At 46.9% G+C, this 144,179-nt stretch overlaps 1 protein-coding gene across 1 annotated transcript; it reads left to right on the forward strand.

Moving 5' to 3' along the window:
- The first annotated feature begins 4,257 nt into the window (after positions 1-4,257).
- Positions 4,258-81,308, forward strand: LOC142313017 (uncharacterized). Its single transcript, XM_075352004.1, has 13 exons — positions 4,258-4,704; positions 4,901-5,050; positions 10,667-10,846; positions 10,928-11,051; positions 11,135-11,247; positions 11,430-11,520; positions 13,052-13,777; positions 15,844-15,929; positions 72,113-72,268; positions 72,350-72,473; positions 72,557-72,654; positions 72,852-72,942; positions 79,690-81,308. The coding sequence occupies exons 2-13, from the start codon at positions 4,973-4,975 to the stop codon at positions 81,198-81,200; spliced, it is 3,378 nt and encodes a 1,125-aa protein (XP_075208119.1). The 5' UTR covers positions 4,258-4,704; positions 4,901-4,972; the 3' UTR covers positions 81,201-81,308.
- The last annotated feature ends 62,871 nt before the right edge of the window (positions 81,309-144,179 follow it).

A 144,179-nucleotide genomic window follows, 5' to 3' on the forward strand; every position in this document is an offset into this window, starting at 1 on the left:
TTAGAGGATGTGGTGTGCCTTGGATCATGTGCCGTTCCCTTTCTTCTCCAAACTTTTTTCTTCCCATCATTCTGGTACAGGTTGATCTTTGTCTCATCTGTCCATAGAATACTTTTCCAGAACTGAGCTGGCTTCATGAGGTGTTTTTCAGCAAATTTAACTCTGGCCTGTCTATTTTTGGAATTGATGAATGGTTTGCATCTAGATGTGAACCCTTTGTATTTACTTTCATGGAGTCTTCTCTTTACTGTTGACTTAGAGACAGATACACCTACTTCACTGAGAGTGTTCTGGACTTCAGTTGATGTTGTGAACGGGTTCTTCTTCACCAAAGAAAGTATGCGGCGATCATCCACCACTGTTGTCATCCCTGGACGCCCAGGCCTTTTTGAGTTCCCAAGCTCACCAGTCAATTCCTTTTTTTCTCAGAATGTACCCGACTGTTGATTTTGCTACTCCAAGCATGTCTGCTATCTCTCTCATGGATTTTTTCTTTTTTTTCAGCCTCAGGATGTTCTGCTTCACCTCAATTGAGAGTTCCTTAGACCACATGTTGTCTGGTCACAGCAACAGCTTCCAAATGCAAAACCACACACCTGTGATCAACCCCAGACCTTTTAACTACTTCATTGATTACAGGTTAACGAGGGAGACGCCTTCAGAGTTAATTGCAGCCCTTAGAGTCCCTTGTCCAATTACTTTTGGTCCCTTTAAAAAGAGGAGGCTATGCATTACAGAGCTATGATTCCTAAACCCTTTCTCCGATTTGGATGTGAAAACTCTCATATTGCAGCTGGGAGTGTGCAGTTTCAGCCCATATTATATATATATAATTGTATTTCTGAACATGTTTTTGTAAACAGCTAAAATAACAAAACTTGTGTCACTGTCCAAATATTTCTGGACCTAACTGTCTAACCCAGATAATGTCTTCTCTCTTTTTTTGACTCTCAATCCGCCATCCTGAAGCTTGTGAATATCCAGATGAAGGAGTATCCACTCCGAAATTCCTTGAATAAAATCACTTGAACAGCAACCGTCTTCATCTTTATGTGAACAGAAGCGCGGGTTAACCCTTTCATATCCACTGTTATCTTGATATTATCAAGCCATTGAATTTCTGGTGTTCTCCTTAGCCTTGTTATATTTTTTCCACCATGATGTCCTTCTCCATTGACTGCTTTATTCACATGACATGTCCAAAGTAGACAAGTAGTAATATGGTGATCCTTGCTTCGAGTGACATGTCAGGCTTGATTTGTTCCAAAATTGATTTGTTTGTTCTTCCTGCCATCTATGGTAATGATAACATCCTTCTCCACATTTTAAAGGTCTTGTTTATTATTCTGCCTTATTTCTCTATCGTCCAGGTTTTGCATCTATCCGCTACCATAGAAAAGACCAAACTATGTACGAGCCGTGCCTTCGTCACCACTGACATGTTTCCCGATTTGAGGACAATGTCCAATGACTTAAGGCTGCTTTACACACGTCGATATCTCGTGCGATCGCATTTGCGTTCGCACCCACCCCTATCGTTTGTGCGTTACGGGCAAATTGTTGCCCGTGTCGCACAAAGTCAGTAACCCCTGTCACACGTACTTACCTTCCAAATGACCTCGCTGTGGGCGGCGAACATCCACTTCCTGAGGGGCGGAGATGAGCGGGACGTAACATCCCGCCCACCTCCTTCCTTCCGCATTGCCGGCGGCCGCAGGTAAGCTGCAGTTCATCGTTCCCGGGGTGTCACACGGAGCGACGTGTGCTGCCTCGGGAACGATGAACAACCGGAGCACAGAAGGATGCTCGATCTTTTGAAAATGAGCGACGTGTCAACGAGCAACGATAAGGTGAGTATTTTTGCTCGTGCACAGTCGCTCATTTGTGTTACACGCTACGATATGTCAAACGAGGCCGGATGTGCATCACTAACGACGTGACCCCAATGACATATCGTTTGATATATCGTAGTGTGTAAAGCCCTCTTTAATTGTTTATTTGCCCATAGTTATTCCCCTATTGACTTCTGGTGTCATCTTTGCATCTTGAGTGATCATTGATCTGAGTAGGTTGAACTTCCAGTTCTTCGCCGCCCATCTCATCTCAAAAGGGTCCCGCTTGTACCTGGCAGTAGTCAATATTTTTGTGGTTTTTATATTGAGTAGGAGTCCCATGTTCGAGCCTTACAGCTTCACACTCCATAATAAACTAAAGGCCGCTTTACACGCAACGACATCGCTAAAGAGATGTCGTTGGGGTCACGGAATTCATGACGCACGTCCGTTCTCGTTAACAATGTCGTTGCGTGCGACACGTACGAGCGACCGCTAACGATTAAAAATACTCACCTTATCGTTGATCGTTGACACGCTGTCCATTTCCCAAATATCGTTGCTGTTGCAGGACGCAGGTTGTTCGTCGTTCCTGCGGCAGCACACATCGCTATGTGTGACACCGCAGGAACGAGGAACCTCACCTTACCTACGGCCACTGGCAATGAGGAAGGAAGGAGGTGGGCAGGATGTTCGTCCCACGCATCTCCGCCCCCTCCGTTTCTATTGGGCAGCCGCTTAATGACAATGCTGTGACGCCTAACGAACCGCCCCCCTTAGAAAGGAGGGGGTTCGCCGGTCACAGCGACGTCGCTAGGCAGGTAAGTAGTGTGACAGGTCCGAGCGATGTTGTGCGCCATGGGCAGCGATTTGCCCGTGACGCACAATCGACGGGGCGGTGTGTAAAGTGGCCTTAAGTCCTTCATTTATGCTTGTTGCTGTCACGCTGCATTACTGGTAGTTCATGCAGTGTAACACAAGATGGCAGCAGAGTGGAGAATGAGCAGAGTAATCCTGCACTGAAGCAGACCAGTAATGGAACAGCGAAGTAACCACTAGGTGGCAGAATAGTCAGAAAGCCAAGTCGATGCCAGAGATAAACAAGGTAGAAAGGGGAAATACAAAACACAAGTCAGACGAAAACAAAGGTCAGTGGCCGGTCAGAAACAGAGATGTCAGAGGGGAGACAGTGAATCAGGTCAGGGACTAGCGCAAGTCAAATATCGGGAAATCCAAACAAACAGGGAGATAAGGAGCAGGGATGACTGGGGAAGGTAAACAGACACATAGGTTCAGGTAACTGCAGCAGGACAGATCATGAACTCACCAGAGCCAGCTACAAACGCTGAAAGCAAGCAATATAACTGGCACAGCACACAGGTTGCAGCACAGAGATATAGCAGACTGGAAGCAGGAACAAGGCAGGGAAAGTTAACCCCTGACATGATCAGATCAGGAAAGGAGAAACAAGGAAATCCCAGTCCGGATCATGACAGTTGCTATCAGTGTTGTGTAGTCTGCGTATGTAAGATTGAGGATGGTTCGTCCAGCAATTTTGACTCCGTATCCTTTTTCGACAAGAAGAGAAATGATTACAGGATGCCGCCTTGTCTGACTCCTCACTCTACCTGGAACCATGCTGTGTCACTGTTTTCCATTTGAACTGTTGCTTCTTGGACAATGTAATTGTTTCTGATGAGGCTGATCAGATGGTTCGGACTCATATACTTCATGGTATTCTAAAGTTTCTGGTGATCACCACAGTCAAAAGCTTTGCTGTAATCGATAAAGCAAAAATTAATCTTTTCGCTATATCCTTTGTTCTTTTCCATTATCCATCTAATGTTATCAATTACATTTCTTTTTCCTCTGACTTCTCTGAATCTTGCTTGTTCCTCTGGCAGCTCTTTGTCACAGTAAGGCTGTAGCCTTTGTTGTAGGATCTTCAGTAGTATTTTGCTGACCTGAAGTATGAGCTCAATGGTCCGATAGTTTTCACAGTCGGTAGCATCTCCCTTCTTTGGAATAGAAATAATCACCAATCTCGTCCAGTCCTTTGGCCATTTACCAGTTGTCCACATCTGTTGACACAGATACCTTGAATAAAACAGGAAAAAAAATCATACAGAAGTCTCGATAAAAGTCGTGCCTGACTCATATGGACACTAAACTGATCTCCAATGTGTCTAAGGAGAGGATACAGCCCATAATGTGGAGTCAACAGTCCACAGCACATAATACCAGCCCTGTCCCCAAGTGTGTAACATCAGCTCACCAGTGCCATATGCAAGTAACATCACCCCCTTTCCCATACTGCCTCCACAATATGCAGCAGCAAATATGTAATATCACCCCATAACCAGCACACCTCCATACACTGCGGAGCTGATCATGTGACCCCTGACTCCTCCCCTCCATGTGACATCATCACAGGTCCTGGAAGCACAGAGCAGCCATATATCTAGTGTGCGGCTCTGCAGGAGGAGGTGTGTGGAGATTCCCCATTACTGGGCTCAGGCTCCATACACATTAGATGCTGGGGGAGAACAGTCGCTCGCTCGGTGGTTTCTCCCGTATACAGGGACGCTCGGCTGTCGGCTCCTGTGTTCTCTATTCGCCGCTGTTTATCTGCTGGAGATAAAAGATCCAACTGTGGAGAATCCGACAGACCGGACCCTTCTCCCGACATCCTCTGCTGTGGAGAGTGCACAGGGGGCGCAGCAGGCGGATTATAGAAGTGCGGTTGTGTTGTTCTCGGGCTGATGCTCCTGTGTTTCCTTCAGTCTCTGATGACATCACTGCAGCTACGTCATTGGTCACAGCAGTGATGTCACTATGTATGACACGTGATCGCTGTGGTCCTCGAATGGCTGTAAGTCATGTGACGGTGACATCACTGTGACCTCAATCTCCGAGGATCCGTCCTGACCGGATATTAACCTTATATTTCCCTCCACACACAATCTACACGTTCTGTCTCCTCATATATTTCCCCTTATTATCTCTAGTAATTGTATTATTACAGCGGATTCTTTATGATGTTACATCGTCATCTTCCCCCCATTCAGGTCCCTACAATATTGGATCCTCTCAGTGGAGATCTTCTATAGAAGAGAATTCTCCTGATTGCCCCGTGAAGGATGGATATGGACAGGGACAAGATGGCGGAGAGGATATTACACCTCACCCTAGAGATCCTCTTCCGGCTTACTGGAGAGGTGAGAGATTCTGGTGACGTCACATTACATCATTTTGCACCAAGACAATTATGCACCATATAAGTATGATGCATTGAATTAGGCCAGAAATATTATTATGATGCACTTGATCATCTATCATCACTTCTCTGCCATCATCTAATCATCATGTCTATCTTCCAACAAGTATGTTAAACCATCCACCCTACTTTCCCATGTACTGAACTGATCTTCCCTTTTCTCTGCTACTACTGCTAATACCTGGTATGTTAAATCATCCACCCTACTTTCCCAATATATCTGACCTGTTCTCTCTTTGCTTCAATATCTCTCTGGCATGCTCCAGCATCTCACTGTGACCCCCCCCCTCCTGTTCCTCACCTTCTTTTTATGACCTTTGTTTACTTTGCCTATGTGATGCTGTATCTGGTTTCTTTGATTGAGTGATCAAGAGGTTCTTGTTGCACCCCACCCCTTCACAGCTGATTGCACTTGTATATGTATATATTGGGGCAAGTAAAAGTCTGCACAAAGACTTTTCATCTGCACCATATAAGCATACCTCCCAACCGTCCCGGATACAGCGGGACTATCACGCTTTGCATTGTTTGTCCCGTTGCCACGGGCGGGACGGCCGTCTCCTGGGCTCCGCCCACCCACTCTCTCCCCGCCTCCCTGCTTTTCCCTCCTACCATCCTAACACGTGACGTGCATAAAAGAGAGGAGCGCGCTGCCCGAAACTGCTCTGTGCTGCTGCTAAGGTATGTAAACATAATCTCCCCAGCGCTGATTCCCCCCCCCCGGCCGGAGCCTCTCTGTGCGGTCGGCCGGCCGCCTGTCTGTGCGGTCGGCCGGCCGCCTGTCTGTGCGGGCGCCCCCCGCCGCCTGTCTGTGCGGGCGCCCCCCGCCGCCTGTCTGTGCGGGCGCCCCCCGCCGCCTGTCTGTGCGAGCGCCCCCGGTGCCTGTCTGTGCGGGTGGCCGGCCGCCTGTCTGTGAAGGCGGGCTGCCGGCTGCCTGTCTGTGAAGACGACCGGCCGCCTCACTGTGCGGGCGACCGGCCGCCTCACTGTGGCTGCCTGCGTGTCCCTGCTGGAGGCCCGCCGGCTGCCTGCGTGTCCCTGCTGGAGGCCCACCGGCTGCCTGCGTGTCCCTGCTGGAGGCCCGCCGGCTGCCTGCGTGTCCATGCTGGAGGCCCGCCGGCTGCCTGCGTGTCCATGCTGGAGGCCCGCCGGCTGCCTGCGTGTCCATGCTGGAGGCCCGCCGGCTGCCTGCGTGTCCATGCTGAAGGCCCGCCGGCTGCCTGCGTGTCCATGCTGGAGGCCCGCCGGCTGCCTGCGTGTCCATGCTGGAGGCCCGCCGGCTGCCTGCGTGTCCATGCTGGAGGCCCGCCGGCTGCCTGCGTGTCCATGGGGCGTTAGGGGGCGTGGCCTAAAAATTTGCCGCCGCGCGCGTAGCTTTGTCCCTCTTTTCCTTCTTTAAAAGTTGGGAGGTATGTATAAGTATGATGCATTGAATTAGGCCAGAATTGGTCCGGAAGTGACCGGAAGGTAACTGGATACATAGTCACTGTAAACAATGTTTGTGTTTATCTTAACTTTCACCCCTATAATACTTCACTTTCTACTGCCCCCTCTGATCGCTAAATCCAATAATGAACTTTTCATCTCTCCCTCTATCCTCGCCACCCATCTCACCTTCCCCTCAGATATTTTCCTCCACATTTCACCCAGTGTCTCCAGACACACACGACCATCTCATGGCCTCTCCTGTCCCCACCTACTAACACTCTCACTGCTTCTCCTCACTGCTGGGGATATTGCTCCAAATCCTGGTCCTCCTCACCACATCCCTATTGTCACTTCAAACTCTCATCCACAACATATCACAAATTTTCACAACCTCTCTAAACTCATACCCATCCACCCAGCCCCCGCTCTCCCAGTCCCACTGACAGGAGCTCTATGGAACGCTCGCTCTGTCTGCAACAAACTTTCCTACATTCATGATGTTTTCATCACTAATAAACTTTCCTTCCTCGCCATCACAGAAACCTGGCTTACCCCCTCTGACACAGCCTCTCCTGTTGCACTTTCTTATGGCGGTCTCCAACTCTCCCACACCCCCCGCCCCAGTAACAAGCATGGTGGAGGAGTTGGTTTGCTCCTGTCCGACCAATGCTTCTTTACACCAATTCCACTACCACCCTCTGTTACTCTCCCATCTTTTGAGGTGCACTCCGTACACATCTACGCCCCCTCCAACCTTTAACTGGCTGTTATTTACCGCCCTCCAGGGCCAGCCACTGCCATTTTTGATCATTTCACCACCTGGCTACTACACTTCCTTTCCACCGATATCCCCACCATCATCTTGGGTGATTTCAACATCCCCATTGACACTTCCCACTCATCTGTCTCCAACCTTCTAACACTCACTTCCTCCTTCGGCCTCACCCAATGGTCTCCTGCAGCTACTCACAAAGATGTCCACACGCTGGACCTCACCTTCATTCGCCCCTGTTACCTATCTAACCTCTCTAACTCACCTCTCCCCCTGTCTGACCACAACCTACTCACATTCTCTTCCCTCTCTTCTCCAAGTATGCAACCCCCCCTCCACAAACTTCCACACCCTCGCAGAAATATCAAACACATTGATTTACACGCCCTTTCTCAGTCCCTTCTCCCTCTCACAGACATTGCATTTTTACACGATGCAGATGCTGCTGCAACTTTATACAACACTACAATCTCTGCAGCTCTCGAATCTGCTGCCACCCTCACACACACCAAAACCAGCACAATCAACAGGCAACCCTGGCACACGAGTCAGACTGAACTGAGACGGGCTTCCAGAATTGCTGAGCGCAGGTGGAAAAAGTCTCATTCCACTGAGCACTTCGTTGCATATAGAGTCCCTCACCACCTTCAAGTCCACACTCACTACTGCAAAACAAACCTACTTCTCATCTCTCATATCCTCTCTCTCTCACAACCCTAAACAGCTATTTAACACTTTCAATTCTCTCCTCCATCCTCCAGCACCACCTCCCTCTCCTCTCATGTCAGCTGAAGACTTTGCCTCTTTCTTCAAGCAGAAGATTGACAACATCAGAGCAAGCTTTGGCCCACAATCACCACAACCCCTCATCATAGCTACTCAGCCCTCTTCCTCCAAATCCAGCTTCTCCACCATGACAGAAAACAATCTTTTCACTCTACTCTCAAGATCACATCTAACCACCTGTGCACTTGACCCGCTCCCATCGCACCTCATCCCCAACATCACCGCAGTCCTCATCCCAGCCCTAACCCATCTCTTCAACCTATCACTAACAAGTGGTGTATGCCCCTCTTGCTTTAAACATGCCTCCATTACACCCATCCTCAAAAAGCCCTCCCTTGACCCATCCTCTGTGTCAAACTATCGCCCCATATCCCTTCTCCTCTATGCCTCAAAACTACTGGAACAGCATGTCCATCTTGAATTGTCCTCATAACTCTCCTCCTGCTCCCTCTTTGACCAGCTACAATCTGGCTGCTGACCACATCACTCTACTGAAACTGCCCTAACCAAAGTCACCAATGATCTACTAACCGCCAAAGCCAAGCGACACTACTCTATCCTCCTCCTCCTGGACCTGTCCTCTGCCTTCGACACAGTAGACCATTCCCTCCTACTACAGATTCTCTTTTCTCTGGCCATCACAGACTTGGCCCTATCTTGGATCTCCTCATACCTAACCGACCGAACTTTCAGCGTCTCCCATTCTCACACCACTTCCTCATCTCGCCCCCTATCTGTCGGTGTCCCCCAAGGCTGAGTTCTTGGACCCCTGTTGTTCTCCATCTACACCTTCAGTCTGGAACAGCTCATAGAGTCCCACGGCTTCCAATATGATCTCTATGCCGATGACACACAGATCTACCTCTCTTGACCTGACATTACCTCTCTACTAACCGAAATTCCACAATGTCTGTCTGCTATTTCATCCTTCTTCTCTGCACGATTCCTAAAGCTTAACATGGACAAAACAGAGTTCATTGTCTTTCCTCCTCCTCACTCATCTCCTCCAACAAGCCTTTCCATCAAACTTGATGGTTGCTCACTCTCCCCAGTCTCACATGCTCGTTGCCTTGGAGTAACCCTGGACTCTGCTTTATCCTTCAAGCCACACATCCAAGCCCTTTTCATTTCATGCAGACTACAACTCAAAAATATCTCCCGGATCCGTGATTTCCTTAACCAGTAATCAGCAAAAACATTAGTGCATACCCTCATCATCTCCCGCCTCGACTACTGCAACCTCCTGCTCTCTGGCCTCCCTTCCAACACTCTTGCAATCTATCCTAAACTCTGCGGCCCGCTTAATCCACCTCTCCCCTCGCTATTCCCCAGTCTCGCCACTCTGCCAATCCCTTCACTGGCTTCCTATCGCCCAACGACTTCAGTTCAAAACATTAACCATAATATACAAAGCCATCCACAACCTGTCTCCTCCTTACATCTGTGACCTAGTCTCCTGGTATCTACCTGCACGCAACCTCAGATCCTCACAAGATCTCCTTCTCTACTCCTCTCTTATCTCCCCTTCCCACAATCGCGTACAAGATTTCCCCCGTGCCTCCCCCATACTCTGGAACGCTCTACCTCAGCATATCAGACTCTCCCCTACCGTGGAAAGCTTCAAGAAGAACCTCAAGACCCATCTCTTCCAACAAGCCTACAACCTACAATAAGGGCGGCTTTGCACATTGCGACATCGCACGTGCGATGTCGATGGGGTCAAATCGAAAGTGACGCACATCCGGCGTCACAGTCGATATCGCAACGTGTAAAACCTTTTTGATACGATGAACGAGCGCAAAAGCGTCGTTATCGTATCATCGCTGCAGCCTCCGACATTTCCATAATGCTGGTGCAGCGACAGGTGCGATGTTGTTCCTCGCTCCTGCGGCAGCGCGCACATCGCTGTGTATGAAGCCGCAGGAGCGAGGATCATCACCTTACCTGCCGCCGGCTGCAATGAGAAGGACGGAGGTGGGCGGGATGTTTACATCCTGCTCATCTCCGCCCCTCCACTTCAATTGGCCGCCTGCCGTGTGACGTCGCTGTGACGCCGCACGACCCGCCCCCTTAGGAAGGAGGCGGGTCGCCGGCCAGAGGGACGTCGCACGGCAGGTATGTGCGTGTGAAACTGCCGTAGCGATAATAATCGCTACGGCAGCTTTCACTATATATTGCACGTGCGACGGGGGCAGGACTATCGCTGCAGGATCGGTAACACATTGTTACCGATGTCGCAGTGTGCAAAGCCCGCCTAACCCTCAGTCCAGTAAACCACTGCGCAACCAGCTCTGTCCTCACCTATTTTACCCTCACCCATCCCCTGTAGACTGTGAGCCCTCGCGGGCAGGGTCCTCTCTCCTCCTATACCAGTCTGTTTTGTACTGTTAATGATTGTTGTACGTATACCCTCTTTCACTTGTAAAGCGCCATGGAATAAATGGCGCTATCATAATAAATAATAATAATAATCATTCTTATCTATGGGAATAACAGATGGACAGAACTGGAGAGGTGAGGACTCTGGAAATGTCTGTAGTGAGATTTCTTATTGTGTCTCTCCATAACCAGGATTACATAGTAGTGAAGAAGACCTCTAGTGAGCGCTGTCACGCCCCTGTGTCTGAGGGATGGGAAAGACCCCTGAGCCCAATCACGGGGCCTCCACTTCATCCCCCGATACATGAGGACATCAATGACCAGAAGATCCTAGAACTCACTTACAGGATGATTGAGCTGCTGACTGGAGAGGTGACACTGCTGGTAATGCTGGGACATTATACAGTAACGCTATGAAGGGATCGGGGGTGACAGTATCATTGTATATGTCAGGTTCCTATAAGGTGTCAGGACGTCACCATCTATTTCTCCATGGAGGAGTGGGAGTATTTAGAAGGACACAAAGATCTGTACAAGGACATCATGAAGGAGGATCCCCAGCCCCTCACATCACCAGGTAATAGACAGGACTAAATACACACGGCCTATAATTATCTGTATGTAAGGAATTAATTCAGTCCCTGTATGTGTCTCCTCCAGTTCTATCCAGTAAGAGGACAACACCAGAGAGATGTCCCCGTCCTCTTCTCCCACAGGACTGTGAACAAGAAGATCCCAATGTTCCTCAGGATCATCCGGTAGATGGAGAGAAGGTGCCATGAAATCTCGCTATGATGTGTAGACGGCTGTGAAGGTCTTGTGCTCAGTCTAGTTTTATCCACCAGTATTATATGTTTTATACTTGTGTAATGAGAACGGTGGAGATGGCAGGATTAGAGCTGATCATAGATGAGACTTCTCCATCTGTCTGTGATTTTTATAATATTTGTTTCAGGGTGAAGATCTGACCCATATTAATACTACAGAGACATATGTGAGGGGTGATGAGCAGAGTAAAGAGGAGATTCCTACAGATAACCGCCCAGGTGAGTAGTGACCACTAAATGCAGAGAAGTCACAGATTCGTCTCCTTCAGCAGCTGCTACAATGTTGGATTAAAAAGAATGAACAAAATACAGTATATTATTAATATAAGGTAGAAGAGGTTCCCACGGTCCTCCACTTGCAACCGCAAATCACCGGAGTGACGTCACTGCTGATCACGTGGCTCACTCAGTCTCTGCCTGAAACTCACAGCGAGCAGTAATTTTACATGGCCACTTGGTGTGACTACAGGCTGCAGCCCCCAGCTGTTTGCTTATCTTGGCTATGTTTTAAAAGAAGAGGAACCACCTGCTCCTTTTTTTTTAAATTTTTAAATAAATAATTTAAAAAAATGTGTGGTCCTCCCCCCAATTTTGATACCCAACCATAAGATAGCCTAAAAGCTGGAGGCTGGTAGTCTCAGGGTGAGGAGACCCATGCTTATTGGCCCCTCAGCCTAAAAATAGCAGACTGCAGCTCCCCAGGATTGTCTCATTCATTAGATGTGAGAATCCCGGAACTTTACCCAACTCATCCCAAGTGCCCTGGTGCAGTGGCAACTGGGGTAATCATTGGTTAATAACAGCCCACAGCTTCCACTCAGCCTTAGATTAGTAATGGGAGGTGTCTATGAGATCTCCCATTACTAATCTGTAAGTGAAAAGAAATAAACACAAACACCAAAAAAATCCTTTGTTTGAAATACAATACAAAATAACACCCTCTTTCACCCCTTTATTAACCCCCAAAATACCCAGGTCCAGTATAATTCAGTGGGACTTGTCAAAGCGCCGGTTGCCGGTGCGAAACAGCTGTCGTCCTTGTGTGGTCAGTCCCTCTTCCCTCCGTCCTGTTTTTATGCCTGCTCCATGTAACAAATAAACATAAGTTTTCTACTGCTTATATACGGTGAGTGCCCTCTGTTCTTATTTTTACAGGAAAAAAAATTAGTTTTCTGAATAAAGACTCCCCACACTCCCTCATTCACCAATTTTTCATTTAAACAGAAATCCTTGAAGTTCCAACGTAATTCAATGGTGTAATAACCCACGGCGCCCATTGATTCCTATGGAGCTTCATTGTCAAAACAAGGCTTTGTAGGTCACTCCCGCTCAGCGGCAGGTACAGAATTTCTCATGAGTATGAAAAATTCAGGATCTGCCACAGATAGTCACTGACTTATGGAGCCTTTTTCTAATACTAGTGATTGACAGGCTTTATTTATGATTCTCCACTGAGGTTTTTACTACAAAATAATGGTGACCGACACTCTGAGACATGAACCTAGGAAGATGCTGAATTCACACTGAATTGGAAAACTGCTAGAGCCGATCCTGGTGGCTGGATATCATTATCTAGTGGTCTTTGCTTTGTGGTCTTTAATTAGAATGTGATCTGTTTTGTCACAAATACCTTAGTGATATTCAAATTTTGCAACAGAACTTGCAATTTCAATGGACATTTTGTATTGTTAAAAAATGTGTTTTTCCAAGATTATATTATTGAAAAAGTAATAAGTGTTATTTTTTGCAGATGACTATATTAGGAGATCAAAGAGACTTCTGACACCAGACTTTCAATCATATAATCTTGATGTACTACAAGACACATATGAAGAACATTGTGTTATCCCACCTGTACCCTCGGTGCTTCACAACAAAGTTCTATCATCTGTTCCTTTAAAACAGGTTCTATCTTCTGAATCATCACAAACAATTAAGGAAAATAAAAGTAGTAGAAGGGATGTTAGAACTACCAAAGGAAAGAAGACGTTTTCATGTTCAGAGTGTGGGAAATATTTTAATGATCACTCAAACCTTATTGTACATAAGAGAATTCACATAGGGGAGAAGCCATATCCATGTCCAGAATGTGGAAAATGTTTTACAAAGAAATCAACTCTTGTTATACATCATAGAATTCACACAGGGGAGAAACAATTTTCATGTTCAGAGTGTGGGAAATGTTTTGCAGATAAATCAACTATCATTAAACATCAGAGAACTCACACAGGGGAGAAGCCATTTCCATGTTTAGAGTGTGGGAAAGACTTTAATCATAAATCAAATTTTGTTAAGGATCTGAGAATTCACACAGGGGAGAAGCCATTTTCATGTTCAGAGTGTGGGAAACATTTTAATCACAAATCAAATGTTCTTATACATCTGAGAACTCACACAGGGGAGAAGCCATTTTCATGTTCAGAGTGTGGGAAATGTTTTGCAGATAAATCAACTCTTGTTAGACATCAGAGAACTTGTTAAAGCCGGGCTCTTGTTTCCTCTCAGGTAGCTGGGACGGATCGGCCGATTCTGAGAGTAATGCTTAACACACCAAGACAGGACACGTCCGTAGTGTATCAAATACTCTGATTTAATAGTGAATAAAGGAAGGTTCTTATACCTTTCAAGTTGATTACGCAATATGAGACATGTGATATGATTACACAACTTTAGATAGATACCAAATATAGTCATTTTCAGGCTCCAAAGAAGATATTACCACATAAGGAAGTATAATGTCTCAAGGCCAAAAGAGATATAGTTTATCATAACAAAAAGCTTTTAAGGGATGTGATCAATCAAACCTTGTAATACAAACAGCGTATTCCAAGAGGAGTACATACTTAAAAAGAATAACAATTCTAAGGGACTTAGTGATTACCATAGCAAATAGCAGATGTGGAATAGAACATCAATTACTCATTCCTGGTTGCATAACCGGTCAAAAACTCATATGTGCACGAATATAACGAGCTTGTGAACTGACTGAAGACCAAGACAAAATGGCTTCTCTAACAATTCCCCTCTTTTGATTAATTATGTTCTATCTCATCTGTCCCTTCCTATAGGGTAGACCGCAGAGACTTGTCCTACTTCACAATACACTAGGCTTTCCCTACGCGCATCATGGGGTCCTGCCATTCAAACGTGCTCTGTGGGATCGGCCTACATTTCCCTATACCCATCCTATCTACTGATCCTAGAGGGGAATATACTTATGGCTATATGTATATATTCTACCAGTTTATTCACTATATAAATGTGATATATATGTTTTGTGTAGTCCTTATAGTGTGTTTATATATCACACACTTTATGGTGTTTTACACAGTATTAAAGTTCTTTTTCTGCTGATGTTCTTGTATCTCGTGGTCAATCGATTCTATAGGACTTCCACAGTAGGCACAGTCGGTTAAGTCCACCAGGGTATCTTTGTCGCATCATACATCTGCATCGCTTTGTGGTTGTTATGGTCATCATTACTTTAATTTGGAGGGATTCATTATCAATAGCTTTTCCCTTTTTGGGTTCGTATTTTCCTGAAAAACAGTTACAATTAGCTCCTAGAATTTTCTTTACAAGCATTACAAACAATTTTACCAATACTGCAATTACTAATATTATAAACGCTCTTTGAATAACATAGTGTATTATCCCTGTGATCCATCCACCCACCTTTTTGAATAAATTCAGTATGTTTAACCAGGAAAGCCATTCAGGGAAGGGTAGTTCACTCAATGCATTGGCTTCCTTAAATCCCTTTTTAAGTCTTATATCATGTGTAACCTGCATCAGTCCTTCAGGGTTTATGAAGTGACAACATGAAGGTCCCACCACCTGACAGAAACCTCCACTAGAAGCAGTGAGATAATCAAGTACCATAGAATGTTGATTGGTAATGATGATGAGCTGTTTTGTGTAGGCTGATTCTATATTTATGGCATCAAATAATAGATCAGTGACATTATCAAAAATATCTCCTAGTTCTTGAATCATTTGGGCATTTCTCATTGGTCCCAACATTATTCCTAATGGACCTGTCAGTACTATTCCTGCCTGCATGTACCATGGTGTACTAAACAAATGCTTCTGTGTCTGTTTACTAGATTTTGCATCAGTATCACGTTTTGCAAGCATGTGTTGAGGAATATTTTTATATGGGAAATCATCCTCACAGGTTCCCTCCGCTCCCTTTGGGATCCATCTATAAGCTTTCTCCCCACAAAAGATGTAAATACCTTTTGGAAGTTCAAACTGATATTCACTTAGTAACGCCATTACTACTGATACAAATCGCAAAGTCTCATCATACAAACACCAAGAATCTTCTAAGTCAGTGGTAACTATTCTATAAAATTGAAAGGGCACACAGTATGGTTCTTTATCAATAGCTATTGACATTTCTGCTGCTCCATCACCCAATTGCCCTTCTTCAACTTCTTCGCTCATATATATTGCACTGCGATTTGCACAAGTATCAGTGTCACCATGTTCGAATCTATAGGCTCTGGTCCAGTTTGTTTCATGTATGTATCTTTGTAGGGATATACAAGGAGGTCTGGTACAATACGAATTCTATTTTGGGGCATAACTTCTTATCTCAAAACTATCTTTTAGCATTTGATTGGGTATGGGGGTTACAAAAACAAGGCATGATATTGATATATAGTCATGATACATTACAAATTTATTGTCCCACTGTTTAGGTGACTCATCCCACTGTTTTTTCCTAAAAGGGAAACAACATATAGAAAGAGAAGCAATACACAATACTTCCCTAATGTCATTTCTTTAATCTTTGTGAACCCTCTTGCAGTGGGATGCATGGACTTTTACTGAGGTTGGTGTACTAAGTTGGACTTGGTGCAGATCCAAGTTTCCCCCCACACGCCTCCAGACCGTCACCCAGTCCCCCAAACTTCAGAGAATGTGTGCCAGATTGGAAGGATCTGGAATGAAACTGAAACCAACTGTTTATTACATGGTATTACATGTTTAATCAATCATTTATATATCAAAAATTGCACGTCTGATTACTGTATCTTACTGAATCTGTGAACAAAAATTGCACTTTGTACCCTTTATTTTTATAAATATTTTATATATACAATTTCTATCATGTGCTTTTCTAGCAATAACATATCATTTTCTGCACTGGATTGCCTCTGGCCAAATCTGGAAAGAAATCTACAGAACACGCACAAACTTACATAACACCTGCTCATGGTATATCGCTATAATTTATCTGCGGTTTCTGAGATGGGAAGAGCCAATGCAGGGTATATTTCTATGAACTTTACAGTTTTCCTTCTTACACTATTTTGGGCATGTGTCTTACAAGTCTGGGTAAATCTGGACTAAATTCTGGTGTCACCCATACCTTGTCTCTTAAGACACACACTAATATCCGTTTTTCACAGAGAATTCCTTATTAATTCATTGGTTACCTGGACCATCAATAAGAAGAGAGCTTATGGCAGAGAAATATTACCGCCCTGTATCCACAGACCTCAGTCAGCTGGGCTTCCTGCGTCTCTATCTCCACTCCTCGTTGAATTTCTTGTACCTGTAGGGATTTAAGAACACAAGGAGTGGCAGATGTCACGGACGTGACAGGAGCCACCAAGGTAGTCTGTACAGGGAAAGATGGAAAACTCTCAACTCTAGGCCCGGTTATTGTTTCTTTGTTAACTACACCTGTGCAAGCATCTCTTTTAGCTCCATCACTGTCAGCTCAGGTCTAGACTTTTTCTTCATTGCACCTGGCTTATTTAATAACAGGAGAGCAACAACAGGAGAACATTCGGGCTCATACGTATTCTACAGTTTTTCATTTCAGTTGACACTCAGTAAAGATCTATCGCTTATATTTTTAACCATCTTACCCAGTTCTGCTTTTCCCATTCAGAGTGGGCCTCATCATCACTGCCTTCTGTACTAATATAGGTAAGAAGGGAGTGGTTTAAATTTTAATTATCTCGTGCTGTGTAAACCATAGCATTTCCAGTGCAGAAACGACCAATCATCTGTAAAAACAAAACTAAAAAATATGTCATCATATCATTCTTATAACATTATCTCCAACCAGTCAATAGTCTTCAGCATTTATACTTTATATGGTCAAAATGCTGAACTAAACAACTATATTTTCATATTCTAGTTAACAGATATGTTTCATAATGACTATTACAAGGGAAGCGCCACTACACTACTAGAGTATATAATAGATAACCTCCTTTCCCCCCCCTTTTGTATATTTATTCACTCAAAACTTTTTGCTGGACAAATATACAATATACAAACAATTGTCTCTAAACTTCATTTATCATCTGTGTCGAATAACAAAGTAGCTGGATTGAATATTATGATTAGAGCTACCTTGCACCATGCTAGTCAGTTCATTAATAAATATTTGTCAGATTTGTCAGTGCTTGACTTGAAGTAATAATTACTACACTGAGTATAGTGCCTGTATTTCTAAGGTGTATTACCAAATTAACATTAACATACTCTCTTTTGCACAGGCAACCACCACTGGAATATATATATATATATATATATATATATATATATATATATATATATATATATATCTCACTAGATGGTGTTTCTCCCTAACTTATAACAAAACAAATAAAATGAGAGATCTTCCAGTGCCGGTGCAGAGGGAATTATGAATCCACAGAGAATGTCACTCTTCAGCATCTCAAACCCCTCTTTTGCTTTTAGAGTTCTGCTGATAGGGTTTTGTTCCTGTTACATGCTGCCAGCACATGAAATAGTTGGCTGCATTTTCTCTGACGCTGAAGGAACGACATTCCCCAACTCACAACTCACCAATCGTTTCAATTCTGTATAACCTATAATTCCTTCTTTTAGATAATTTTCTACCTGTTTTGTGATGGCTTCCATTCTGCTTTCTGCTCAGGCGATATTTTAATTGTCTTATACATAAACATAAAGATACCTTCTACTTTCGATGATGGTTCTCATCCAGCTTGCTTTCATCTATTTGAATCAAAGGCATCATCACAACAAGCATAAATTCCGACAATGGTCCTGTAACAGTTATTCCATTTTTTTATAATGAACTGTTCCGGCATTTCTTGTTTCTTAATTACTGTACGGAACTTACTCTCATATCTATTATACTATCTATATTTTTGCTAGTGGGAAGGGTTACCTGTGCAGTGCCTGAGGGGCCATCTACAGGTTTGACCCTAATTATTTGCTTTCCTTGGGGGCTGCCTATTTCCTAGTCCCAGTCTGTTGTTTTTATGATTGCAACCTAGGTCTGTTCTATCAAGTACTCCCTTTCTCTGTACCTCCCCTTGTTGTCCTCTCCTCCTTATCCTGTGACAATCTCGTTTATAGTGCCCCCTTCTTCCACATCCAAAACACAATCCCTTTTCTTTACACTCATCAAAGTCTGCCATCTTATCCATTCTACGCTCAGTCTGTAATCCTTCCACTGATTTTTTTACCGCATTATCAAATGCTCTTGAGTGTATGTTCACCATTACAGGGGTTGGTTTCTGAGCTTTCTTTTGTCTCTTTTTCAACATCTGATCCTCTATAGCTCTTATCATGTGCAGTGATTGTTCAAGAGGTACATATGAATATTCTACACATGTTTTTACTACTTCTTTTCTAAGCTCCCCCCTTAACCCCTCCTTAAACATACCCTTAAAGAGCATTCTTTCTTTAGAGTGCTTTAAGTCATAACCATGATCTGTAAAAAGGGAAACACATCGAGTATGATATTTGTCTACATTTTCATCTTGCCCTTGAAACATTTCTGAACACAATATATCAATAAACTTCTCCTCTGATACCTTAGGTCTTTCCTCATCGTCATGGTCATTTATAAGAGGATGATGGCGTTCAGAAGTCCGGATCCATGCTGCCACCTGAGCCTGGTATCCGTGCTTCTGAATCCATTGGTAATTCTCTCGGCCGAACTGCTGCCACCGGCAAAAATCTAAACAACCTGTCTTAGGCATCCCCGCCTTTTTCAGTATCTTCGCGCTGTTTTTAACTGCTTTCTCTCCATTTTCCATTCTCACCAAGTCAATCATTTTGAATCTTTGATCAATACTGTTTGACTTAGTAGAATGTCTGGTAAGACTGGTTCCCATAGTGTTTTAGTTCAAGGGTAGCGACCCCTCACTGTATCACACTATCCACTGAACCGCCCAAAGGGTAGCGATCCCCTGGCTAGCAGTTCGAGCTGTTGACTTATGTCCGCTAGCTACTAATTCCCTTACGTTTGAATTCAGTATTCACCTGCTAGCAGTCAACGGTGAACCCCTATCTTTCAAGGTAATCAAACCAGCTTTTCATTTCCTTTCTGTTTGAATCCTAATATACCATTGTCTAAGCAAGTAAAGACACACAAACAAATGCAACGCAACTCCAATTGCAATAGCTATATATTCCTCATGTGCATCAGAATCATCTGATGCTGACACTTCTATTCCTGAGTCCGCCCATGGTACAGGGTGTGTGTTTCATTGTCTTCAATATTGATTCTGATCCCATGCCCTGATCTTATGCTGGGGACACAAGATCCTGCTCGTTTTCGTGGTCTTGGTCTGCCACAGGCAGCACAATATTCACGCCAATCAGGATTTTGTTCTCCACACACACAAGTCCATCCTTCTGGCCCTGATACTAGGGCTGACTCCCAGAGAGTGTAATCCAGTGGATCACCTCTCATTCCCAGTCCTCAACAACTTTCTATATATCTTCTATTGCAACTTTACCTTCATACAACACAATGTTACTAAGCAAAGATAATGTTCACAAATCATATGCAGCTCAAACCATACCTCTAAACATCAGAGATGTAAAACAACTGTTATTAATATATACTAGACTAGGTTTTCTATTTCTGCCCATCTAGAAACAAATGACATACTTCTAACTCAGTTAATACACGGCATTCCAATTCCAAGAGCTCTGCACAGCGAGGATGGGTCATAAGGTCACAACGCTGCAGTCTCTATTCTCCCCCTCACTTTGCCCTGTAAGTCTCTGACTATACAGGGGAAAGTGATAGAATATTATCACCTAAAAACAAAAAAAAACCCACTTCAATTATAATATATCAGATTGAAAAGGTAATAAGAAGTAGCCAAGTATTATATTATTAGTTAGTGGGTTAGTATTGTTAAATAGATAAAGAAAGAAGACAGAAGAAGAAAGGAAAAACTTTTAGCAGTATTACTTACAAAAAGTACAACTTTGTTTTCAGCATATAGGACAAGACAAACAAACAATAAACATAAAGGCCACCTGAGGATTTGCGAGTTTCCTGTTTATATCCCCCGGAGACTGACTCGTGCCTTCTACCCCCTCTTGAAGAGAAAATACTTTGAGATCAAAAAGATCAACTTACCTAGGTTTGATGTTAGTATTTTCTGTTCAAGCGAGGAAGATTGCTGTGTTCAGTCCTAGACGGATTGAAAGGGGAAAGTCTTGGTCCCAGTCATGGGGATCGCTGGGTGCCTCCAAACTGTTAAAGCCGGGCTCTTGTTTCCTCTCAGGTAGCTGGGACGGATCGGCTGATTCTGAGAGTAACGCTTAACACACCAAGACAGGACACGTCCATAGTGTATCAAATACTCTGATTTAATAGTGAATAAAGGAAGGTTCTTATACCTTTCAAGTTGATTACGCAATATGAGACATGTGATATGGTTACACAACTTTAGATAGATACCAAATATAGTCATTTTCAGGCTCCAAAGAAGATATTACCACATAAGGAAGTATAATGTCTCAAGGCCAAAAGAGATATAGTTTATCATAACAAAAAGCTTTTAAGGGATGTGATCAATCAAACCTTGTAATACAAACAGCGTATTCCAAGAGGAGTACATACTTAAAAAGAATAACAATTCTAAGGGACATAGTGATTACCATAGCAAATAGCAGATGTGGAATAGAACATCAATTACTCATTCCTGGTTGCATAACCGGTCAAAAACTCATATGTGCACGAATATAACGAACTTGTGAACTGACTGAAGACCAAGACAAAATGGCTTCTCTAACAAACTCACATGGGGGTGAAGCCATATTCATGTTCAGACAGTGGGAAAACTTTTCTGTGTAAACCATATTTGGTTAAACATAAAACAAGTCACATAGGTAATAAACCAGATCTATGTTGAGACTGTGTGAAATGCTTTTCTTTCAAAACAACTCTTATTAAACATTAAAGAGCTCACATACAGAACATGAAAAGCCTCTTTCATATCCAGAATGTAGAAAATATTTTATTTGAAAATTAAATTCTGTTTATCAGAAATTCAGACTTATTACTCATAAAGGGATGAAGACATCTTCTGAATGTTCTGAATTTATGGAGCTAGGCAACGGCATCATCACAAGCCCTAGAACTGATTGGAGCTATCGGACGATAACGCATGTGTCACGCTCACCGGCTCCCCTGCCATGCTTCCCGGCCCCCCTGCCATGCTCACCGTCTCCCCTGCCACGCTTCCCCGCTCTCAGGTCACGCTCCGTCACTCCCGTGCCATGTTTCCCGGTCCCCCGCTCCACAGCCTCCATGCCCCATCACCTGCGGTCTCCAGGCAGCCCGGTCCCCGCTCCCGGCGCCCATCGGCAACGCTGAGCCAGCCCGGCACTCCTGCCTCCTGTGCACCGCTCCCTGCTCTGGCTTCTGGCACCCGGGCCTCGCGCATGCGCATTAGGGCGCGCGCGCGGTCATTGACCCTCTCTTAAAGGGCCAGTGTCCTCCAACAGGATATTGAGGGATCAGGTACAGGGTATATAGGGGGATCCTTTCCAAGTGGGCGGGGCCTGTTCTACGTGTTTGCTAAGCTAGGAGTCAGGTCTCCTTGTGTCTTGTGCCATACTTACCTATCTCTCTTGTAGAGTCGCTCCTGTCTCGCCAACCGGTCCTGACGATTCCCGAACCCCGAACGGTGACTGTCTGCCATCCCGTCAGTCCCTACCATCTCCGATCCCTGGATCCGTGTGGTGACCCACCTTCTCGCTCCGTTGGTTCCGGATTCTGCCTGACGTCATCTCGGCCTCCGAACCTGAGCTCCGTCACCTGGACTACCTTCAGAGACTCCGTGGTCCCAGGGACTTCTTCACTCCACTCCTCTGAACGGACTGTCCTGCTACCCGTAGTGCTCCGGCAACCGGGCACCTTGCCCTCGGTGAGGTGTTCAGCCCAGTGGATCCACCTCCTGGGCCTGCCCGTCCACCTGGTCCTAACAGTAAGAACAGGCCATGGATCCCGCCGAAGCACTAGCGGCCCAGCTGGGCAACTTGCAGCAGGAACTCGGACGACAGCGCGAGACCCAGTCCCGCATGCTGGCCTTCATGTCCTCGGTGGATACCCGCCTGAACACGCTGCAAGCAACTGCCACGTCCCTGGCATCTCAGGCTTCTACAGCACAGTCCACGGCCACAGTTCCCGTGGCGGCTACCTCGGAAGCTTCTAAACTCCGCTTGGCCTCTCCACCCCGCTATGCCGGAGATCCTAAGACCTGCAGAGGATTCTTAAATCAGTGCTCCCTCCACTTTAAGCTGCTTCTGCACCTGTTTGCCTCCGACCAAGCCAAGGTGGCGTTTGTGATGTCCCATCTGGAGGGTGAGGCACTGGCCTGGATGAACCCCTTGTGGGAGAGGGAGGACCCTGTAACTGTTAACATCCAGGACTTCCTGCAGGCGTTTAGAACCACCTTTGACGAACCCGGGCGTGCCGCCGCATCCGCCTCATCACTCATCAGACAAGGCAGGGGACCATGACGGTGGGGCAGTATGCCATCCGCTTTCGCACCTTGGCCTCAGAATTGGGGTGGAACAATGAAGCCCTCACCGCCGCCTTCTGGGAAGGACTCTCCAGTCGTATTAAGGACGAGCTGGCAGGCCGCGATGTTCCTTCCACACTGGATGCCCTAATTGCACTAGCCACCCGCGTGGACCTCAGATTCCAGGAACGATCCAAAGAGGTGTCCCGCGAGAGACGTCCGATACGGCATTCCTCTCCTCCGCAGAAGCCCGTCGTACCTCAGTCGGCATCGTCTGGCGTCTCTGTCCACGAACCCATGCAGATTGACCGTCTGAGGCAGTCCGAACAACGCCGAGCAGAACGGCTCGCTAAGGGTCTCTGCTTCTACTGCGGAGAGGGCACACACCTGCTACGTTCCTGTCCAGAGAGGCCGGGAAACTCCAAAGCCTAGAGTTGGTAGGAGAGGCCACCCTAGGTGCTGGGACTCTCTCAGACCCGGTTACGTGGACCGTTCAAGTGACAACGGGAGAGACGCGGTTCACGGCCGAGGCGTACCTCGATTCCGGGGCAGCAGGCAATTTCATCCAGCAGGCCATGGTGGACAAGTACCAGGTGCCAGTTGCTCCACTCGACAAACCCCTCGTGATTGCCTCTGTAGATGGGAGACCCCTCTCTGACACCATCTCATGGATCACCAAGCCAGTAGAACTACGTATCGGTGCCCTGCACACCGAGAACATCACTCTCTATGTCCTCCCACACATGTCTCATCAAATCCTGCTGGGACTCCCCTGGTTACGGACACACGAACCGTCGGTCAGCTGGCGTACTGGTGAAATTACCCGATGGGGCTCCTCTTGCCACGAGAACTGCCTGAAGTCCATACAGCCCATCCGACGACTTCCGGTTCCGGAGTCCCTACCAGGACTGCCTTCGGCCTATTGGTCCTTCGCGGACGTCTTTGATAAAAAGGAGTCAGAGGTACTGCCGCCACATCGTCCTTACGACTGTGCCATCGACCTACTCCCGGGAACTACACCACCTCGAGGACGGATATATCCTTTGTCCCCTGCTGAAACAAGGGCCATGTCTGCCTACATCACTGAGAACCTGACAAGGGGATTCATCCGGAGATCCTCCTCTCCTGCTGGAGCAGGCTTCTTCTTCGTTAAGAAGAAAGAGGGCGACCTGCGCCCATGCATTGACTACCGGGGATTGAACCAAATCACCGTAAAAAATAAATACCCCCTGCCGCTCATCCCTGAATTGTTTGATCGGCTTAGAGGAGCTCGTGTGTTTACCAAGTTGGATCTTCGGGGTGCCTACAACCTGGTCCGCATCCGCTCTGGGGACGAATGGAAGACCGCATTCAATACTCGCGATGGGCACTACGAATACTGTGTGATGCCCTTCGGCCTGTGTAACGCACCAGCAGTCTTTCAAGAATTGGTGAACGACGTGTTCCGGGACCTTCTCTACGTCTGTGTGGTGGTGTATCTGGATGACATCCTGGTCTTCTCTCCGGACCTCCAGACCCACAGAGAGAACGTGCAGCTGGTACTACAAAGACTGAGAGAGAATCGTCTGTACGCCAAGTACGAGAAGTGTGTGTTCGAGCAGTCTTCTCTTCCCTTCCTGGGTTACATAATCTCCGATACCGGTCTGCAGATGGACCCAGAGAAGGTCTCTTCCATTCTCAACTGGCCCCCTCCTTCCGGACTGAAGGCAATCCAACGCTTTCTTGGATTTGCAAACTATTACCGTCAGTTCATCCCTCACTTCTCTGACCTGACTGCGCCTCTCTCCGCCTTGACCAAGAAGGGGGCTAATCCAAAGGACTGGTCACCTGCGGCCGACGCCGCGTTTGGCTCCCTGAAACAGGCATTTGCTTCCTCTCCTGTGCTCCACCGTCCTGAGTTAAACCGACAACAGTTCACCTTGGAGGTGGATGCCTCCTCCTCTGGAGCCGGAGCAGTGCTCATGCAGAAGTCCTCCTCCGTGAAGATGGTTACTTGCGGTTTCTACTCCAAGAGCTTCTCAGCGCCTGAACGCAACTACACCGTCGGTGACCGAGAGCTATTAGCAGTCAAACTGGCTCTGGAGGAATGGCGCTACCTTCTGGAGGGAGCAGTGTACCCCGTGATCATTTACACGGACCACAAGAACCTGGAATACCTGCGGTCTGCTCAGCGACTGAACCCACGACAAGCCAGGTGGTCCTTGTTCTTTGCCAGGTTCGATTTTCAGCTCCATTTTCGGCCCGCGGATAAGAATGTGCGAGCAGATGCCTTGTCCAGGTCATTCGTGCCCATGTAACAGGAGGAGGAGACATCCCAGCCCATCATCTGCCCAAGTAAAATCATTCCGGTGGCCCCTGTCACCCTGGCCCAGATACCGCCCGGGAAGACCTATGTCTCTGAGACTGACAGACAAAAAGTGTTGCATTGGGGTCATGCCTCGAAAATAGCCGACCATACTGGTCAGAAGAGAACATGGAGTACAATTGTACGTCACTACTGGTGGCCATCCCTTCGCACGGACGCCGCGTCTTTTGTCTCAGCCTGCTCCTCTTGTGCCCGGAACAAGACGCCCAAACACCTGCCATATGGTCGCCTTCTGCCTCTGCCAATTCCCTCCGTTCCGTGGCAACACATTGCAATGGACTTTATTACAGACTTGCCCTTGTCCGCCGGACACACAGTCATATGGGTCGTGGTGGATCGGTTCTCCAAAATGGCTCATTTCGTCCCTATGGCTGGACTGCCCTCTGCCCAGGAACTCGCTGACACCTACATACAGCACATCTTCCGGTTGCATGGCTTTCCATCACACATTGTGTCCAACAGAGGAACTCAGTTTACCTCCCGCTTCTGGAGGGCCCTCTGCAAACATCTGGGAGTGGCTCTGGACTTTTCTTCAGCCTACCATCCTCAGTCGAATGGCCAAGTGGAACGAGTCAATCAGATCCTGACCTCTTTCTTGCGTCACTACGTTAACACCCATCACGACGACTGGTCCACGCTCCTTCCTTGGGCTGAATTCTCCCATAACCACCACGTCAGTGAGTCCTCCTCCAGCTCTCCCTTCCATGTCGTTTACGGACTTCAGCCTTCCGTCCCATTACCTGTATCTTCTTCCTCGGATGTCCCTGCTGCTGATGCTGTAGTCCGTGACTTTACAACAATTTGGGACTCTGTCAAGACGTCCCTTGGACGTGCTTCCCTGCGGATGAAGAGACACGCAGACAAGAGGCGTCTGGATCCTCCGTGTTTCTCTCCAGGAGATCTGGTCTGGCTTGCTTCCAAATACGTCCGATTGAAGCTACCATCATACAAGCTGGGTCCTCGCTACATCGGGCCGTTTAAAGTCATCAGCAAAATAAATGAGGTCTCCTACAAGCTGCAGCTCCCGGCCACGATGAGAATCCCCAACTCCTTCCACGTCTCCCTGCTCAAGCCGGTTGTCCTTGGTCCCTTCTCCGCTGCTGCCGGTTCTGCTCCTCCTCCTATTGCTGATGATGACATCTATGCGGTAAGGGATATCGTGGCCATGAAGACCGTGCGGGGCCGACAGTTCTTCCTGGTGGTCTGGGCTGGGTATGGTCCTGAGGATAGGTCCTGGGAACCCCGGGAGAATGTGGGTACTCCCCTGATACGTGCCTTCCTGTCCCGGTTGCGGGGAGGGGGGCGTGGGGGAGGGGGTACTGTCACGCTCACCGGCTCCCCTGCCATGCTTCCCGGCCCCCCTGCCATGCTCACCGGCTCCCCTGCCACGCTTCCCCGCTCTCAGGTCACGCTCCGTCACTCCCGTGCCATGTTTCCTGGTCCCCCGCTCCACAGCCTCCATGCCCCATCACCTGCGGTCTCCAGGCAGCCCGGTCCCAGCTCCCGGCGCCCATCGGCAACGCTGAGCCAGCCCGGCACTCCTGCCTCCTGTGCACCGCTCCCTGCTCTGGCTTCTGGCACCCGGGCCTCGCGCATGCGCATTAGGGCGCGCGCGCGGTCATTGACCCTCTCTTAAAGGGCCAGTGTCCTCCAACAGGATATTGAGGGATCAGGTACAGGGTATATAGGGGGATCCTTTCCAAGTGGGCGGGGCCTGTTCTTCGTGTTTGCTAAGCTAGGAGTCAGGTCTCCTTGTGTCTTGTGCCATACTTACCTATCTCTCTTGTAGAGTCGCTCCTGTCTCGCCAACCGGTCCTGACGATTCCCGAACCCCGAACGGTGACTGTCTGCCATCCCTTCAGTCCCTACCATCTCCGATCCCTGGATCCGTGTGGTGACCCACCTTCTCGCTCCGTTGGTTCCGGATTCTGCCTGACGTCATCTCGGCCTCCGAACCTGAGCTCTGTCACCCGGACTACCTTCAGAGACTCCGTGGTCCCAGGGACTTCTTCACTCCACTCCTCTGAACGGACTGTCCTGCTACCCGTAGTGCTCCGGCTACCGGGCACCTTGCCCTCGGTGAGGTGTTCAGCCCAGTGGATCCACCTCCTGGGCCTGCCCGTCCACCTGGTCCTAACAGCATGATCGCACCAATGACTGAAAAGATATGCAGTTTGACTTCACAGTGACCGCTCTGCTCTGCGTCATTCCAACTTGGAGAGTGGCCACTATGTAGTTATGTTGAAGATCTGCTTGGTCTTGTGGTGATTTTAGCCTGTACCACCACCACTTCTGCTGCTATTGACTGAAGGTACATGAAAATTTGACCAATACACATCTCGTCTTATCTATTTGATTTATAAAGAGAAAGCCACTCCATAACAAGCTTGAATAAAGAAAAAAACAGGAGCATTAAAGGCTAAATGCAAAAATAATTTATTAATTTATCACAAAAGTTAAAAATGACATACACCATGTGAAGACAAGTAGAAAAAGTGCTAGATGTTATACAAAAGATGAACACCCACATGCATGTGAAAGACAGGATAAGTAATAATACTGATATTTTAAGGGAAACCAGGGGAGCTAAAGCCCACTTTACACGTTGCAATTAGTTGTACAATCGCATTTGCGATGTGACACGCCCAGGTTGCATACGGGATCTTATGAGATCGCACGTAGGTCGGTCATTTGCTGTCACACGTGCGTTAGTAGTCTATGTTAAATTGATCAATTTTGTGTGCGATCCTTTAGATCATGTGTTCTGTGACGTATGCATTGGGCACCTTTTTTTTTTTTTTTTTATTTATTGACTTGCCAAGCGTGTGTAATGTGTAGGGATGCGTTTTTACTATGTCATCTGCCATTCAGCTCTGCTACATGGCCGCTAACAGCAGACACAGACAGCCATGTAGCAGAGCTGAATGGCAGATGACAGCAGACACAGACAGAGCCGCACTGTCAGAATGAACTCGGGTGAACTTCACCCGACTTCACGGTCATGCTGCGGCTCTGTCTGTGTCGCGCCCTGATTAGCGGTCACCTGTGAAGGGCTCACCGGTGACCGCTAATCTCCTAAGTGACTGAAGTTAGCAGCCCTCTCTCATACTCACCAATCCCCGATCCCCGGAGCTGCACGGCGTTCACACTGCTCCGGCGGCTTTTACTGTTTTGAAAAAGCCGGCCGCCCATTAAACAATCTCGTATTCCCTGCTTTCCCCGCCCACCGGCGCCTATGATTGGTTACAGTGAGACACGCCCCCAAGCTGAGTGACAGGTGTCACACTGCACCCAATCACAGCAGCCGGTGGGCGTGTCTATACTGTGTAGTGAAATAAATAATTAAATAATTTAAAAAAACAGCGTGCGGTCCCCCCCAATTTTAAAACCAGCCAGATAAAGCCATACGGCTGAAGGCTGGTATTCTCAGGATGGGGAGCTCCACGTTATGGGGAGCCCCCCAGCCTAACAATATCAGCCAACAGCCGCCCAGAATTGCCGCATACATTAGATGCGACAGTTCTGGGGCTGTACCCGGCTCTTCCCGATTTGCCCTGGTGCGTTGGCAAATCGGGGTAATAAGGAGTTATTGGCAGCCCATAGCTGCCAATAAGTCCTAGATTAATCATGTCAGGCGTCTATGAGACACCTTCCATGATTAATCTGTAAATTACAGTAAATAAACACACACACCCGAAAAAAATCCTTTATTAGAAATAAAAAACACAAACATATACCCTGGTTAACCACTTTAATCAGCCCCAAAAAGCCCTCCATGTCCGGCGTAATCCAGGATGCTCCTGCGTCGCTTCCAGCAACTGAAGACAGCCGCGCGATCGGCTGAGCTGTCACTGAGGTTACCCGCGGCCACCGCTGGATCCAGTGACAGCGGGTAACCTCAGTGACAGCTCAGCTGATCACACGGCTGTCTTCATTACCTGTGTGGAGGTGACCGGAGCGGCTGTGTATTCTGCAGCTCCGGTCACCTCCATGCAGCAGCGCTGGAAGCGACGCAGGAGCATCCTGGATTACGCCGGACATGGAGGGCTTTTTGGGGCTGATTAAAGTGGTTAACCAGGGTATATGTTTGTGTTTTTTATTTCTAATAAAGGATTTTTTTTGGGTGTGTGTGTTTATTTACTGTAATTTACAGATTAATCATGGAAGGTGTCTCATAGACGCCTGACATGATTAATCTAGGACTTATTGGCAGCTATGGGCTGCCAATAACTCCTTATTACCCCGATTTGCCAACGCACCAGGGCAAATCGGGAAGAGCCGGGTACAGCCCCAGAACTGTCGCATCTAATGTATGCGGCAATTCTGGGCGGCTGTTGGCTGATATTGTTAGGCTGGGGGGCTCCCCATAACGTGGAGCTCCCCATCCTGAGAATACCAGCCTTCAGCCGTATGGCTTTATCTGGCTGGTTTTAAAATTGGGGGGGACCGCACGCCGTTTTTTTTAATTATTTAATTATTTATTTCACTACACAGTATAGACATGCCCACCGGCTGCTGTGATTGGGTGCAGTGTGACACCTGTCACTCAGCGTGGGGTCGTGTCTCACTGTAACCAATCATAGGCGCCGGTGGGCGGGGAAAGCAGGGAATACGAGATTGTTTAATGGGCGGCCGGCTTTTTCAAAACAGTAAAAGCCGCCGGAGCAGTGTGAACGCCGTGCAGCGCCGGGGATCGGTGAGTATATGAGAAAGGGGGATAGACTGACATGGACAGAGAGTGAGGGACAGAGATAGTGACCGACTGACAGAGATTAGTGAATGACAGACATTGTGAGGCGCTTCAGAACGCAGCTTTTCAGCTGCGCTCTGAAGCTGACCTTTTTTAAGCTGCGGTGCAGAGCGCACACCTGCGCACATAGCATCAGACACCAAAATCGTATGAGGGATGTCACACGTTACAATTGACTAGGTTCCTGCAACAAAACGCTCAATTCTAGACAAAGATACGATGTGTTTGCGATCAACGGTTTTGCGTTCAATCCTGATCGCACGTAGCTGTCACACGCAGATACCTCACAAACGATGCCGGATGTGCGTCACTTACAACTTGACCCCAACGACGGATTGTGAGATATATTGAAGCGTGTGTAGCGTGCTTAAGTGGGCAAAATTGTATACAATCACTTAGAAATAACCCTATAGCTCGACCGCTACAGCCATAACAAAACCATGGATGATAGTCAATCAAAGAAACCACAACAAGCAACAAAAACAGGGTTCCATATAGATAGCATTAATGTAACAGCCCTGTGGATCAACCGCTGCAATCACAAATGCCCAGCAGCTTACCCATGGGTAAAGAATTAAAGTTCCTGTCCATTCAGATGCATGTGAAAAGATACTCCAACGCGCGTTTTGCATGATTTAGATGTTAGCTTCGAATTACAGAGTAATGTCTGCTCACTCGAAATTTTGGGTGCAAATAAAGATTGATTATTTTCGGCACACCATGGGTGAAATAACAGGAGTTCAAAGAATAATATTTGCAATATAAGTCCACTTTTTATTTTTCAAGCAGAAAAAATGTAAAAAAAGAATAATACAGATGTCCAGAGACCAACGTTTCGACCTTTTTGGGCCTTTATTGAGGTGCATATCTGGAGAGTGTGTGTGCGCAGTGTCTTATAAAATAAGAGAAATGGCACTCAGGTGGACTCCGTAGTTAGAGGTTTGTGGAAGATGTAGAGGGCTCTGCGTTCACAGGAACTGACAAGTGTTTCCTGCATCTATGTTGTAGCGAACACTGTTATATACAAGAACATGTATTGTTCACCAGTCCTATATCTGGACCTGTATCTTATACTTCAGCAAAATGTAGGGAAATCCCCCTATGAGGTATTGTGTGCACAGATGTCCTATTTGCTTCCAATATCTCTGTGGGTATGCAAATAATGAGATCCACCTTGCTTAGGAAGAGAGAAAAGACATCTCAAGGGGCTGTATTCATACATGCAAGGTGCTGTTGTCCTCAGAGTTCTGAGCTGGTATCATCAGTGTTACCAAAAGGCAAATCAGTCCTCAAAGGGTCATAGGGAACCTGTGTCCTGGACAAGAGTGCAGACGCATGGTGAGCCTGTAAGGGCACAAAGTTTCCAATGCGCTTCGAAGGCTAACGTGTCTCCTTCATCAGGGATCCCAGGGATCTTAGTTACCCGCTGTAATCTCAGCCGACAGGATCATTATCCATACGAAATGTTCTTCAGCATCTTTGGAAGCAAGTGGCGGTGTGAACCACTGTAAAGCTCCAGTCAAGCCCTCACTGCCGGATGCTTCAAGCATTAGCACACCGCTACTCCAGCCCTACTCTAGCCTCCATTTGATCACCATCTCGGTTTCCTATCTCATCTCCCAGGCAAGTACTAGTATACAGTTAAACCTATGATTTAAGTATGGATTTGGCATTTATTGTCAGACCTCAGCATACTTCTAAACTTGTTAGGGCATTTAACTAGCGTTCTTCAATCTACAGTGCCTACAAGTAGTATTCAACCCCCTGCAGATTTAGCAGGTTTACACATTCGGAATTAACTTGGCATTGTGACATTTGGACTGTAGATCAGCCTGGAAGTGTGAAATGCACTGCAGCAAAAAAGAATGTTATTTCTTTTTTTTTTTTTTTTAAATTGTGAAAAGTTTTTTCAGAGGGTCATTTATTATTCAACCCCTCAAACCACCAGAATTCTGTTTGGTTCCCCTAAAGTGTTAAGAAGTATTTCAGGCACAAAGAACAATGAGCTTCACATGTTTGGATTAATTATCTCTTTTTCCAGCCTTTTCTGACTAATTAAGACCCTCCCCAAACTTGTGAACAGCACTCACACTTGGTCAACATGGGAAAGACAAAGGAGCATTCCAAGGCCATCAGAGACAAGATCGTGGAGGGTCACAAGGCTGGCAAGGGGTACAAAACCCTTTCCAAGGAGTTGGGCCTACCTATCTCCACTGTTGGGAGCATCATCCGGAAGTGGAAGGCTTATGGAACTACTGTTAGCCTTCCACGGCCTGGACAGCCTTTGAAAGTTTCCTCCCGTGCCGAGGCCAGGCTTGTCAGAAGAGTCAAGGCTAACCCAAGGACAACAAGGAAGGAGCTCCGGGAAGATCTCATGGCAGTGGGGACATTGGTTTCAGTCAATACCATAAGTAACGTACTCCACCGCAATGGTCTCCGTTCCAGATGAGCCCGTAAGGTACCTTTACTTTCAAAGCGTCATGTCAAGGCTCGTCTACAGTTTGCTCATGATCACTTGGAGGACTCTGAGACTGGTTCAAGGTTCTCAGGTCTGATGAGACCAAGATCGAGATCTTTGGTGCCAACCACACACGTGACGTTTGGAGACTGGATGGCACTGCATACGACCCCAAGAATACCATCCCTACAGTCAAGCATGGTGGTGGCAGCATCATGCTGTGGGGCTGTTTCTCAGCCAAGGGGCCTGGCCATCTGGTCCGCATCCATGGGAAGATGGATAGCACGGCCTACCTGGAGATTTTGGCCAAGAACCTCCGCTCCTCCATCAAGGATCTTAAGATGGGTCGTCATTTCATCTTCCAACAAGACAACGACCCAAAGCACACAGCCAAGAAAACCAAGGCCTGGTTCAAGAGGGAAAAAATCAAGGTGTTGCAGTGGCCTAGTCAGTCTCCTGACCTAAACCTAATTGAAAACTTGTGGAAGGAGCTCAAGATTAAAGTCCACGAGACACCCAAAGAACCTAAATAACTTGGAGAAGATTTGCATGGAGGAGTGGGTCAAGATAACTCCAGAGACCTGTGCCGGCCTGATCAGGTCTTATAAAAGACGATTATTAGCTGTAATTGCAAACAAGGGTTATTCCACAAAATATTAAACCTAGGGGTTGAATAATAATTGACCCACACTTTTATGTTGAAAATTTATTAAAATTTAACTGAGCAACATAACTTGTTGGTTTGTAAGATTTATGCATCTGTTAATAAATCCTGCTCTTGTTTGAAGTTTGCAGGCTCTAACTTATTTGCATCTTATCAAACCTGCTAAATCTGCAGGGGGTTGAAGACTACTTGTAGGCACTGTATACTGTTTGTGTTGGGAAGCACAGTAGTGTGTTTTGTTTATCAGCATTACTGATTAGCGTCTGTGCTCGCTTTTGGCCAGGCCTTTTTTTGTCCTGTCCATTTTTCCCTACCTTTTGCACCACATCTGTGCTTGTGTCCTGCAACTACTAATCAGTGATGCATGTCACTGATCGGCGTCCCTGCTCACTTTTGGACAAGACCTTTTTTTTTACGTCGGGACCTTAATTTGACGCACATTTGACCCTGGATGTTGAATCACATATAAGTCAGTGGAGACTCGAACTTGTGGGCTGTAAAATAACCATGGTAAGGGCTAGGGCGCTGCAAAAGGAAGCAAAAAGGGGGAAAGAGCAGGATAATTGTCCTGCAAACAAATGTAGATAGGGAAATTACTTAACTGGGTTCTATAACCTTAGCAATTATGGTTACATAGCAAGTAAATGAAGAAAATACAATTTTTAACCCCTTCCCGACCAGCCGATTTTGCGCTTTGTTTTTTTTTGCCATTCGTATTATGAGATACGTAACTTTTTTATTTTTCAGTTAATATGGCCATGCGTTTTCTGTGGAATGAGCTGTACTTTTAAATGAAACCAGTGAAATGAGTTTTGCCAGATAGTGTACTGGAAAACGGCAAAAAAATTCCAAATGTGTAAAAATTGCAAAAAAAAGTGCGATTGCAATATACTTTTTGAGATATTTTATTCACTGTGTTCCCTATATGGTAAAACTGATGTGTTGTTATGATGCCTCAGGTCAGTATGCGTTTGTAGACACCAAACATAAATAGGTTTACTTTTATCTAAGGGGTTAAAAAAATCAGAAGTTTGTCCGAAAAAAAGTGGCGTATGTTTTGCGCCATTTTTCACAACCTGTAGCGATCTCATTTTTTGCAATCTATGGCTCAGTGACAGTTTAGTTTTTGTGTCTCGAGCTTTCGTTTTTAACGGTACCATTTTTGCACAAATGCTACGATTTGATCGTCTGTTATTGCATTTAGCTCAAAATTTGTGGCGATCAAAAAACGTAATTTTGGCATTTGGAATTTTTTTGCCACTACACCATTTACAAATCAGATTAATTGATTCTATATTTTCATAGATCGGGAATTTCTGAACGTGGCGATACCAAATGTGTGTATATTTTTTATATTTTTAACCCTTTAATTTTCAATGGGGCAAAAAGGGAGTGATTTCAACTTTTAATTTTTTTTTATTTTTTAAAACTTTTTTTATTTTACTAGGTCCCCTAGGGGACTGTAACGATCAGCTGTCTGATCACTCTTCCATATCTGCTGATCACAGCTACACAGCTGTGAACACAAGATATGCTCAGCTCCTATCTCACACAGCTCTCGGCTGGGTGAAACAATAAGTGAGTCGTGTGAGCTACAGGAGTCATCACATGAACCTGTGCTACTATGACAACCACTGGGATTCAAGTTATTGCGTCACGTGACTTCCGGTATTGGGTGGTGAGTACGGATCTAACGTTATCGCTGTTAATATCGCGCTGTCACATATTGACAGCGCCAATTAAGGGGATAAAAGGCACGGGCGGATAGCGATTCCGATCGTACGTAGCAGTCAAACATGTCAGCTGTATAAATCAGCTGAGATGTGCGCCGATCTCCCCCTGTTGCTGGCAGCAGCGGGGGGAGATTAACAGTCTGCACACACGGCGAGTAATACGCAGCGAGTGGAACACGATAAAAAATCACATTCCATTCGGACCAATATTACTCTATGGTGCAGCTCCCATGAGCGATTGTTTTCTCAGCCCTACTCGGACCGAGAAAACAGTCACAGCATGCTGCGGGTGGAATGCGATCTTGTTTCACTTGCACCCATTTAAGTCTATGTAGCGAGAGAAACATCGCATTGCTCTCACGTTACACCAGTGTAATGCAAGAGCAGTGCGATTCTCGCATCCGCTGGCAACTTTAGAGATAGGGAGATAAATCCCTTCTGTTGTGAATTCCATCAGAGATGGTGCTGTCCCTGGGAGTGTTTCTGGACTCCCTCTGGTAGCTAGTGCTGGTAGCGAGTCTGATTCTGCATCTGTCGCTCAGACAGGTGTAGAAGATGATTGCTGTTTCAGCTAGCCTATTGACTCCCAGCCTGGGGGGTATATAGGAAAGCTGTCTCTGTCTAACCTCTGCCGGTGATAATTGTTTTGCCTCATGGGAAGATGTCCTGAATCCTTGTCCTCCAGCCTTCGGGCATTTTGCCTGCCTCTTTAGGTTTTTGTTTTACCTTTTGAGCCTTTTTTGGATTCTCCGGGAATGCTTTCAACAGTGGTTTTTCGTTCCTTTGTATCTGTTCTGTTCCCATGTCATCTTGAATCTGCAGCAATGCCTGATAAGTATTTTGGTCTCTAGGTTTGGGCTTGGTTGGGGCTTAATTTGCACTGAAGGGTTTTCCTGCTTGATTTATGCCTTTTCCTGAACCTGTGTTTGAGAATATTATCTTCTGTTTCTTGCTGGTGAATAAGTGCTTTCCTGCACCATTTTTGGAGAGCGATTTATTCTCAGCAAGAAAGGGAGTTGTTACTCCTTGTCTGATCAGGATTTGTATTTTGGTATCTCTTGTGTTTTTGTAGTTATGATCTTTATTATTACATTTGCATTTTCCATTTAAATGTATTTGCACAAGAGTAGCTGATATAGCGGGTGGAAGATCATGTGATTTTCAAGGGAATAATTTTTATTATCAGGTATTGGTATTTTTTTCAGGGTTTTTGCTGGCTGCAACCAGTAATCCATCTTATCCTTTTGTATCTAGCTAGCAGGGCCTCACTTTGCTTAACCCCATACTTTCCATATGTGTGTTGATTTTTCTTAGATCACCGCTGTTATATGTTGGGGGCTTTTTACTTTCCTTTGGGGCGCTTCTGAGGCAAGTCAGGATTCCTCATTTGATCTTTGAGGTTAGCTAGTTCTCCGGCAGTGACGAGGCATCTAGGTTGGTTGGGAACGCTCCACCGCTACTTCTAGTTGTGTTGTTGTAGTCAGGGGATTGCAGCCAGCTAAGTTTCCAACTACTCTTTGTGAATGATCTTCAATTTTTTAATGGGATTTTTGTAGATCTTTTTGCGGTCTCCTGGCCATAACACCCTCCCCTCCGCAGCGCCGGCCCTACACTTTGAAACTGTGGTCTGATCACATGATCAGACCACAGTAGCATGACACTCGGCTCCCGTTGTGCTGCGAACGTGAGCCGAGTGTCATGTGAGCACTCGCAGTAATCCCTGTGTGGCCTCAGCCTAACATTATGACCGCTAGGACGTAATTTACTGCCCGCGGTCATTAAGGGGTTAAGAGTACCCCCATAGAGACTGATTTCACAGTTCCTCTACAGATGAACAGTTCTCAAAAATGCCCCTACATAGCCTGTTTTCGGATATTACCCACACAGCCAAGTTAGGAATAATGGAATAGGACACTACTTTGTTTGTTGTTGGTACTGGGTCCATGATTAACCCCTTAATGACCACGGGCAGTAAAATTACATCCTAAATGTTATAATGTTACTGCCCGTGGTCCTCCGGCGGCAGCATGCCGCGATCGGCGCACATCTCAGCTGATTTTCACAGCTGAGATGTGTGCCTGCTAGGCACGAGCAGAATCGTTATCTGCTCGTGCCGATTAACCCCTTATATGGCGCTGTCAATACGTGACAGCGCCATTATAAGCGCGATTGCGGTAATGTTTTACTTACCGCCCGATACCGGAAGTCACGTGACGCGATCACGTGACTCCCGATAGTTGTCATGGTAGCACAGGGTCATGTGATGACTCTTGTACTACACCTGACTTGCTTTCAAGAGAGCATATCTGCTGTTTACAGCCTTGTAGCTGTGATCAGCAGATACTGCAGAGCGATCGGAATGCTGATTGCAATAGCCCCCTAGGGGGACTAGTAAAATAAAAAAAAAAGTTAAAAAAAGTTTTAAAAAATTAAAAAAAACAAAAAAACCTAAAAGTTCAAATCACCCCCCATTCGCCCCATTGAAAATTAAAGGGTTAAAAAAATGAAAAATATACACACGTTTGGTATCGCCGCGTTCAGAAACGCCCGATCTATCAAATTATAAAATCAATTAATCTGATCAGTATACGGCGTAGCGGCAAAAAAATTCCAAACGCCAAAACGATGTTTTTTTGTCGCCACAACTTTTGCGCAAAATGCAATAAGAGGCGATCAAAACGTAGCATCTGCGCAAAAATGGTACCGTTAAAAACGTCAGCTCGAGACGCAAACAATAAGCTGTCATTGAACCATAGATCCCGAAAATGAGAACGCTACGGGTCACGGAATATGGCGTAAAACGTGCGCCACTTTTTTCGGACAAAGTTCCGATTTTTTTTTAACCCCTTATATAAAAGTAAACCTATACATGTTTGGTGTCTACGAACTCGCACTGACCTGAGACATCACACCCACACATCAGTTTTACCATATAGTGAACACAGTGAATAAAATATCTCAAAAACCATAGTGCTATCACACTTTTTTTGCAATTTTTCAGCATTTGGAATTTTTTTGTCGTTTTCTAGTACACTATATGGTAAAACTGATGGTTTCATTTAAATGTACAGCTCGTTCCGCAAAAAATGAGCCCTCACATGACCATATTGACTGAAAAATAAAAAAGTTACGTTTCTCAGAAAAAGAATAGCGAAAAAAAAAACGGAAAGCGAAAAATCGGCCGGTCGTGAAGGGGTTAAGAGGAGGTTGAGTAAAAATACGTTTGAAAAGTAATTTTCGGGCAAATAAATGCACATCTTTAAAGGTATCTAGTTGCATAGTAGGGGCAAAGGACAGGCCCCTGCTAAGCAACCGGATTTGGACATCAGATAAAATGTGATCAGATAGGTTAATTACCTTGAATTGATGAGTCCTTTCCTTCACCGCTTGAAGAAAAGTCTGATTCCGCCCGACCTGGTGTTAATGGTACTAACAGATGGTGATTCATCTTCCGATTGGTCCACCTCACTCGCCGTAGTTGCTGATGAAATTGATCCTGTTTTGGTCTGCCTCTTTTAAATGGTCCTGTTTTAAATTGCCATCTAAATATTTTTTTATTGGCATAATCAGAGACGTTACATCTGGATTTGTGGATAGGCTCAACCAAAATTCCATTAATGTCTTCCTAACATATAAATTTGGCCGCGAGATGGATTTCTTGGATATTAAGATCACGGTCACAGATGAGGGAGCCCTTGATACTGAGATTTATAGAAAGCCCACGGCCACTAATGCTTTTCTTCATGCTAGATCCTCCCACACTCCAGCTACTATTAGGAGTATCCCCGTAGCCCAATTTCTAAGAGCCAGAAGGATTTGTTCCTCCGAAGTGGCTTTTGCTAAACAGGCTGAGGATCTAACGGATAGATTTTTACATCGTGGGTATAGCAGAAGAATGATAAGGCGTGATGTAAATCGGGCAAAGTCACAGGAGTCCCTCCTATACCCTAACTATCTACAACCCAAGCCCCGTAAGTAGGGTGAGGTACGATTGATTACAACATATAACAATCGATGGAGGGATGTGGGTGGGATCCTTAGAAAACATTAGGACATCTTGAAGACCGACCCGATTTTAAGTAAGAACTTGTCACCATACCCACTTATAACAGCAAGAAGGGCTAGAAACATCAGGGACCATTTGGTCCATAGCCATTATGGGCTTGGTAAAAGCAGTCAAAATAAAACAGGCATTACTGGTTTCTTTCCCTGCGGATTATGTAAAGCGTGCGCAAATATGTGCAAAGCCAAAACGTTTAGAGGTACTAGAAATAACAAGGAGTATGATATTAGATTATATCTAAGCTGTACCTCAAAAGCCATAATTTACCAGGCCTCCTGTCCATGTGAGTTATATTATATTGGCATGACCACCCGAGAACTCAAAACTCGGGTGGGAGAACATGTCAGGGACATCAAGAATTCCAAGGAGGCCTCAGGTAATGAAAAATTAAAAACAATTCCACGCCACTTTAAGGAATTTCACAATTCTGACTCTAGACATCTTAGGCGGGCTTTGCACGTTGCAACATCCGTTACAATGTGTTACCGATGCTGCAGCGATAGTCCCGCCCCCGTCGCACGTTCGATATCTAGTGAAAGCTGCCGTAGCGATTATTATCGCTACGGCAGCTTTACACGCACATACCTGCCGTGCGACGCCCCTCTGGCCGGCGACCCGCCTCCTTCCTTAGGGGGCGGGTCGTGCGGCGTCACAGTGACGTCACACGGCAAGCGGCCAATTGAAGCGGAGGGGCGGAGATGAGCAGGATGTAAACATCCCGCCCACCTCCGTCCTTCTCATTGCAGCTGGCGGCAGGTAAGTTGAAGTTCCTCGCTCCTGCGGCTTCACACACAGCGATGTGCGCTGCCGCAGGAGCGAGGAACAACATCGCACCTGTCGCTGCACCGGCATTATGGAAATGTCGGAGGCTGCAGCGATGATACGATAACGACGCTTTTGCACTCGTTCATCGTATCAAAAAGGTTTTACACGTTGCGATATCGACTGCGACGCCGGATGTGCGTCACTTTCGATTTGACCCCACCGACATCGCACGTGCAATATCGCAACGTGCAAAGCCGCCCTTAGAGTCAAAGCAATTGATCAGATCAGGGTGGACATACGTGGCAGAGATATAGGCAAATCCTTGGCCCAGCTTGAGAGCCGGTGGATATACCGGCTGTGCACAGTATCTCCAGATGGTTTAAATGAGTCTTTTGGCTAGTGTGACTGGATATCATACGCCTTGTGACCTATTTGGACTCATCTGGATTGCATGATTAAAGTGACCTATGTGATTTATGTTCTGTGGAAGAATACTTAGGGTAAGTTCACACAGTGCGTTTTTCGCGGCGTTTTTGCGCAGTTTTCGGGTGCGTTGTTGCTCAGAAAACTGCATGACTTTGCTTCCCCAGCAAAGTCTATGAGTTTTCATTTTTGCTGTCTGCACACAGCGTTTTTTTTCAGCTGCGTTTTTGTGGTGCCACAAAAACGCAGCATGTCAATTATTCCCGTGTTTTTCACTGCGCTTTTCATCCATTGAGTGCAATGGGATGTTGAAAGACGCAATGAGAAACGCAAATAGCTGCGTTTTGGTGCGTTTCTAAGACCAAAAACGCAGCTATAAACGCAGGAGGTGGGTAGTAAAGTGACATGTACAGGAAGAGGATTCCTTCTGTCAGTAAATACAGAAGCGTAAATCCTCCCGGTACCGTCACCGCCGCGTCCACCTCCAGTCCTGTGTATGTATGCTGCCGTGCGGCGCCATGTCAGGCCGGGAGATGGAAGCAGCTGCGAAACCAAAAGTTAACAGTAGAAAAAAAAAGTTATACTCACCTGTCTGCAGACTCCCGGTGCCATGCCCGCTCCCATCTCCTCACGGTATCGCCACTCCGGCTGTGTGCAGACGGCTGGGACACCTCCAATAGATGCAGGACCTGGCGATGGATCACCTGATGCAGTCACCTGACGCATCAGGTGATCGTAAGTATCGCGGTGACGCGGGCGCCCGGCCGGTTTAAGCTATCAGCGGATGCGTCAGGAGACTTCATCCCTGATTACTGGCAGCTGCTGCAGCGATCGGACAGAATCAGACTCCCGCCCCATCGCTCCAGGAGCTGCCGGTAATCAGCACATAAGTGAGTATTTTTTTTTTGCACCGATGCATCTGCTGATTGTATAATCGGCTTTTATACAATCAGCTGATGTGTGATGTGCTTCAGCCCCTAGAACCTGACACATCATCTGATCGCTTTGCCTTCCAGCAAACCGATCAGATTATATTGGATCCGGATTGGACGGCGCGGGACCCTTGACCCAGGATTACTGCGGAGGGGGGCTCTTTATTTCAATAAAGATGGAGTCACTAATTGTGTTGTGTTTTATTTCTAATAAAAATATTTTTCTGTGTGTTGTGTTTTTTTTTTTATCTTTACTAGAAATTCATGGTGGCCATGTCTAATATTGGCGTGACACCATGAATTTCGGGCTTAGGGCCAGCTATACAGCTAGCCCTAACCCCATTATTACCCAGCGAGCCACCCGGCATCAGGGCAGCTGGAAGAGTTGGATACAGCGCCAGAAGATGGCGCTTCTATGAAAGCGTAATTTTCTGGGGTGGCTGCGGGACTGCAATTCACAGCGGGGGTGCCCAGAAAGCATGGGCACCCTGCACTGTGGATTTCAATCCCCAGCTGCCTAGTTGTACCCGGCTGGACTCAAAAATTGGGCGACGCTCACGTCATTTTTTTTTTAATTATTTCATGAAATTCATGAAATAATTAAAAAAAAAAAGGGCTTCCCTATTTTTTGGTTCCCAGCCGGGTACAAATAGGCTAGCATACAAAAATATGGCGAAGCCCACGTCATTTTTTTTGTTTGGGGGGCAAAGAAATCCTGCATACAGTCCTGGAAGGAGGATGCTGAGCTTTGTAGTTCGACAGCTGCTGTCTGCTCTCCTGCATACACTATTGGATGGAGGATGCTGAGCCTTGTAGTTCGACAGCTGCTGTCTGCTCTCCTGCATACACTATTGGATGGAGGATGCTGAGCCTTGTAGGTCTGCTCCCCCTGACTCTCCCTCAAGCATACAGTCCTGGATGGAGCATGCTGAGCCTTGTAGTTCTGCAGCTGCTGTCAGCTCTCCTGCATACCCTATTGGATGGAGTATGCTGAGCCTTGTAGTTCTGCAGCTGTCTGCTCTTCTGCATACACTAGTGGAGAATGAAGAACACATTGAAGAAGGAAATGACATCAGACCTTTTTTTTTTTTGTTCACTGATAAAAAAACGCATAAAGACGCAGTGAGCAAAAACGCAGCAAAACGCAGCAAAAAAACGCACCAAATCGCGGCAAAACGCGTGCGTTTTTGCCGCAAAAAACGCACAAAAACGCAACGTCAAAAAAACGCAGTGTGTGAACCTAGCCTTACAGTCCTTAAGTTAAGTCTAATCATATGGTGTTATCCCTTGTTCCCTGTGTGAACCTGTATTCTATATACATCTGAATTGTATCAATCTGTCCGGTATAATTATGTAAACCCTGTCCTTGATATTCAAGGCCAGAGGTGACCAATTAATAGGTCTGAATCTGAAACAAATTGTTTTTCTATTTTTCTCACTAAATGGTGTGGTATTAATATTTTTGTATTTAATAAATCAATGAAATTTGGCAATGAATTGCTTGTTTATATGATTATAATATTCCCTTGACCTATGAGCCGAATATGTACTATATGAGTTCTGAGTGACCCCTTATCTTTGAGACGTGTATCACATGGTTTTAAATGTTTTTAATAATATTGACAATGATTTAATACAAGGTTAAAATAGTGTTCTGTTTAAGGTGTACTAATGGTGCTTCTTTCTTCTCTATTGAGTTTTCAGAGAATTTGCATTAGATTCATAATATCTTCATGGAGAGAAAGGGTGCTGACTGTGGCGAAATATGATCATCAAGGGATGGATTGGATAGGCATCATGATTATATACAAGGCCATAGGAATGAAGAGGATCCCGGACTGTAAAATTGAGGATTCGTTTTTGATAAATCGTATCCTGGAATATCTTTGACTGATGGAACTGAAAGAAATTGTTTATTTTCAGATTTTTTTCTCACTTTACTATCTTCATGCCTGGACCTTGGATTGGTGTATGTTATTATATTATTATACATCGTTATTAGCTTGTGGCTATCTGTATGGATTTTGACCACCTATGAGAAGTTGAATTGATTATAATCATACAGAGGTAGAAACTGGTGATCTTGCGATCCATTTTTTACTGAGTCGTGGGTAATGAAGTAAAGGTGCCTTTGACTATAAATCATACAATCCATGTGATAGCCCCTTTTGGGTAGTTATATGTTCCCTATAGTGATGCTATTATTATGTATCATTAACGTTATGTGGTGGGTAATCAGGTAAAGGTGCCTTTAAATATAAATCATACAATTCATATAACAGCCCTTTTTGGGCAGTCATGTTCCCTATAGTGATGTTATTACTATGTATCCTTAATTTCATGAGGTGGGATTGATTTAAACAAACCTCTGATGAGAGTGTCCCACATAAGGCTGCAGCATTAACACATGCTGTGCGCGGCAATGCCTGACGGGGGATTTGCAATGCCTTACTACGGTTAAAACGTTGGCGTATTGCGCATGCGCGGTGGCCGTGGCATCGCATTGCCATGGCCCCCGTGGTGGCCGGTTTCCTGGCGTGACCGGAACAGGCATTGCATCATTGTTTAGAACATCCCCCAGTCATGGCGGCGCCCGCGGCGAACGAACATGTGCTCTGATGATGGCAGACCTTGGGACACCTGTAGATAATCATGCACTATAGCAATGTGTATATATATCCTTCGATGCCACAGTAAGTACACCTGCCTCCCGAAGAAGCAGTACGTGAAATGCGTAGAGACGCGATGGCTGCGGGCACATCACCTCTTCATCTGTCAGGTCTGTGATTTATCTCTTCTGGATTAGCATGTGATTACGTGATCTGTGTTTGATACTGGAGTGTGTTAATGGGACCGCTTGCCTGAATGGAAGCATGGAGCTGGGATGAGGTAATTACCTCTATTAAATAGAATTTTATCTGAATATTTTGGCCTTTGAAAAAATTCCCTTATAGCTCATGTGGTTTTTCATTCGGGCAGACGGCTGTATCCCTGGCACACCACTGTATGAACAATAGGTTTATCATCTTTCAGCTCTGTTATCTATCTGTGTTGGATTAATATCCGACTATGTGATTTGCGTTTCACACTAGAGAGGGCTAAATAGTACTACTTGCCTGCATGGAACTATGAAGTTGGGGTGAGATAATTATGTTCAGTAAACTGGAACCTGATCTAAATTTAGATATAGGCTGAACCTATACTAGAATTTTTTAAAAATAGTGTATAGGTTTATATGTACAATTGGCCCATTCAGATGAATCTGCTGTGCCCGTATCTACCTCTCCCCCTGTTAGGAGGAATACATTTGTAATTTTCACTGCCCTATTCTAAGGAGCAAAATTTTGTCATTATTTTTGTTTTGTTTTAATTAATATATCAATAAAGAGTGTTTTATGACATTATGGCATCATAGTGATTTCTTTGGAGGTTACTAGTGGTTTCTATGTATATAAGATGTTGTCTACAAGGTAGCAATATGTGGTATTGTGGGTTGTGAGAATGACTTTGCTTCACCAGCAAAGTCTATGAGTTTTCATTTTTGCTGTCTGCACACAGTGGTTTTTTTTAGCTGTGTTTTTGTGATGCCCACAAAAATGCAGCATGTCAATTATTCCTGCATTTTTCACTGCATTTATCACCCATTGAGTTCAATGACATTTTCAAAAACGCAATGAAAAACGCAAATTTCAAATAAAACTGCGTTTCTATGACTAAAAACGCAGCTATAAACGCAAGGGGTGGGTAGTGCAGTCACGTGTACAGGAAGAGGATTTCTTGTGTTGGTAAACACAGAAGAGTGAATCCTCCCGGTACCGCCACCCCTGCTTCCACCTCCCGTTCTGCGCCATGTCCGGACGGGAGGTGGAAGCAGCTGTAAAATCAAAAGTGAACAGTAGAAAATAAAAAATCATACTCACCTGTCTGCAGACTCTCGGGACACGTCCGATGGCTGCAGGACCTGCCGATTATCAGCTGATGCGATCACCTAACATCATCAGCTGATCGCATAAGTCCAGCAGTGAGGCCGGCTTTTTACTGCCTGGCTTAAACTATCAGCTGATGCAGTCAGGTGACCGCATCAGCTGATTACCGCCGGGTCCTGCAGCGATCAGACAGGAGTCTGCACAGAGGTGTGTAGTTTTTTTGTTATTTGCATCAGCATTGATGCATCAGCTGATTGTTAGAGATGAGCGAACCGGTCCCGGTTCGGCTCGAGGTCGGTTCGCCGAACGGAGGTCCCGTTCGAGTTCAGTTCGTCGAACGTTCGACGAACCGAACTCGAACTGCATAGGAAACAATGGCAGGCATTCACAAACACATAAAAACACATAGAAAACACCCTCAAAGGTGTCCAAAAGGTGACAAACAACTCACAACACAACACAAACACATGAGAAAGTGACAAGGACATATACTCATGTGAAAACAAAAGAGCAGGACAAGGAAAAAGAGGAGGAGACACAGATATAGGCATGGCACGCCCTTCTAAAATCATGTAAAACACCGCAAGGTTACTCCAAGCGGAGTCTCCCTTTTTTCCAAAAATTGGGCCCCACACACACCCACCCCTTCAGTGGCAGCAGTTGTGCCCCAGTTGTACAATTCACAGCTAGGTTTGCATCAAGCACATTCAAAAATACGCCATTCTTAACTGTCCCCAGGATGACACCGGGGTAGGTAGCAAAGTCTTTGCTGAACCATGACTTGTTCATCTTGGCTCCTTTTAAAAAACACAGCAAGCAAGGGTTACTCCAAGCGGAGTCTCCCTTTTTTCCAAAAATTGGGCCCCACACACACCCACCCCTTCAGTGGCAGCAGTTGTGCCCCAGTTGTACACTTCACAGCTAGATTTGCATCAAGCACATTCAAAATTACGCCATAATTAACCGTCCCCAGGATGACACCGGAGTAGGTAGATAAAGTCTTTGCTGAACCATGACTTGTTCATCTTGGCTCTTTTTAAAAACAATGTAAGCAAGGGTTACTCCAAGCGGAGTCTCCCTTTTTTCCAAAAATTGGGCCCCACACACACCCACCCCTTCAGTGGCAGCAGTTGTGCCCCAGTTGTACACTTCACAGCTAGATTTGCATCAAGCACATTCAAAAATACGCCATAATTAACCGTCCCCAGGATGACACCGGGGTAGGTAGCAAAGTCTTTCCTGATCCCAGCTCTGTTCATCTTGGCTCCTTTTAAAAAACACAGCAAGCAAGGGTTACTCCAAGCGGAGTCTCCCTTTTTTCCAAAAATTGGGCCCCACACACACCCACCCCTTCAGTGGCAGCAGTTGTGCCCCAGTTGTACACTTCACAGCTAGATTTGCATCAAGCACATTCAAAAATACGCCATAATTAACCGTCCCCAGGATGACACCGGGGTAGGTAGCAAAGTCTTTCCTGATCCCAGCTCTGTTCATCTTGGCTCCTTTTAAAAAACACAGCAAGCAAGGGTTACTCCAAGCGGAGTTTCCCTTTTTTCCAAAAATTGGGCCCCACACACACCCACCCCTTCAGTGGCAGCAGTTGTGCCCCAGTTGTACACTTCACAGCTAGATTTGCATCAAGCACATTCAAAAATACGCCATAATTAACCGTCCCCAGGATGACACCGGAGTAGGTAGATAAAGTCTTTGCTGAACCATGACTTGTTCATCTTGGCTCTTTTTAAAAACAATGTAAGCAAGGGTTACTCCAAGCGGAGTCTCCCTTTTTTCAAAAAATTGGGCCCCACACACACCCACCCCTTCAGTGGCAGCAGTTGTGCCCTAGTTGCAAACAGGATGTTTTGATTTGCATCAAGCACATTCCAAATCCACAAGCATTTACTCTCCCCAGGATGACACAGGGGTAGTAAATTCCTTCTGGGTCCATGACTTGTTCATTTTGATGAACGTCAGTCTGTCCACATTGTCACTGGACAGACGCGTGCGCTTATCTGTCAGCACACACCCAGCAGCACTGAAGACACGTTCAGAGACAACGCTGGCAGCTGGACACGACAAAATCTCCAAGGCGTAACTGGAGAGCTCTGGCCATTTTTCTAGATTTGAAGCCCAAAAGGAGCAAGGCTCCATTTGCAAAGTCATGGCATCGATGTTCATTTGGAGATACTCCTGTATCATCCTCTCCAGCTGTGTCAGACTTGTTGTCTCTGGTGGCCTTGCAAAAGAGGGTCTAAAAAAATTATGAAAAGATTCCATAAAATTGCTGTTACCAGCACCAGATACGGTCCTACTGGTACGGGTAGACTGTTGAAGATGACGAGACCGTCCCATGTTTGGAAAGTTACAACTGGGAGAATCACTCCCTGCACCTGCACGGTTGTTTGGTGGAAAAGCCGAGCTAAGATCGAGTAACAGCTTCTGCTGATACTCCTGCATACGTGCGTCCCTTTCTATGGCTGGAATTATGTCACAAAATTTGGACTTGTACCGGGGATCTAATAGTGTGGCAAGCCAGTAGTCATCATCACTTCTAATTTTGACAATACGAGGGTCATGTTGGAGGTAGTGCAACAAGAAGGCACTCATGTGTCTTGCGCAGCCATGCGGACCAAGTCCACGCTGTGTTTGTGGCATAGAGGTGCTAACCGTTCTTTCTTCCTCTGACATCTCCCCCCAACCTCTTTCAACTGAAATTTGACCAAGGTCTCCCTCATCTGCTGAGTCTTCCATGTCCATGGACAGTTCGTACTCCATTTCTTCATGTTCTCCTGCACCTTCCTCAACATTTAGCCTGCTACTATGCACCCTTGTTGATCCCTGTCCCCCATGGTCCCATGCCTGGTGCCTTGGTGATGATGAACGTCTGGACCTTGGTGATGTTGTTGTGTCTTGCGCATATGAATCCTCCTGTAGTTCATCCCCTTCCTGTTGTCCCACCCCCTGACTCCGAATAGTGTTTAGCGTGTGCTCCAGCATGTAAATGACTGGAATCGTCATGCTGATAATGGCATTGTCAGCGCTAAACATATTCGTCGCCATGTCGAAACTGTGCAGAAGGGTGCATAGGTCCTTGATCTGAGACCACTCCATCAGGGTGATCTGACCCACCTCTGCATCTCGTTGGCCCAGGCTATACGTCATGACGTATTGCACCAGGGCTCGGCGGTGCTGCCACAGTCGCTGTAACATGTGGAGAGTTGAATTCCAGCGTGTCGCCACATCGCATTTCAGGCGATGAACCGGCAGGCCGAAAGACTTCTGGAGCGATGCAAGTCGCTCAGCTGCGGCGCTTGAACGGCGGAAGTGAGCAGACAGTTTTCGTGCCCTGTTCAGAAGGACATCTAGGCCGGGATAATGTGTTAAAAATTGCTGGACGACAAGGTTCAACACGTGAGCCATACAAGGTACGTGTGTCACCTTGCCCAGGCGAAGGGCCGCACCCAGGTTTGCAGCATTGTCGCACACGGCCTTACCAGGCTGCAGGTTGAGTGGAGACAACCATTTATTAAACTCGGACCGCAGAGCTGACCACAACTCCTCAGCTGTGTGACTCTTATTCCCAAGACATGTCAAGCTAAAGACCGCCTGATGCCGTTGCGCTCTGCTGCCAGCATAGTAATGAGGGGTGCGTGATTCCTTCTGCGCAGTGAGAACGCTGGTGGCCTGACCAGGCAGGCTTGGGGCGGAGGTGGAGGACCCAGATGAGGTGGAGGAGGCAGAAGCAGTGGCGGAACTTGGACAGACAGAGGATTGACACACAAGTCGTGGGGACGGCAAGACTTGTGCAGCAGACCCTTCAACATCTATCACCATAGTTACCCAGTGCCCAGTCAGCGAAATGTAACGTCCCTGTCCATGCTTACTGGTCCAAGTATCGGTGGTGAAATGCACCCGTTCACACACAGAGTTTCTCAAGGAAGCGGTGATGTTGTGTGCGACATGCTGGTGTAGCGCGGGCACACCTTTCTTAGAGAAGTAGTGGCGACTAGGCATCTGGTACTGGGGCACAGCGACAGACATAAGGTCTCTAAAATCCTGTGTGTCCACTAGGCGGAAAGGCAGCATTTCGGTAGCCAACAGCTTACAGAGGGATAGAGTCAACCTCTTAGCTTTGTCATGGGTCGCAGGAAGTGGCCTTTTATTTGACCACATCTGAGGGACAGAGATCTGGCTGCTGTGTGTAGACGGTGTTGAGTAGGGTGTCCCTGGAAAAATGCAGGTTTGTGAGGAAAGTGCAGGCGGAGACATGATGTTGCCTTCATCCAACGTTGGTGCTATCGATGTCTGAGAGAGCTGTACACACTCACTTGTTTCCCCTTCCAAACCAACTGACGACCTACCAAGCAAACTGCCTGTTGCGGTTACAGTGGTGGAAGTTGTGGGTGGAAAAACAGGTGTGACAGCTGTCCCCACAGTCCTAGAAGATGACGAGCGCGCGGATGCACTGGAAGGGGCAGGCGGTGGATGGTTCGCTCCGCTAGGCCGCATTGCAGCACGGTGAGCTTCCCACCGGGCCATATGATATTTATTCATGTGACGATTCATGGAAGAAGTTGTCAAACTGCTGAGGTTTTGACCTCTACTAAGAGAACCATGACAAATTTTACAGATCACATAATTGGGGCGATCTTTTTCTATGTCAAAAAAGGACCAGGCTAGGCAAGGCTTAGAGGCCATGCGACCTGTTGATCCACCCCGAATAATGCTCAGAGGCAGAGTGGTGGCTGAGGATGCAGTTGTAGACGTGCTACCAGTACTCCGACTGTGTCCAGGGAGGCGCAAGGTAACTTCGTCATCAGTTGCATCCTCCTCCACCACCTCTGTTGACCTCCTCGAGTGCCTGACTGTGGGTTGACAGTAGGTGGGATCTAGAACTTCATCATCAATTGTTGTGTTTGCACTCCCCTCCCCCTCAGACCGAGCCTCTTCTTGCCCTGACCGAATATTTAAGTTGTCATCCCAATCGGGTATCTGCGTCTCATCTTCATCAGTATGTTCCTCATTGTCTATAACCACAGGTGTTACAGTTTGTGACAAAGGGTCAACATTATGCTCAGAAACTTGGTCCTCACGGCCTGAATCAGAGTCACAAAGGTTCTGGGCATCACTGCAGACCATTTCCTGTTCTGTACTCACTGTAGCTTGGGAGCAGACCTCTGATTCCCAGGCTATAGTGTGACTGAACAGCTCTGCAGACTCAGCCATCTCAGTTCCACCATACTGTGCAGGGCTGATGGAGACTTCAGAGCTGGGAGAAGGCAAGTTTGATTGGGATGACAACTCAGAGGACTGGTGTTTTTTGCATGCAGTACTTGAAGTGGCTGAGAGGGCACTTGTTGGACCACTTGAGATCCATTCAAGCATTTTCCTTTTTTGGCCATCATCTACCTTTGTTCCTGTTGTTCGTGTCCGTAAAAAAGGGAGCACATCGGATTGTCCACGGTAAGTAGTAGACATCTTACTTTTGCTGGTAGATGGTCTATCTTCAGCAGATAATAATGGAGCTTTGCCACCTTCCCCACGGACAAACCCTTTTTTTCCTTTTCCACCACGCCTCTTCCCCTTTCCACCAGCATCTGTCATTTTGCCACTCATGTTGACTGCGACAAGATTGTGCACTGAAAATGTGGTAGTAAAAATTGAGAGGTGGTGTAGATTGCAGTGGTGGTCTAGCTTTATTAACAGCAGAATAATAAAGAATAAATATCCCTGACAATGCAACTACGGCCCTTAAACTGGCAGCATCAATTGCTAGTATAATGGCTTAGTTATAATGAGTTGGAGTGTGCAATGCAGGTAGAGGTGCTGCAAATGTCTTTGCACTAGTGTGACTAGACAAAAGTCCAATAGCCACGTTTAGGATGCCACTAGGTACACTGAGTGTTTGCTAGTATAATGGCTTAGTTATAATGAGCTGGAGTGTGCAATGCAGGCAGAGGTGCTGCAAATGTCTTTCCACTAGTGTGACTAGACAAAAGTCCAATAGCCACGTTTAGGATGCCACTAGGTACACTGAGTGTTTGCTAGTATAATGGCTTAGTTATAATGAGTTGAAGTGTGCAATGCAGGCAGAGGTGCTGCAAATGTCTTTGCACTAGTGTGACTAGACAAAAGTCCAATAGCCACGTTTAGGATGCCACTAGGTACACTGAGTGTTTGCTAGTATAATGCCTTAGTTATAATGAGTTGGAGTGTGCAATGCAGGTAGAGGTGCTGCAAATGTCTTTGCACTAGTGTGACTAGACAAAAGTCCAATAGCCACGTTTAGGATGCCACTAGGTACACTGAGTGTTTGCTAGTATAATGGCTTAGTTATAATGAGTTGGAGTGTGCAATGCAGGCAGAGGTGCTGCAAATGTCTTTGCACTAGTGTGACTAGACAAAAGTCCAATAGCCACGTTTAGGATGCCACTAGGTACACTGAGTGTTTGCTAGTATAATGGCTTAGTTATAATGAGTTGGAGTGTGCAATGCAGGCAGAGGTGCTGCAAATGTCTTTCCACTAGTGTGACTAGACAAAAGTCCAATAGCCACGTTTAGGATGCCACTAGGTACACTGAGTGTTTGCTAGTATAATGGCTTAGTTATAATGAGTTGGAGTGTGCAATGCAGGCAGAGGTGCTGCAAATGTCTTTGCACTAGTGTGACTAGACAAAAGTCCAATAGCCACGTTTAGGATGCCACTAGGTACACTGAGTGTTTGCTAGTATAGTGGCTTAGTTATAATGAGTTGGAGTGTGCAATGCAGGCAGAGGTGCTGCAAATGTCTTTGCACTAGTGTGACTATAGCAAAGTCCAATAGCCACGTTTAGGATGCCACTAGGTACACTGAGTGTTTGCTAGTATAATGGCTTAGTTATAATGAGATGGAGTGTGCAATGCTGGTAGAGGTGCTGCAAATGTCTTTCCACTAGTGTGACTAGACAAAAGTCCAATAGCCACGTTTAGGATGCCACTAGGTACACTGAGTGTTTGCTAGTATAATGGCTTAGTTATAATGAGTTGGAGTGTGCAATGCAGGCAGAGGTGCTGCAAATGTCTTTGCACTAGTGTGACTAGACAAAAGTCCAATAGCCACGTTTAGGATGCCACTAGGTACACTGAGTGTTTGCTAGTATAATGGCTTAGTTATAATGAGTTGGAGTGTGAAATGCAGGCAGAGGTGCTGCAAATGTCTTTGCACTAGTGTGACTAGACAAAAGTCCAATAGCCACGTTTAGGATGCCACTAGGTACACTGAGTGTTTGCTAGTATAATGGCTTAGTTATAATGAGTTGGAGTGTGCAATGCAGGTAGAGGTGGTGCAAATGTCTTTACACTAGTGTGACTAGACAAAAGTCCAATAGCCACGTTTAGGATGCCACTAGGTACACTGAGTGTTTGCTAGTATAATGGCTTAGTTATAATGAGTTGGAGTGTGCAATGCAGGCAGAGGTGCTGCAAATGTCTTTGCACTAGTGTGACTAGACAAAAGTCCATTAGCCACGTTTAGGATGCCACTAGGTACACTGAGTGTTTGCTAGTATAATGGCTTAGTTATAATGAGTTGGAGTGTGCAATGCAGGCAGAGGTGCTGCAAATGTCTTTCCACTAGTGTGACTAGACAAAAGTCCAATAGCCACGTTTAGGATGCCACTAGGTACACTGAGTGTTTGCTAGTATAATGGCTTAGTTATAATGAGTTGGAGTGTGCAATGCAGGCAGAGGTGCTGCAAATGTCTTTGCACTAGTGTGACTATAGCAAAGTCCAATAGCCACGTTTAGGATGCCACTAGGTACACTGAGTGTTTGCTAGTATAATGGCTTAGTTATAATGAGTTGGAGTGTGCAATGCTGGTAGAGGTGCTGCAAATGTCTTTCCACTAGTGTGACTAGACAAAAGTCCAATAGCCACGTTTAGGATGCCACTAGGTACACTGAGTGTTTGCTAGTATAATGGCTTAGTTATAATGAGTTGGAGTGTGCAATGCAGGCAGAGGTGCTGCAAATGTCTTTGCACTAGTGTGACTAGACAAAAGTCCAATAGCCACGTTTAGGATGCCACTAGGTACACTGAGTGTTTGCTAGTATAATGGCTTAGTTATAATGAGTTGGAGTGTGCAATGCAGGCAGAGGTGCTGCAAATGTCTTTCCACTAGTGTGACTAGACAAAAGTCCAATACCCACGTTTAGGATGCCACTAGGTACACTGAGTGTTTGCTAGTATAATGGCTTAGTTATAATGAGTTGGAGTGTGAAATGCAGGCAGAGGTGCTGCAAATGTCTTTGCACTAGTGTGACTAGACAAAAGTCCAATAGCCACGTTTAGGATGCCACTAGGTACACTGAGTGTTTGCTAGTATAATGGCTTAGTTATAATGAGTTGGAGTGTGCAATGCTGGTAGAGGTGCTGCAAATGTCTTTACACTAGTGTGACTAGACAAAAGTCCAATAGCCACGTTTAGGATGCCACTAGGTACACTGAGTGTTTGCTAGTATAATGGCTTAGTTATAATGAGTTGGAGTGTGAAATGCAGGCAGAGGTGCTGCAAATGTCTTTGCACTAGTGTGACTAGACAAAAGTCCAATAGCCACGTTTAGGATGCCACTAGGTACACTGAGTGTTTGCTAGTATAATGGCTTAGTTATAATGAGTTGGAGTGTGCAATGCTGGTAGAGGTGCTGCAAATGTCTTTACACTAGTGTGACTAGACAAAAGTCCAATAGCCACGTTTAGGATGCCACTAGGTACACTGAGTGTTTGCTAGTATAATGGCTTAGTTATAATGAGTTGGAGTGTGCAATGCAGGCAGAGGTGCTGCAAATGTCTTTGCACTAGTGTGACTAGACAAAAGTCCATTAGCCACGTTTAGGATGCCACTAGGTACACTGAGTGTTTGCTAGTATAATGGCTTAGTTATAATGAGTTGGAGTGTGCAATGCAGGCAGAGGTGCTGCAAATGTCTTTCCACTAGTGTGTCTAGACAAAAGTCCAATAGCCACGTTTAGGATGCCACTAGGTACACTGAGTGTTTGCTAGTATAATGGCTTAGTTATAATGAGTTGGAGTGTGCAATGCAGGCAGAGGTGCTGCAAATGTCTTTGCACTAGTGTGACTAGACAAAAGTCCAATAGCCACGTTTAGGATGCCACTAGGTACACTGAGTGTTTGCTAGTATAATGGCTTAGTTATAATGAGTTGGAGTGTGCAATGCAGGCAGAGGTCCTGCAAATGTCTTTGCACTAGTGTGACTAGACAAAAGTCCAATAGCCACGTTTAGGATGCCACTAGGTACACTGAGTGTTTGCTAGTATAATGGCTTAGTTATAATGAGTTGGAGTGTGCAATGCAGGCAGAGGTGCTGCAAATGTCTTTGCACTAGTGTGACTAGACAAAAGTCCAATAGCCACGTTTAGGATGCCACTAGGTACACTGAGTGTTTGCTAGTATAATGGCTTAGTTATAATGAGTTGGAGTGTGCAATGCAGGCAGAGGTGCTGCACATGTCTTTGCACTAGTGTGACTAGACAAAAGTCCAATAGCCACGTTTAGGATGCCACTAGGTACACTGAGTGTTTGCTAGTATAATGGCTTAGTTAATGAGTTGGAGTGTGAAATGCAGGCAGAGGTGCTGCAAATGTCTTTGCACTAGTGTGACTAGACAAAAGTCCAATAGCCACGTTTAGGATGCCACTAGGTACACTGAGTGTTTGCTAGTATAATGGCTTAGTTATAATGAGTTGGAGTGTGCAATGCAGGCAGAGGTGCTGCAAATGTCTTTCCACTAGTGTGACTAGACAAAAGTCCAATAGCCACGTTTAGGATGCCACTAGGTACACTGAGTGTTTGCTAGTATAATGGCTTAGTTATAATGAGTTGGAGTGTGCAATGCAGGCAGAGGTGCTGCAAATGTCTTTGCACCAGTGTGACTAGACAAAAGTCCAATAGCCACGTTTAGGATGCCACTAGGTACACTGAGTGTTTGCTAGTATAATGCCTTAGTTATAATGAGTTGGAGTGTGCAATGCAGGTAGAGGTGCTGCAAATGTCTTTGCACTAGTGTGACTAGACAAAAGTCCAATAGCCACGTTTAGGATGCCACTAGGTACACTGAGTGTTTGCTAGTATAATGGCTTAGTTATAATGAGTTGGAGTGTGCAATGCAGGCAGAGGTGCTGCAAATGTCTTTGCACTAGTGTGACTAGACAAAAGTCCAATAGCCACGTTTAGGATGCCACTAGGTACACTGAGTGTTTGCTAGTATAATGGCTTAGTTATAATGAGTTGGAGTGTGCAATGCAGGCAGAGGTGCTGCAAATGTCTTTGCACTAGTGTGACTAGACAAAAGTCCAATAGCCACGTTTAGGATGCCACTAGGTACACTGAGTGTTTGCTAGTATAGTGGCTTAGTTATAATGAGTTGGAGTGTGCAATGCAGGCAGAGGTGCTGCAAATGTCTTTGCACTAGTGTGACTATAGCAAAGTCCAATAGCCACGTTTAGGATGCCACTAGGTACACTGAGTGTTTGCTAGTATAATGGCTTAGTTATGAGTTGGAGTGTGCAATGCTGGTAGAGGTGCTGCAAATGTCTTTCCACTAGTGTGACTAGACAAAAGTCCAATAGCCACGTTTAGGATGCCACTAGGTACACTGAGTGTTTGCTAGTATAATGGCTTAGTTATAATGAGTTGGAGTGTGCAATGCAGGCAGAGGTGCTGCAAATGTCATTGCACTAGTGTGACTAGACAAAAGTCCAATAGCCACGTTTAGGATGCCACTAGGTACACTGAGTGTTTGCTAGTATAATAGCTTAGTTATAATGAGTTGGAGTGTGCAATGCAGGCAGAGGTGCTGCAAATGTCTTTCCACTAGTGTGACTAGACAAAAGTCCAATACCCACGTTTAGGATGCCACTAGGTACACTGAGTGTTTGCTAGTATAATGGCTTAGTTATAATGAGTTGGAGTGTGAAATGCAGGCAGAGGTGCTGCAAATGTCTTTGCACTAGTGTGACTAGACAAAAGTCCAATAGCCACGTTTAGGATGCCACTAGGTACACTGAGTGTTTGCTAGTATAATGGCTTAGTTATAATGAGTTGGAGTGTGCAATGCAGGTAGAGGTGCTGCAAATGTCTTTACACTAGTGTGACTAGACAAAAGTCCAATAGCCATGTTTAGGATGCCACTAGGTACACTGAGTGTTTGCTAGTATAATGGCTTAGTTATAATGAGTTGGAGTGTGCAATGCAGGCAGAGGTGCTGCAAATGTCTTTGCACTAGTGTGACTAGACAAAAGTCCAATAGCCACGTTTAGGATGCCACTAGGTACACTGAGTGTTTGCTAGTATAATGGCTTAGTTATAATGAGTTGGAGTGTGCAATGCAGGCAGAGGTGCTGCAAATGTCTTTCCACTAGTGTGACTAGACAAAAGTCCAATAGCCACGTTTAGGATGCCACTAGGTACACTGAGTGTTTGCTAGTATAATGGCTTAGTTATAATGAGTTGGAGTGTGCAATGCAGGCAGAGGTGCTGCAAATGTCTTTCCACTAGTGTGACTAGACAAAAGTCCAATAGCCACGTTTAGGATGCCACTAGGTACACTGAGTGTTTGCTAGTATAGTGGTTTAGTTATAATGAGTTGGAGTGTGCAATGCAGGCAGAGGTGCTGCAAATGTCTTTGCACTAGTGTGACTATAGCAAAGTCCAATAGCCACGTTTAGGATGCCACTAGGTACACTGAGTGTTTGCTAGTATAATGGCTTAGTTATAATGAGTTGGAGTGTGCAATGCAGGCAGAGGTGCTGCAAATGTCTTTGCAGTAGTGTGACTAGACAAAAGTCCAATAGCCACGTTTAGGATGCCACTAGGTACACTGAGTGTTTGCTAGTATAATGGCTTAGTTATAATGAGTTGGAGTGTGCAATGCAGGCAGAGGTGCTGCAAATGTCTTTGCACTAGTGTGACTAGACAAAAGTCCAATAGCCACGTTTAGGATGCCACTAGGTACACTGAGTGTTTGCTAGTATAATGGCTTAGTTATAATGAGTTGGAGTGTGCAATGCAGGCAGACGTGCTGCAAATGTCTTTGCACTAGTGTGACTAGACAAATGTCCAATAGCCACGTTTAGGATGCCACTAGGTACACTGAGTGTTTGCTAGTATAATGGCTTAGTTATAATGAGTTGGAGTGTGCAATGCAGGCAGAGGTGCTGCAAATGTCTTTGCACTAGTGTGACTAGACAAAAGTCCAATAGCCACGTTTAGGATGCAACTAGGTACACTGAGTGTTTGCTAGTATAATGGCTTAGTTATAATGAGTTGGAGTGTCCAATGCAGGCAGAGGTGCTGCAAATGTCTTTGCACTAGTGTGACTAGACAAAAGTCCAATAGCCACGTTTAGGATGCCACTAGGTACACTGAGTGTTTGCTAGTATAATGGCTTAGTTATAATGAGTTGGAGTGTGCAATGCAGGCAGAGGTACTGCAAATATCTTTGCACTAGTGGGACTATAGCAAAGTCCAATAGCCACGTTTAGGATGCCACTAGGTACACTGAGTGTTTGCTAGTATAATGGCTTAGTTATAATGAGTTGGAGTGTGCAGAGGACAGGAGGGTACAGTGCCAGGATTGTGGGGCTCTGGGTAGAGGAATGGAAGCCTGCCTTTCTATTCCCTCCTAATGGGTAAATGCAGCGACGAAATCCCTGACCTTAGCTACACAGACGCTGTCTCTGTTTTCAGGACCTGTCACCTATGGCTCTGACCCTGCCGGTACGAGCCCTTAAAAGGACTGATGGAAAGTGCTATCCCTATGCTGTCCAGCGCTGTGTATGGAGCGCATACAGCTATATCAGCGATAGGACTCAGGACGGAGCTGCGCCAGTGATGTCTGACACCAAGGACGCAGAAGGCAGATAATGGCGTCCTGGAGGAAAATGTCCGGTTTTATAATGCAGGGACATGTGACATGGACATCCTATCACACATGCCGTTGCTTCTCTGGCTAAAAGTCCACTTAGCTGTGTGTGTGTCTGGGATTGGCTGACATGCTGGCCCGCCCCACTACACGCGCGCGCTTAGGGAAGGAAGACAAGGAAAAAAAAAAAAATGGCGATCGTCATTATACAAACAGCAGTGATCTGAAGGCGCTGTTCCCGCACACTATACACTGAAATGTCATAATAGTGTGAGTCACAGAGTGACTTACACTATTACAGCGGAAAGCCAGCTAGGAATTAGCTGTTTTTTTGCTGCTAGAACCGTTCTCGAACGTTTCTAGAACTATCGAGCTTTTGCAAAAAGCTCGAGTTCTAGTTCGATCTAGAACAGGCCCCAAAATCAGTCGAGCCTAGAACTGGAGAACCTCGAACCGCGAACCGCGCTCAACTCTACTGATTGTATAAACGGCTTTTATACAATCAGCTGATGTGTCATGTGATTCAGGTCCTTGAACCTGACACATCATCTGATTGCTTTGCCTTCCAGCAAACCGATCAGATGAAATTGGATCCGGATTGGATGGCACGGGACCCTTGACCCAGCATTACTGCAGAGGGGGGTTTCTTTAGTTCCATAAAGATGGGGTCACTAATTGTGTTGTGTTTTATTTCTAATAAAAATATTTTTCTGTGTGTGGCCATGTCTAGTATTGGCGTGACACCATGAATTTTGGGCTTAGGGCCAGCTGATAATATACAGCTAGCCCTAACCACATTATTACCCAGCAAGTCACCCGGCACCAGGGCAGCTGGAAGAGTTGGTAACAGCGCCAGAAGATGGCGCTTCTATGAAAGCGCCATTTTCTGGGGTGGCTGCGGACTGCAATTCGCAGTGGGGGTGCCCAGAAAGCTTCGGCACCCTGTGCTGAAGATTCCAATCCCCAGCTGCCTAGTTGTACCTGGCTGGACTCAAAAATTGGGCGAAGTCCACGTCTTTTTTTTTTTAATTATTTCATGAAATTCATGAAATAATTAAAAAAAGGGCTGCCCTATATTTTTGGTTCCCAGGTGTGTACAAATAGGCAGCTGGGGGTGGGGGGCAGCCCATACCTGCCTCATGTACCTGGCTAGCATACAAAAATATGGCAATACGTCATTTTTTTTTGGGCAAAAAACTCTTGCATATAGCCCTGGATGGAGGATGCTGAGCCTTGTAGTTCTGCAGCTGCTGTCTGCTCTCCTGCATACAATAGTGGATGGAATATGCTGAACCTTCTCAACCTATGATGTACCGGTGCATCATAGGTCGTCTATGTCCCTTTAATGCTGGCTCACTCTGAAAGACTCTGGCTCACATGTTAACCAGCACATCGGCTAATCTGATCAGACAACATATGCAGCTAACAGGTGCGTGTAGATTGGAAATCAATCTGCGCTTGTTAACTAGTTAAATCTCTTGACCGCAGGATTTAACGCATGTCAATGGGAAGTGTGCCGTCGGCTGGCTGCTTCATGACTTGATGACGGGGTGGCGATACGTTAGCATGACAGCCGGAGGTCATGTGATGACCCTTGTGTGATGGTGGGCTATGGGGGAGGTGTATCTTGCTGTACAGATTCCTATTTCAAGCTGGGTTCATTGTCTTATTTGAACTACTTCTGTGTACATTTCTATTGTTGTAGGTAATCACCCCCTAAAATGCAAGGTTGTATCCTCTTGAGGCACTTCCATCCCTGGGAGTAGGGGGAGGTGGGCCTAGAGTCCAACTAGTGTAAACTCTGCTTACCTGGGAGATTCAGTCAGTCTGTGTGAAACTTGAAGAAAGAAGATTGATCCTCTGGGAGGGAATAGCAGAGGCTGCATCCTAGAGCCGGTGTATGGACAGTTACAGACTGGAGATCAGTGGCCCGTGGGATTGTGTGGAACTCTTTGGACTACTGTAAGGACGATTACTTTGTTATCCGGTCCGAGGATTGTCGGGAAGGGCCCCCGAATCTGTTTTACGTGGACTTATCGTGTGCTGTTCCAGTGTCCTTGTGAATAAACCTGTTGGATCGTCCCTCGGCCTCGTCCATCCTTTGCTCTGTTGTACACCCCGTCACAAACTGGTTGGCAGCGGCGGGATCAGAGCAGAAAGAATGGAGGACAACGGCCCATTAACATCTGGAATCAGAACCTCAGGATACAGGAACTGGACTGTGGTGAGCCTACAAACAATGGCCCGTGAATTAGGAGTCGGCTACAAAGGACTCTCCAAGGAGCAACTAATTGAGGCATTGGAAAACGCTTGCCTGCAAGATGGCACCGAGGAACAATTTCTACAGCAAAGGGAGGAAAGATGGGAGCTGGAGGTAAATACCCAAAAAAGTCAATGGGTTGTGTGGTATGAGGAGGAGATGGCACTCCTTGGAGATGAGGTCACCATTGAATATAAGATGGATGCCATTCGCAGAGCTCAAGAGAGGGCAGCATTGCTGGAGAAGAGGCTTGCTGTGGAAGCAGCTAGAGGCTCCAGACAAACTGTAACCACAGCACCAACTATGAGGGAATTCTCCAGAGTGTCCCGCAAGAACTTTAAGCCATTTAATGAAGCTGCAGGTGACATTGAGGGCTTCTTTCAGGACTTTGAGCATCAGTGCCGATTAATGGAAGTCCCAGAAAGAGAGCGAGTCAGACACCTGGTGGGCCTCTTGGAGGGTGGAGATGCCGACGCCTATAGAGCTATGGACCCTCAGTGGAATTGTGAGTATGGGGAGATAAAACAGACGATTTCTGGAACATTATGCCGTGACCCCAGATACTTATAGGACTAAGTTCCGTACATTAGCCTGTGATGGAGAAGTGTCTTTCAAGATGTTTGCCCACAGACTGAAACAAGTGTGCCATCGCTGGCTGGAGGGAGAGGGGGCCTTAACTTGGGAGACCTTCTTCCAGGTCATCCTGAAAGAGCAGTTCTATGCCAGGTGCCCTGCGGAAATCAGAGAATGGGTGCGTGAGAGAAAGCCGTCAACTGTGGAACAAGCTGCTGCTCTAGCTGATGAGGTGGTCACTATCAAGCCTCAGTGGAAGAAGCTGCTAGCAGAGGGAGCAAAAATGACCAGCTCCCCAACACCAGAGGTTCCTTGTCCTTCAGTGCCCAATGTTCCTCAACCTCCTAGATCACCACCTCATGTGGATACCCGTGTGTATGTGCCTCCAGTTGTTTCTACCACATTTTCTGGAATGCGACGAGGAGAGAAAGTAGAAGAGCGAAGATGTTATAGCTGTGGACATCCCGGACATCTGCGGGCCACATGCCCATCTATCCAGTGGAGTCATCCACCAAATCGACAACCACCTCCAGCACCTGCACCTCCCTATCAGTCACCAAGGTCTCCTACCTACTTCTCCAGAAGGCAAACTGGAAGGAGTGAGACGCAGCGCAGATGTTATCAATGTGGGCAGCCTGGTCATCTGCAAGCTCACTGTCCAGGTGTTCAGAGGCAGAACAGCTGCAGACCACCTTTGCCTGTCCATTATCTACAGAAACCCTCAACAGGAGAAGAGCTGGATTCTGGCCCTGATGATTTGCCAAGTGACTCTGATATGTTGACTTCCCTACCAGGAGTCTATGGGGTGCGAGCCACAGCCGCCCGTTCTTATGATCTTCAGCATAAACATCTACAGGAGGTTGTGCTGGATGGCCAAAAAGTTGTTGGCTTTCGTGACACTGGGGCTTTTCTCACCATCGCAGATCCCCGAGTAATTCAACCAGAAGCAATTCAAAAGGGACCAGGAATTGCCATTGAATTGGCTGGAGGTACTCAGCGATATATTCCAAGAGCGAGTGTGACCCTGGATTATGGCTTTGGGGCAAAACAATGCATAATCGGTGTGATGAGTGGCCTTCCTGCAGACATTCTCCTAGGCAATGATGTGGGAGATATACAATGCCGATTTGTGGGTGCAGAAAGCAGAGTTTGAGTGAGGGAATACACAAAAGGAACCTTGTCCTTCCAACCCTATCGCTCTACAGGGGATTACCTACACCTTTTCCATCCAATACAAGTGTGGAAGCCAACACCAGAATGCTGATGGACTGTCCCAGCCAGAAGAACCATAGACTATTCACAGCTGAGTAACATGGACGTAAGTGAGATGGCCAGAGGTCTGTGTAGACCTCGTGGCATACTCACTTATTAAAAAGGGGGGACAGGTTGTGATGGTGGGCTATGGGGGAGGTGTATCTTGCTGTACAGATTCCTATTTCAAGCTGGGTTCATTGTCTTATTTGAACTACTTCTGTGTACATTTCTATTGTTGTAGGTAATCACCCCCTAAAATGCAAGGTTGTATCCTCTTGAGGCACTTCCATCCCTGGGAGTAGGGGGAGGTGGGCCTAGAGTCCAACTAGTGTAAACTCTGCTTACCTGGGAGATTCAGTCAGTCTGTGTGAAACTTGAAGAAAGAAGATTGATCCTCTGGGAGGGAATAGCAGAGGCTGCATCCTAGAGCCGGTGTATGGACAGTTACAGACTGGAGATCAGTGGCCCGTGGGATTGTGTGGAACTCTTTGGACTACTGTAAGGACGATTACTTTGTTATCCGGTCCGAGGATTGTCGGGAAGGGCCCCCGAATCTGTTTTACGTGGACTTATCGTGTGCTGTTCCAGTGTCCTTGTGAATAAACCTGTTGGATCGTCCCTCGGCCTCGTCCATCCTTTGCTCTGTTGTACACCCCGTCACACCTTGTCACTGTCATGGCGTACTTCTTGAACAGCAGAAGTGATTAGACTGTGTCAGCTTCAATTCCTATTAAGAGTCTAGTAAAATCAATAAAAAGAGTAAAAACAAAATTAAAAATATATGAACAAATGTAAAACACAAATGTTGAAATCACCCTTCTTTTACCCCATTGAAAATAAAACAATGAAAAAAAACAACAACCATACACGTTTTTGGTATCACCACTTTCAGAAATGCCTGATCTATCAAAATATTAAATAAATTATTCTGATCGGTAAACAGCGTAATGAGAAACAAATCGCAGCTCCATAAATACGATTTTTTTTGGTCAACATAACAGTGCAAGAAAAGGCAAAAAAGACATTGTATCTCCCTTAAAATTATCTACGCAGAAGTGATAACCCTTATCCAGCAGTGGGTGCACCAAATCCCACATAATTTTCGCACTTTCTCCCAGGAGGTCAGTCGGGCATTCAGGGAGTTCAGTCTGGGTATCCCTCCCTTCATAAACCATAATCTGTGGGTTTACCCTGAGGCATTCTCGCGCAACTTGCTTAATTCCGTACCTGCCCTCTTACTGGGCAGGGCAGGTATTGTAGGAATTTAAGACTCCCCTTAAAATGTATTATGGATTAATCTATGCAGATGACCCTTTGGGGAATGTATAGTTGAGCAAATTTGTTCCTGAAGTGATCAGGAACCAGCTGAATTTTGAAAAATCGGTCAAAATTTGGGGTCGTCTCTGGCTGGACACTATGCATTATCATTGTAATGCAAAAATTTATGGATGGCCTCAAAGTGTGTCTGGGACATAGCTATACAGAAAACTGGAGTTATAAAACATCAGCACTCCAATATTGCCAGACGTCTAGCTTCCTCACTAACCCATGTGAATCACAAGGCCCCAAAACATTATTATTTTTACTGTGTCAATGGGGGTACAGTCAGCAAATGATGAAGTGGGGTTTTGGGTCAAATATTGTTTGGCGTATAACTCTGCCTCATCTACCATGAGATCTAAGAAATTCTCAGAGAAAAATAATTTGAAATAGTTGATTTCTGTGAGGCCAGCAGTGCTGAATTGGATCCTGATTTGATCACAAAGTCAGGAATCTTACACTCATAACTTTTAGGAGGCGAGGTCCATCGAGGGTCACTAATGGCAGGTGGTGGCTCTTTTGCTGTCTTGGAGCGTTTGTGTGGAGGAAAAATAGAGAAAGGTGGGATCCTCTCCCTTACTATTAGGGGTACTTTAAACGCTGCGACATTGCTACCGATATATCGTCGGGGTCACGTCGTTAGTGACGCACATCCGGCGCCGGTTGCGACATCGCAGCGTGTAACACTAATGAGCGACGATCAACGATCACAAAATCGTTCCAAAACGGTGATTGTTGACACATCGTTCATTTCCTTAATATCGCTGCTGCCACCGGTACGATGATGTTCGTCGTTCCTGCGACATCACACATTGCTGTGTGTGACACCGCGGGAGCGACGATTTTCTCCTTACCTGCGTCCACCGGCAATGAGGAAGGAAGGAGGTGGGCGGGATGTTATGTCCCGCTCATCTTCGCCCCTCTGCTTCTATTGGGTGGCCGCTTAGTGACGCCACAGTGATGTCGCTATGACGCCGAACGCACCTCCCCCTTGAGGGAGTGATTGTTCGGCAGTAACAGCGACGTCGCTGCACAGATATGTGCATGTGACGCTGCCGTAGCGATAATGTTCGCTACGGCAGCGATCAACAAATGTCGCATGAGCGACGGGGGCGGGTGCTATCGCGCTCGACATCGCTAGCAATCACTAGCGATGTCGCAGCGTGTAAAGTACCCCTTAGTGTTGGAGGCAAGAAGGTAGTATGCATCCTCAGCTGTATATTATCTTTGGGACAAGCGGGACATTTTACTTTTCACGTATGTGTGTAAAATAACCATATTTTATTCAGGTGTGTGTATATTTGGTGTAAACGTTTTTATTAAAAGAGAAGAAAGAGGGAAAAAAAATAGAGCAAAAAAATCTAGAAAGAAAAGAAAAAAATAAAGAGAATATAAAAATTTTGTAAAACAAAAAACTTATTAAATAAACAGTAAAAACAATTACTATTAGAAACTACAATTCTATGCAGTAGAAAAATCTGTAGTATACAGTAAGTACTACAAGAATTTTCTACTAAAGTTCTGAAACTAGAATTACTAAATGGACGTCAGTAGGGATGAGCGAAAAAGAACTGAACAGTGTCCAGTGCAGAACAACCGAAAGGTTATGGGGGACAGATACAAAGGCATGGCTGATAAAAGATGTTTGTCATGTCCGTACATATGTGTAAATGATTCACTAGGGAACAAAATTTATGTTGCATTCACAAAAACACTTGTTCTTACTTAATTCTAGTGTTCTGATCTCAAATCTGAGATGTTTTTCTCAGTAATCTACAGTTTTTTGCAATTCAAGATTTTAGGTTTTCATCTTATTGTACAATTTTCAACAATTAAGGGCTTTACGCGCAGCGATATCGCTAGCGAGCGTACCCGCCCCCGTCATTTAAGCGTCACGGGCAAATCGCTGCCCGTGGCGCACAATATTGTTCGGAGCCGTCACACGAACTTACCTGCCTAGCGACGTCACTGTGTCCGGTGAACCGCCTACTTTCTAAGGGGGCGGTTCGTGCAGCGTCACAGCGGCGTCACTAACCTTCCTCATTGCCGGTGGCCGCAGGTAAACTGTAGTTCGTCGTTCCCAAGGTGTCACACGTAGCGATGTGTGCTGCCTCCGGAACGACGAACAAGCTGCGTCCTCAACAGTCAATGATTTTTTGAAAATGAACGACGTGTCAACGATGGACGATTTGGTTAGTATTTTCCATCGTTAACGGCCGCTCGTTGGTCTCACATGCAACGACGCCGCTAACAATGCCGGATGTGCGTCACGGAACCCGTGACCCCGGCGATATATCGTTAGATACGTCGTTGCGTGCCTTTAGTTTAACATAATGAAGTAGAACATCTTCTTGGGCATCATCTTTGTGAAAATGTAATAATGTAATGCAGTAAATACACTAAAAGATATGATTGCATCAGAATTTGTCTACAATTTCAAAACAGAACATATTAAAACACTTAATCATAAAATTTGAGCAAAACTTATTTAAATTCTATTCAGGCAAAAATTTGCGTTTGTAGCTCTTGTGTTTGTGTACTTGTAGAGGACAATCTCGTTTGATGCTCCAGCAGTAGTCTGCCATCATATTTTTGTCCCATCACCCTGATAACTCTCTTCCATCGTCTTCAGAGGAAAGCGTCCTCCCTGCTCATCACTAACAGCTCCAAGATTTTCGGGAAAAAAAAAATGGGATTCTTTAGCTGACCGGTGAAGTATTCTTTTCTTGAAGCCTGGAGGTTAATAACTCAGCTGCTTTCTTTGATAGACTCAAATCTCATACTAAATCATTCAATTCAGGTTGGGTAAACTGCTGATGGGTTAATGGCTGCTTAGCATCAGAAGAAGACCCTTCAGATTCTACATTAATTTCCTCATGCTTCTTATCAAAATACATGTGATCGAGATCCGGATCAAACAGCCGGAATCCAGGTCATCCGTCACACACACTTGGCCCCGCTCCGCACACCTCGTACACACACGGCTCTGCTCCGTACACCTCGTACACACACGGCTCCGCTCCGTACACCTCGTACACACACGGCTCTGCTCCGTACACCTCGTACACACACGGCTCCGCTCCGTACACCTCGTACACACACGGCTCTGCTCCGTACACCTCATACACACATGGCTCTGCTCCGTACACCTCGTACACACACGGCTCCGCTCCGTACACCTCGTACACACACGGCTCCGCTCCGTACACCTCGTACACACACGGCTTCGCTCCGTACACCTCGTACACACACGGCTTCGCTCCGTACACCTCGTACACACACGGCTTCGCTCCGTACACCTCGTACACACACGGCTCCGCTCCGTACACCTCGTACACACACGGCTCCGCTCCGTACACCTCGTACAAACACGGCTCCGCTCCCTACACCTCGTACACACACGGCTCCGCTCCCTACACCTCGTACACACACGGCTCCACTCCGTACACCTCGTACACACACAGCTCTGCTCCATACACCTCATACACAAACTGCTCCGCTCCGTACACCTCATATACACACGGCTCCGCTCCCTACACCTCATATAAACACGGCTCTGCTCCATACACCTCATATACACACGGCTCTGCTCCATACACCTCATATAAACACGGCTCTGCTCCATACACCTCATATACACACGGCTCTGCTCCATACACCTCATATACACACGGCTCTGCTCCGCTCACCTCGTACACACACACCTCCGCTCCGCTCACCTCGTACACACTCGGCTCTGCTCCATACACCTCATATACACACGGCTCTGCTCCATACACCTCATATAAACACGGCTCTGCTCCATACACCTCATATACACACGGCTCTGCTCCATACACCTCATATACACACGGCTCTGCTCCGCTCACCTCGTACACACACACCTCCGCTCCGCTCACCTCGTACACACTCGGCTCTGCTACATCCACACTGTAAACCCCTCCTGACCCCACACATAACCTTCCCCTCATCCAGCACCATGACACCCAGCACAGCAGAGTCCTGCATACACTGAGGAGCTGATCATGTGACCCCTGACTCCTCCCCTCCATGTGACATCATCACAGGTCCTGGAAGCACAGAGCAGCCATATATCTGGTGTGCGGCTCTGCAGGTGGAGGTGTGTGGAGATTCCCCATTACTGGGCTCAGGCTCCATACACATTAGATGCTGGGGGAGAACAATCGCTCTATAGAAGAGAATTCTCCTGATTGCCCCGTGAAGGATGGATATGGACAGGGACAAGATGGCGGAGAGGATATTACACCTCACCCTAGAGATCCTCTTCCGGCTTACTGGAGAGGTGAGAGATTCTGATGACGTCACATTACATTGCGTGCGAGGTTCTGAAGCAAAGTGTGCAGGGTTTGTAGATAAGTGTGGCATAGTTTCAACACAATTACATAGTTTGAATTTATCTTATACGTTTCCCATTTTTTTTTTTTTCTTGTTTTTCTACTTTAACATTTATCCCCATTTAATAGGTGCTCCATGGACAATGCTACCAGGTGTGTGTCTTGTCAGATGTATGCATGCCTTGAGCAGCCGTTTGAGGGTGAATATGTCTGCACTCGATGCAAGCATGTTGCGTATTTGGAAGCCAAGGTAACTGATCTAAATAAGCAGCTCACAACACTCAGGGGCATTGCAAACCTGGAGAGGAGTTTAGAGCTCACTGAGCTTTCTCTGGCTGGGGCCAGTGATATGGAGGAGGGTGGAGTTGGAGAAGATCAGGACCCAGAGGTAGGTAGTTTGGTAACAGTTAGAAGAAGAGGTAGGGGGAAAAGTGTCAGGGAGCCTAGTCCTGACCTGGCACAACCTAGTAAATATGCCTGTTTGGCTGATATTAGGAATGAAGGGCCAGGACTAGAGTCACTACAGCAGGACATTGCTCCTAGCAACCAGGACAACAACTGTTGTAGGAAGGAGGGAAATAGGAGTGCAGCAAAGCCCAGACAGATGTTAGTGGTAGGGGACTCTATAATTAGGCGGACAGACAAGGTCATCTGTCGCCGAGACCGTGAATTCCGAACAGTGTGTTGTCTGCCGGGTGCTCGGGTTCGGCATATTGCGGATCGGATAGACAGATTGCTGGGTGGGGCTGGGGAAAACCCAGCGGTCATGGTGCACATTGGTACTAATGACAAAGTTAGAGGCAGGTGGAAGGTCCTTTAAAAATGATTACAGGGAACTAGGGGAGAAGCTGAAGTCCAGGACCTCCAAGGTGGTGTTTTCAGAAATACTACCGGTGCCACGAGCGTCACTAGAAAGACAGCGGGAGCTTAGGGAGATAAATACGTGGCTTAGAAATTGGTGCAGAAAGGAAGGGTTCGGGTTCATGGAGAACTGGGCTGACTTCTCAGTCGGCTACAGGCTCTACGGTAGGGACGGGCTGCACCTCAATGGGGAAGGTGCAGCTGTGCTGGGGGAGAAAATGGTCAGACGGATGGAGGAGCTTTTAAACTAGGATCTGGGGGGAGAGAGGGTAGTGGAGCAAAAAAGGGGATAGATAGAGCAGATAGAGACAGTGAGATGGTAGGGGTCAATGAAGGATTAGGGGGGATGGGACATGCAAGGAACGTAGGGAGGCTAGGAGTAATAAAGGTGTTAATAGGATTAAATGTCTACTAGCAAATGCAAGAAGTCTTGCAAACAAAATGAATGAATTGGAGAGTCTTATGTCAACCATGGATTATGATGTGGTGGGCATTACGGAAACCTGGCTGGATTAAAGCTATGACTGGGTGACAAACATACAGGGTTATAGTACATTTAGGAGGGACAGGAAAGACAAAAAAGGTGGTGGGGTGTGTATATTTATCAAATCTAACCTAAAACCTGTGTTGAATGATGACATTGGGGGGAACTGCAACAATGTAGAGTCAGTATGGGTAAATGTACATGGGGAGGGGAATAATGGAAAAATGCTAATTGGAGTTTGCTATAAGCCTCCTAACATACCTGAACAAAGAGGGTGAAATGCTGGAACAAATTGAAAAGGCAGCTAATAATAATAATCGGGTTCTTATTATGGGGGATTTCAGCTATCCAGACATACAGTGGGACATAGAATCTTCTGGTTGTGCTAAAAGCTGTAAATTCTTATCTACCATTCAAGACCATTTCCTCTCTCAGATGGTAGATGAACCGACCAGGGGAGATAATTTGCTAGATTTGGTCCTGTCAAATAGACCGTATACAATTTCAGATCTACAGGTCCGGGAGCACTTGGGCACCAGCGATCATAATATGGTAAGCTTCAACGTAATATTCAATAGAACATTTCAAAGGGGAAATGCTAAAACCTGGAATTTTAGGAAAGCTGTTTTCAACAAATTAAGGGAAGAGCTTAAAGGTGTAGATTGGGACAAAGTCATGGTAACTGGGGATACTGAAGATAAATGGGAAAAGTTTAAGGATATACTACTAGAGTCCTGTAAAAAACGTATACCCTCTGGTTATAAAACGTCCCGGAATATAAAGAAACCACTATGGATAAATAAGACTGTACAAAGTATAATGAAACAAAAACAAAGGGCGTTTAAAATCTTGAAGGCTGAGAATACAGAAATAGCATTTCAGGAGTATAAAGATATCAATAGGCAATGCAAAAAAGAAATCAAACAAGCAAAACTAGCTGCTGAAACAAAAATCGCCAATGACATTAAAATAAATCCCAAAATCTTTTATAAATACATTAATGCCAAAAGGAAAACAAAGGATAGTATTGGCCCCTTAAGATATAATTAGTTATAGAGGACAAACAAAAGACTGAGATATTAAATAGGCATTTCTCTTCTGTGTTCACCAAGGAACTGACTGTACCAGGCATCATTCAGCAAGTGAAAAATCAAAGTTCACCACCCGATATAATTAATTTAACACAAGAAGAAGTATGCCTACGTCTGAGTAAATTAAACATTGACAAATCCCCAGGGCCAGATGGCATTCATCCACGAATATTGAGGGAATTGAGCTCCGTAATTTACAGACCGCTGTATCTCATCTTTTTAGACTTTCTTGTAACAGGGTTGGTGCCTCAGGATTGGAGGATTGCTGATGTGGTACCGATATTTAAGACAGGTAAGAGGGTAGATCCAGGCAACTACCGTCCAGTAAGCCTGACATCCGTAGTATGCAAAATTTTTGAGGGCATTTTAAGGGATGACATACAAAAATATGTTGCAGAAAATAATATAATAACTGACAGACAGCATGGATTCATGAAAGATAAATCGTGTCTAACCATCCTGTTGGGGTTCTATGAGGGGGTAAGTGCAAACCTGGATATTGGTAATGCAGCTGATGTGATTTATTTGGACTTTGCAAAGGCATTTGATACTGCAACACATAATAGCCTTATACTAAAGCTCCAGAAGCAAGGACTAGAGGAAACTATATGCAACTGGGTAAGGAATTGGCTAAAAGATAGGAAACAAAGAGTAGTCATAAATGGTACATTCTCTAAATGGGCTATAGTCAGCAGTGGGGTGCCGCAGGGATCTGTGCTAGGACCGATTCTTTTTAATCTCTTTATTAATGACCTTGTGGATGGGATTGATAGTAAAGTGTCAGTCTTTGCTGATGACAGCAAACTTTGTAGGATATTAAAAACTGACCTTGATAGTACAATATTACAAAAAGATCTGGATAAGATATTAGAATGGGCAGATACTTGGCAAATGAGATTTAATGTTGCTAAATGTAAAGTAATGCACCTAGGACGGAGTAATCCTATAACTGCATATACATTAAATGGAAGTAAACTCGGGACTACAGAACAGGAGACGGACTTGGGTATTCTCATTACAAATAAGCTGAGCAGCAGGACTCAATGTCAGGCAGCAGCTGCAAAAGCAAACAAGATTTTAGGGTGTATAAAAAGAGAGATTAGATCCCGTGATCCTAACGTATTGTTACCCCTCTATAAATCACTTGTAAGGCCACATCTGGAATATGGGATTCAGTTTTGGGCTCCACATTTTAAAAAGGACATTCAGAAGTTAGAGTCAGTTCAAAGGCAGGCAACTAGACTATTACAAGGAATGGAAGGCCTCCGATATGATGACAGGTTGAAAAAGTTAGATATGTTTAGCTTAGAAAAAAGACGTCTCAGAGGAGATCTCTTTTATATGTATAAATACATGTGTGGTCAATATAAAGGACTGGCACATGACTTATTTCTTCCAAAGACAATACTAAGGACCAGGGGGCATTCACTGCGAGTGGAAGAAAAGCGATTCCGACAGCTAAATAGGAAAGGGTTCTTTACAGTTAGAGCAGTCAGACTGTGGAATGCCCTACCACAAGAGGTAGTAATGGCAGATACTATAACAGCTTTCAAAAAAGGGCTGGATGATTTCCTCAGTACACACAATATTGTTGGTTATAAATTACTTTGTGACCAAATGTAGAACTGGTGGAGGAAGGTTGAACTAGATGGACCTAGGTCTTTTTTTCAACCTTAGTAACTATGTAACTATGTAACATCATTCTTATCTATGGGAATAACAGATGGACAGAACTGGAGAGGTGAGGACTCTGGATATGTCTGTAGTGGGATTTCTTACTGTGTCTCTCCATAACTAGGATTACACAGTAGTGAAGAAGACCTCTAGTGAGCGCTGTCAGGCCCCTGTGTCTGAGGGATGGGGAAGACCCCTGAGCCCAATCACGGGGCCTCCACCTCACCCCCTGATACATGAGAACATCAATGACCAGAAGATCCTAGAACTCACCTACAAGATGATTGAGCTGCTGACTGGAGAGGTGACACTGCTGGGAATGCTGGGACATTATACAGTAACGCTATGAAGGGATCGGGGGTGACGGTATCATTGTATGTGTCAGGTTCCTATACGGTTTCAGGACGTCACCGTCTATTTCTCCATGGAGGAGTGGGCGTATTTAGAAGGACACAAAGATCTGTACAAGGACGTCATGATGGAGGTTCCCCAGCCCCTCACATCACCAGGTAATAGACAGGACTAAATACACACGGCCTATAATTATCTGTATGTAAGGAATGAATTCAGTCCCTGTATGTGTCTCCTCCAGTTCTATCCAGTAAGAGGACAACACCAGAGAGATGTCCCCTTCCTCTTCTCCCACAGGACTGTAAACAAGAAGATCCCGATGTTCCTCAGGATCATCAGGTAGATGGAGAGAAGGTGCCATGAAATCTCCCTATGATGTGTAGACGGCTGTGAAGGTCTTGTGCTCAGTCTTGTTTTATCCTCCAGTATTATATGTGTTATACTTGTGTAATGAAAGCGGTGGAGATGGCAGGATTAGAGCTGATCATAGATGGGACTTCTCCATCTGTCTGTGACTTTTACAATATTTGTTTCAGGGTGAAGATCTGCCCCATATTAATACTACAGAGACCTATGTGAGGGGTGATGAGCGGAGTAAAGAGGAGATTCCTACAGATAACCGCCCAGGTGAGTAGTGACCACTAAATGCAGAGAAGTCACAGATTCTTCTCATTCAGCAGCTGCTACAATGTGGGGCTAAGAAGAAGGAACAAAAGTTAGTATCCTAAGAATAAGGAGTAAGAGGTTTCCCGTACATCCTAGACACGGGGAATGTGCAGATTATAGTGGAAGAATACGTCACATATAAAATGATGCGTTTTGTGTTTCCCTATCCTGATATGAAATAACATGGAAAAAGTACAAACTATGTCATAATGAACACATATTGTATATAAAGTGGATCCAAAAAGGCTACATGTCTCTGATAAAATGAAAGGATTTTGTCATATAAGAAATCCTACCAAGAAGAATAATTTCTGCACTTATTCCATCTTTAATGTCGCTCATAATCTGTGCACTTCAATCGTGAAACAATCTAAAATCTTTTTGAGTGGAAAAAGAACTAAAATCATATGGTTGCATAAGTATTTACACCCTTTGTTTTTTAAACCACTATACATCAATCTTTTCAGCATCCTCTATGGCAGTGATGGCGAACCTATGGCACGCGTGCCAGACAGGGCACGCAGAGCCGTTTGTGCTGGCACGCGCTGTGTCGCCACACTGCGCCAGTTTGATCTGCTGGTGTGATCGCGCCAGCAGCTCAAACTGGTGTTTAGCAGAGGAGACATTTCTCCTCGCTCTGACACGCCTCCTCTCCTGGGCTGCAGGCCTGTTGCCTAGGAGACGGAGGAGCGTCAGTAGGCGGCGCCGGTGTCGTGTGGCCGCGCGGGAACTGAAGTGACTGAGGACGCAGCAGTGGAGGAGTGGGGGCCAGAAGGTGAGTTTTTTTTTTTATTTTTAGCCTCTGCGGCTGTGCCAAGATGTGGGGGGGGACAGAGCCTGCACGGGGGAAACATGCAGCGCACGGGGGACACATGGGGAGCACGGGGACAGAGCCAGCACGGGGGAAACATGCAGCGCACGGGGGACACATGGGGAGCACGGGGGAAACATGAAGCGCACGGGGGACACATGGGGAGCACGGGGGACACATGGGGAGCACGGGGGAAACATGAGGCGCATGGGGCGCACGGGGGACACATATGGAGCGCACAGGGGAAACATGGAGCGCACGGGGATAGAGCCAGCATGGGGGAAACATGGAGCACACGGGGGAAACATGGGAGCACGGGGGAAACATGGAGCGCACAGGGGAAACATGGAGCGCACAGGGGAAACATGGAGCGCACAGGGGAAACATGGAGCGCACGGGGACAGAGCAGCACGGGGGAAACATGGAGCGCACGGGGGAAACATGGAGCGCACGGGGGAAACATGGAGCGCACGGGGGAAACATGGAGCGCACGGGGGAAACATGGAGCGCACGGGGGAAACATGGAGCGCACGGGGACAGAGCCAGCACGGGGGAAACATGCAGCGCACAGGGGAAACATGCAGTGCACGGGGGACACATGGAGCGCACGGGGACAGAGCCAGCACGGGGGAAATATGGAGCGCACGGGGGAAATATGGAGCGCACGGGGGAAATATGGAGCGCACGGGGGAAACATGGAGCGCACGGGGGAAACATGGAGTGCACGGGGGACACATGGGAGCACGAGAAAAACATGCAGCACACTGGGGACACATGTGGAGCACGGGAGAAACATGAAGCGCACAGGCGAAACATGAAGCGCACAGGCGAAACATGAAGCGCACAGGCGAAACATGGAGCGCACAGGGGAAACATGAAGCGCACAGGGGAAACATGGAGCGCACGGGGGAAACATGCAGCGCACGGGGGAAACATGCAGCTCACGGGGGACACATGGAGCGCACGGGGACAGAGCCAGCACGGGGGAAACATGGAGAGCACGGGGGAAACATGGAGCGCACGGGGGAAACATGGGAGCACGGGAGAAACATGCAGCGCACGGGGGACACATGGGGAGCACGGGAGAAACATGCAGCGCACGGGGGACACATGGGGAGCACGGGGGAAACATGAAGCGCACGGGGGACACATGGGGAGCACGGGGGACACATGGAGCGCACAGGGGAAACATGGAGCGCACAGGGGAAACATGGAGCGCACAGGGGAAACATGGAGCGCACAGGGGAAACATGGAGCGCACAGGGGAAACATGGAGCGCACAGGGGAAACATGGAGCGCACAGGGGAAACATGGAGCGCACAGGGGAAACATGGAGCGCACGGGGACAGAGCCAGCACGGGGGAAACATTGAGCGCACGGGGGAAACATGGAGCGCACGGGGGAAACATGGAGCGCACAGGGGAAACATGGAGCGCACAGGGGAAACATGGAGCGCACAGGGGAAACATGGAGCGCACAGGGGAAACATGGAGCGCACAGGGGACACATGGAGCGCACGGGGACAGAGCCAGCACGGGGGAAACATGGAGCGCACGGGGGAAACATGGAGCGCACGGGGGAAACATGGAGCGCACGGGGGAAACATGGAGCGCACGGGGGAAACATGGAGCGCACAGGGGAAACATGGAGCGCACAGGGGAAACATGGAGCGCACAGGGGACACATGGAGCGCACGGGGACAGAGCCAGCACGGGGGAAACATGGAGCGCACGGGGGAAACATGGAGCGCACGGGGGAAACATGGGAGCACGGGGGAAACATGGAGCGCACAGGGGAAACATGGAGCGCACAGGGGAAACATGGAGCGCACAGGGGAAACATGGAGCGCACGGGGACAGAGCCAGCACGGGGGAAACATGGAGCGCACGGGGGACACATGGGGAGCACGGGGGAAACATGCAGCGCACAGGGGAAACATGCAGCGCACGGGGGACACATGGAGCGCACGGGGACAGAGCCAGCACGGGGGAAACATGGGAGCACGGGAGAAACATGCAGCGCACGGGGGACACATGGGGAGCACGGGGGAAACATGGAGCGCACGGGGTACAGAGCCAGCACGGGGGAAACATGGAGTGCACGGGGACAGAGCCAGCACGGGGGAAACATGGAGCGCACGGGGACAGAGCCAGCACGGGGAAACATGGGGAGCACGGGGGAAACATGGGGAGCACGGGGGAAACATGGGGAGCACGGGGGACAGAGCTAGCACGGGGGGAACATGGGAGCATGGGGCATATACAAACAGCACGGGGCAAACTGAGCACGGGGAAAACATGGAGAGCACGGGGAAAACATGGCTGCAAAGATGGAGAGAAACGTGCAAAGATGGGGGAAACATGGCTGCAAAGATGGGGGAAACATGGCTGCAAAGATGGGGGAAACATGGCTGCAAAGATGGGGGAAACATGGCTGCAAGGATGGGGGTAAACATGACTGTAAGCATTGGTGGAAACATGACTGCAAGGATGGGTGGAAATCATGCCAGGATGGGGTACATTTAGCAGGAAGGGAAACATGCCAGGAAGGGGTACATTTACCAGTATGGGGGGTACATTTACCAGTATGGGGGGTACATTTACCAGTATGGGGGATACATTTACCAGTAAGGGGGATACATTTACCAGAATGGGGGGAAACATGCCAGGATGGGGTACATTTACCAGTATGGGGGGTACATTTACCAGTATGGGGGGTACATTTACCAGTATGGGGGATACATTTACCAGTATGGGGGATACATTTACCAGTATGGGGGATACATTTACCAGAATGGGGGGAAACATGCCAGGATGGGGGTACATGAACATGCCAGGATGAGGAAAAATGCCAGGATGGGGTACATTTACCAGGATAAGGGAACATGCTTGGATGAGGTACATTTACCAGGATGGGGTCATTTAACAGCATGGGGGAACATGCCAGGATGGGATACATTTACAATGATGGGGTACATTTACCAGGATGGGGTACATTTACCAGGAATGGGGTACATTTACCAGGATGGGGCCATGATGTGGACAAATATACCAGAATGTAGGAAATATATATCAGGATGGGGGACATGTTTACCAGGAAGTGGCCAGGAAGGGGGACATAACTACACAATGAAAGGGGAGGGGAGCAACTCGTACGTCTTTATGGGATTTCAAGATGTTCAGACTTTGAAATGTAGATGTGGATTACAGGGTGACATCTGATTGCATTCCATGCTAAAATCTCTGTCAAATATGCTGCAATTTATTTCCAGAAAGATCAATCCAACTGCTGTGTCTAGAAAGGGCAGGGGCTCAGCTTCCATGTGTGGTAAGCACGCATGAGCGTGATGCCCCCTGCTGGAGAGAAGAGAAGACTGCAAAGGTAAGGTTAAAATCAATTATTTACATAATAGGATTGGTTGGCACTTCGGAAAAAAAAATGGGTTTAGAACTACAGTTTGGGCACTCGGCCTGTAAAAGGTTCGCCATGACTGCTCTATGGTGTTTGCAGATTGGACTGTATTTTTCTGGTGATGGGTTTCCTTTAACACCTTTCTTTCTCATTATGTCTAATTTTGGAGTACATTTCCACAAATGGACACAGTGGTTTGTCCTGGCAATATGTGGGCAGAGGAGCTGTGCTCGCATCATCACTTCTGGTAGCTCAGCTTATGTGATAGCTGAGATCCTGCTACAACAACCGGATCTGGTGTCCGTACTGCCCCTGGCTGTTTATCCGTCTATATACCGTGATCCATGACTAATGCAACATTTAGATGGTTTGGGGAGAATTCTGATACCCGATCAGCACCTTCATGATGTCTCGCTGAGGCCCAATGATTGCCATGACAGCAGGAGGTCAAGACATTTTATCTCATTCTTGGAAGTAATATTGTTTTACAATTACCACCATATAGTAATTTTGGCCAACATTTTGTAGTAATATTTCCATCCTGGCTCTCATCTTTTAGTAATTTCCTCATCCTATACTAATGTCCCCATATTGTCCCCTGTGATAATGTGCCCATATTGTCCCCTTGATGTAATGTGCTCATATTGTCCCCTTGTAGTAATGTGCCCATATTGTCCCCTTGTAGTAATGTGCCCATATTGTCCCGTGTGGTAATGTGCCCATATTGTAGTAATATCCCCTGTTATGATGTTTATCACATACAAAAAAAAAAATTCTTCTCACCTGTCCTCTGTTTCCTCGGTGTCCTCTTACCTGCTTGTTGTAGCTTGAAGGCACCTAGACCCCGAGATGATTGCTGTCTGGTACACACAGCTGCCACCATCAGTGTTTTCCTACTGGGGAGCGATTTGCGACACTGCACTCCTCACATCTTTACTATTGGCGGCCGCCGGCCAATCAGAATACACCACCATTAGCTGCTGGCCTCTGATTGGCCAACGGCAGGTGCCCTTAGTAAAGATGTTTAGAGACGTTCTTCTCCACGCAGTGCTGCACATTATATTCACCTGAGGGAAAGCATTGACGGCGGCGGCCCCATGTACCAGACCGCAATCTTTAAGGGTCTAGGTGTCTGCAGGCTACAAGAAGCAGCCTCACGGGTCGCATGCAGGCCACGTTTTTGACACCTCTGCTCTAGACCATGGACACATTTGTCCATGGATTTTATCACTGAGCTGCCATTGTTAGTGGTGAAGAATGTAATTCTGGTAGTGGTTAACAGATTTAGTAAAATGGAACATTTCATTGCATTGTCAGCATTACCTAATGCCAAGACTTTGGCACAGGTGCTTGTTGATGACATTGTGAGACTTCATGGGATTCCGTCCAATGTTGGCTCAGATCACAGAACTCAATTTGTCTCAAAGTTCTGGAAGGCATTCTGTACTCATCTAATGGGGGTGCAATTGTCTTTCGCTTTGGCTGTTCACCCCCAGTCGAACGGCCAGACTGAGCGCACTAATCAGAATCTGAAGACTTATCTCAGAAGCTTTGCCTCTGAGAATCAGGAGGATTGGGCGTCATTTTTAACTTTGGTCGAGTTTGCTATCAACAACCGGCATCAGGAGTTTACTAGTAAGTTGCATATGGTTTTCACCCTCAGTTCAGCACATTTACAGTGATAGGGTCTTCCAGTATCCCGAAAGAGTAGCATTTTTCTTCTTCGCTCTCTTCGGTATGGTGAAAGGTTCAGCGTAAGCTTAGGATGATGGATGACAGGTACAAATGTATGGCTAATAAAAAGCTGGCATCAAGCCCAGTGCTTAGAAATAGAGAAGCATCTATCATACACCCAATTGCTAACTCTAAGTTTACAGTTAAAAAACACACAGAAAAACATAGTTTATTTGAATTAAGACTCCCCACACTCCCGCCTTTACCAGTTTCTTATTTAAAAAGAAATCCTTGAAGTTCCAACGTTATTCAATGGTGTAATGTCCCACAGTGATTCATATGAAGCCTCGTTCTCAAAACAAGGCTCCATAGGTAACTCCCGGTCTGCGGCAGGTATGGAATTTCTCATTAACATGAGAAATGTCGGGTCTGCCGCTGATAGTGAGTGACCTATGGAGACTTGTTCTAATACTACTGACTGACAGGCTCATTTATGAGTCTCCACTGAGTGTCTTAGTAAAAAATATTGGTGATCAACACTTTGAGATATGAACCGAGGAAGATGCTGAATCCAACACTGCATTGGAAAAATGCTAGAGTCGATCCTGGTGGCCTGATATCATTATCTAGTGGTCCATGTGCTGTGGTATTCGATTAAAATGTGAACTGTTTTGTCATAAATACCTTAGTGAATATTTTAATTTTGCAACATGATTTGCAATTTTTGTGGACATTTTACATAGTAAAAAGAAAATAAAAAACTTTTTCCGAGTTTATATTATTGAAAATGTAATAAGTTTTATTCTTTGCAGGTGACTGTATTAGGAGATCAAACAGACTTCTGACACTAGACTTTCAATCATATAATCTTGGTGTGCCAGAAAACACATATCAAGGACATTGTGTTATCTCAGCTGTATCTTCGGTGCGTCACAGCAAAGATCTATCATCTGATCCTATAAAACAGGTTCTATTTTCTGATTCATCACAGGCTATTAAGGAAGATAAAAGTAACATAAGGAATGTTAGAACTACCAAAGGAAAGAAGACATTTTCATGTTCAGAGTGTGGAAAATATTTTAAACGTCAATCAAGCCTTATTGTACATAAGAAAACTCACACAGGGGAAAAACCCTATCCATGTCCAAAATGTGGGAAATGTTTTTCAGAAAAGTCAAACCTTGTTAGACACCAGAGAACTCACACAGGGGAGAAGCCATATCCATGTCCAGACTGCGGGAAATGTTTTGCAAACAAATCATCTTTTGTTGCACATCACAGAACTCACACAGGGGAGAAGCCTTTTTCATGTTCAAAATGTGGGAAATGTTTTGCAAACAAATCATCTTTTGTTATACATCAGAGAACTCACACAGGGGAGAAGCCATTTTCATGTTCAGTATGTGGGAAATGTTTTGTAGATAAATCAACTCTTGTTAAACATCAAAGAACTCACACAGGGGAGAAGCCATTTTCATGTTCAGAATGTGGGAAATGTTTTGCAGATAAATCCTCTCTTGTTAAACATCTGAGAAATCATACAGGGGAGAAGCGATTTTCATGTTCAGTATGTGGGAAATGTTTTGTAGATAAATCAACTCTTGGTAAACATCAGAGAACTCACACAGGGGAGAAGCCATTTTCATGCTCAGAATGTGGAAAATGTTTTTTAAATAAATCAATTCTTGTTATCCATCAGAGAACTCACACAGGGGAGAAGCAATTTTCTTGTCCAGAGTGTAGCAAAGATTTTAACCACAAATCAAATTGTCTTATACATCTGAGAACGCACACAGGGGAGAAGCTATTTTCATGTTCAGAATGTGGGAAATGCTTTAGAAATAAATCAACTTTTGTTATACATCAAAGAAGTCACACAGGGGAGAAGCCATTTTCATGTTCAGAATGTGGGAAATGTTTTGCAGATAAATCAGTTCTTGTTAACCATAAGAGAACTCACACAGGGGAGAAGCCATTTTCATGTTCAGAATGTGGGAAATGTTTTGCAGATAAATCAGTTCTTGTTAACCATAAGAGAACTCACACAGGGGAGAATCCATTTTCATGTTCAGAGTGTGGGAAGGATTTTAATCACAAATCAAATTTTCTTAAACATCTGAGAATTCATACAGGGGAGAAGCCATTTTCATGTTCAGAATGTGGGATATGTTTTGTAGATAGATCAACTCTTGTTCAACATCAGAGAACTCACACAAGGGACAAACCATTTTTATGTTCAGACTGTGGGAAAAGTTTTGTGTGTAAACCATATTTGGTTAAACATAAAAAAATTCACAAAGGGAAGAAGCCTTATCTATGTTGAGATTGTGGGAAATGCTTTTCTTTGAAAACAACTCTTGTGAAACATTAAAGAGCTCATGAGAAGCCATTTTCATATCCAGAATGTAAAAAATGTTTTATTTGAAAATTAAATTCCGTTTATCAGAAATTAAGACTTGTTACTCATAAAGGGTTGAAGCTATCTTCATGTTCTGAATTTGCTGAGCAAGGCTACGGCATCATCACCAGCCCTAGAACTGATTGGAGCTATCAGACGATGACGCGTGATCACAATCAGTGAGCAGAAATGCAGTCTGACCTCACAGTGACCACCCTGCTCTACCAAATTCCAACTTGGAGAGCTGTCACTGTGTTGTTTTGCAGCAGATCTGATGAGCCTTGTGGTGCCACAGATGATTTTAGCCTGTACCACCACCACCACCACTTCTGCTGCTGTTGACTGAAGACCTGAAGAAAAGAAGATATTCCTTTCCTATTCCTGACTAGGGATGGGCGAACCCGAACTGTAAAGGTCGGGGTCCGTACCGAACACATGGTGTTCATGTGCACGAACACGAGCTTTATGGGACGTTCGTGTTACAGTTCGAGTCCAGGGGCTGTAAAAAAAAAAAAAGCACGTTATTAAAAAAATATTATGATCATACTTACAAATCCTGTGACGCATCCTGCAGGCTCTGTCTCCCAGCGCTTGTGCTTCCGCGTCCGTCCGATCATTCCTGTTCCCCCTGGTAAGCACCTCTGGCTGAAAGGACCTACCGTGACATGCCCATGTGACCAGTCACGTGTGAATGTTGTATTACCTCATTGGCTACGGACTAGTCACGTGAGTATGACGTCATCAAAGGTCTGGTGCGCCGTGATGCAAGTGTCATCGCATCATGGTGCATAATCTCCCGACGGCAGCGGGTCTCAGCTGCATATATTTCCATGCAGATGAGGCGCTTCTGTCCTGAGAGTGGGGTGATGCAATGCTAGACGCAAGTGAAATCATCCTCTCACTGTCAGCCTGCTACCTCGCTCTGTCCAGAGCGATGTACAAGACCTGACATGGCTCTCTGTGCTTCTGACTATGTATAGACACTGTCTATGCACCGTGATGTAGCAGAGATGAAATGGCTCTCTGTGCATCTCATTGTGTATAGATTCTGTTTGAGCACAGTGATGAAGCAGAGTTGACAATGCGCTTTGCTTCTCACTGTGCATAGACTGTGTCTGTACAGAGTGATGAAGCTGACATTGCTGTCCCTGTGGATTACATCGGACTAAGGATTTTTTTTTTATAATAAAGGTGGAGTCTCTAAATGTTTTTTTGTTTTATTTCTAATAATTTCTGTGTTTTTTTTTTTTCTGTTTCCTAGAAATTCTTGGTGGCCATGTCTAATTTGGTGTGGCACCATGAATTTCGGGTTTAGTACTATCTGAGAATGCAAAGCTGGTATTAACCCCTTTATTACCCAGCGAGCCACCTCCATCACGGCCGCTGGACGAGCCAGGTAAAGCACCTGGAAATAGCGCTAAGAAACAATGCGCTATTTCCAGGGGCGGCTGCGGACTGCCGAGAATCCCAGCCCCCAACTGCTTGGCCTTACCTGACTGGCGATCAAAATACAGCGGGACTCGAGCCCACGCATTTTTTTTTTTAAATAAAGAAAATTAATGGGCTTCCCTGTATTGTGATCGCCAACCAAGGTAAATCAGGCAGATGTGGGTGGCAGCCCCTAGCCATCTGCTTTATCTGCGCTGAGAATCAAAAATACCACGGAGAGCTACGTCATTTGTTTTAATGATTTATTTATTTTTGCAGTACTATGATGACAGGCAATCAAAACACAGGGAAGCCCATTTTTTTTTTTTTTAAAAAAAAAAATAGATAATTAAAAAAAAATATGCGTGGGCTTCCGCTGCAGTTTCTATTGCTAGCTAAGGGTATTCCAAGCAGCTACTGACTGCTAACCCCCACTGCTTGGTGTTACCTTGACTGGCCATAGAAAATCCAGGGAAACCTTTTTTTTTTTTTTTTGCCAAAAAACTTTAAAAAAAAAAATTATGTGGGCTTCGACATATTTTTGTATGCAAGCTAGGTACAGCAAGCAGGTACGGGCTGCTCCCAACCTCCAGTTGTCTAATTGTACCCAGCCGGGAACCAAAGATATAGGGAAGTCCATAATTAGAAAAAACAAAAAAAAAACAATGTCGGCTTCACCCAATTTTTGTGTCCAGCCAGGTACAACTATGTAGCTGGGGATTGGAATCCGCACGCAGGATAGCCCAAGCTTTCTGGGCCCCCCTGCTGCAAATTGCAGTCCACAGCCGCCCCAGAAAATGGCACTTTCTTAGAAGCGCCATCTTCTGGCGCTGTATCCAACTCTTCCAGTGGCTCTGGTACGGAGTGGCACGCTGGGCAATAAAGGGTTAATACCAGCTTTGTTTTACCAGCTAGTATTAAGCCAGAGATTCTTAATGTCAGGCCAAGTTTGACTCCGCCATTAAGAATCTCTAATAAAGGGTTAAAAAAAGACACCAGACAGAAAAAATACTTTATTAGAAATAAATACACAGACACACTTAGGGACTCAATATTTATTACTCCCTCTCACCCCTCCACGATCGGGGTCTTCTGTCTTTTTTTCTACTTCAACCTATGCAGCTCTGTTTTATCACAAAGCACGGGGGTAAGGAAGAACGCTGCTCCTCCCCATGCAGTTTAATCACTCAATGAGTGAGCAGAAGCTGTAAGCGGTGACGTCATCGCTGCCACTCTTGCCATAGTAACCTAAGGAGCGGATTACTATAGCAACGGTGATCTCCATTCACTTGATTCCCGGCGCCGCTATTCATCACCGGCAGCCAATCCCTGCCTATGGGTTGGCTCTGTAAAGAGCACCAACATGCAGGGAGGGGAGCCGAGCATGTGCCCGAGCATCTTGCTGGTACACGGCACTCACCGAGTATACCGAGTACTGAGATGCTTGGGCGAGCACCTTGTACCGGCGAGATGCACTGACAGGACCTAGCATGACATCATAGCCATGTGACCGGTCTGTAACCAATGAGGTAATACAACATTCAAACGTGACTGGTCTCATGGGTATGGCGAAAGGTCATATCGTCAGTGATGGTTACCAGGAGGACACAGCCATGATCGGAAGAAGAAGCGGCAGGAGACGGAGTCTGCAGGATGCGTCGCAGGACATGTAAGTATAATGACAATGTTTATTATTAACTATATTCTTTATTTTACAGCTCCCCCACCCCATCATATAACTGTAAAGTCCAATTTCGGTGTTCGGACTCAAGTTCGCATTTTCTCAGAACCCAAACTCGAACTTTTTAAAACGTTCGGGTGAGTCTCCCAAACACGAACATCGGTGGGTTCGCCCATCCCTATTCCTGACCCGTTTGTATCTCCAATTTTTTTCTAATCCACCACAATCCCTCTCTCTCTCATTCCTCATCTCCCTAACTTCTTCCTGACCCCCTCCTTCTGCCATTGAGCACTGATCAGTATTTGTTCCTTTTGTTTTTGTCAGGTTTTTTTATTTTGCACCACCTGCTTGCGTGCGTCCTACAGCCGCTTAGCGTTGATCAGTGACACACATTACTGATTGGCAAAAATATATGTTGAAAACACCAACGCTGGACAGGGATATATATATAAAAATGTTATGCACCGTAAAGGTGCACAAAACACAGTGCCAAGAAAGATCTGAATACCTGGAGCTGCATGTAGAGGACAAATAAACTACATTGATAGACAAAACAGACTACTGCGCTTCCCAACACAAACAGTGTAGATTGAGAACCGCTAGTTAAGTACCCTAAATGGATTTTTCTGTGTGTTTGTGTTTATTTTTCTTATTTATAGCATTAGTGGTGGAGGGGCCTCATAGACCCCTATCTATCACTAATCCAGGCCTTACTGGCAGCTGTGGGCTGCCATTAACCTCTTATTGCCCCGATTGCCACCCCACCAAGGCAATCAGCATGAGCCGGGTAAAGTGCTGGGTTTGTCACATGTAACGGAAGCAACAATCTTGGGCAGCTGCAGGCTGCTATATTTAGGTTGAGGAGGCATAATAAGCTTGGTCGCCCCACCCTGATAATATCAACCCCCAGCTGTCGGGCTTTATATTGGCTGGGTATTAAAATTAGGGGAATGCACGTTGGTTTTTTTTAATTATTTGCTTAATTTTTTTATTCTTTTTTTATAGGCGCATATGGTTCCTCTTATTTTCATACACAGCCAAGATAAGCGCACGGCTCAGGCTGCAGCCTGTAGCCTAGGGTTTATCTGTGCTGGTTTCAATACATGGGGGACCCTACGCCATTTTTTTAATTTATCAGCAGTATAAGGACACAGAAAGCATGTGTGATTCAAACCAATCACACGCGCTGTCTCAGAGGGTGGGGGTGTGGTCCAACGGCAGCCAATCAAAGATGCTGGTGGAAGGGGAAAGCAGTGAATATGGATGAGAGATAATTATCGGACCCCGGATGCCGAACCCTATATAAGCCAATGGAGACTCAATCTTGTGTGCTCTAAAATGGTCATAGTAAAGGCTAGGGTGCAGGAAATGAAAGCAAAATGGGGGTAAGAGCACTACAATTGGACTGCAAACAAATGTGGATAAGGAAAATACCTAAATGAGTTCTGTTGTGGAGGTCACCTGAGCTGTAGTATGTTTGTTTAAACATAATAAGAATATCTGTGTATATAAATAATCAAAATGTAGATTTAGATGCAAAATTATCTGTCTGTCTATGTAGCCATCGCATGGACCCATAATATAATTCTAAGCTGTATATTGAAAAAGTTAGCCAAAGTATAAATGAACAAAGGAGATATTACGATGCCACTAGACAGTACATCATCAAATTACAGAAAAACGTGACTTCCTATGCTCAGGCCCTGAGTGAAACTAACAAACATCTGGAAGACCTAGATAACAGAGGACGCCATAATAATATCCGAGTGAGAGGTGTCCCTGAGGCCACGGGTAATGAGGATGTCCATGCCATTCTTGAAACCATATTTAACGCTGTGCTGGAGCGCCCTACAACTCAAAGGATAAAATTGGACAGAGCGCATAGAGCATTACGCCCCAGGGGGCCTCAAAACCAATCTCGTGACATTATTTGCTGCGTCCACGACTTCCAACTAAAAGAGTCCATTATGGCTAAAGCCCGTACCTCAGAGAGAATTGAATACCAAGGGACTCGGATCCAATTATTCCCTGATCTTTCTTGGATCACCTTACAGAAAAGAAGACACCTGCAGCCACTTCTTGCATCCTTAAAAGATAAGGGCATCCGATACCGCTGGGGGTACCCGATTGCCCTCATAGCCTCAAAAGATGGTCGTACGGCTGTGCTACGCTCAACTCGGGACCTCCCAGCTTTCTGCACTGACCTGGGAATCCCTTCACCCTCCCTGGTGGACTGGGAATTGGAGATGCCATCCAGTCCACCCCGTCCAATCTGGCAGCAAGTGGACTCTAAGGGGGGATCTCCCTCATCACGGCCTAAGGCACGACCAGCTCCAACCTGAGATGACAATTTTTATTTATTTTGTTTTTCTTCTGGGAACTGGAGCCCCTTGTTTGCATCTATGGTGTCAAGCTGAAGCCCCCTTGGGGGTATTGGGGGGGTTTCATGCCCTCCCTTGTTTATTACAGGGACTTTGGTTGGTCCTTTCTTTCATAAGTAGCTGTTCACTTTTTCCTTTCCTCTTCTGATATTAATATATCTGGTTATGACTCCTCATACTATTTGCATTGGTTTGCTACTAGGGCGGTGAGAATTGAATACTCCCCTCTTGTAGATGTTTTGAATTTAGCTGCCGATACTGACTGCGATAGCAGAGTGTCCGTAGCTACAAACCCCCTTTAAGGGTTAGAGTTACCCTGGTTCCTCCTATGGAAGAGTTGGTAAAGGAGGTTAGGGTTTATATACTGGTAAAGTTATGCCAATTTTTTCTTCTTTGACCCTGGCCAGAGAGGACGGTGGCGGAGGTAAAGGATTTTGCCCATGGCTTCACTCCTCTCCGGTAACATTTGTGACATGTAAATGTTATGATCTATGTGTTATGTGTTTTGTCATTGTGCTTTCCCATCCCCTATATGTCTACCCTAATTGGGGTGAGGGAATCCTCTGTACCCCATTGAGAACCACTCAGCATGGGCCTTTAGGCAATTTTGAGATGGGCAATACCCGGTTAGCCTTCGTATGTAATGCTAATTTTTCTTTATACTACTACAACTTAAAATATGGTTAAAATTATAACGTTAAATGTTAAGGGTCTAAACTCAAACATTAAGAGGCGTATGGCACTTGGTGAGATGCGGACCCAGCGAGCTGATGTGATTTTCTTGCAGGAAACGCACTTGAACCTCAATGGGAACTGCAATTTTGCTAAACATCTGTACCCCACGATTTTTCTAGCCTCCCAGGAAAGGAAAAAAGCCGGTGTGGCGATTTTGATATCAAGAACCTGTCCCATTCAAGTTACTACCTCCCTGGGAGACCCACAGAGTAGATACCTTATCCTACAAGGGACATATAAGGAAGTTCCAATCCTTTTGTGTAACATTTATGCCCCTAACACCTCCCAGATCCTCTTTTTGAACCGGGTATTCCTCAAACTCACACGCCTTCCCTCCTCAGCGTGGATTGTGGGTGGAGATTTTAACACTATTTTCTCTGACTCTTTAGACAGGTTGACCATTCACAATCAATTGTCGAGCCCGTCTTTGTGGCGAGTTAAACATCCCTCAGAAAAAACCTTTACCTTCTACTCTCCCCCTCATGGTACACACACCAGGATCGATTTCTTCTTTGGCAACATTCAAGCCCTTAGATTGACGAGCAGTGTAGATATTGGTGCAATAACGTGGTCAGACCACGCGCCTATGACTCTCACCCTAGATCAGACAACTTCACGTACAAGAGTCTGCCACTGGAGGCTCAATGAGTCCCTCCTCAAGAGAACTCCCTACAGAGACAAACTGGAAGCCGGACTGATAGAATACTTCGAGAACAACGAGGGGTCAGTGCCTAATTTTTCCACTGTTTGGGAAGCCCATAATGCCGTCTTTAGAGGGCAATGCATAGCATTAAGCTCCCGTATCAAAAGAGATAGACTATATCAGAGAAATCAGCTTCTCAGAAGTCTCAGAGACTTAGAAAATAGGATGACCCTTAACCCATCAATATGTACCCTTAGAGCTATGGTAAAGACCCGTGCCCAACTGAAAGATTTAGCGGTCAATATAACAGAAAAATTACTACTTTATAGTAGGCATAAATACTATGACAAAGGAAATAAATCTCACTCCCTTTTGGCCCGCCAACTTAGAGAGGATAGGGGGAACTCACCCGTTTATGCCTTGAGAGATTCGGGGGGGAATATTTTCTATGACCCCAATAAAGTTGCAAAGATCTTTCAGGATTATCTGTCGAGACTGTACTCTTTGTCTAGCTCTCTTCCTGCAGACCCAGGAAGACAGAGGGAGCTAATCCACTCCTTTCTTGAGCAATGTAAGCTGCCTACTCTTACTAAGAATGCTGCAAACACACTGAATAAAGAAATCACGTGTGAAGAGGTAGAAGAGGTGCTTAAATTACTTCCTAATGGAAAATCACCGGGTTCAGATGGTCTGACATATTTTTACTACAAGGCATTTGCGGATCGACTTATCCCTTATTTAGTTAAATTATTTAATAGCTTCCTCACGGGCTCCCCTATACCCACAAGTATGTTACATTCTTATATTACGCTCATACCCAAACCGGGGAAGGATGCTCTGGAATGTGCCAATTATAGGCCCATAGCACTACTTAATGCTGATTTGAAAATCTTTACTAAACTACTGGCTCTACGTCTTTCGGTCCTGCTCCCTCACCTAATACACAAAGACCAGGTGGGTTTTGTCCCATGTAGGCAAGGGGGTGACAACACCAGGAAGATCATTGACTTAGTAGAAGTTGTTAATAAGACAGAGAGTGAAGCACTCCTTCTTAGTTTGGATGCGGAGAAGGCGTTTGACCGTCTGGGGTGGCCATTCATGTTCGAAACATTGCATCATTTTGGAATTTCGGGTGCATTCATTACTGCCCTGAAAAGTCTATATTCATGCCCCTCAGCCTCGGTCAAGCTTCCTTATGCCACATCTCAACCCTTTCAAATACACAATGGCACTCGTCAGGGATGCCCTTTGTCCCCCCTTCTCTTTGTTATGTGTATTGAGCCATTGGCTGCTGCTATTCGCATTGACCCTAATATACGTGGAGTAATGGTGAGAGACAAGGAGTTTAAGCTATCCTTATATGCGGATGATGTCCTATTGATTTTGTCCCAACCACATACCACCCTCCCGAATTTGCATTCCTTATTACTACAATTTGGAAGGCTGTCAGGGTATAAGGTCAATCAGAACAAAACGGAAGCCCTGCCTATTAATATTCCACAGGGGCGAGTTTCTTCCTTACAGGAAAACTACAATTATAAATGGAAAAATATATCCTTGACATACCTGGGGATACAACTAACATCTAAGTTTAAGCTATTATACCAGCAGAACTATCCTAGCTTATTTACTGAGATAAAAAGGCTCCTGCTCAATTGGAACAAGCTCCCATTGTCTCTGTTTGGAAGAATCTCTGCAGTCAAAATGTTTGTCTTGCCGAAGCTACTTTACCTATTTGAGATCCTTCCGGTGTGTGTACCATACAAAGAGTTGCGCAACATTCAATCTGTTATACTTCAATTCGTTTGGGCCCACAAGAGACATTAGAATTAAGAAAGCGACTTTGTTTGACAGTAAACTGAGAGGAGGCCTAGGGGTCCCTGATATTACTAGGTTCTATTGGGCAGTACACTTACGTCACATCCCTGCATGGTCTAATCGCAGTGCCTTCTCTAGATGGATGGAAATAGAGAAGTTATGGCTCGCCCCAATACACCCCAATTCCTACCTCTGGGGCACCTCATCAAACAAGCCTGACCCACATACTCTGGGCCCTATAGCCTTCACGAAGAGGATATGGGACTGTTGTGTCAAAAAGTTTCCACTTCAATCCGAACACTCTCCCTTGACTTCTTTTCTTTTTAATCCCAAAATGCCAGACGGTATGCAGGGTACAGCGACTAAAACGTGGTTTGACAGGAAACTCTTTTGCTTTGCTGACATAGTAGATGCACGTTCCAGAGTCCTTCTCCCCTACGCCACCATAGCTGATAAATTTAATCTCCCTGGCAATTCCCAATATCGCTATTTACAAGTTAGACACCTGATGCACTCCCTTTTTACCTCCCTAGAAGTCTCTATCCCTACACTTTTTGAGAGATTATGCAGAGCTGGGGTCTCTACTAAAGGCCTCATCTCAGATATATATCGTATTTTAATTACCCCCTGCCCAAGAGACAAGCCAGATCATACATATATGAGGAAATGGGAAGATTTCCTTGGTGAGACCATTCCCTTGTGTATGTGGAAACGGATCTGGGATACTGCCTCTAAGACATCTTCATGCTATGTCTATAAGGAAAATCAGTATAAATTACTTATGTATTGGTATCACACCCCATCACTACTACATAAACTAAACCCAGCTATACCTGACAATTGTTGGAGGTGTGGAGCTACAGGGGGAGATATACCACACATATTCTGGGTATGCCCCAACATCCAGCGTTTCTGGAGGTTGGTGCAATCCCTTATATATAAAGTAACTGACCTTCGGGTTTCCCTGGATCCTAAATTCTATCTATTAAATATACCACTTGTTCAGCTGGGGAAAAGAGTGAAGCGGTTATTGTTACATATAACTACAGTAGCTAGATGTCTGATTGCCCGCAACTGGAAGTTAGCTCATCCACCCTCACTTACAGATCTCCAATCTCGGATCCAAGATGTGAGAAGGATGGAGTATCTATCTGCCTTGTCAAATAATACAGTAGATCATTTTGAGAGTGTTTGGTCACTCTGGGACACTTATTGGGCCAATAAAGAATAATAGTGAGGTATGGTCTTGATGGAAGCCTGATATATTCACCCTCCCCACTCCACCCCACCTTCCTTAAACTTCCCTGTTTAGTCTTGTATTGTTTGTCTTGTCACATCCCCTGTTTTTATTGCATCAGTGGATAATAAGATATGTATACTGATTTTTGGTTTACAGTTATTGCTCACATGCTTGTGAGACATACCTATTAGTGATGAGCGAGCATGCTTGTTACTACTCGGTACTCGCACGAGTATCACTGTACTCGGTCTACTCGGCGGGGACCGAGTAATCTCGCGATACTCGTGCTGTACTCGTGGTCTTCATCCCTGCATGTTGGCGCTCTTTTGAGAGCCAGCCCTCATGCAGGGATTGGCTGGCAGACCACTGCAATGCCACAGCCCTGTTAGTTGTGGAATTGCAGTGATTGGCCAGCCTGCCCCGCGTGACCGAGCCTTTATACCGGCGGGCGCGCTGTGCTCTGCTCACAGCTATCCAGACAGTCAGTGCAGGGAGAGGGTCGCTGCTTCAGGGAAAGGTTTGCGGCCCTTTATAGCTATTTCCGTAGCAGGGCTGCAAACAGTGTGACCAAAAGTCCTTCTCAGGACTATTCTAGTTGTATACAGGCAGGCAGGGTATAGCCAGGTCGGAGTACAGTAGCAGAGTCCTTCTCAGGACTATTGTTGCTGTATACAGGCAGGGTATAGCCAGGTTGGAATACAGGCTAGTGACCAAAAGAGTCCTTGTCAGGACTATTGTAGCAGTATACAGGCAGGCAGGCAGGCAGGCAGGGTATATAGCCATTCCTAGTGGTGACCGTATACCAGCCTTCATCATATCTGGGGCTGGTGTACACAGTCTAAAACAGTCCTGATAGTGTCAGACTTCTCAGCAATTGTCGTTCCTAAAAACCTGTTAGGTTCTTAGTGCGTCCGTGCTTGCATTTAAAAACCGCACGTGTGTGCCTGTCGGTGGCAGCGTACAGGTGCACTTGTGTGCGTTTTTACCAAACTATTATATAACGCACAAGTGTAGTGTATAATACACGTCAGTCAGCAGTGGCTGATAGTGTCAGAGTTCTCGTCATTAATTTTTGCTCCTAAAACCTGTGTTAGGTTCTTAGTGCGTCCGTGCTTGCATTTAAAAACCGCACGTGTGTGCCTGTCAGTGGCAGCGTACAGGTGCACTTGTGTGCGTTTTTACCAAACTATTATATAACGCACAAGTGTAGTGTATAATACACGTCAGTCAGCAGTGGCTGATAGTGTCAGAGTTCTCGTCATTAATTTTTGCTCCTAAAACCTGTGTTAGGTTCTTAGTGCGTCCGTGCTTGCATTTAAAAACCGCACGTGTGTGCCTGTCGGTGGCAGCGTACAGGTGCACGATTTGCACAAACTTTGATATAACGCCCAAGTCTAGTGAATACACGTCAGCACAGCATTGCAAAATGCGCAAGGGCGTTGGCAAGGAACAAGGAAGTGGACGTGATGGTGGTGCAGGCAGAGGCCGAGGTCGTGGGCAAGCTCTAATTTTGCCACAACAAAGGGCCACATCTAGTCGCTCGCACGTCCTGTCCCAAATTCTTGGGGACCGCAGCAGTACACCGCTCTTGAACCAAGACCAGTGTCAACAGGTTGTTAGTTGGATAGCGGATAATGCTTCCAGTCAGATTGGCACCACCACAAACACTCTGTCTTCCACACGGTCAAGTGTCAGTAGCCGTGATACTGCACCGCACATTTCAGAACCTGATCCTCCTTCCTACCACAAGGCTGAGTACACGTCCTCGGACATTAATGATCCCACACTTGGACACTCGGAAGAGCTGTTCACGTTTCCATTCGCACATTCTGGCCTCTCGCCAGCTCATGTTGAAGTGGGTCATGAGGAGATCGTATGTACAGATGGCCAAATATTTGAGCAGCCACGTTCTCACGAAGTTGGCAACGTGTCTCAACAAGGGGTGGACGATGATGAGACACAATTGTCAGGAAGTCAGGAGGAGGAGCAGGGTGCGGAAGAGGAAGACGACGTGGTGGATGATCCAGTAACTGACCCAACCTGGCAGGAGGATATGCAGAGCGAGGACAACAGTGCACAGGGGGAGGGAGGCGTATCATCCCAACAGGCAGTAAGAAGCAGGGTGGTGGCTCCAGGCAGAAGTCAGGCAACCGTTCCCCGGAACAACAACACGACACAAGGTGCCTGTACAAATGTTAGGTCTTCCCGAGTCTGGCAGTTTTTTAAGTTGGATCCAGATGATTCTAAAAAGGCCATTTGCAACACCTGCCGTGCCAGCATCAGCAGGGGTACCAAAACTAGCAGCCTGACCACCACCAGCATGATCAGGCACATGTCAGCCAAGCACCCGACTTTGTGGGAAGTACAACAGAGTCGAGGAGCAGTGCTTGCTAATGTCACTGCTACGTCTTCGCTGGTTGTGCATGCGAGCCAATCCCCTGTCCATGCTGCCTGCGAACAAGCCTCCTCCGGTCCTGCACCTGCAGTTGCCTACGCAGAAATAACACCATCATCAAGCACGTCCTTGTCCCAGCGCAGCGTTCAGTTATCCATTCAGCAAACCTTTGAACGCAGGCGCAAATACACTGCCAACACCCCACATGCCACAGTTCTAAATGCTAACATTTCGCGACTGCTTGCGCTGGAAATGTTGCCCTTTAGGCTGGTGGAGACAGAAGCATTCCGCGACCTGATGGCGGCAGCTGTCCCACGTTACTCGGTCCCCAGCCGCCACTATTTCTCCCGGTGTGCCGTCCCCGCGTTGCATAACCACGTGTCACAAAACATCACACGTGCCCTGAACAACGCTGTTTCACCCAAAGTCCACCTAACCACAGACACGTGGACAAGTGCTTGTGGGCAAGGCCGCTACATCTCGTTGACGGCACACTGGGTTAATATTGTGGAAGCTGGGACCCAGTCTGAGCGAGGGACGGAACACGTCCTTCCCACACCAAGGTTTGCAGGCCCTACCTCAGTCAGTGTTTCACCCACACTCTACAGCTCCGGAATGTCATGCTCTTCAGCCTCCTCCTCCTCCTGCGCATCCTCATCCACTGTACCCTCCACACCAGTCCCAAGCTGGAAGCACTGCAGCACTGCCTCGGCGAAGTGGCAACAGGCTGTGCTGAAGCTAATCTGCATAGGTGACAAACCCCACAATGCAGAAGAGCTGTGGACAGCTCTGAAACAGCAGGCAGATCACTGGCTCACACCTCTGAACCTAAAGCCAGGAAAGGTCGTGTGTGACAATGGCCGGAACCTGGTGGCGGCTTTGAGGCGAGGCCAGCTGACACATGTTCCATGCGTGGCCCATGTGCTCAACCTCGTGGTTCAGCGGTTTCTAAAGTCATACCCAGAGCTGTCTGATCTGCTGGTAAAAGTTCGCCACCTGTCTGCACATTTTCGAAAGTCACCTACTGCTTCAGCCGGCCTTGCCGGCTTTCAGCGCAGTTTGCATCTTCCGGCTCACAGACTGGTGTGTGATGTCCCCACGCGTTGGAATTCAACTCTGCACATGTTGGTCAGGATATGTGAGCAGAAGAGGGCAGTTGTTGAGTACCTGCATCACCTAAGCCGTCGGGAAATGGGTCAAACTCCACACATAACACCTGAGGAGTGGAGATGGATGTCCGACCTATGTACCATCCTCCAAAACTTTGAGGACTCCACCAAGATGGTGAGTGGTGATGACGCCATTATTAGCGTCACCATACCGCTACTCTGCCTTCTAAAACGGTCTCTGCTCAAAACCAAACATGATGCATTGCAGGCGGAGCGCGATGAGTTGCAGCAAGAAACAGTAGTGGGTGTGGGTGATAACACACAGCCCAGCCTCGTCTCATCACAACGTGCAGTGGAGGACTATGACGAGGAGGAGGATGAAGACATGGAGCAAATCTCCGGCCAAATTGAGGATATGACATGCACACCAGTCATATCCTCGGTTCAGCGTGGCTGGCCAGAGGACAGGGTAGATAAGGAGGAGGAGGAGGACAGCATGTTCAGTCAACGTGTTGGTCAGGCTACTGAAGTCCTGGCTGTTAAGAGTCTGGCGCACATGGCTGACTTTATGGTAAGCTGCCTGTCTCGTGACCCTCGCGTTAAGAACATCTTGGCCGACAATCATTACTGGTTGGTAACACTGTTAGACCCACGCTACAAGGAGAACTTTATGTCTCTTATTCCCGAGGCGGAGAGGTCAACCAAAATGCAGCAGTTCCGGAAGGCCATAGTCACGGAAGTAGGCAAAGCATTCCCCTCACAAAACGCTAGCGGCATAGGTCAGGAATCAGTGGACAACCAAGGCGTACAGCCGAGAGAGGCACAAGTCCAATCCGCCAGAGGTAGGGGAACAGTCTTTAAGATGTGGGACAGTTTTCTCAGCCCCTCACGTACCACAGCCCCTGAGGTGCGGGGTAGTGCCACAAGAAATCCTAAGTTTGCCCAGATGCTCAAGGAGTACCTTGCAGATCGAACAACTGTACTCCGACATTCCTCTGTGCCTTACAATTATTGGGTATCCAAGGTGGACACGTGGCATGAATTGGCTCTCTACGCCTTGGAAGTCCTGGCCTGCCCTGCCGCTAGCGTTTTGTCAGAGCGTGTTTTTAGTGCCGCAGGTGGAATCATTACAGATAAACGCACCCGCCTGTCAACTGAAAATGCTGACAGGCTTACTCTGATCAAGATGAACAAAGGTTGGATTGGGCCAGACTTCACCACACCACCAGCAAATGAGAGCGGAATTTAAAGTTTGTAACGGGAATTTGCCATGTACCTCCAGTCACCCATGGGTACACACTTCTGGACTTTGGATAATCGCTGGACTGCTCCTCCTTCTCCTCATGCGCCACCATGATGACCGTTACAAGAGTTAGGCCTTTGTTTCAGGTATACCCCCAGTGGTAAATTTTTTCGCCCATTCTTTGCAGAATGGACATTACAACGACAGGAGACCCGCTCCTTTGCAATGGGAACAATGTTTTGAGGCCCTCATGCACGTCTCTATGCAGGGACAACGTGGAGCCTCCCAATTTTTGGCTGCCCTGCCAAAGGGCTATACTATAATACACCCACTTCCTGACAATGGACACTTAATGTTTTGAGGCCCTCATACACGTCTCTATCCAGGGACAACGTGGAGCCTCCCAATTTTTGGCTGCCCTGCCAAAGGGCTATACTACAAAAGACCCACTTCCTTCCAATGGGCACTTCAGGTTTACAGGCCCTCATGCACGTCTCTATCCAGGGACAACGTTGAGCCTCCCAATTTTTGGCTGCCCTGCCAAAGGGCTATACTACAAAAGACCCACTTCCTGACAATGGACACTTAATGTTTTGAGGCCCTCATGCACGTCTCTATCCAGGGACAACGTGGAGCCTCCCAATTTTTGGTTGCCCTGCCTAAGGGCTATACTATAATACACCCACTTCCTGACAATGGACACTTAATGTTTTGAGGCCCTCATGCACGTCTCTATCCAGGGACAACGTGGAGCCTCCCAATTTTTGGCTGCCCTGCCAAAGGGCTATACTACAAAAGACCCACTTCCTGACAATGGACACTTAATGTTTTGAGGCCCTCATGCACGTCTCTATCCAGGGACAACGTGGAGCCTCCCAATTTTTGGCTGCCCTGCCTAAGGGCTATACTATAATACACCCACTTCCTGACAATGGACACTTAATGTTTTGAGGCCCTCATGCACGTCTCTATCCAGGGACAACGTGGAGCCTCCCAATTTTTGGCTGCCCTGCCAAAGGGCTATACTACAAAAGACCCACTTCCTGACAATGGACACTTAATGTTTTGAGGCCCTCATGCACATCTCTATCCAGGGACAACGTGGAGCCTCCCAATTTTTGGCTGCCCTGCCAAAGGGCTATACTACAAAAGACCCACTTCCTGACAATGGACACTTAATGTTTTGAGGCCCTCATGCACGTCTCTATCCAGGGACAACGTGGAGCCTCCCAATTTTTGGCTGCCCTGCCAAAGGGCTATACTACAAAAGACCCACTTCCTGACAATGGACACTTAATGTTTTGAGGCCCTCATGCACGTCTCTATCCAGGGACAACGTGGAGCCTCCCAATTTTTGGCTGCCCTGCCTAAGGGCTATACTATAATACACCCACTTCCTGACAATGGACACTTAATGTTTTGAGGCCCTCATGCACGTCTCTATCAAGGGACAACGTGGAGCCTCCCAATTTTTGGCTGCCCTGCCTAAGGGCTATACTACAATAGACCCACTTCCTTACAATGGGCACTTCAGGTTTACAGGCCATCATGCACGTCTGTATGCAGGGGCATTGGTGAACCTCACAATTTTGGACTGCCCTTGCAAAGGAAAATACTACAAAGACTCAGTTCCTCAAAATGGGCACATTTGACTCAGAGGCCTTTATGTACGTCTCTTCTCAGGGACATCGGAGTGCCACACAATGTTTTACGTAAAATCTTTCATGTATTGGTCTCAAAAAGTAACATACATTAGCTCTATCTCACTATTGGGTATGTGCCCTTAACATTTCCGCCATGAAAAATCATTTTGGTGTCATTTTGGAAGGTTTTCTGGTGAGTCCGTAAAAATGGCGTAAAACGCGGACAAAATTGTTCACAGCTGTGACTTTTGAGTGATAAATGCTTCAAGGGGTCTTCCCCATGCTGTTGCCATGTCATTTGAGCACTCTTCGGAGACTTTTGTGCCATTTTTAGGGTTTCTACATGCTGCCGGTGGTCATTTCACAAAAATACTCGGGTCTCCCATAGGATAACATTGGGCTCGGTGCTCGGGCCGAGTACACGAGTATCTTGGGAGGCTCGGCCCGAGCTTCGAGCACCCGAGCTTTTTAGTACTCGCTCATCACTAATACCTATGCATCCATGTACTTTTTCCATGTCTGTTAAAAAATTTAATAAAACATTCAGTTATAAAAAAAAAAAAGAAGAGGATGAGCGAGAAGATGTTGTGTTTTTCTATATGTTACCCGAGTCTGAGGACAGATCTGAGGGTCCTCCGACAGGTTGTTTTGTTGCTGCCCCACAACCTGATCCCCATTCTATTCCCCTGTCTCGGAGATATTCACAGATGCTGCAGTCACTAGACAGCATCCCTTAACCCTTTCCACACCCATACCCCTTTTCCCTCCCATACCATCTCTCCCCTTACCGGCCAGTCTGCCGTCACACTCCCCAATACCAATCCCCTCCCCTTGGATCCCCCTTTTTCCCTTAGGACACATAGTGAGCCTTACCCCGAATCTAATGAGGAACAGCCCTCAATTAAATACGTCCCTTTCAACCCCATCCAGTCAGCGACATTAATCCCCTGCCTGCCAGATCCCAGCATTAACCCTATGTGATTTTATAGGAAGATGCTACAGGTCCATCAGTTATACTCAGCTGCCCGGAAGGACCTTGTTAATCTCACCAAAGTAAAAGCAGGAGACAGTTTTTGGCCCTTAATGGAGCCCCATCTCACAATGCCCCCAGGCACTGATGACACCATTTTCCAAAGTGGACAACAGTATTGTGCCGCTTTAAAAAGATGGGCTCAAGATCAATTGGTATATACAAATGTGCCGGTGCAGCCCCCGCCACAGCCCATGCCCCGACAATGCCCAAACCCCGTATACGTAGCTCCCAATCAACAAAGCCAGCAACAGAATTGTTGGCGTTGTGGTCAGCCCGGTCACTATCAAAGAAAGTGTCACGCCCCTAAATCTCAGTGTTTGGCCAGGTACCCTCGAAACCGTAACCAAAACTTGCAACACATAAATTTACAATAAAGGTGTTCCCTGTAGATCCAGTAATGATCTACCTGAAGCCTGGTGTGCTTTTTCCCAGAGTATCACAGTATCCCTTTATCCCTTTAAATCAGTCCCAGGAGATTTCCCAAGAATACTGCCCACAGTCCGGCTGCACCAGGAGTCTGCCCCAACCTTCCCTAGTGACACAGGGGGGAGCCCCGGACTGCTTGTTGTTGTTGCAGTGATTTCCAGTCCCAAGCTACCCGCTCTAATGATGCTCTCCATTCCACTCCATCAATCTTAAGGTTTCTATAATACTAGTACTTTTGTTTCTGCTGGCTGACACGGTACAGAAATATATTTTATAGATTTCTATAGTGAAAGTTCTGCCCATTTTTTTTTATTTTTTTTCTTGTATCTGTTTTTCCCACCAGCTGTTCTAACATCGCGCATCCTGAAGGAGACAGGGGGGGCATAAGTCAGCGCAGGGATGTGTGGGAGTGTTTTCAGTAAGCTGCTGCTAGTCACAAGTTGTAGAGAGCAGGAAAAAAAAAAAGGAAGTAGAGAAAAGTAAAAAAAAAAGGTAGTTTCAGCAGATTTACAAAGCGGTTTCTGTCTTATGTACTAACAAGTGCTTTTTCCGGCTGGTGGAGTGGATTTTGTTTAATCCTTAGAGTTCAAAATTTCATAGGAGATTATCAATAGTATTCTGCTGCTATTTAAATAATTAAATTTATTTTGCAGGGAAAAGTATATTTTTTAAAATATACAAATTAGGTTTTTTTGTTTGTTTTTATGGTTGTTTTTGTTTTGTATTATTTTTGCATACAAACTGCCAATTTTGATTACTTTCCTTTTCTTTTGTAGATACAGAATATCTATGAACCCTGTTGTAAGGTTTCAAAATTTTCCAGTAGAGTATAAGTTATATTTATTTGTTGGTTAATCATATTGTTTACTGTTATGGGTCTATATATTTTGCCACAGTAGTACATAAAAAGGGAGGAAGTAGATATCTATTGCATTTTTACAGCAGCAGATATATTGGATAGGCTTTAAAGCAGGCTTTAAAGCTGGCCTTTCTTTTGCAACAGTTATGTCATGTTTATTGGATTATGAATGTAGGAATATATGTCTGTTATAGGAATGATCTAATCTATATTTCTTTTAGTCTTTGTTTTTATAGATGAAACCAGATGGTGGTCGATTCTGCACTGGATATGCTACAGTTTACACAACATGAGGTAATCTAAATTTAGGCCACTCTCTCCCCTCCTATCGGTACAGCAGGAAGTGACGTAAGTGCCTCTCTAGATGGGTGGAGCAGAGGTAGGTAAGATAGTCAAAATGTATGTAGGATGCAGATATTTCCTGTTGTCAAATAAGCTAGGTACACCGAAAAGAAAGTCTAGATCTGAGCTGATGGAATCGGATGGAGATCCCCGCACAGGTGCAGCTGACCAAGAAGCAGTGAACGGGCCTAGAGTTGAGGAGTCCTTTACCATGCATAAAGACCATGCCTCGGTGACACCGGTCACGTCAGTGACTTCTGTCACTCCTTGTGTTCTTAAATCCCTGCAGGATCAAGTGAACCAATAAGGAGTGGAGTGCGGGATGCACGGAGCCGGCTGACTGAGGAAGGTCTGTGGATGAAGGGCGGTAAGCTTTCTCTGCCATGAGATCTCTTCTTAATGATGGCCCAAGTAACATGGACTAACATCTGTGACAGTTGGATATCAGTGTGCGCTTTGGTGACGCCAGGGTTCAGTACCCAGGTGGGCAGACTCACCCGGTCTTGTGAAGCACGTTTTTAAAACAATGAGGAAAAACTGTAAAGAGTCAGTAGAAACACCCTGCACCTGCTCTACCCATTCTTAGAGACTGCAAACTGATTATAGATGTTTATCATGAGCACGTTGTATGCAAGTCTGTGCATGTTGTGTAGATTTCTTTCCAGGTTTGGTCAGAGGCTTTCCAGTGCAGAAAATGACGTCATTGCTGAAAATCCACATAATGCAAGGGGTATGTAAAAAACAAACTAATAAGTTGTAAACCAATGCGTGTTGTATTTCTCTTTAGTGTGTTTTGTGTCTCTTTAGTAATAAACAGGTTCCAATGTAAAATGTTTTTTTTTTGGTCTAGCGCAAACCACGTATAATTTTAATATGATTGACTAATTAGAGAAATGAACAAGTGTATTTTCTAATTCCAGATCCTAAATCAGAGTTAGTAGTATATGGTTTTCGGTCAGGAGACTGATTAATCCTAACAGGACACAGATATTTCAATAAAGCTCAACGGCAGGACAACATGGATTCACGCCCCACATTGCAGAAGGGTCGATCCACCGGAGCTGCACTAAGCGTCCTGCTTATATTTATCCTTTACAAAAAACCTGTACAGTCCCAAACCATCATTGCCGAAACAGTTAGAAGAGAGGACTTAGAGAACCTTGAGACATGGGAAAGTCCAACTACAAAGGGTGAGGACTCACCTAGGGGTCCTTGGTCTCAAACCGGTGAAGAAATCCCATTCCCCTCTCCACCCATGTCTCAACGTTCAGTCAGGCAGGATTTCCCAACAGATCTTTCTTCCTCTTTTCCTAAGGGAACACAGTACCCTTAGTATTTGGAAATGGCAGAAGTAAGTCAAGGGGGGACTGTTGAGGGTACGAATTGAGTAACCTAAAATACTTAATTCAGCCATTTCATAGACCCAAAAATGTGGTTTGGTTAATGTAATCTAACCATTTACAAATGTTTTTGTTTCCTACTAATTTCAGTGATTTTCCTTAATACAAAATGCTAGATATAGATTTTCTCATTTCAGGAAAAGTTTTAGAGGAGCCTATCCCATCAGGCTGTTGTCTCTCCGGCCTAGTCTGCTGAGCACTGGCAGTGACACGCGAGTTGACGTCACATCTCAAAAACCAATGGACCCGACACAACCGAAGCAGAAAGCGGCCGCTATTCAACCCATTATCCCAGAAGGCTTTTCCAAGTCTGGGCCACAAACTGTTCACATGAAGCCTCATCATGTTTTGTTGTTTTTTTTTATCAAGAGCAGATTATCCAGGTTCACAAAGTGGCCCTAAGTGGACCAGCACTGACCAAGCATCCTCCTTTTTGTTTCATATCCGGAAAGAAGAACCATGGTCAATTTCCAAATGTCCCTTTGTTTTTTTTGTTTTTTAATTATGTGCTAATTTTTAAATAAGGTCTAGATTCAATTTTTCTTAATCAGGATAATGTGCCCTAATGAGAGTAATAACGCCAATTCTAATAGCCTCTATAAATCATAGAGTTATGTTTAGTAAATAAAAATAAGTACTTAAGGGGGGAGCTAAAGCCTATAGTGTTAAATTAAACAACAATCCCACAGAAAGCCCACATATATAGATATGGATATAATTAAAGTCCTAAAGGCAATAGGTCACAAATAAGTCCCAAATAATAAAAATATATCTAAATGGGGAACATTTTTAAATTTAAGGTTAATAATATTCACAGATATTTTATTAAGGGGGGACTGTGGAGGTCACCTGAGCTGTAGTATGTTTGTTTAAACATAATAAGAATATCTGTGTATATAAATAATCAAAATGTAGATTTAGATGCAAAATTATCTGTCTATGTAGCCATCGCATGGACCCATAATATAATTCTAAGCTGTATATTGAAAAAGTTAGCCAAAGTATAAATGAACAAAGGAGATATTCATTAAGTTAATTGGTAGCCTTATCAGTAAAATTCACAGGAGAAGGAATGTAGTATTTGTGGGATGAGGCCGGTGATCCCATACTCCCATGTACTATTTCTACAGAAACTCATCGTAGCTTACTGCCTTCAAAGTGTATTATTTGGGATGATGTATGATCTCATGCATTCTCCCAATGCTGCCCATATGCACTCCCCCCTAATTATTCTTCATCAGTATGTGTGAGCAAATGGAAAAGTTTTTGTAAATATCTTTCAGGCTGAAATGATGTGTTTAATGCTGGAACAATAGAATACATGAGTCAGTTGGTGATGCTGGCTGAAAAGAGAGCATGTCTGTGTTCTTTGTCTTTTATACATTGATATATATATATTGGCACCGATACACAGCTTATACGGCGTCGTCTCTGGATATCCCAAATGAGGACTCCATTAGCAGTCTTCAACCCAAATTCCTCCCTTGACACTGTCACCATAGCATTTATGGTTACATAGCAAGTAAATGAAGAAATGAACAGTTCCTCCACAGACCAATAATTCTCAAAAATGCCCCTACATAGCCTGTTTTCAGATATTGCCCACACAGCCAAGTTAGGAATAACGTGTAAAAAGCAATATGTTCTTACCCAGTATCAATGAATAAAAGTAATAAGGGAATGGGCTCACCTTATTGGGTTGTGTAGCAACCAGAAGTAAAGCCTGTAACCAGCTGCTGCAGAATCCACGTGCTGAAGAAACCAAAGATCACCCGAGAAATTTCCCATTATTTCTTTTTATCTTCTTTTTTTTCTCCTTTTTTGTTGTTTTTTCAGGCTTTGTTTATGCTTCTTTGTTTATTAAATTATATTGAAAAATTTATTTTTATTTGTATCAGACAATGTACATCTTAAACGCCTCCTTTATCCCATTGAACTCTGACTCACTGTCATGTGTTTTCCTTTGCCGCTCTTTTTGAATTACCAGCAGCTATTTATAGACTGCACTACTGTTGTTGTCTGTCATACTGGTGGATTTCCTGATGAAGAAGTGGGGTCACACTTCCAAATGCGTTGAATTAAACCACTTTGCATTATACCTCTCCTGGATGTATGTCGTATCTCCAGCAGTGCAATAACAGTTCCACATTTACAGTGTTCCCGAGTGAAGTTAGGAATAATTGAACAGGACACTACTTTGATTGTTATTGGTACTGGGCCCATGATTAAGAGGGAAGCCAGTGGAAGCTGAAGAGAAGGAACTGGAACTAAATGTGGGAGACCCATCACTCTACGTGGAGACGTGTGAATACATACTCTTCCATCACGTTGTTGAAACCAGGGCTGTGGAGTCGTTAAGCCACAGTTGCGACTCAGACTCCTGGATTTTATCAGGTTTCGACTCCGACTCCTTCATAAATGGCCAATTCGTAACAATAAATTTACTGTTGTAAAATATTAACATCGTGCTTATTCAGTGACTCACCATCATATAAGTAATCAGACCACTTAGAGCAAAAACTACATTTATTAGAATACAATTAGAATATAGCAAATAACTTTTATAAACTTTTCTAAACTGTAAGTAAATATGCAATAAACACTGTTATGCAGTTAATAAGAAGAAATCTATAAATTTGTCCTCAGAAAAAGTATTGCCTCTGTCAGATCCTCCTTCATGGATACCCTCAAATTTGATCTAATTATTTTGAGGGCAGAGAACAACCTCTCTACACTAACTTGTGTTGGTGGCAAAGCAGTAACCACTCGGGCAACATCTCTGACAATGTCAGGATACAGAGGAATCGCTTGTTGCACTGTTATATTTGTTGAACGGTCAAATTTCTCAATTTTTTTTAGTGCACATGAAAACTTCCGCTGAAATGTACTGGCTGTGTTCTTTGATGGGGATAACTCTTCTTCTATGCGGGAACGCTTTGCACGGTCCTTGTGATCCAAATATTTTTCGAAATTAAATTCTTCATCAGTTCATGATGAGGGTGAAGATGTGGCAGGACCACCACATTCTTCTTGTTCCTCCTGACTGTTCTGCAACCCTTTCATCCTTACTGCTATTTCAAACAGAGCTTCTTTTCCTTTACTTAGCTGTTGATCATCTAGAAGAATCCGATGCATTGGGTCTACATAAACAGCTGCCAAAAGAATGTTATTTTGCAATAGTAGCTCCTCTCTCCGTTTCATTGATGTAGCAATGCCACTTGCAATTAACCCTCCTCTTTGGGACAAGCGAAACATCAGGTTCTTCCATTCCTTTAAGAAAATACCTGGAGTTAAGTCCTCTGCTTGTAATTTTTTAGTCACTGTAAATGGGGGCTCTAGCAATTTTTCCAGCTCAGTCACCTGATTCCACTGACTTTCATTTAGCGTCAGTTGAGGGTTAGCCATGTCTACAAGAAAGGTTTTCAGTTCAACCAAGTACTGAATCATTAAGTAAGTACTGCCCCATCGTGTGGCTTTATCAATAATTGCCCCTTTTCCAGCACGTCTCTTCAAAATTGAGTCAACTTTAGGGGTTCTGGCAACAGTAGCCAATTTTCTCACCTTGCCAATCAGTGCAGCAGCATGTCCTTCTTGCAGACTGTCTCTTATAGCCAGCTGTAGCGTATGCACAACACAGCGCATGTGATGAATGAAAGAACGTATTGACACAGTTTCAACAAGATCATCTAAACTATCAAGTTGCTGTTCATCTGAAGCAACTTCAGTTTGCTCCTTAGTGACAATCCTGTGTTCCTCTATTTCAAACATTTCTGTGTCTGTGGACCCAGAATGTTCTTCTAGCTGCTGGTCACCATCATTACTCTCATTCATTAGCTTAATAGTACTTATCATATTTGAAGCATTGTCAGTTACGACAGAAAGAACTTGCTCTTTTTTAAGTTCATAGTCTTGCAGAACCTTTTCCACCAAGACCTGGAGAAACTCACTGGTGTCTTTTATTGCCAATGTCTTGGTAACTATTTCATTTTTGTCACAAACAAATCGGACATTGATGGCAAAATAGTTCACTCTGTGATGTGTGCAGGCATCCATTTTAAGAAACTGAAAGTGTCCCTTGAGAGTTTTTTTAAGTTTTTCCTTTTGTTTAAAATCTTCTTCGATTACTAATTTTCTAATACTCTCTCTCTACAGAGAAATGTCGCGGGCGGGGAGGAGGGTGTCAGCACACCGCGCTCACCCCTTCTGCTCGGGTCCGGCAGTTGCTCCTGGTGGCTCGAGCTGCGGGCCGGATCCCGGGGTGTCTCGAGCGACACTCCTCGCCCGTGAGTGAAAGGGGGGTGTTTGTTGGGATTATAGTTCGTGACGCCACCCACGGTTGTGGTGATGGCACCACCGCTGCTCAGTGTGGGGGTCCCGGGGATGGCGATGGGAGCAGCCAGGTGTTGTGTTGCCCCTCCGTGGGTAGGGGTTGGTGATCCCGGGGCCCAGTGGGGTGCAGGGGCGCAGGGGCAGCGCTGTGCCTTGCGGCACTGAGGTACTCACTCAGCCAGTAAACACGACACAGTTCTCGGTAAACAAACGGCTGGTTGGACGGGTCCCTCGGACGGTTCACGGTGCTGCGGTTCCCTGCAGTTAGCGGTGACGGTCTCTTCCCTGCACCTTTGAAATGTCTGTTTGGTAGCGGTGGATCCCCACCGGTTACCCGCTCCCCGACTGCAATCTGTGCCGGAGGAGCTCCACACTTTGCCCGCAGGCGCCGGCCCTGGGAAACTGGTGCCTTGGCGGTGGCGGTGTTTCCCCGTTGTGGTTGGACCTTTGCCGTCAATCAGGACTTGCTTGTTGGGGGATCTACGTCCCCTTCACTAACGGATTTAGCAATTTACAGCGACTCCAAGCCTTGCTGGGATCCGAAAGCCCCTGCTCTGGTGCTGACTGCCCTTTGTATACTGCTCCAGGCCCCGGATACACACAGCCTCCGTGGCCCTTCCAGCAACCTCCAGACAGTCCCACTGCAGATCTTCACCACTGTCTGCTGACCTTGCTGACTCCGTCTGGGCACACAGCCACAGACCAACTTCAGGCTTTCTGTCACTTCACTGCTGTTTCACTCTAGCTCCCTCCTGAGCTACACTCCGTTGTTACTCCTTCCACTTCCTCCTCCTGGACTCAACTCCTTCTTTACTCAAGCTCGTCCCTGAGCTGACTCGATGTTTACTCAAGCCCTGCCTGGGCTAATCTGCCTGGTTACTTCCTGCCTCCAGAGTTGTGAGCTCCTTGGTGGGCGGAGCCAACCGCCTGGCCCACCCCCTGGTGTGCATCAACAGCCTACTGGAGGAAGGCAACAAGGATTTGTGGGTTATCTGGTGTACCTACAGGGAATGTGGGGTGTGTGTGTGTTGTTATCTGTGTCCCCTGGCTTGCCCAGGGCGACACATTCCCCCTTAGCAAAACGCAGACCGTCCTCGGGCTGCCCGTCCAACACCGGTTTTATTTTCCTTTTTGTTTTTCTGAAAAGGTAAACGGTATAACATTATAAACAGTAAATAATATACATTTTTAATCACAACTCTTCCCAAGACGGGAGGCACATTTTACTTTTAACGTTACAACGGTGTACGGTCACGGTTTCCGCTCTCTCCCACCCAAGCAACCTGGCCCTGATGCTGCCCCTAAAGCCCAGGCAGCACCCCTTGACCCACAGTCCAGCACAAGTCACCCGAGCGGGATCTGTCCTTCCCCTCCAGAGGGTAGCCACCGGTCCCTTTGGTGGCTGGGCCCTGGCCTGCTCTGCTCAGGGCCCTCCCTCCAACCTGCCTCTCCGGAGGCGGCATGGCGGAAACGGTAACGGTACCCAACATATTTACAAGCCACTAACGTTTGTGGTTGCCCTGCAGAGTTCACGGGCTTGTCCATGGATAGTTCCCATGCATTTTTAAACTTTAAACGGTCCCCACGGGGACAACGGTGCCGGCTCCAGCCGGTTGCTAATCACAGCAGACAATCAGGTAACAAACTCGGTATAATCAGTGTTTTTCCATTTTTCAAAACTTTCAACAAACTTGACAGACACACACCAACCTTTTACCTTTGCGGGCCCCTCTTATTCACAGAACGGTCTCCCTGTACCTAAGTGGGGGTCTACCTAGGTTGGGACGGGTGGACCTTCGGGGCCCGGTGTCAGTGGTGCTAGACAGTGGGGTAGAGGGAACAATCGGTTCCTCCTCCCTGCTATAGTGTGGGGCAGGCGGAGGTGCAGGGGGGCTGGGTACAGGTTCATCCCTGGGCACTGGCACTGGTTCTGGCTCACGGTTAACCGCTTCCACTACTTCTTCATCCACGGGTTGTGGGAACAGTATCACTGGAAGGATCACCGCGCCGTTCTGCGTAGGCCAGTTTGCTGGGAAGTCACCCATTACAGTGTGGATTACCTCTGCTGCCTTTTCCACTGGTGGAGGAACCGGTACTTCAGCCTCTGCTTTCAACGCTGGGGGGCATTTTTTTAGATGGTCCCGAGAAACTGTGGCCAGGGTGCCCCCTTGGTCACGACTAATCTGGTAGGTCTTCCCATTGTCCCACTCGGTGGGTTGTACGACGTAAGGGACTTGCTCCCATTGGTCATCCAGTTTGTGGGCTTTTCTTTTCCGTTTCAGCACCACATCTCCTGGTTGGAAAGGACCTGCAGGCGCCTTCTGGTTGAACCGGTGCTCTTGCTGTTCTCGACTTCGACTGAGGTTTTTCTCCACATACTCCTGGATTTGCCGGTACTGGGCCCTCCTCCGACTTTCCCATTCTGCCGTTGAAGGGAGTGCTTCCGGAGCCTCCAACCCCATTTCCAGATCCACCGGCAGGCGGCCAGGCCGGGCCCTCATCAGATACGCTGGGGTGCACTTCGTCGAGCTGGATGGAATATTATTGTACATGTCGACCAAGTCGGGTAACTTTTCCGGCCACATGTTCCGTTCTTCCAGCGGTAATGTCTTGAGGAGCCCCAGGACCAAGTGATTCATTTTCTCGCACATGCCGTTGGTTTGGGCGTGGTACGGAGTGGTCCGGATCTTCTTGCAGCCGTACAACTGGCAGAATTCGTGAAACACTTCTGCTTCAAAAGCCGGGCCTTGGTCGGTCAGCACCTTCTCGGGGTACCCATGGGGTCGGCAAAAATAGGCCTGGAACGCTCGGGCAGCGGTTCGACCAGTCAGGTCCTTAACGGGGACTACCACCATGAATCTTGAGTAGTGGTCTACCATGGTCAATGCGTAGGTGTACCCACTTCGGCTAGGGGTGAGTTTGACATGGTCCAGGGCGACCAGCTCCAGCGGCTGATGAGTGACTATGGGATGTAACGGTGCCCTCTGGCTAGTCTCGTCCTTTCTCCTCAGCGTACAAGGACCGCACTCTCGGCACCAGGCTTCCACCGATTCACGCATCCCACTCCAATAGAACCGCTCCCTCAACAGCATCTCCAGCTTCTTCCACCCGAAGTGGCCAGCACCATCATGGTATGCCCGCAGGATAGTAGCAACCTCAGCTTGAGGAACGATCAACTGGCATATTTTCTCATGGGTCTTTGGGTTGATCAGCTCACGGTACAGCCTCCCTTGGTGTAGGTAGAGCCGTTTTCGTTCTTTCCACAAGCGTTGGGCTTCGGCTGGAGCGGCAGGGTCTATTCCCATAGCACCTTGTTCCACCAGGGTCTTGACAAGGCGGACAGCCGGCGCTTGGTCCTGGGCGTCCTGCCACTCTTGACTGGGCCGCGGGTCCAGGTCCGCCCGTTGCTGACATACTTGTACCCTCTCAGTAGGCGGCTGGTGAAACGCAGGCAACTCAATCTCCTCGAGGTCGTCATCCTCACACCCCTCTTCTGACAAATGGGGCATCCGGGAGAGGGCATCTGCATTGATGTTGACACGACCAGCTCGGTACTTTATGGTGAAATCATAGTTGGTTAACCGGGCTACCCACCGCTGCTCCAGCGCGCCCAACTTGGCCGTGTCCAGATGAGTTAGCGGATTGTTGTCCGTAAACGCGGTGAATTTTGCCGCCGCCAGATAGTGGCGGAACCGCTCTGTGATAGCCCACACCAACGCCAATAGCTCGAGCTTGAAGGAGCTATAGTTCTCAGGGTTCCTTTCGGTCGGCCGGAGTTTTCGGCTGGTGTAGGCAATCACCTTTTCCTTCCCATCCTGGACCTGGGACAAGACCGCTCCTAGCCCCACGTTACTGGCGTCCGTGTGGAGGATGAACGGGCGCCCATAATCAGGGTACGCCAAGACCTCTTCTCCGGTCAAGGCCGCCTTCAACTGGCCAAAGGACTCCTCATGCTTGTCCTCCCACAACAGTGGGGCTCCAATAGGTCTACCCCCTTTGGTCTGTCCCACGAGGAGATCTTGCATGGGGGCAGCCATCTTCGTGTACCCCTTTATGAAGCGCCGATAGTACCCCACCAGACCCAGGAACTGCCTTACTTCCCTCACTGTGGTTGGTCTCGGCCAGCTCTGGATGGCAGTGATCTTCTCCGGGTCGGGGGCGATGCCATCCGCACTCACCACGTGTCCTAGATACTGCACCCTGGGTTTCAGCAGATGGCACTTCGAGGGCTTCAACTTCATCCCGAACTTGGCAAGGGACGCGAACACCTCGGCCAGGTGCTCCAGATGGGCCTCATACGTCTGGGAATAAACAATCACATCATCCAAATACAGCAGGACGGTCTCGAAGTTTAAATGTCCCAGACAGCACTCCATCAACCGTTGGAAGGTCCCGGGGGCATTGCACAGCCCAAACGGCATGCTATTGAATTCACATAACCCCATCGGGGTGGTGAAGGCGGTCTTCTCCCGGTCCTCGGGGGCCACGGCCACTTGCCAGTATCCGCTGGTGAGGTCAAGGGTCGAGAAGTAGTGTGCAGTTCTCAGTGCAGCCAAAGATTCTTCAATACGAGGCAATGGATAGGCATCTTTATGGGTTATCTGGTTGATCTTCCGGTAGTCCACACACATCCGCATGGTACCATCCTTCTTCTTGACCAGTACCAAGGGAGCGGCCCAGGGACTACAACTGTCCCGAATAACCCCTGCCTCCTTCATATTCTTCAACATATCTTTGGCACACTGATAATGTGCAGGGGGAATAGGTCTATACCTCTCTTTGATAGGGGGATGTTCACCCGTGGGAATGTGGTGTTGGACCCCCTTGATCTGCCCAAAGTCTAGGGGGTGCTTACTGAAAACCTGTTCGTACTCCTGCACTACCCTGTGTACCCCTGCCCGGTGATGTGTAGGGGTGTCATCAGTGCCCACATGTAGCTGTTGGTGCCACTCCTTGGTGCCCTCTTGGGGTGGGGAAGTGCTGGTGGTAGGTGGGAGTGTGGATGGACGGGCTTCCTGGATAGTGTGAGGGTCCAGGGTGAGCAGCTTGGCAATGGTGGCATACCGGGGGAGCCTGACTTCTTCCTCTCCACAGTTCAACACTCTCACAGGCACTCTCCCTTTCTTCACATCTACCACCCCTCGGGCGGCCACTACAGTGGGCCAGTGCTCGGAAGGCATGGGCTCCATCATCGCAGGGTAGTCACGCCCCTGGGGCCCTACTGCTGCCCGACACCAGATCATCATCTCACTCCTAGGGGGCACAGTCAATGGAGCAACATCCATCACTCGCACTCCACCAATCTCCCCTCCGGTTGAGCTTACATGCTGGCGGTACATCAGGGCGCGGATCTCATGCTGCACAGCCCTCTGCCGGCTCCCCGCCGCCGTGGCGGCTAGCCGCTGCAAAAGGTTCAACACATCAGCCATGCAGTGTTCCATCACATTGGTTCCCAACACTATTTTCGGGTTATGATCACTAGGCTCATTCATGATCACAATCATACCCTGGTGTTGCAGTTCAGCTTGCCCCACTGTCATAGCCACCTCCTTATACCCCACCTGAGTCAATGGAAGTCCATTAGCGGCAATCAAATTTATACTATTGTCTGGAGGCGCCAGTTCGTCTGTGGCCCAATATTGCTGGTACAATGTGTACGGTATGGTAGTTACCTGTGATCCAGTGTCCAAGAGGGCCATCACGGGTATGCCGTCCACAGCCACAGGGATGATAGGGCGGGCCCCGACGTATCGGTCTCGCCAGACCGGGGGGCCACGGTGTTCTACTCCTGAGGATTGGCCCGGGGCCCCAGGGGTTGCTCGTTTAACGGGCACTGTCGGTAAACATGACCCGGCTTACGGCACTTGTAGCAGATTGGGGGTCTGCTCCGCGGGTTGTTAGCGCTTCTCTGCTGCATCCAGGGAACATCTTCGGGACGGTCAGCAAGCTGTATCTGCGCTGGGGGCTGAGATCTGGTCAGAGGTTGAAGCGCAGCAAGGATTTTGGCAAGGTCCCCATCCAGGCGACGGACCTGGGCTGCCAGTTCTTCCACTGTGCTGCTCGATGCTGCGGGTAGTAAGGGGGTTGGTTTGGCGGGGGCCGCCACAACGGGAGCTGTCTCGACGGGCCACAGGACGGGTTCCAGAGCTTCAGCAGCTGGGGGCTGTAGTGCTTTGATAGCCCGCTCCTTTAACACGGCAAAGTCCACATCAGGGTGTTCCAGGGCCCACAGCCGGAGTTGTTTACGATCCTCAGGGGACCTCATCCCCTGCGCAAATTGCTCCACTAACATCTTATTGCTATCCGCCTCATTAATAGAGTTCACCCGCTTCAGCGTGCGGAGGGCGGTCTGCAGACGTAGAGCATAGTCCCGAATGCTATCCCCAGCTCGCTGCCGACACTGGTAAAACTGCATCCTCAGCTCAGCTTCAGTCCGGGTCTCGAAGGCAGTCTGTAGCTTCTCAAAGATGGTGGCTACAGAGAGCCAGTCCCCCTCGGCCCAGGTCTCCGCTTCCTGCTCCGCCGCACCGGTTAGCTGGCCTAGCACTATCGCTGCACGTTGCTTATCAGTCAGGGGGTACAGCTCTAGCAACGGGTTAAGCTTTTTCCGGAAGGCCTGCAAGGCATCCGGTTTCCCGTCATACTGCGGTAGCCAGGCAGCTCCGGGCGCATAGGGCAAGGAAAACGGCATGACCTGAGCAAGCGCGGGGGCCGCGGCACCTCCCGCCAGTACGGCCGGGACCTGGGCAGGCCCATTCCCATCCGCGGGTGCCGCTGCGGCTGCGACCACCGCTCCTCCAGCGGCTTCGTCGGGCGCAGACATCTTGTTTCCGTCCCCCTTAGCTCTTTCCGGCCCCTCCTCTCTCGGGGCGGGGTTTTGGCCTTCGCGCCTCTACTGCTCGAGAAGACGCTCGAGCGGGAACTTTTCGCGCCAAAGATGGCGGCTTCTGAAATTTTTCTGCCGGATACCTCCGGCGGTAACAAGGCGCACCTCTACCTGACGGCAGAGCGGTAAGATCCTGTTCGTGACGCCAAGTTGTCGCGGGCGGGGAGGAGGGTGTCAGCACACCGCGCTCACCCCTTCTGCTCGGGTCCGGCAGTTGCTCCTGGTGGCTCGAGCTGCGGGCCGGATCCCGGGGTGTCTCGAGCGACACTCCTCGCCCGTGAGTGAAAGGGGGGTGTTTGTTGGGATTATAGTTCGTGACGCCACCCACGGTTGTGGTGATGGCACCACCGCTGCTCAGTGTGGGGGTCCCGGGGATGGCGATGGGAGCAGCCAGGTGTTGTGTTGCCCCTCCGTGGGTAGGGGTTGGTGATCCCGGGGCCCAGTGGGGTGCAGGGGCGCAGGGGCAGCACTGTGCCTTGCGGCACTGAGGTACTCACTCAGCCAGTAAACACGACACAGTTCTCGGTAAACAAACGGCTGGTTGGACGGGTCCCTCGGACGGTTCACGGTGCTGCGGTTCCCTGCAGTTAGCGGTGACGGTCTCTTCCCTGCACCTTTGAAATGTCTGTTTGGTAGCGGTGGATCCCCACCGGTTACCCGCTCCCCGACTGCAATCTGTGCCGGAGGAGCTCCACACTTTGCCCGCAGGCGCCGGCCCTGGGAAACTGGTGCCTTGGCGGTGGCGGTGTTTCCCCGTTGTGGTTGGACCTTTGCCGTCAATCAGGACTTGCTTGTTGGGGGATCTACGTCCCCTTCACTAACGGATTTAGCAATTTACAGCGACTCCAAGCCTTGCTGGGATCCGAAAGCCCCTGCTCTGGTGCTGACTGCCCTTTGTATACTGCTCCAGGCCCCGGATACACACAGCCTCCGTGGCCCTTCCAGCAACCTCCAGACAGTCCCACTGCAGATCTTCACCACTGTCTGCTGACCTTGCTGACTCCGTCTGGGCACACAGCCACAGACCAACTTCAGGCTTTCTGTCACTTCACTGCTGTTTCACTCTAGCTCCCTCCTGAGCTACACTCCGTTGTTACTCCTTCCACTTCCTCCTCCTGGACTCAACTCCTTCTTTACTCAAGCTCGTCCCTGAGCTGACTCGATGTTTACTCAAGCCCTGCCTGGGCTAATCTGCCTGGTTACTTCCTGCCTCCAGAGTTGTGAGCTCCTTGGTGGGCGGAGCCAACCGCCTGGCCCACCCCCTGGTGTGCATCAACAGCCTACTGGAGGAAGGCAACAAGGATTTGTGGGTTAGCTGGTGTACCTACAGGGAATGTGGGGTGTGTGTGTGTTGTTATCTGTGTCCCCTGGCTTGCCCAGGGCGACACAGAAACACCAAGCTTTCCCCATTTCCCCATTCAGACACATAAAAGCTGGTCGTGAAAATAATGAAATAGGCACACTATCCTTTACAACAAGCTCTATGATCTGTTTTTTAAATGTATCTATTGTCATTGTCACAGTAAGGCTAGTTTCACACTTGCGTTCAGCGGAGTCCGTCACTATGCGCTATTCTCCATAGACTTGTATGGATGACGCACTGTAACGCAAGTGTCAGCGTTGCATCCGCCGGACGACGCAGCGTCGTTATTTTGATGCTGCATCGGGTGGAAGGAACGCAGCATGTAACGTTTTTTTGAGCAGCGGAATCCTTTGGATTTCACTGCGCATGCTCTCTCTGGCTCCCTCCACCCGTAACCAGGGTACACATCGGGTAACCAAGGAACCCTGGTTACGTGTGCCGGGAGCCTGACACTTCCCCGCTCGGTTCCGCCCCCTCCCCGCACTCCGTATGTATACACACACACAATCGCACGCACACACACACACAATCGCACACACACACACACACACACACTCTCACACTCACTCACCTGTCCCCCAGCGATGCAGTCCCCGCGGCACTGACGTCCTCAGCCAAGGCCCTGCTCGGCTCCACCCAGTTTGAACTCCGCCCCCCGCTCCCGCTCCCCGCACACATTGTCGGCGACCGAACGATCAGCTGATCACCCGGCGGCCGGCTACTGTGAGTGATCAGCTGATCACCCGGCGGCCGGCTACTGTGACTGATCGACTGATCAACCGGCGGCCGGCTACTGTGAGTGATCGGCTGATCACCCGGCGGCTGGCTACTGTGAGTGATCGGCTGATCATCCGGCGGCCGGCTACTGTGAGTGATCGGCTGATCACCCGGCGGCGGACTACTGTTAGCGATCAGCTGATCGTTCACAATAGTCTGCCGACGGTAAAACCTGTAAAAAAAAAACCCCAAAAAACGAATTGCGTTGTTTTGCAGCATCCGCTGCATCCGTCGTGCCACTATATGCAACACATCCGCTGCATCCGTCACACAACGCAATGCAACGGATGCCGTTCAAATATATATATCTGTCACGGCCTGCACTCCTGCTTGAAGCCAAATACCGTCATAGCACCAACCTAGCATCCTGGTGGTGGTGCCTGCTGCTACTAAAACACAGTGTCAGTGTTACAAAATTTTAATTAATACTTGGTGTCAGTGGCTCTACTTCTGCCTGAAGCCAAATACCGTCATAGCACCAACCTAGCATCCTGGTGTATCATTCATATCTTACAGAACCTAGTTACTGGCTTGCTGCTACTAAAACACAGTGTCAGTGTTACAAATTTTTAATTAATTCTCGGTGTCAGTGGCTCTACTTCTGCCTGAAGCCAAATACCGTCATAGCATCAACCTAGCATCCTGGTGGTGGTGCCTTCATATCTTACAGAACCTAGCTAGTGGCCTGCTGCTACTAAAACACAGTGTCAGTGTTACAAAATTTTAATTAATACTAGGTGTCAGTAGCTCTACTTTTGCCTGAAGCCAAATACCGTCATAGCACCAACCTAGCATCCTGGTGGTGTTTCAGTCATATCTTACAGAACCTAGATAATGGCCTGCTGCTACTAAAACACAGTCTGATTGCCAAAAATCAATACTAAAATAAAAGTGGTGTCAAACCCTGTTTTCTTTTAGGGCTGAAAAACATTCACAACATCTTTGTCGACTCCTCCAAGTGGTACTTTGTCCAATAAAGGTACTTTGCATTTTTTAGACTTACAGAAATAGCTATCGTGGGATACTATTAACACAAGTTTACCAACCCGGCATCAGTGTTGGTCCACTGCCTGTACAAAAGTTCACGTTACAGTGTTCACCTTCAAATAATCAAACCCAATAAATGGGAAAAAGAGGCGGTAAGGGCCGTGGACGAGGTGGTAGTGACAGTGGTTGTCACCCAAGCAGTGCGACCAAGCCAGAGAAAAATGTTCCTGCTTTATCTACCTCTGCCTTCCTATCCTAATTTGCTGTTCCACGTTGGAAACCACTCTGGCGCCCTGAACAGTGCGAACAGGTAACGAGTTGGCTAGCAGAAAATGCCTCCAGTTACTTGTCGAGTAGCAAATCCCAAGGGTCCACACAAACAGACTTGAGTAGCCCAGAGGCTGGGCCATCGATTCCTCAGCCTGGTCCTCCTTCCTCACAATATCAGTATGCTAAGGAAACATATGACCCCAAAGCAGTTTACTTTGAGGAACTGTTTATGGGACCCTTTGACCTTTCTTGCCTCTCACCGCACAACACCACCAACGCACGTGAGGCCGTGATGTGCAGTGATGCACAGCTCTTTGAGCACCCAAGGCCAGAAGAAAGCCATGTTGTTGGTCGTGATATGCTGGGCAAACAGGTAGAAGTGTTTGAGGATGATGATACACAGTTGCCTTCAGGTCAGCCTGAAATCTCCATTACCGAAGATGTTGACCTTCAGGAATGTGAGGATGACCTGGTCGATGATGAGGTGACTGATCCAACATGGACGGGTGGCATGGATTGCGAGAGCAGCGCAGAGGAGCATGTACCCATGGTCCACAAAAAGGCTGTAAGAGATAGGGTTTCGACCACTGCCAGAGGTCAACTAACTGTGCACATGATACCACCACCTGTGTCATCTCAGAGTCCAAGGGTCCGTGCTGCGATTGTGTGGGAGTTTTTTTCCAAGAGTCCTTCGGACCAAATGTTTGCCATTTGTAAAATGTGTCAGATCAAGCTTAGCAGAGGCAGAAATACTTCCAGCTTGGGCACCTCCAGCATGTGAAACCATATGTTAGCCAAGCACACCACTAGGTGGTTGACAGCTCTAGGTAAAAAACACGATTTCCAGACTCAAAACACTGCCACTTCCCCTGGGGTGCCTGCTTCCCAAACTTGTGTGCAAGAAAGTGGCGCTGATGCCTCCTTCTCCCAACCTGGTGTTGGCCACTCAATCATCATCGACCACATCCGCTTCGGTGTCCCAGCGTTCCGTTCAGTTGTCCATACCACAGACCTTCGAAAAGAAGCAAAAATACCCTATTACGCACCCAAGGGCAGAGACCATAACTTTACACATTGCACGATTGAGATGCCCTTGATAGCCCTTGAGATGTTGCCGTATCAGCTTGTGGAAACAGAGGCTTTCCGCAACATTTTGGAGATGGCAGAACATCGGTACTCTGTGCCTAGCCACCACTATTTTGCTCGTTGTGCCATCCCCGCGCTCCACAATCGCGTGTCCGTAAACATCAAATGGGCTCTCACTAGCACCATCACAGGGAAAGTCCACTTAACCACAGGCACGTGGACAAGCGAAAGTGGACAGGGACGCTACATCTCACTGACGGCACACTAGGTGAACCTGGTGGTGGCTGGTACAGAGTCTGAGCTGGCAACATCCCATATAATTCCCACATCCAGAATAGTGGGCCCCACTTCAATTAGAGTTTCAGTAGCCTCCTACACAGCAACAACTCCCTCCTCCTCCTACTCTTCATCTGACTCCTGTGCATCCTCCTCAATATCCACTGGTGTCCAACCGTCGACATCATTCCCCAGCTGGGATCTCTGTAGCACTGCTTCGGCTAAGCGGCAACACACTCTACTGAAGCTCATCTATATCAGTGACAAATTGCACACGGCACCTGAGCTTTTGAAAGCAATAACTGAGCAGACAGATGAGTGGCTTGCACCATTGGACCTCCGTCCAGGGATGGTAGTGTGCGATAATGGTCGTAATCTGGTGGCGGCGTTAAAGCTTGGAAAGCTTGTACACGTTCCTTGTATGGCCCACATTGCAAATTTAGTAGCTCAGCACTTTCTCAAAAAATACCCTGAGATACCAGACCTACTAACCAAGGTATGGTGTATTGGTGCCCATTTCCGCAAGTCATCTCCCTCTTTTGCTGGCCTGGCAGTGCTGCAGCAGTGCTTACACGTGCCTCGTCACAGACTCGTCACATGCCTACGAGATGGAATTCAACCTATCATATGTTGGCCAGGATCCATGAGCAGCAGAGGGCAGTATCCCAATTCCAGCTGGAACATGCCCATCAGATGCAACTGCCAGACATAAGTACTGCAGAGTGGGAGTGGATTGCAGACATTTGTCAGGTCCTAGAGAATTTTGATTACTGTACCAACATTTTGAGCAGTGATGATCCTCTTATCAGCATTACCATTCCACTGATTTGTTTATTGAAACGCTCTCTGGATGGTCTGACTGACCAAAGTGTTAATGCACCTGAGGTGTCTGTGGATCCAGACTTCACAATGGTTGCTAGTAATAAGCAGAACCTCAGCCAACAGGCTCAGGCCACCTTTGGTCAGCATCATGAGGATGAGGAGGATAATGAAGAACAAGAACGGTTTGAAGTTGGTAACCAAGGGATTGACAACCCAAGCTTTAGGGCTGTCCAGCATGGATGGCATGCGGAGGAGGAGGAGGAGAAGAAACAGACTGAGGAGGAGAGGAGATTTAGGGAGGCAGACTGTATTCTTAGCAGTAGCACACAAAAGTTTACAGTTCGTAGTGTGGCACACATGGCACAGTTCATGTCATACTGCCTTTCTCATGACTGTCACCTAGTCCACATTTTGGCAGACAACAAATACTAGTTATGTACCTTCCTTGACCCACACTACAAAGACAAATTTGCTTTGCCACTTGTCTAGGCAAATAAGGATTGTACTACGGAAACATTCAAGAGGGCTGTAGTGGTGGACCAGTTGATGAAACGATTACCCTCAGATAATGCTGGTGTCAGAGGTAGTGTGTCATCTCATGCAACAGGATTACAAGAGAGGGCTATGCATAGTAGGAGTAACACAGGCGGGGGACTAATGTGTCAAAACTGGTCCGTTTTCCACAAACCGTCAACTTGAAATCAGATACCGGTTGGGGGAACTATGACAAAGAGGGAATACTTAAGTAAGATGGTGAGGGACTATGTGGGTGACCATATCAGCGTGCTTTCAGAGTCTACAGTTCCCTTTAACTATTGGGTGTCCAAGCTCAACACTTGGCCAGACCTCGCCGTATACGCTTTGCTTGCCCTGCTGTGAGTGTGTTGTCTGAGCATGTTTTCAGTTCAGCGGGGTCAATAGTAACAGATACTCGCACACGACTATCCACGGAAAGTGCAGACAGTTTGATGATGATCAAAATGAACCATAGATGGATTGCCCCAGAATATCTCAGGCCGCCTGTTAACAAGACCAAATAATAACTGTAGCCCCAAAATTTGTATTTCTTAAGTTCAAATAAGTTCCATTGTTTCTCATTCAAGACTATTTTGTCTTCTATCATCTGACCACTTGACTAATCTAACTTGTTATGCTGCTACGATTTAATTGTTCGGCCCAATCACCCAAGGCAATATTTTTTCAAGCCTTTGTACATTATGCACTGGCACAACCATTGTCGAGGCTACACTGTACAATCATGGCCAAAAGTTTTGAGAATGACACCAAAATTATATTTTCACATGATCTGTTGCCCTCTGGTTTTTAATTGTGTTTGTCTGATGTTTACATCACATACAGAAATATTATTGCAATCATATTATGAGTACCAAAATGTTATATTGACAGAATGAGTTAATGCAGCAAGTCAATATTTGCAGTGTTGACCCTTCTTCTTCAGGACCTCTGCAATTCTCCCTGGCATGCTCTCAATCATCTTCTGGACCAAATCCTGACTGATAGCTGTCCATTCTTGCATAAGCAATGCTTGCATTTTGCCAGAATTTGTTGTTTTTTGTTTGTCCACCCGTCTCTTGATGATTGCCCACAAGTTCTCAATGGGATTAAGATCTGGGGAGTTTCCAGGACATGGACCCAAAATCTCTATGTTTTGTTCCATGAGCCATTTAGTGATCACCTTTGCTTTATGGCAAGGTGCTCCATCATGCTGGAAAAGGCATTTTTGGGCGCCAAACTGCTCTTGGACAGTTGGGAGAAGTTGCTTTTGGAGGACATTCTGGTACCATTCTTTATTCATTGCTGTGTTTTTAGGCAAGACTGTGAGTGAGCCGATTCCCTTGGCTGAGAAGCAACCCCACACATGAATCGTTTCAGGATGCTTAACAGTTGGCATGAGACAAGACTGGTGGTAGCACTCACCTCTTCTTCTCCTAATAAGCTGTTTTCCAGATGTCCCAAACAATCGAAAAGGGGATTCATCTGAGAAAATGACTTTACCCCAGTCCTCAGCAGTCCACTCTCTGTACCTTTTGCAGAATATCAGTCGGTCCCTGATGTTTTTTTCTGGAGAGAAGTGGCTTCTTTGCTGCCCTCCTTGAAACCAGGCCTTGCTCAAAGAGTCTCCGCCTCACAGTGCATGCAGAAGCACTCACACCAGCCTGCTGCCATTGCTGAGCTAGCTCGACACTGCTGGTAGTCCGATCCCGCAGCTGAAACAGTTTTAAGATACGGTCCTGGCGTTTGCTGGTCCTTCTTGGGCGCCCTGGAGCCTTTTTGGCAACAATGGAAGCTCTCTCCTTGAAGTTCTTCATGATGCGATAGATTGTTGACTGAGGTGCAATCTTTGTAGCTGTGATACTCTTCCCTGTTAGGCCATTTTTGTGCAGAGCAATGATGGCTGCACGTGTTTCTTTAGAGATAACCATGGTTAACTGAAGAGAAACAATGATACCAAGCACCAGCCTCCTTTTAAAGTGTCCAGTGGTGTCAATCTTACTTAATCATGACTGATTGATCGCCAGCCCTGTCCTCATCAACACCCAAACCTGTGTTAATGGAACAATCACTAAAACAATGTTAGCTGCTCCTTTTAAGGCAGGAATGCAATGATGTTGAATTGTGTTTTGGGGGTTAAAGTTCATTTTCTTAGCCATTATTGACTTTGCAAGTAATTGCTGTTAAGCTGATCACTCTTTATGATTTTCTGGAGTATATGCAAATTGCCATTAGAAAAACTTAAGCAGTAGACTTTGTAAAAATTAATATTTGTAGCATTCTCAAAACTTTTGGCCATGACTGTATATAACAATTGGTCAGGCAGTCTCTATTTGTGTTCTTTATTGATGCTGTGCTCCATAGTGTGTTACATATGGCCCCCTGCGGAATCAGAATTTTTTTATTTTTTTTAAATCCTTGGCATGTTATGCACTGTTCCAAATCCTACCAATTTAAAAAAAAAAGTAAGCAGTTGGGAGTACCTTCTGATGCTGTGCTCCATGGTGTCTGAACCATTCCCCCCTGGGGAAACTGAATTTTTTTAACTCCTTGGCATGTTATCTACTGTTGCAAATCCTACCAATTTTTTTTTTATATATATATATAAAAAAAAAAAAAAGCAGTTGGGTGTACCTTCTGATGCTGTGCTCCATGGTGTCTGAACCATTCTCCCCTGGGGAAACAGAATTTTTTGAAATCCTCAGTGTTAGCTAGTGGAATAAAGCCTGAGTACCAAGTGAAACAACTGCCACTTCCACAGTGCTGCATGGTTTACAAACTGCGGTCTAGGAAATAGGTTATGATGCCTCCTGCTCCCAACCTGCTTTCGGCTAGATGCAATCATCATCAACGACATCAGCTGCGATGTCCCAGTGTGGCATTCATTTGTCCACAAAACAGACATTACTGAAGAATTTCAATAGAATTTGAATAGAGGGCCACAGGAGCCAGTGGTGTTGGTGGAGGACGAGGAGGGCAAGGCCAACATCCCAACGGGCACATTGTAGCTGACCTTTTAAAGTGCTTTCAAATATGTCCCAAAAAAGGAGGTGCGAGACAGACACCAATATAATGTATAAGTTGGAGCCCTTTCTAATCAAAAAAGGGAGAAAAATGTAAAAACAAAAATGTGTGAACAGATGCTAAAGTGTTTTTTTTTGAGGTTGGGGCTTGATTTTACCTTTTTTTACAGTGATTAGGCACTACAAATTGTTTCTTAGAAATTTCCCCTCTTTTACTTTGGTTTGAGAGCTGTTCTGGCGACTACGTAAAAGCCGTGTGCTGCTCTGAGCACGTTATTCCAAGACACCAGAAATGCAGTCACGCACATTCTACAGGCTGTGCCCATACTGTTTCTGCCTTTTTCCATCCATTTCAGCCTTTTCCACAGTCACCACAGCTCACCGTTAGGTCCAACATGAAATTATTTGGGTTTCCCATAGACTTACGTTGCGCATGGAATATTCGCGAACAGTGCAGACCTATTCGTTGGATATTCGCGAAGTAGGATATTTTGGTACTCGATCATCCCTATCAATTAGTTAAATCTCTCGACAGCAGGATTTAATGATTTAATGCAGGAGGGTGGGGAACGCTCCCCCCCCCGCTGTTGGCAGCCCCATGACTTGATCCCAGGATGACAATTGATTAGCATGACAGCTGGGAGTTATCTACTGACCCTGGTCACTGTCAAGATGACGTAATTCCTGTAAGCCCTGGCATTGACGGGGGATCAGAATCGCTCTGAACAGCAGAAGCAATCAGACTGTGTAACGCTCTCTGCCGGTGTAGAGCCAGTGAGAGGAAGTAGAGGACCAAGGACCCACTGGACCACACGGGGACCCGGGCTTACTCTTTAGTGGGAGGGGCTTAACTAAATGCCTAATGCGAGTCGGACGCCAGGTATCACTCCCAGGTTACCTTGACTGTGGCAGCTCACCCCCAGGACAGGAGAAGGACTCCGGTATAGGTACAGGAGGGATGGCTGGGGCAGACAAGCAGATGGGTCCAGACAGATATGGGGAGTATGGCAGGGAGAGATAGGTATGGGAAGACAGGTATAGGTGAAAGACAAAGGGATAGATGGGACCTGACAACTAGCTAGCAGACTGGTAGCCAAACTAACTAAAAACATTAACCAGGCACCTGTAACGCCTGCCTGGATCAACAGACTCCGGTGGGATGTAATGGACAGACTAGAGGGACCCCCTCACCAAGCAGGACCCCCAGAACCCTGAAACCCTTTAACTCCTATACAGGGATTTGGAATTACACAGGGCCCTGGAGATTTCTACCTGTGGAAGGCTGCAGTCCGATGAGAGTAGTCGTCAGGCAGGGTCAAGCCAGGAATAGCAGAACAGGGACAGAATCGGCAGGCAAAGACGTAAACAGAAAACGTAGCAGGGGTCAGATCCAGGTCGGGCAGCGAGGTAAAAAATCAGCAGGCAGAAGGGTAGTCAAAAAACACGCAGAAGTCAGTACACAGGAATCAAAATACAAACAGCACATGAGCCAGGAGTACAGAACTATCTCTGGCAGTGGTCATGTGACAGGAGGGGGAATAAGAAGGGTGTGGTGTCCTCCCATTGGCTGCAGGTGAATGCTGGCAACTTCAAGCTGAAAGACACACGCCACCTACAGTCAGCCAGTGGCACTGCAGGTTCCAGGGAAACCCAGCCTAGTGGATGAGCGGAGCCTGCTCCCACCGGTGCCGCTGGCATCGACTCCTTTCCCATCACCAGCACCATCCACGGCAGGAACACGGCGTCGCCTGGCGATCGGAGCAGAAGTCGCTGGAGCGGACTCCGGTGGTGACGTAACAGCACCTCCTCTAATCCCTAATGGGAGGGTGCTTAAATACTGAGTGCCTCTCAGTCACAGGCATTTCCTGGAAATAGCACCCTTTTAGAGCACGTTCTTGGGAGACCTTAACTGCGTGCGCTGGTCCCGGGAGGAGGAAGCAGATGGCCACAGGGCAGCGTGGGAAGAAACAACCCGGCCAATCCGGTAAGTTGGCTTATCTGCAGGGACGCCGGCGCTACACGGTGTCAGGCTCACTTCCTGTAAATGGTCTAGTAAAATGAATAAAAAGTGTAAAAAAAAGTTTTAAAAAATATAAAGCACAAAAGTTCAAATCACCCCTCTATTGCCCCATTGAAAATAAAACAATTAAACAAAAACAACAACAACCATACACGTATTTGGTATCACCGCGTTCAGAAATGCCTGATCTATGAAAATATGAAATAAATTAATCTGATCAGTAAACGGCACAAAGAGAAAAAAAAAATCAAAGTTCATGAATTGGGATCTCTTTGGTCGCCATTACATTGCAATACATTGCAATAAGAGGCGATCAAGATACTGCATCTAATTAAAAATGGTATAATTAAAAACTGATTATTATGGCCTTGATCACTACTTCCTGATACTGAAGGAATGTGCCAATCTGGCCTGCCCATCAAGATAGCATGTAAGCGTTATACATTGCCATCTGTACGACGTGCACGGACAGCTTCCTGTACCACACCTTAGCTATCCACATGGCATTGTACGGCTGGAGGACTTGATCCCCCCATGTTCTTATTGTACCCTAGGACACAGTCTAGCTTGGGAACCTGTGTTGAGGTGCTTTGTACAGTGGTGGAGGTTATGCCTTACAATGTATTATGGCCAACAAAAGGACATCCTTCTGCTCTTTATACTTGACCACCAGCATGTCGTCGTTACATTGGGCTCTGCTGTCATCTTTTCTGAGCAGCTGCCCAATTAGCATCCTATGGAAGCCTTTTTGTATTTTTCATGCTGCAGCAGCTCTGGCAGAGAGGAATTTGATTAGTTGGATGCTGGTGTAAAAATTATCTACATAGAAGTGATAACCCTTATCCAGCAGTGGGTGCACTAAATCCCACACAATTTTCTTACTCCAAAACAGGGAACATTCAGGGGGTTCAATCCAGGTATCCCTCCCTTCATAAGCCCTAAATTTATAGGTGTACCCTGAGGCGCTCTCACACAGCTTGTACAGTTTAATTCTGTACCTGTCTTAGGGCGCTTTCACACTTGCGTTGTGCGTCATCCGTCACAATGCATTGTGTACCGCATGTGACTGATGCCTTGCAAATAGTGTGATAATAAAGACAACGGATTCCTGTAAAATAACGTGTTGCATTAAGTTTTCTTTAGCCAAGAGAGAGCCGCCACATCACCGCACACACCCCGGCACTACTGCACCCATCATCACCGCACACACGCAGGCACTACTGCACCTGTCGCGGGCGGAGGAGGGGACGCTGCGCTCTCCCACTGCTCGGGTCCGGCTGCCGCTGCTGCTGCGGCCTGCTGCTGCTCGGTGGCTCGATCCCGGGGACTCGAGCGGCGCTCCTCGCCCGTGAGGGGATTGGTTTTTGGGATTGTTTATTGTCCGTGACGCCACCCACGGTTGTGGTGATTGTATGGACACCACCGCTGCTCTGTATGGGGATCCCGGGAGCGGTGACAGGGAGCAGCAAAGTTGTTGGTTCTCCCCTGCGTGGGTAGGGGGTGGTCATCCCGGGGCCCAGTGATGAGTTGGGGGATGAGGGATGGCGGGGCCGGTGCAGGGCTTGGTGGGGTGCAGGGACGCGGGGGCAGCGCTGTGCCTCACGGCACTGTGGTACTCACTCAGCCTGAGACGGGGACACAGTTCTCGGTAAAACACACGGCTGGAAAAACGGTTCCCACGGAAGGCTGCTGTTGCTTTTCCCCAGTAGTTGACGGTGACGGTCCCTTTTCCTGCACCTAAGTCTATGTTGGTAGCGATGGGTTCACACCGGTACCCCGCTCCCCGGCTTGGATATGTGCCGGAGGAGCCCCTCTTTGCCCGCAGGCGCTGGCCCTGAGAAACTGGTGCGTTGGCGGTGGCGGTGTCTCTCTCTAACGGTTGGACTGTTGCCTTCAATCAGGACTTGGTTGCTGGGAGACCCAGAGGTCCCCTTCACTGACGGATTTGGCAAATTCACGGCGACTCCTAGCCTTGCCGGGATCCGAAAGGCCCCTGCCAATGGTGCTAGCTTCTCTTCGTATACCGCTCCGGTACCGCCGGGCCACCACCCGTCCATGGTCCTTTCGGCAACCTCCAAGCAGCCTCTCCTGCAGACGGTCACCGCCGTCTGCTAACCTTGCTGTTCTCAGTCCGGGGCACACACCCGGACCAACTTCAGGCTTTCTCAACTGTCACTTTCTCTTCCACTTCAACTCCTCTCACTTGCTCCTCTACCACTTCACTCTTAACTCTCACTCTCCCTAAACTGATCTGCCTGGTTTTCCTGCCTCCAGGGCTGTGAACTCCTCGGTGGGCGGAGCCGACCGCCTGGCCCACCCCCTGGTGTGGACATCAGCCCCTGGAGGAAGGCAACAAGAATTTTTGTGTAGCTTTGGTGTACCTATCCGGGGTGTAGGGTGTGGTGGTGTCATGACCTGTGACCCCTGGCTTGCCCAGGGCGTCACATTCCCCCTTAGCAAAATGCAGACCGTCTGCGGGCTGCCCGTCCAACACCGGTTTTATTTTTCTGAAAAGATAAAAAAAACATAACAAGTATAATAACTTCATCCCACAGCGGGAGGTACTTTTCTTAAACGTTACGGTAACATTTTTAACGGTTGCTGCTGCCGCTCTCTCCCACCCAAGTAACCTGGCCCTGATGCTGCCCCTAAGAAACAGGCAGCACCCCTTGACCCCAGTCCTGAACCAGTTACCCGAGCGGGATCTGTCCTTCCCCTCCAGAGGGTAGCCACCGGTTCCGGTGGGGGCTGGGCCCCAGCCTGCTCCACTGTGGGCCCTCCCTCCAACCTGCCTCTCCGGAGGCAGTAACGGTTGCTGCAACAAAACATTTTTATTTACATGCCACTAACGTTTGTGGTTGCCCTGCAAGTTCTCGGGCCTGTTCATAGAGAGTTCCCTATGCAACCTTTTGAAGGGACCCCACGGGGACAACAATGCCGGCAACGGCCGATTCCAAATCACGGTAATCAGGTAAATCCTCGGTTTAATCACTTATCATCTTTTGCAAAACTTTCAACTTTTAAACACACACAGTTGGTCCCAACGGGGACGATGCAACGGTGCTCCGCTGCCCTTACTCTGAGTCCTCGACATCACCTGAGGGAGGGGGCTCGGCGCTCACACGGGACTCCTGGCTGCCTCTTAACTTGGCATCCAGCGCGAACCACCCCCTCTCCCCACAGTGCCGGGTGTACTGAACTATGTCGCCCGGCATCAGGTTACGACCGGGGTGCTCCTCTGGCAGGTGAGCATTCACATCCCGCCGGGCTATAAACACTTCGGCTTCCAGGCCCGGTTCATAAACAAATCCATAGCCCCGGCGGACATCAAACCGCCGCACCTGCCCCTCATACAGCGGGCCTCGGACCCGGAAGGTAGCTTGTCTCAGGCTCTCCTTCTCCCGGATCGTACGGGCCACCATCTCCGCCTTCTTTCTTTCTCTCTCACCGATTTCCAGGCCCAGCGGTACCGGCTCCCTGTCCCAGTATGGCGCTGCTGCGAGCTCCGGCGCACGGGTTGGGCCCCGCGGGACCTGCTGGACACTGCCCACTGCTGGTGATCTGGGCGGCAGGCCCTGCGGTGTCTTGGCCTTGGGCGCCGCCTTGCAGCGGCAACCCGGCGCAACCTCAGCCGAGGTGTAGGGGATGGGCACAGGGGCTTTCCGCGGCTGGGCCTTCGACGTGCTGCCAATGATATCGATGCGAGACTCGTACAGTGACAGTCAAAGTTCAATCGAGTCCATTGGAGCCATGGACTCGGGTAAACCCTGACGTCACTGCGAACACGGCCGAAGACTGACGAGTGACGAGCAGTGTAGTGAATACCCCCAGAAGTTAACAGGACCTTCCATGATGTCATAGCCATGTGACCAGTCTGTAAGCCAATGTCTGTACAACATGCACACCAGACTGGTCACAAGGTCCTGTAGTCAGTGGTGGTTACCCGGGGGCACAGCAATGATCGGACGTGGAAGCAGAAGCGGCTGGGAGACAGAGTCTGCAGGATGCGTTGTGGGACCTCTAAGTATAATCATAATGTTTTTTAATAATGTGCTTTGTTGTTTTTTTTTTTACAGCCTTTGGACCTGAACTGTAACATGAGCTTTCCAGGAAAGCTCATGTTCGGGATTGTGTGCACGAACACTATGTGTTCGTTACGGACCTCGAACTTTACAGTTTGGGTTCGCCCATCACTACTTACTTCGTCTGGGCCAGGACCCAACTCACAAATATTTTGGGCATTGGTGCATAGTTTCATAGTTTTTTTGGGCATTGGTGCAGCTGATTTCCATCTCAACAGTCTGGGAATCTTTGGAGCGGACCTGTGATGCCCATGAGATAGTATGTGTGAAGAGCTCTTGAGACTCGCCCATGTGTGGCTCCCCACAGTCTGTTTACTGCTTGGAGATTTGTGACATGGGTGCAAACAAATGCATACCTCCCAACCGTCCCGGATACAGCGGGACAGTCCCTCTTCTGAGCCTTTGATCCCGGGTCCCGCCCGTGAGGCTGTTTATCCCGGCTCCACCCACCCACTGTAGCCCCGCCTCGCTGTTTCTCCCTTCTACTATTCATTACAGAGCCGAGCGCGCACCTACTCCTGTGACTGCTGCTGAGGTATGAATCACCCCCTGCAGCAGAGCGACCCCCCTGCAGCAGAGCGACCCCCCCCTGCAGCAGAGCCCCCCCCCCCTGCACCAGAGCCGACCCCCCCAGTCCCGGAGCCTGCGTTTGTCTGCAGCTGTTCTCTGACTCCCCGTGTGTGGCTTCTCACTGCTGCAGACACGCGGGGATCAGGACGCTGAGGAGACCGTGCAATCAGCACTTCTCTCTCCTGCAGATAGCAGTGGCAATAACCTATGCAGAGTGGCATCTGCAGGCTTCTATTAGCTTACCGATCAGTGGTCTCCTGCCTGTGGAGCAGAGCTGCTGGGTCCTAGCTTCCCAACAGGTTCAGCTCTGCTTTATCCTGGCTCCTCTACCAGTTAAAGGGAACCTGTCAGCAGAAATTTCACAATAAAAGTAAAAGCTTCCCCTCTGCAGCTCCTGGGCTGCATTCTGGAAAGGTTCCTGTTGTTATTGTGCCCCCTTTGAGACCTACAAAAATACTTTATGAAGTCTTACCTTTTTGTATGCAAATGTGTTTTTATGGTCACGGGGGCGGGCTGTCTGGCGTCCGTTATTCCCCCTCCTGCCGCTTTACGCAGTCCCCCATTGCTCATTTACATACACAAGGACACCTTCCTCATGTAACTGTCCTCCCGAAGTTTTGCGCATGTGAACGCTTTTTCAGGTGATTGCGCAGGCACGAGATTATGGGCGGCGCTGTGATTGTCATCAGCAGCGTTAACCAAGTACCCGCCCATAATCTCGTGCCCGCACTTTTCCCTCTGACTCCACCGTTATGCGCAAGTGCTGGCCATATGAACCATGTTACCTATTACTGCTTGCACGAGATTATGGGCGGGTACTTGGATGACTTTGCTGATGACAATCACAGCGCCGCCCATAATCTCGCGCCCATGGTAATAGGTAACGTGGTTCATATGGCCAGTGCTTGCGCATAACGGTGGAGGCAGAGTGAGAAGCGCGGGCACGAGATTATGGGCGGGTACTTGGATGACGCTGCTGATGACAATCACAGCGCCGCCCATAATCTCGCGCCCACGGTAATAGGTAACATGGTTCATATGGACAGTGCTTGTGCATAACGGTGGAGGCAGAGTGAGAAGCGCAGGCACGAGATTATGGGCGGGTACTTGGATGACGCTGCTGATGACAATCACAGCGCCGCCCATAATCTCGCGCCCATGGTAATAGGTAACGTGGTTCATATGGCCAGTGTTTGCGCATAACGGTGGAGGCAGAGTGAGAAGCGCGGGCACGAGATTATGGGCGGGTACTTGGATGACGCTGCTGATGACAATCACAGCGCCGCCCATAATCTCGCGCCCATGGTAATAGGTAACGTGGTTCATATGGCCAGTGCTTGCGCATAACGGTGGAGGCAGAGTGAGAAGCGCGTGCACGAGATTATGGGCGGGTACTTGGATGACGCTGCTGATGACAATCACAGCGCCGCCCATAATCTCGCGCCTGCGCAATCACCTCAAAAGCGTTCACACTTTGCACAGCGCTCAGTCCCGCGAGAGGGGCACTGGGCATGCACAAAACTTCAGGAGGACAGTTACATGAGGAAGGCGTCCTCATGTATGGAAATGAGCAATGGGGGACGGCGTACAACGGCAGGAGGGGGAATAACGGACGCCAGGCAGCCCGCCCCCGTGACCATAAAAACAGATTTGCATACAAAAAGGTAAGACTTCATAAAGTATTATTTTAAGTCTCAAAGGGGGCACAATAGCAACAGGAACCTTTCCAGAATGCAGCCCAGGAGCTGCAGAGGGGAATCTTTTATTTTTTTTGCTAAATTTCTGGTGACAGTTTCCCTTTAAAGGGAACCTATCAGGTGCAATCTGCACTCAGAGCCAGGAGCAGTTCTGGGTGTATATTGCTAATCCCTCCCTAACTGTCCCTGTATACACTAGCATAGATAAAGGCATCTATAGAAAAAGTATTTTTAAAGAGCTTATATCTTATGCTAATTAGCGCGGGGACTAGTCCCAAGGGCGTTACTTCACTTGGCTAGTCGGCTCACATAGCGTGTTAGTACTCACACAGGGGCGTAATAACATGCTAACATGCTATGCGAGCCGACTAGCCAAGTGAAGTAACGCCCTTGTGACTAGTCCCCGCGCTCATTAGCATAAGATATAAGATCTTTAAAAATATTTGTTCTTGATCTCTTTATCTATGCTAGTGTATACAGGGACGGTTAGGCAGGGATTAGCAATATACACCCAGAACTGCTCCTGGCTCTGAGTGCATATTGCACCTGACAGGTTCACTTTAAAGGGAACCTGTCACCAGATTTGGGGCCTATAAGCTGCGGCCACCACCAGCAGGATCTTATGTACATATTCTAACATGCTGAATACCTCCCAACCGTCCCGGATACAGCGGGACTTTCACGCTTTACGTTGTTTGTCCCGTTGCCACGGGCGGGACGGCCGGCTCCCGGGCTCCGCCCACCCACTCTCTCTCCGCCTCCCTGCTTTTCCCTCCTACCATCCTAGTAGACGTGGCATAGAGAGGAGCGCTGCCTGTGCTGCTGCTGGTACAGTAAACTAATCTCCCCAGCGCTGATTTCCCTCCCTCCCCCCTCACCCCCGGCCGGAGCCTGTCTGTGCGGTCGGCCGGCCGCCTGTCTGTGCGGTCGGCCCGCCACCTGTCTGTGCGGGCGCCCCCCTGCCGCCTGTCTGTGCGGGCGCCCCCCGCCGCCTGTCTGTGCGGGCGGCCCGCCGCCTCATTCTGCGGGCGGCCGGCCGCCTCTCTCTGCGGGCGGCTGGCCGCCTCTCTGTGCGGGCGGCCTGCCGCCTGTCTGTGAAGGCGGCCGGCCGCCTGTCTGTGAAGGCGACCGGCCGCCTCACTGTGGCTGCCTGCGTGTCCGTGCTGGAGGCCCGCCGGCTGCCTGCGTGTCCGTGCTGGAGGCCCGCCGGCTGCCTGCGTGTCCGTGCTGGAGGCCCGCCGGCTGCCTGCGTGTCCGTGCTGGAGGCCAGCCGGCTGCCTGCGTGTCCGTGCTGGAGGCCCGCCGGCTGCCTGCGTGTCCGTGCTGGAGGCCCGCCGGCTGCCTGCGTGTCCGTGCTGGAGGCCCGCCGGCTGCCTGCGTGTCCGTGCTGGAGGCCCGCCGGCTGCCTGCGTGTCCGTGCTGGAGGCCCGCCGGCTGCCTGCGTGTCCGTGCTGGAGGCCCGCCGGCTGCCTGCGTGTTTGTGCTGAATGGGTGTGGATGGGGAGTGGATATGGGCGTGACTGTGAAATGGGTGTGGTTAGGGGGCGTGGCCTAAAAATTTGCCACGGCGCGCTACGCGCGCCGCAAACTTTCTCCCTCTTTTCCTTCTTTAAAAGTTGGGAGGTATGCAAATGTAATTGAGGTGGCACCTCTGAGGAATGATCTATGTGTGATGTTGAGGTGGAGGAAGAGGAGGAGAGGCCACTTGATGCAGCACTTGAAATCCACTCCAGCACCTGCAGCTTATCAGTCTCATTTCGAAGTTGAAGTGATGTTCAGCTGTCAAAGAAATCAAGTGGAGTAGACTGTCCAGTAACAGAAGTTGTTCTCATTTCTCTTGAGATAGGATGAGCTAGAGTTTGCTCACTGGACCTTTCACTAGCAGAGATTCCCACACATACACCTCCACAGTGGCGTAACTAAAGTTTGATGGGCCCCGGTGCAAAGTTCGGACCTGAGCCCCCCTCCACGTACACTGACACATAGGGTACGGGACAATGACACTGACACTCGGGGTACAAGATAATGACGCTGACACTTGGCTCTTACCCTCAGCATACAGATTTCCCATGATCTGAAATCCCTCTATCAGCACCCAGCATTCCTATGTTCTGATATCCATCTTGTCCTCGGCACCCTGCTTCCCCATGCTCTGCTATACATCTTTCCCTCAGCACCCAGCTTTCCCATATCAGAGCATGGGAAAGCTGGGTGCTGAGAGAAGATGTATAGCAAAGCATGGGAAAGCTGATTGCTGAGGGAAAGAGCCCTTTTCGCTCAGCACATAACTTTCCCATCCCATGCTTGTATCTTTGTCCCCCTTGTAAATAGTTCTCCAAATACAATAATGGCCCCTGTATAGCCTTCCATATAGTATAAAGGGTCCCACATAACCCTTCATATATTAGAATGCAGCTACATAGTCCTCCATGTATTATAATGCATTTGCCATAGTTCTCCATGTATTATAATTCACCCCATAGTCCTCCATGTATAAAATAGCCCTCATAGCCCTCCAATTATTATAATGAATTTACCAAAGTTCTCCATGTATTATAATTCACCCCATAGTTCTCCATATATTATAATTCACTCCATAGTTCTCCATATATTAGAATGTACCCCATAGTACTTCATATATTATACTGCACCACATAGTCCTCCATGTTTTAAAATGCACCCCCATAGTCCATGTATAAGGTAGCCATCATAGTCCTCCATATATTATAACGTAGCCCCCATAGTCCTATATGTATTATAACAGAGCCCCATAATACCTTCATATTGTGTTATGCAGCCCCATACTCCTCCATGTATAATGCACCCCTATATTCCATGTATAAGGTGTCCTTCATGTTGTATAATGCAGCCAGCCCTCCATGCTCCATGTATAATGCAGCCAGCCCCCCATGCTCCATGTATAATGCAAGCTGCACCCATGCTCCATGTATAATGCAAGCTTCTCCTCCATGCTCCATGTATAATGCAAGCTGCACCCATGCTCCATGTATAATGCAAGCTGCCCCCCATGCTCCATGTGTAATGCAAGCTGCCCCCATGCTGCATGTATAATGCAGCCAGCCCATGCTCCATGTATAATGCAAGCTGCCCCCCCATGCTCCATGTATAATGCAAGCTGCCTCCATGCTCCATGTATAATGCAGCCAGCCCATGCTCCATGTATAATGCAAGCTGCCCCCCCATGCTCCATGTATAATGCAAGCTGCTCCCCAATGCTCCATGTATAATGTAAGCTGCCCCCCCATGCTCCATGTATAATGCAAGCTGCACCCATGCTCCATGTATAATGCAAGCTGCTCCCCCATGCTCCATGTATAATGCAAGCTGCCCCCCATGCTCCATGTATAATGCAAGCTGCCCCCCATGCTCCATGTATAATGTAAGCTGCCCCCCCATGCTCCATGTATAATGCAAGCTGCACCCATGCTCCATGTATAATGCAAGCTGCCCCCATGCTCCATGGATAATGCAAGCTGCGCCCTCATGCTCCGTGTATAATGCAAGCTGCCCCCATGCTCCATGTATAATGCAAGCTGCCCAACCATGGTCCATGTATAATGCAAGCTGCCCCCTCATGTTCCATGTATAATGCAAGCTGCCCCCATGCTCCATGTATAATGCAAGCTCCCCCCCATGTTCCATGTATAATGCAAGCTGCCCCCCCATGTTCCATGTATAATGCAAGCTGCCCCCATGTTCCATGTATAATGCAAGCTGCCCCACCATGCTCCATGTACAATGCAAGCTGCCCCCCATGTTCCATGTATAATGCAAACTGCCCCCCCATATTCCATGTATAATGCAAGCTGCCCCCATGCTCCATGTATAATGCAAGCTGCCCCCCCATTTTCTATATATAATGCAAGCTGCCCCCCCATGTTCCATATATCATGCAATATCTGGGATAGAGCTCTGCGTCACTGAATCATAGGTGCTCAGGAGAAAATTTATATCAAATTTGGAAAGAGAACTCTGGCACACTGTCTACCCCACAAGAATAGAAAAAAGTTGCGTAATCAGGTATTTTTATTGATCAAATTAAAAAAAAAATATCTTGATAACAGATGACACGTATTTGTTCAAAAAAGTCGACGTTTCGGCCGTTGGGCCTTCGTCAGACTGGACTATTATCAAATGTAAGGCGTAAGTTATCTGTTGGTATGTATATATTCGTAAGGAAAACTGACATATGTATGCCAGGAGAGCCCCTGCAAATGTGATATCTGTTGTATAGTTCTCTTCAGCAATTGCGATACTTAATTGTAGGTATACAGAGCTTTATTCTACATATGGCCGTGATGTCACGTAGACGGTCAGGCAGGGTAAAATATTCGGTACTGGAAGTAAATAATCAACTCTCCTATGTATTAAAGAGGATATTGGGATAAGGAACCATTCCTAGGGACACTAATGCAGGAAACAGCAGTAGTATGCTAACTCCGGCTGGACCGGGTCCAGATATGTGAGATATTATCCATGTGCTGCTCAGCGTGGAGCGTGTCTGGGTGATCCCTGCAGTGTCACTAGAGAACAAATGGTTTGTATCTTCAGCAAAGCTTGCTGGGAGACCTAGTTATTTAAACCCAAGGGGGTGTGTCTACAAAGCAGGTGCAGCTGACCATAACTGCAGGAGAGCTGTGGGTAGAGATAAGGGGCTCCAGTCCTCAAGCTGCCACATGTCTCAAAAAAATAGGGAGACGGCCATGGCAGTTGTGACACTATAAGGCTATGTGCGCACGTTGCGTATTAACATGCAGTTACGCTGCGATCTGCATCGCAGCGTAACTGCATGCATCCTGCCTCCCCAGCATAATCTATCAAGATTATGCAGGAGACGTGTGCACATGGCGTATTAGAGCGCAGCGCTTCGGCTGCTGCCCGAAGCGCGTGTTCTAAGAAGTGCCATGTCACTTCTTTCGTGCGCTCTGCCTGCAGCCCCCGCTCTGTCTATGGGAGGGGCTGCACTCAGCGCGCATGAAATTGGCTTTTTTTTCCATTACGGACTCCTTCTGCAGCGATTTGAAGCGCACGTGTGCTGTTCAAATCGCTGCAGAAATTTCTGCAGGGACAGAACGTTACGTGCGCACATAGCCTAACTGTGTTTGCAGATTTTTCACCAGACAATTAAAATTGTCAAGCACCATTTTTTAGATACTTCACTTAATATTTTTTTAGGCTACACAGTATCAAGTAACAAGACCTATGACTGTGTTTGCATACTATTCAACAGCTAGTATTACGTATCAATACTTATTTGCCTGCTTCACTGGCAACTCTTTAGAAGGCACTTCAAGTACCAATCCCTATTTCGATCATGAAATTTGTGGATATGTGGCACACACACACACCTTTCCATACAGTGCACGTCACTAGGCAGCATTAAACCCGTAGATATGCTCACCTACACTGCACATTTCTATTATGAACTATCGCTTTCCTATCTATGTGAACTAGCTAGAATATTTCCACCAGCTAAGCTGACTATCTAGCAGCACTAACGGCAGCAGCTTCCCTATCATTTCACATTCACAAAATGGCGCAGAGGCAACATGTCCACAATTTATATTGCAGATGGACATGTGATTTAGCCAGCCAATCACAGTGCCCGCAAAGTCCCACTGCTCAAGAAGGCCCATGTGCAGCCGCCCTGTCTGAAGAAGGCCCATGTGCAGCCGGCCCATCTGAAGTTTGCCAGTGAAAAGCTGGATGATTCTGAGAGTGATTGGGAGAAGGTGCTATGGTCACATGAGACAAAAATTAAGCTCTTTGGCATTAACTCAACTCCCCATGTTTGGAGGAAGAGAAATGCTGCCTATGACCCAAAGAACACTGTCAAGCATGGAGGTGGAAACATTACATTTTGGGGTTGTTTCTCTGCTAAGGGTACAGTATTACTTCACAGCATCAAAGGGACAATGGATGGAGCCATTTACCGTAAAATCCTGAGTGAACATCTCCTTCCCTCCGCCAGGACGTTAAAAATGGGTCGTGGCTGGGTCTTGCAGCATGACAATGACCCAAAACATACAACCAAGGCAACAAAGGAGTGGCTCCAATAGAAGCGCATTAAGGTCATAGAGTGGCCTAGCCAGTTTCCAGACCTTATTCCCATAGAAAACTTATGGATGAGCTGCAGTTCCGAGTTACCAAGCGACAGCCTCAAAATCTTAATGATTTATAGATGATCTGCAAAGAGGAGGTGGAGCAAAATTCCTCCTGACATGTGTGCAAACCCCATCATCAACTACAAAAAACGTCTGACTGCTGTGCTGCCAACAAGAGTTTTGCCACCAAGTAGTAAGTCTTGTTTGCCAGAGGGATGAAATACTTATTTTTCTCAGCAAAATGCAAATAAATTTACATAATTTATGCAATGTGAGTTTTTTGGATTTTATTCTATTGGTGATATTCTATTTCTCACTGTTAAACTTAACCGACCCTTAAAATTACAGACAGTTCATGTATTTGTCAGTGGGCAAACTTACAAAATCAGCAAGGAATCAAATACTAATTTCCTTCACTGTATACACAAGATAGCGGGCACACAACTTCTTGGTAGTTTCAGTAAAGGTACTGTCACACTAAGCGACGCTCCAGCGATCCCACCAGCAACCTGACCTGGCAGGGATCGCTGGAGCTTCGCTACACGGGTTGCTGGTGAGCTGTCACACAGGCAAATCTCACCAGCAACCAGTGACCAGCCCCCAGCCAGCAGCGACGCGTGGAAGCGATGCTGCGCTTGGTAACTAAGGTAAATATCGGGTAACCAACCCAATATTTACCTTGGTTACCAGCGCACACCGCTTAGCGCTGGCTCCCTGCACTCCTAGCCAGAGTACACATCGGGTTAATTACCGATGTGTTGTCTGGCTATGTGTGCAGGGAGCAGGGAGCCGGCACTGACAGCGTGAGAGCGGTGGACGCTGGTAACGAAGGTAAATATCGGGTAACCAAGTAAAGGGCTTCTTGGTTACCCAATATTTACATTGGTTACCAGCGTCCGCAGAAGCCTGCTCCCTGCACATTCAGTTGTTGCTCTCTCGCTGTCACACACAGCGATGTGTGCTTCACAGCGGGAGAGCAACAACTAAAAAATGGTCCAGGACATTCAGGAACAACCAGCGACCTCACAGCAGGTGCCAGGTTGTTGCTGGATGTCACACACAGCAACATCGCTAGCAACATCGCTGTTACGTCACAAAAGTCGTGCCTCAGCAGCGATGTTGCTAGCGATGTTGCTTAGTGTGACAGTACCTTAACACAGAACATTGTTAGATAAAACTTTTCCACCTCCATCACGGTTGTTTCTATCCTCATGGGACTCGCTCATTTCAGCAAAACCATAAGTAACAGTACATGAAAGTCATTCTATCCTCCTGTACTGGTTTCACGTCTGACTCTCCTTGTGGAGGAGGGGGTTTGCTGGATTTGAGCCCCAGGGTCTCAGACAATTAGGAAATGCCAGCCAGAACACTCATTTTGGCTAATGCCCTAGTCTGTTTTGGCCCGTTACCTTTATGAGCTGTAAACTACTCAGGGTCTTGTCGCTAGACATCCTATGGTCGGCCATAGACCCGGACTTTGTCCTTCACCTTGTGCCCAAGTGAGCTCCTTCTGATCATGCAATCTCCTTCCACCAGTCTTCTCTAGCTGCAGGAACACCCAACTCATGTGGCTCTACTGTGCACTCAGACCAGATCTTAGATATGCTACTGTCACAGGCTGGACCCTATCTGAGCAGCAGAGAATTGTCTCTTTACCCCTCCTACTATGGGATAGTCCCAACTGTTAACTGTATCACCTACCCACTGTCTGTTAGTGGGCAGAACCCAACTTCCTGACAGCACAGTGAATCACATTAAACAGGCAAACATCACATTGTACAGAGGTGTATCTAGGCTTTCCAGCACCCGGGGCAAGAATTCAGTTTGTGGCGTGTGTCCCCCCCCCCCCCCGGCAGCTTGGGTGGCCGTCATGTGACCAATCACTCATACGTGATTTGCACACTTAAGAGCGCTTTACCCGCCCCCGTTGTTTGTGCATCACGGGCAAATCGTTGCCCGTGGCGGACAAACTTGCTGCTACCCGTCACACATACTTACCTTCCTTACGACGTCGCTGTGGCCGGCGAACAGCCTTCTTTCTAAAATAGTGAGGGGGTGTGGGAGGACCTAGCATCACCTGTTACAGGTGCTCAGGGGGAAAAAAAACACAGAGAAAAGAGAGATATCCCCGGCACACTGTTATGTTTCCCAAATGAAGTCCAAGAAAAATAGAAGAAGTCTTGGTGTTAATTCCAATTTTTATTTTGCAGAGAAAGGGAATAATTGTATATATAGCAGAGAGTCCGCCTAAAAACGTTTCGGCCTAACCTTGGCCTTCATCTGGTGGGACAGACTGACTAAATACGTGGGAGATCCCCGGGGCAGAATGCTGGTATGAGCAAGGAAATCTTGATATGAAATTATCTAGTTATGAAGATAAATGAGGATAGTCAGTAATAAAAATTTATCATAGTTGTCATGATGCTGTATATGACAAAAGGCTACAGCCTCTACTTGTGTGCACGTTTTGTGTCTGTCAAGGTAAGGCAAGATAATAATCTGTATATGAATTGCAAAAAACGCAATATGGAACCAGGCCTGGATGAAGTGTGGCTGAATCAAACTAGTGCATTTGGCACATTAGTCAGCACTTAGCATGTAACTAAATACCTTTGCAGGATAATGCAGAAAAATGAATCTAATATTGCCTATAGACGGGGGCTCAATGTCCAGAATGCAGGGATTGAACAATAAAGTGGAACGGTATGGCATGTGTGTATTGCAAATATAAAAATGGCTATTTTTTGAGCCTATACATTATGTTAAACTATAACATATTGATTAATCAGACAGACAAAGTGTACATGGTTACAAAATCTTGTGTATGCTTAAGGGTTTCTGTGTATACCATTGTAACAGAAACCTTATGATTTAATTACCTCAAATATCTGATGGTTTTGTGTGTTTGCTATCCATTGAAATTGAAACTATGATTTACTTTAGTTCAACAATCTGATGTTTTAGGTGTTTGCTATATACACAGACAGACAATATGTCCATTTACCTAGCTCAAATACCTGATGTGTATTCATGGGAGATTTGAATGTCTGTGGGTTTATTACCCCATTGTCTGATGTGTGGTGTATTTCTGATTCATCTATGCCCAATGACTGGCCATCAAAGGGCATGGATCAATAAGACTACAACACATTAACTCGAAGGCTTGTAATATTGTTCAAGCCTCTATAAGATCAGATGAAGTATAGCACAGACAGAAGCTCGTGTTTCCTGCCTCCGTGAGACGTCCGGGCAGTGATGTCCAGGAGTCCTCTGTCTATGTCATGCTTCTCTGACTTCCAGACAGATGATGTTTCAATGCTCCTTGGTGATGTAAGTATATTTAACTGTACTTAACCTTTGTATGTTGATTATACAAAAGTGTACGCAATATCATACTTTTCCTTTAAGTTTGTATTTCATATTAACCTTTATAATAAAATTACTTAATTGCCTTCTTTAAAGCCGTATCTGAACCTTAGTGCTAAAAATATTAGCAAAACATTTGGCGTAGTCGGCAGGATACGCAGAAGGCTTTGAGTATTTTTGTTAGTGTGATATTGCGTAAAATATGCCTCTTTTTAAGAAAAAAGTGGTTGTGAGTGAATGCATTGAGATTCCAGGTTGGGAACAGAGTCCCTATGATATTTTGGCAACCAAGTGGTCGCACAGTGTTGGTTTGAGTGAACCATGGGACAAATGTTTGAAAAATGCTGAACCTGTAGATGTGGTTGAATGCTTGCAGAAAGTGAAAGTGGAGAAAGGTAAAGAATTGGGCGCTGTTGGTAGGCGTGGATGGATCCTGTTGTCTGCATATAGAAAACAGCATGAGGAAAAGATACGTATGGTAACAAAAGTTCAGGAATTAGAGAGACAGTTGTGTGAGGTCCAGACTGCATTGGTTACAGCACAGTGTCAGAATAAGTTGTCAGTGGACAAATGTGATCGCTATCAGCATGATGCAGACAAGTCTGCTGTATGTATAGAGCAGTATAAATACAGAAAGAAGAGAGGGAAGGAGAATAGAAAGGAAGTAGCTTTGGCCATAGCCAAAGCGGGGTCAGAGGGGAACTCAGATGAGTGGAATGGTGATGTACAGAACTCATCTGATTCTGAAAACGTCACCGACCCAGAACAGGAGGATGAACATGTCAGTGGGGAGAAGGAAATTGATCCTCATCTTAACCCAATAAGAGTTCATCCAATATACCATAGACAAGTTGTAGAAACAGCTAGAGGTAAACAGAACAGGAATATGGTAGAGGATTGCAGTCAGCTTCTTGATCGTTTTTCACAAAGATCAAATGAACCTTTGATAGCTTGGATAGTCAGATTATGGGAGACAGGGGCTCATGGAGTACAGCTGGATGCTGTGGATGGCCCAAAGTTTGTTCAACTCAGCCATGAGCCTGTAGTGAAGGAAGCATTTTGTTCCTTGATAGTTCAGCGACCACATGTGGTGTGTAGTATGATGGATGTTGTGGCTATGGCATTGCAGCATAAATACCCATCTGAGGCGGACTGGCCGCCTAATGAAAAACCATGGTTTACATTGAAAGATTGTGCTCGGAGATTGAAGGAGGAGGCTATGAAAAATGCTATTTCAGCAAGTACATATGACGATTACATGCAAGTTGTTGTAAGTGTTTCTATTAGAAATTGTATCATTAGAAATGCCCCTGCAGCTTATAAACATGTCATGATGGCATTAATGGTAAATCAGACTGGGAAACCCATCTCCAATACATTGGAGGCGATCCGACAGTTAGGGGGTCTGGGAGAATGGGGTCCCAAACAGAGAGATCAGCTTAATTTTGAAGAACAGTGTAACAACGTCAAAAGTAGTACAAATCGTAGATCCCGTGTTACCAGGAGAGATATGTTTATGGCCCTGATAAAGGATGGTGTTCCCTGGGATAAAATAGATGGGATTAGTACTGACGAGATGTGGAAATTGTATCAAAAGAGAAAATTGTATCAAAGGAGAGGACTCAATAAAAAGTCTGGGGTTTCACATAATAAAAAGGTTGCAGCAAAAGATTCTGAATCTCCACAGCGCAGGCGAAGCAGGACACGGGGAGAAAGAGGGCCCACTTTCTCATCGTCACCAGCAAAGCCTATACCACCGGGGGTGTTGGATCTTTATGCTGAAATCAAATGTTTGGTGCAGGAAATCAAAGCCCAACAGAAGAGGTTGTCATCATCTTCCACCAAGATGTCTCCATCTGAAATGGAAGATAGATGGGGGGAAAAAGATAAGGGTAATATTGAGACCACAGAGGAGAATAAGGGTAATATTGAGACCACAGAGGAGATTGCCGGTAATATTGAGACCACAGAGGAGATTGAAAAAGATAAGGGTAATATTGAGACCACAGAGGAGATTGAAAAAGATAAGGGTAATATTGAGACCACAGAGGAGATTGAAAAAGATAAGGGTAATATTGAGACCACAGAGGAGATTGAAAAAGATAAGGGTAATATTGAGACCACAGAGGAGATTGCCACCAATACAGAATGTACAGAGATATGTAAAGAGATAAGTATTACAAAAGCCATTCCTGCTCATAAACAATACAGAGCCATCCAAATGTTCACAAAGGAGAGACTAGAAACCAGGAGAATCCCTGTGTTCAGTCTATTGGAAGGGCAATTATTTTTGCTATTGTTTGGTTGGTCATATATTTACATACCCATGCTGCTAATTAATACAGCACAATATACCAATATGGTTGGTTAAATAGTGAGCTTTTTAGGCTGTCAAGTTAGATGTGAATCTTTTAGCATATGGATAATGGACTGGATAAAATTGTGTTTTGTGTATTATTTGAGCTTGTATTCTAATCATGTTTGTGCTTTCGTTTTAGACTGGAGTCCAGAGTTTTACATGTTATTAGAGCAATCAGGCTAAAACAATGAAACAAGTAATTATCCCATTGTGATGAATGGGTATTGTATTTACCTAATGGTTGTTGTTTGTTTTATGTGTATGGGTACCTTCACACTTAGCGATGCAGCAGCGATCCGACCAGCGATCTGACCTGGTCAGGATCGCTGCTGCATCGCTACATGGTCGCTGGTGAGCTGTCAAACAGGCAGATCTCACCAGCAACCAGTGAACAGCCCCCAGCCAGCAGCGACGTGCAAGCGACGCTGCGCTTGCACGGAGCTGCCGTCTGGAATCTGCGGAGACTGGTAACTAAGGTAAACATCGGGTATGGTTACCCGATGTTTACATTAGTTACCAGCGCACAGCTGTGTGTGCAGGGAGCAGGGAGCCGCGCACACTGAGCGCTGGCTCCTTGCTCTCCTACCATAGCTACAGTACACATCAGGTTAATTAACCCGATGTGTAATGCAGCTACATGTGCAGAGAGCAGGGAGCCGCGCACACTGCTTAGCGCTGGCTCCTTGCTCTCCTAGCTGCTGTACACATCGGGTTAATTAACCCGATGTGTACAGCAGCTACATGTGCAGAGAGCCGGAGCCGGCAGCACAGGCAGCGTGAGAGCTGCAGAGGCTCGTAACTAAGGTAAATATCGGGTAACCACCTTGGTTACCCGATGTTTATCTTGGATACAGCTTACCTCAGCTGTCAGATGCCGGCTCCTGCTCCCTGCTCGCTTCATTTGTCGCTCTCTCGCTGTCACACACAGCGATCTGTGTGTCACAGCGGGAGAGCGGCTTTGAAGAAAACGAACCAGGGCTGTGTGTAACGAGCAGCGATCTCGCAGCAGGGGCCAGATCGCTGCTCATTGTCACACACAGCGAGATCGCTAATGAGGTCACTGCTGCGTCACAAAAAGCGTGACTCAGCAGCGATCTCGGCAGCGAGCTCGCTGTGTGTGAAGCACCCCTATGTTCAATCAAGACCACAATAGGCTTGTAAATGCCCTCTCAGTATGATGGTCTCATGGTCCAAAGGTCAGATTTGGCCTTAAACTGAACTCAGGTAATGAGAGAAGAGATAGATCAGGATTATTAATTAAGGTAATTCTAATGAATAGTGGAGACAGTGACATGTTAATACAGGAGTGAGATAGAATAGCTCAGTTGCTAGTACTGTCTATTTCTAAAATGTAGATAGTCAGAGGGAGGGCTCCTTCAGTTCTGCAGAGAAGATAAATGATTTGGATCTTCACATCCTATCAATGATTGTGCAGACACTTGGGTGAAACAATTGAGTGACAAAGGTGAACCTGCTGTAGTCATTGCTCGAGGAGCAGACAATGTGCTGACAGTTATGAAACAAGACAAGTGGGAATACATCCCAACTGACAGATGAGTAATATGTGTATTTTTGTCCCTTTAGATCAAAATCTGGAAATGTTGCATCATTGGCGCCACCATGGGCATGGATCTACTTCCGTCAGAAGCCAAGCAACCTTCAAACCGAAAACAGAGAGACCAACCATGGAAAATGTGGCCTTATTGAAAACCAAACAGAAGAAGACCTAGAAGAAGAAGATGTGACCCAAAACTTCACCTCCAATCTGTATTGTGCCTATATGAACTGCACTGGGGAACATTCTCTAACAGAAGAGATGATTGCCCTAGGGACTCAGAGGACTCCATTCTCCGGACTCCTCAAAGCAAAATAGGCAGATGTCAACAATTAAAAATACAGAATCAGACAGGCTATAAAGAGATTGCTATTATTTGTGGCTCTCATACAAATAAAAAAATGCAAACGTATGAGGGCAGG

Source organism: Anomaloglossus baeobatrachus, chromosome 5, assembly GCF_048569485.1.
Source record: "Anomaloglossus baeobatrachus isolate aAnoBae1 chromosome 5, aAnoBae1.hap1, whole genome shotgun sequence".
NCBI classification, from domain to species: Eukaryota; Metazoa; Chordata; class Amphibia; order Anura; family Aromobatidae; genus Anomaloglossus; species Anomaloglossus baeobatrachus.

What these genes read in the sequence shown, in the direction of transcription:
- LOC142313017 (XM_075352004.1), top strand. Translation starts at nt 4,973, where the DNA reads ATGGATATGGACAGGGACAAGATGGCGGAGAGGATATTACACCTCACC. An exon ending in ATCCGGTAGATGGAGAGAAG is followed by an intron (nt 11,248 to 11,429) that starts GTGCCATGAAAT and finishes TATTTGTTTCAG; the next exon opens with GGTGAAGATCTGACCCATAT. An exon ending in ATCTTTTAGCATTTGATTGG is followed by an intron (nt 15,930 to 72,112) that starts GTATGGGGGTTA and finishes GTGAAGAAGACC; the next exon opens with TCTAGTGAGCGCTGTCAGGC.